This window comes from Felis catus, chromosome D1 (genome assembly GCF_018350175.1).
Source record: "Felis catus isolate Fca126 chromosome D1, F.catus_Fca126_mat1.0, whole genome shotgun sequence".
NCBI lineage: Eukaryota > Metazoa > Chordata > Mammalia > Carnivora > Felidae > Felis > Felis catus.
In genome coordinates, this window is record NC_058377.1 from 27,482,967 (window position 1) to 27,627,145 (window position 144,179).

Consider the following 144,179-nt stretch of genomic DNA (forward strand, 5'->3'; position numbering starts at 1 on the left):
AGGAGCTAACCATACTAATGACAGTCATTCCATTGTTTCATTTCTGAACAGTGTTTAATAGTGTAGCAAATTTGGAAATCATACCTTTTTTCTTTTATGGAGTAATAAAATGACCCCTTTGTGACAAGTGGGTTGGTGAGTACAAATTAGCTAATAGAAGTACAAAAGAAAGCCAATGTGGCCCAGAGTCTGGGCTATCTATATCTATATCTATATCTATCTTAAGTTTATTTGTTTATTTGAGAGAGACAGACACAGCACAAGCAGGGGAGGGGCAGAGAGGGGTGGGGAGAGAGAATCATAAGCAGGCTCTGAGCTGCCAGCGCAAAGCCCCATGCAAGGCTCAAATTCACAAAACCATGAGATCATGAGCTGAGCCAAAATCAAGAGTCAGACGCTTAACCCACTGAGCCACCCAAGTGCCCATGGCCATATTTTTACATGGGATAGATGTTATGTACACAAGGTCTAGCAGTATCATAAGGATAAGCAAAGCAATCAAAATGCTAAATTCTCTAAAGCAAGAGGCAACCACTCACTCATGAAATTTCCTTTAGAACCAATGTGTCATTCAAAGTGACTTATTGTGTGAAGTGAGGTTGAAGGTTGATTTCACCAGATCTAGTTTGGGGGGCCTCAGTCACCTGCCCATATGAGGGGGTGCCAACCTCTCTCCCCACTAAAAAAGGAGGATAATGAGAAACAGTTGGGCAGAGACTCCTCTCCAGTCAGTGTTTGAAGAAGATGAGAGCAAAGAGGTCATTCTCTCTCTCTGGATGCATCTTTATTCCTCCCTTGAGATTCAGGTCATTAAAGTCTCTGAGTTCCCTATAGAGGTGTGTGTGTGTGTGTGTGTGTGTGTGTGTGTGTGTACACTAAGAAATGCTGACATGTAAACTGTAAAAGGCAGAGAGAGAGGGAAAGACACCCTACCTTCTCCTTTCCTCCTGCCCTTCCGTCTTCTGCTGCTGCCCTCATGACTGAACCCCGCCAGAACCCTGCTACCACAGGACTTTGAGAAAGTCCTGCAGGGGTGGGCCTCCATGATATACAGCAGATGGGGGAAGAAGGGGATGCATGAGTTGACAAAACAGGCCTAGGACTGACACAAAGATGCGTCATGTCATTATTTAATCTCATTTAGTACAACTAACCTACTTTGAGTTTTCAATGGATTCTTACTCTGCCTTTCATTTCTTCCATCCTAGGACTCATCCCTTCTTTGCCTTGTTTTCTTTCTACTTCTGTTCTTTTCAAGATTTACTAATCAGTGAAGAAATAAAACCTTTGCCTTCTGGCACACAGGCTCACTTCTCAATTTCTGGGGGAAACCACTTTGAACCTAAGAATGGGTAGGGAATGCATGAGAGGCTCAAAGAAGAGCTGCCTCCACCTCAAAGAGCCTGTGTTCACCCATACCAAGCCGCACCAGCTCAGGTCCAGCTGACTTATGAGCTAACCCAGGAAAAAGTGAGGAAGGAAGATGCTTAAGCAGAGGAGACAAAAACTGTGAAGAAAGTGAGGTTTGGCTCCCTATTGGTGTCCAGTGCTTCTCTGCTCTTTGTGCACCCACTTTCCCTCAACCCCTGTCCCAGCATAAATCCAATACTAACCCAAACAGGCACACAAACAAACACACACAAAAAAACTCTGCTTTGAGGTGAGACTGTGACCCATTCATGTCTTACTATGAGTTTAGTTAAGTATTCCTTTTCTGGGGATACATGCATCTAAAATTCATCTAAAATTATGAAATGAAATGTTTTCTATTCTAATAAAGAAACACTAGATTTGGGGAGTCTATCTAACCCCTTAAAGTAAATCAGAAGCATGTCTGCTTATCTCCAGGCAGGTCCTGGTGCAGAAGGGGGACAGTGTGAGAGGGAGGCCAATGTAGTCCATCATGGGAGTGGGGAGTCAGGTAGCAAGCAAAGTCACACATTCTACTCTCAGTGGCCTCTTGGGTTATAAGTCAGAGGTCTTTTAAGATCTGAAAGTCTAGATGGAGATAAGAAAATGAGATAAGAAAAGCCTTAGTAAGATTTAGATGAGGTTGAAGTGAAGATTGACTGCAAACCATGCCACTCAGGGCTGCCCAGAAAGCTGAGTCTATCCCACAGACTCACAGCCAGCCTGGGAGCCAAGGAAGGCATAGAAGAAAGAAATAAAGGAGCTAAGTGATAAGGTTATATAAAGAAAAATAGAAGGGAAAAACATTGCCTAATCCAAAAAGAACACACTCACATTTTGATTTCATGTAACATACTTCCTGCTCCCCAAAGAGAATTCCCTGCCTCCCCCATGCTATGTGATACCAGGCAGGGCTAAATCCCTGAGCCCTGGTCAGAACAGCTCTCAGAAAAACATCTGTATGGATTTGCTGGCTTTCCTTAACAGAAGGGCCAGCTCAGCTCCTCCAGGGCTTTGTGCAGCAAAGTTGCTGACAGGCTGTGCAAGCAGATGCAAGACGGTTCTTCCTCTGTTAAAAACAGGCTCTATTCTTCCAGGCCTAGGCTGCAGAGCAACCGATGGGGGTAATAGCAGTTTGAGTTAAGAGTGAGGAGCTTGAGTGATGAAGACCTTAAACTGGACCCTGCCCTGGAAAGAACCATGAAGCACACAGGGCCTGCCCCACTCTTCGCTTCCCCCAAAGGAAAGTAGCCCAGAAGATTCTTTTTATAGGAGTTGACTAAGGGGGCAGGGGAGTTGAGTAAGATCCACTCTACTGTCTAGATCATGGTGGGACCAACAAACAAACTCTGCTCAAAGGATGAAATAAACCAATCAAATTCTGTCTTAAGATATGCAGTGCACCCAGAGATGATAGGTCTATCAGGCCCAGACTCTGTCCCAAATATCAGTAGGTTGTGCTTCCAGTACCCCATGGAACCTGCTGGTCATCTCAGGTGTAGTAGTGCTGAATTCTAGAGAGTTGTATGCTGTACAGCTTTCTATGCTGTATCACTCCCAGGGGAAATTTGAGTACAAGCATCCTTAAAATTCTCTGGAAAACAGTGTGAGGGTTCCTCAAAAAAATTAAAAATAGAACTACCCTATGACCCAGCAATAGCACTGCTAGAAATTTACCCAAGGGATACAGGAGTGTTGGTGCATAGGGGCACTTGTGCCCAATGTTTATAGCAGTGCTTTCAGCAATAGCCAAATTATGGAAAGAGCCTAAATGTCCATCAGCTAATGAATGGATAAAGAAGATGTGGCTTCTATACAATGGAATACTACTTGGCAATGAGAAATAATGAAATCTGGCCATTTGCAGCAAGGTGGATGGAACTGGAGGATATTATGCTAAGTGAAATAAGACAGAGAAAGACAGACACCATATGTTTTCACTCATATGTGGATCTTGAGAAACTTAACAGAAGACCATGGGGGAGGGGAAGGGGGAAAAAGTTACAAACAGAGAGAGAGAGAGGCAAACCATAAGAGATTCTTAAATACAGAGAACAAAGTGAGGGTTTATGGGGGTTGGGGGAGATGGGAAAATGGGTGATGGGCATTGACGAGGGTACTTGTTGTGATGAGCACTGGGTGTTGTATGCAAAAACAAATTTGACAATAAATTACATTTAAAAAAGTACACCAATATGATCTTTGCTTCTTTCTTTCTTTCTTTCTTTCTTTCTTTCTTTCTTTCTTTCTTTCTTTCTTCTTTCTTCTTTCTTTCTTTCTTTCTTTCTTTCTTTCTTTCTTTCTTTCTTTCTTTCTTTCTTTCTTCTTTTTTAATTTCCACTGTGAAGTGGCATTTAGCTACTGAGGCTTAAGATCACTTTCCTCTGTTTATATGCTTAACTTATGAATCATCTATATCAACTTCTACAATGCTGTCTTTGTTTTAATACCTTAAACATTTTTAAAAAATGTAACAGCTATGAAAAACTGGGGTAGAAACTCTGTGGAACACTCTAGATGGTCCTCCCCAATCAGTGGCACTTTTCAGAGAACCGCCATCTTGTTGTTGTGGAACACTAAACCAGTAAATGCTTGGACCAGCCCCCTTTGTCTTGAGTGAGCGCCCACTTAGCAAGTTTCTTTCCTTACCCTTACATCATCTGCCCCCATGGCAGTGAGCAAGTGGGTGTAATGTTCAGAGGGCCTACATATTTGTAATCTTGACCTAAGTTTGCCTTGATATGACTTAGCCACTCGTGCTTTGGAAGAAAAGTGTTCCTGGTAAGAAGGCCAGTGGTGGAAATTGGAGTGATTTACTCTGAGAACTTGTCTAGTGTGATCTCTGTTGTTGGCTTATATGCTGGTGGATCCCAGGAGCTAAGCTTCTCTCATGCTTCCTCCTATTTCCATCAGTGAGGAAAAATAAAAAATTGGCCATATTTATACAGCATATGAATCACATTTAGGTAATAATTCTAGGACATATGACTACAAGACTAGTGATAGCAAAGAAATGGCAATTAAGCATGAACAGTAAATTACAGATGTGGCCATGAGATGGGATCCTGAAGGTGACTCCATTCCCCTGGTTTCATCTGTCTTGAGGTGTTCAGAGAGAGACAAGGAGAAAGAGAGATTAGAAGTAAGTAAATAGCTTTTAAATAATCTACTTTTCTTTAAGTCTAATTGCTTAGCCTTAAAAGAAGGATTTATGCTCATATGAATTGTGCAGAAAGGAATTTTAACAAGAGAGAGGTAGTGTGAGACAATGTAGACTGAGATCATAATTCAGAGAAGAAAAGGCTTTCCAGAAGGGATTAGCATATACTGCAAAGTCTCTCAACCACAAGAAAGTACTGTGTACTGAAGTTATCCAGTAAATGTGCTTATAGTTAATAAATAGCCCATTGTTTGCCTTCCATTGATAATAATAGAGATCAGAACTACTATGAATCCACACCTTGTTGGGTCTCCAGTTTGACTACATAGGGCACTCCAGTCTGGCTACGTAGAGCACAGTTACTCAACCTCAGCACTAATGACATTCTGAGATGGATTATTAATATTGGGGAGTAGAGGGCTGCTCTTTACATTGGAGGATGCTTAGAGGCATCTCAGTTTCTACCCATGAGATACTATCTCCCACTCATGGTAACTAAAGAGGTTTCCAGACATTGCCAAATGTTACTAGGGTATAAAACTTCACCTCTGAAGTAGAGGAAAGACATCTTTTTATCTCCATTGTTTCACAACAATTAAGTTAGCTCTTTGGGGACAGGAGGAATCATTCCCAATAATGCTAACCACCAGCAGGCTGAGGAAAGTGGAGAAGTGCTAACCACGTGTGTGCCTGAGTTAATGATTCCAGTCTGGAGGGTGAAGGGTCACCATGGCAGCAGTCACTCTCACTCTGACCCAAGCACCTGGATTTTCTGTGAACAACCCTAATCACATGTTGAGTGGGCTGGATCTTGCTCAAGCTGTGAGAAAATATAAATTTTGGATTCAAAACATTAAAAAAAACTCTTTGGCAACAGGCAGTGACTAGAGCAGAGATGAATAATGACACTGTCTCCTTAGAAGAACCCCTCTTATTTTTTTTAGGAAAGAAATATCCATGTGGTGAGGCAGAGGCACGGGGGGAAAATGTTGTCTACGTACAAAATGCTCCTCAAACATATGACTTTTTTCCAAGAGCTCTGAATGGAGCAATATAACATCAAACACAAACCAAAAAACCCAAAAAACAAAAAAAACACTCCTTGGGTATGTAGACATAGTTGATGCTTGCTCTACATTAAAAAAAAAAATTGCTTCTGTGGTCACTAACATCTGAACATTGTTGGGTGAGGTAACTCTGGGGTTGCCATGGAGACATGTTTTCCAGTGGTGCCTGCACCATGAAACTTCACCGTGTTCCTTCTCATCTGCAGCTGAATGCCTGGATATCGAAGAAAGAGAGTCATGCACAGAGCTAAGTCAGACCGCAAAAGAGAACAAAGCTGTGGCAACAGGGAGACTCCTCAAGTTCTTTCTGTCTATGGACTTCAAAGTTCCATTTGTTCAGAAGGAGACCAATTTTGGGTCAGAGGTTTTTTCTGAGCATGCAGTGAAGGTAAGACAGAGTGTGAGTAGTTAAATATGCATGAAAACTGGGTATGTCCTACAGTTACTCAAGTTCAAAGGGGCATCTGCTTTGAGCACTCTTCCTTTGAAGTGGAAGCTGGTCCCTGATGCCAGCTTTCTGTGTTCCCAAAAGAGGAGAAATTTTTGTTGCCACAAATAGACTAGAAATGCTTTTGAGTGTATTATTTGGCTGGATTTTTGGACTCTTAATTCTACTGGAATAAGATTCATAAGCTTTCAGTCCCTGGTGAATAACCCATAAATATCTTGCAAATTCTAAGAGGGCTCGGCATGGGTGTTTTCCACAAGGTGTGATGGCTGGTGTGACTCAGGACAGGTGCCTACACATTTTTAGATGAAACTCAGGCTGCCATTCCCAGGGGCATTCTCTCCAAGGATGGACTCACGTCCAGGAGAGGCTGGATCCTCTGACAAATGATGTCTTATGGTTGATGTATCTGTTTCCAATAAACCACGTTTTATAGTCTGTCAGTGGGCTGACTGCAAAGTTATAAAAGTTGATCTCATAAAAGAGAAACATGAGTGGTTGACACACCACATTGTATCTGTGTCATTCTGTGCTCTGGCAGCTGGACTGGCCCTCATTTATAGCAAAGGAGGTGACATAAAAGCAGAATAATCGGATTTTAATTATAATGGGGATTTCTCCACCCCATGGGGCTTTCAAGGGTGAGGACTATTGTGTGACTTCTGGTTTCCAGGGAAATATATTTTCCTGTGCCACTGCGGAGATGTACTTGGTAAATGTTCCCAAAAGGAAAAATGCAGGATGGAATGGCGTCTGGCTTCTTTAACAACTGGAGTGAGAACTGATAAAATATTTGAAAGAAATAATAAAGAAAGAAATAGACTTCAAACTAACATTCTCTAAGCTTTCAAGACCTCACCTAATCACAGGATTTGCCTGAAAATATGATGGCTTCAGTTTCCATTTTATGGTATGTCTAGTTGCTAGGAGAGGTAGAAAAAGAATGGCTTATTTTAAGAACAACCCCAGCCTAAATACCCACCCCATTTGGGGTTCAACCTCACTTTGCAAACTGACCAAGACATACTTCCATTCCTGGTTGCCCTGCTTCTTTTCAAAGCTTTATTCCATCCAATGTCCTGGCCAGAGATGGTAGGGAGTAAATCACCCATCACCTGATGCAGAGGCAGACCACTCATCCTCTAATGCAAGGACAGAACCATTCAAAACCTGAAGAGAAAAGAATTACCTGTAAACCTATGTATGGGTAGGAAAGTCATCAGGACCTGAGGCTGCTCCAGGGATTGATCTTCTCTCTCTGGGTCTGTTTCTTGATTTGTATGTGTTTCTTCTCTACCAGGTGGCGCCCTTACTCTCAGCTTCCACATGGCCAATTTGAACATGACTTTTGATGACCTGGCTTTGACTTAACCTCAGTGTACTCTTCATTTCACCTCTGCCACTAATGCCTGAATCCCTAAGGCGTGTCACCCTTCACTTACCATTGTACCAGCTCACCTTTCCAGGACAGGCCACCATAGAGCTTTGACAGCTCATAGACCAGATACCACAGGTGCTTTGCCTGCCACTCAGGCCAGGGAGTGAGGGCACTGCACAGACATAAGAGAAGTGCTGCCATGGCAGCCAAGTGTGTAGATGGAGCCTGTTCTCAGAGGAACAATGGTCTGCAAGCAGAGATCAGTCTCTTCATTTGTCATTGGAAACCATCCAGGATCTGATGGATGCTACCCCATCCCCTCTCGGATTCAATTCCAACCTTCCTTTAGCACAAATGAAGCCCTTGCTGGTCCTTGTAGATCCCTCAGCTCTTTTGCTTCTATGGTTTTGTACCCACAAATGGGAAATTGGCCACATTCCCCAGACCCTTTCAAGGCCTATCCTTTCTGTAATGATTTCTCTGGTCCTAATTGGGGGTAGGGGTGGGGATGGGGGAAAGACTACATATCCTTCCAATTCCTCCAAGCATGTCTTATTGCACAGTGATATTGCAGCTTTCCTATCAAAAGGTCAAGTATATTTCTCCACCCTTTGAATCTTGAACTAGGCCATGTGGCTTGTTTTAGCCAATGTAATATTAGCAAACATGATGTAGGGTGGGGCTTAAAAAGGTCTGTGCATCAGGGCCTTCTCTTTTGCTGATAGGAACAGGTTTCCACTACAAAAGTGAGGCCACACTATGCATCTGCAGTATAAGAGGTCATATACAGAGAGGTCCCAGCCTCCACAGGTGAGTGAGGCCAGGCTAGATCATCCAGAACCATGCAGTCAGCCCAACAGAGCTGCCTGGCCCACCACAGAATTGTGAAAAATAATAAATAGGTGTTTTCTGAGCCACCACATTTTGGAGTGACTTGTTACACAGCAAAACAAACTGCCCTACCATCCCGTCACATTCTCCTAAGTTTGGAATCTCTCTCTTTTTTTGAATCCACATGGTGTTTTATCAGTATCTTTCACTGGACAATTGTCACTTTACACATTTTCTCATGGTCATTCATGTAAATACTTACCATCTATAGGAGAATAAATTACTCAGGGACTGAATTCCTACTTGATTCATTTTTATATTTTGCTCCGCCTCACTCCCACAGCATCTAACTCAACTCTGATATGAAGCGAGCACCCGCAAGTGTTTGTCTGTAGACTGAGTCAGTGAAGGAGGAACAATGTGGAACAGCGAGTTAAAACACAGATTTTGGAATTCCTTAAAAATCACAGTTCTCCTACTTATTAACTATGTTTCCCTGGACAAGTTATTATCATTTTTTTGAGTTTATTTGTTTTGAGAGAGAGGGAGAACAAGTAGGTGAGGGGCAGAAAGAGAGGGAGAGAGAGAGAATCCCAAGCAAGCTCCATGGTCCACTCAGAGCCTGACATGGGGCTTGATCTCATGTCCTTGAGAACATGATTTTCATGAGTCGGATGCTTAATGGACTAAGCCATCCAGGCGCCCATTCCCTGGGCAAATTATTAAACCATTTTATTTTGCCTCAGTTTCTTCATTTATAAAAGGGGGATAATAGCAGAACCCACACCATGGAGTTGTTATAAAGACTAAATTAATTAACATAAGTTGTCTGTTAGATAAAGAAGTGAGAAGCATTCAGTGCTGCCTCTCACCCATCCAGTATGCCAAGGCCACACATTGTCATCTCTATTCTTCATTCCCACCAAATTTCATCTTCCTAAAAATAATTAATTAAAAAATTTATTGAGATATAATTGACACATAACATTGTGTAAATTTAAGGTGTGAAACATGTTGATTTGATACATCTGTGTACTGCAATATGATTACTACCATAATACACCAAATGTCTTCTTGAGCCTTAGTTACAAGTAACAGAATCTAACTGACAATCAACTAATCTAAAAATCCAGCATAAATAGAGTTAGCGGGACTCTCCCAGAGCTTTCCATCCACTTTGTAGCAGAGGGAAATTCAAAAGGGAATAGTAGTTAAAAGCATGGCCTTTGCAGCCATTTGGATGAAGGTACATCCTTGCTCTATCACTTCTCAGACAATCCTGCCTGGGAAGATACCATACCTCTCTGAGTCCCCATTTCTTCATCTACAAAATAGGGATAATGATATATCCTTCATAGGAGAGGTGTGGGCATAAGTGTGCATGGCTCAATTAAGAACATCTTTTTCAAGGGGCGCCTGGGTGACTCAGTCGGTTAAGCATCTGACTCTTGGTTTCAGCTCAGCTCATGATCTCATAGTTTGTGAGTTTGAGCCCTGTGTCAGGTTCTGTGCTGACAGCTCAGAGCCTGAAGCCTGCTTCAGATTCTGTGTCTCCCTCTCTCTCTGCCCCTCACCTGCTCGTGCTCTATCTCATTCTCTCTCTCTCTCTCTCTCTCAAAAATAAACGTTAAAACGTTTTTTGTTTTTTTGTTTTTTGTTTTTTGTTTTTAGACCATCTTTTTTGGGTGCCTAGGTGGCTCAGTCAGTTAAGCATCTGACTTCAGCTCGGGTCATGATCTCATGGTTTGTGAGTTTGAGTCCCACATCAGGTGAGTTCAAGCCCTGCTTCAGGTGAGCCCCACCTTCCCCCCTGCCCATGTTCTTTGCTCACTTGCACCCTTTCTCTCTCAAAACAAAAAAATAAATAAATAATTTGTTTAAAAAAATAACATCTTTTTCCCACCCCCCTTATTATTACTACTACTTCTTTCTCTACTACAATGGACCTGGCTATGTGGTCTTGCCTGAGGGAGACACTCAGGCGTGGATATTTGTCTAAGGTCCCATTTTAATTCATTTAAATTAAGGATTGCCTGTAAGTACCATCTTCATCTCCTGTAACTTTGGTTTTGCAATGGCTGTTCGGTTCTACCTCCATATATGGTGTCCATTTGCAGAGCTATAAAACAGGGTTGTGGCACATCACCATACTTCCTCCATCCTGGACATACCACAAACTATGAGCCTGGACTGGCCGCAATGAATATAAAATAACATAAAAGAGAACATAAAAGAGGGTGGTGCCAGAAAACATGGCTGCATCAGGCGCTTGATTTAAACTTCCAAATATCTTTCCAATCTGCCCATTCCTATAGTCTAAGCTCCTTTCCAATCTGTCCATCCCATAGTCTAAGTTCCTATGATTTCTTACCTGGATAACTGCAATTACTTTGCAGTTCTTTCTGATATACTCAGAAAGCAGAGCCTACAAAGACTTCTGTGCTGGTTGTTTACTTGGGAGGTAATCTCCAGGATCAGAAATGAGAAATAGGCAGAATAGGAGAAGAAGGAAAGATAATATAGAAATACATAAGGGACCTCACTGCTGTCAGCACCTAGGACCTATCCAGGACCTTCTGAGGAATGTATTCCGTGGGTTGCCCAGGAAGAACATTTATCCATTGGCTCTCTTTCTCCACTGGCTGAAGGTTGCTCTTGGAAGCATGAACTTACCTGAACTCCGAGATCATTCCTGCACATGCACCAGTAGTTTCCCCTGGCATCAGTGTCATTGCAGAAGGCCCTCAGGAAGGATGTGCTTGAGGTTGGGGCTGTCAGTATGAAGAGAGAGCCCATGTGAGAGTATCCTCCAGGGCCATGGCTTAACTCAAAGGAGGTGCTGAAATGTGGAGCAGGACACCCAAGTTTTCCTGTACAACTTCATAACTGCTCTGTCCTCATCAGTGCTGGTTCCTTTATCTTCCCTAAGTAGGAGCCATAGTGATTATGTTTTCAAAATGTAAAATGGACCACATAGATCACATCTATGGATAAAGATCTCAATTCTAATATGGTCTTTGCCCAGTTTTATACTCCTACCCTTCATCTCACTCTACAATTTGCTCGTGCTTACCATTCCATCAAAAGTGCTATACCTACACCAATGACAGGACTTTTGCACATGCAGTTCCTTCTTTCACTAGCAAATCCCTATTTGTCCTTTACCTCTCAGCACAACCATCACTTCCATAGAGAAGCCTTTCTAACCCCATCTCTAGGATGAGCCAGGGTCCCTTGTCAAGCCTCTTAGAGAACCATACCATTTTTCTTTAGACATAAGAAACTGAGGCCAGCATTTGCCTTGGTGGCAGGAGGGAGACTATAGTTGGAGGACAAAGCTGGGAGAATGACTTACTTCTTACTGCAGATCTTTTTGGACCTTTGGGAATGTATACCATGTTCTTGCATTATCAACTAAATATATTAAGTAATTAAAAATAAGTCAAAGTAATCAGACAACTTCAACAATCCTGATTGGTTGACTGGTCTTTCTGGTTACTGTGTGTCTGCAAGACTGCTCCATTGAGATTCATGCCTTTCCCAGATCTTCCTCTTCTCCCAAGTCCTTTTACTGTCCAGCCCTGTCTTACTTTTGTAGGTCATGTATTATTCTCCTCCTGAGACAAGATGGGTTGGGAGAACTTATCTTCCTGGTTCCCCCAGTGTGTGTTTTGTTCTTTATTCAGGATTTGCACTCCATCCACTTCCTAACAGGTTGAGGATCTGAAATGTGATGTACGTGAGACAGCTGGAGGTAATCCTTACACAACTCCCTGAAAAAAGCACATGCAGATGTTTCAGTCACCTGATTGGAACAGATCACAAAGTTTAGGCAATAAATAGGACTTTTAAACTCTGGAAACTAAAACCAAAAAAAAAAAAAGGAATTTCTTTGATTTGGAAAAATTACATTCAGGAATGTGTCTGAGTTTCATAGGTGTAGAAAGTGCTGCCAGTTTTTAACCTTTCTCTCTCAAAAGACTCAGCCTTCTCTAATTAAAATTCCTTTCTTCTTATTTTTAAAAACAGCATTATTGAGGTAGAATTGATATACAATAAGCTGTACATATTTAATGTACACAGTTTGATAGATTTAGACATGTGGATATATTTGTGAAACCATCGCCAGAATACCAAGGATAATAGATATATATCCATCACCTCTTTTGTTTGAAAGTTTTGTGTGTGTAGTAAGAATGCTTAGCATGAGGCCTACTATGAAAATTTCTAAGTGGGCAATACAATATTGTTGAGCAGAGGTCCTATGCTGTACAACAGGTCTCTAGAGCTAATTCATCTTGCATTACTGAAATTTTATACCAATGGAATAACAACTCCCCATTTCCCCTTCTCCCAGCCTGTGTGACCAGTTTTCCCTCTGCTTCTTTGACTATTTTAGATACCACATATAAATGGAATCATGCAGTATTTTTCCTTCTGTGTTGGTCTTATTTCATGTAGCACAACGTTCTCTAGGTTCATCCATGGTTTTGCAAATGGCATCCAATACCCCATCAACAGATGAGAGAATTTTAAAAAATGTGGTATATACATATGATGAAATATTACTTAGCCTTAAAAAAAAAGGAAATTAGTCCCTGTCTCCTTCATTTATTCGTGTTTTTAAGTTCTCTGTCCTCATTATAATGCATTATTTTATTTTATTTTATTTTAAAAATTTATTTGGGGGGGGGCATATGCAAGAGCAGGGGAGGGGCAGAGAGAGGCAGAGAGAGAATCCTGAACAGGCTTCGTGTTGCCAGCATTAAGCCCGACCTGGCCTCAATATCATGAACTGTGAGATCATGACCTGAGCTGAAATCTAGAGTTGGATGCTTAGCTGACTGAACCACCCAGGCATCCCTGCATTGTTTATTTTATATCTCCTTTCATTTTCCTTTGCCTTGGCTCTCCTTCCTTCTCCCTATCTGTTCCCTTGTTCTTTTCCTACTCCTGTTTCTCAGCTATGTTCTCTCTCCATTCTCTTTTTTTCCCCCTCATCTTATATCTCGGTTTCCCCACCCTTTCCACATGCTTTCCTCCAGCTTCCTACCTCTTAAGTCTCACCAATCCCAAGGGTTTCCAGTAATCTGAAAGTCTTAAACAGGAACAAGAGAACTCAGCTGTCACTAAATGTTCCTTCCTTTCCCCAGCCCCTTTCCCCAAGGACATCACAATATCTCAGGCCCCAGGCCAGCTGACTCCCTCTCTGTGGATGTTCCTTTGCCATCTTCCTCAGGCTGCTTGAGAATGGGGAGGCATGGGTCCCATTGCTTTCTCCACCCTGCTGTGCTGTCAGCACCTCCCAGCTGGGCACACCAGAGGCCCCAAACCAACCCCACATTCCCTGCTGGGCCCTGCTCCTACTTCCTAGCTTCAGAAAGCTGCTCCCCGCCCAGAGCACGTGATTGATGGAGCCTCTCCCAGAGAAATCCATCTTGGCCCGGGTAGTAAGCAGAGAAGTCACTAATGATTGCAGTTTAAATGTCTTTGGCAGCAACAGAGCACAAAGGTCTTTTAAAGAAAGTTATCCCTTATCTGTCAGAAGAGCAGAGCCAGTTGTTAATACTTTATTATAGTTTATCTCCAGAGGTGGGGGTGAAGAAGGAAGGCCTGAGCAGTTATTTTCCATGTGTAGATGGACTCAGTCCTGAGGCTTGCAGAGATTATATGTCACCAGTGGCCAGAGTTCCTTTTTCTTTTTACTCCAGAGAGGAAAAATAAAAAATGAAACTGCCCACTTATAGATCAGTTGCATCTTGTGCTGTTCAACAACATATGGCCCTAAAATGCCTTTGAGCCAGGCCTCATTACTAGAGATCTGTGTGCAGACAGACACAGCCCAGACAGCCCTCCATGGCAGGGATTTCTGTCTGTGCAGCCAGGGCGATGAGTTTGGGATACTTGGGTCCAAATAAGGACCAGGGCCAAAGGGTATCAGTGGTGCCCCCAAAGCAATGCAATGTCTTCTGCCATTTTTAATTCTTCCTACTTGGCTTTCTTTGGATTTTGTATTGCAGAGGCACACCCTGGGACCATTACAGATGAGGCTGTGGACTGTGACCTTGGGGGAGATGGGGAGAGAAGGAAGAGGAAATGGGAAGAGGTTGGTGAGGGTGTGAGGAGGAGGAGGTAATGGAAGTTTAATGGAGTAATAAACGATCAAAGTGGGGTGGTGTGCATAGCCATGGGTAGAGCGTAGCGTCAGAGCCCCATGTGTTGGCTTAGAAGGGGCTTCAGGATGAGTGCAGGGGATTCAGGACATTTGCGGTAAACGGTTTCAATCTATAGAAGTGTTTCTCTGTCTCTACCTCTGATCCCAGCTTGCTTTCCTTCATTCCTGTATGCATTCACAGATCAGAAAATATGAGTCCCATGTACCAGTTCCTGGGAACACAGCAGTAAAGAAGGCAGGCATATTTCTGCTCCTCACATGGTTTTTAGTCCTCTGCCTCTTTGAAGAAAGGCACTCTGAGGTGAGTCATTCTACTTCTGGAACCTAACACTGCCCCTGTGATCTGATGGAGGCTGAGCCAAGTTGCCGGTTGGAAAAAGCACTTGTCCATATGCAGGACAACCGTGGGGCACAGCACAGTAGAAGGCAGGGGTGGATGCCATCAGAAAAGGCAGAGCAACAGTAACTCTGATTCTGCCAAAAATTGCCCTTCAGTGGAAATGGAAAAGATCTAGGGAGCTAATGGCTTATTAAAGTGGGTTGTTTGACAAACCAATGACTCTAGGCTGGAGAAGGCATGAGCGGCCAAAGCACACTACAGCTATCTTCAGAGATCTGAAGGATGTCACAGGGGGAAAGTGGAGAAGTATTTATAATGACTCCAAAGAACACAGTTTGAAATGCTGGCTAGAAGGTATAGGAAAATTAATTTTGGCTTAATATGAGGAAAAACTATCTAAAACATAGCACTGTCCAGAAATGTGTGAGCTGCCCCTTGAGGGAATGAGTTTCTGCCTCTGGAGGTGGACATCTGAACCATCCTGCTGATCATACTCCAGAACTGTTGGCCACATCAGACAGAAGGTGTGCCTACGTGATTTCCAAAATCATTTCTAATTTGAATGCTTTGAGGTTCTGTGAAACACTGAGAAACTCTATTTTAAAAATCACTACCACTTCTTGGGCATTCTTTCCCCATAGGATTTACTTTTGTGGAGTGGGGAAAACAAAAACAACAAGAAATTTCCAAGGCCATTCTCTACTGCCTCTGAAAAACCATCACTGGGCAACTTTTTACTTGAGAGTTTCATCGTAGTGACTCTGGACAAACAGGCCCCAGTGCTTTATAAACATAGGGAAATTGCACAAGCTTCTGAAATCCTGGAAAGCACGTATTGTTCTTGTCTGAGTTTATTGTTCACTTTTAGAAGGTACTCTGAGGTCTTAACTAATTTTTCTTTCCCTTTCTTATTTAGAAGAAGTGGGAATTAAATGGCTGTAGATGAGTTGCAACAAGAATTGTATGACCTGCCTTCTGGGAAGGATGCACAGATCAGAAGAGAAGCTGTCATGACTCAGGTGACCTGGGGTTGCCCTTTCGGGTGGCTACCATCAAGTCCAGACTACCCCGGGATGGCGATGCTAAGGCAGTAGGCTGACTCTGGAGCCCCTGCATCTGCCTGATTTTCTGCAAGTCAGCTGAGCTTGTTTATGGCCACTCCATAGCTTCTGAACCCTTCCAAAGGCAGACTTCAAGCACCATGGGCATGCTGTCTGTCTGAAGCTTGCCATGGCTCACGAGTCTGGCCTGCCACTCTCCTAGGTACCCTTTTGATGAGGTGCTCGCCTCTAGGCCTGTGTGCTGGGGATGGGCCAGATCCTACACATGACTGCTACCTCCTGGAACTTGCCTGAATCTGAGCAGCTCCCCAGATTTTAGCCATTTACTCGTGAAAGCATTAATGAGCACTGCAAGAAGGGTCGGGGTGAGTAACTGGGTGTTTGTGCTCTTTACTCTGGAGCCCAGCATTGGAGGTTATTCTGGCTCTTGATGGCCTAGGAGTTCATGCTGGTGCAGCTGGCTTTCCTCCTGGAATAGACTTGCATTCCCTTGGAGGTCTACAAAGCCAAGCCAGATTTCAGGAAAGGAAAGGGGTGTGTCCTTACTGTCACCTTTGATGTATCATGCCCCTCTTTCTCATGCACATTATGCCCCCCAAAACACTGTATTTTTTTTCCAAGCATCATTTCCTCAGTCTAGAGCCAGGGTGCTGTTACAAGATGCTCATAAGGGCCCTTGTACTCACTCAAATACCCTGGTATCTCTGTGATGCAAGTGCCCACTATGGAAAAGGAGAGGCACTGGCCTTTAAAAAGACTCTCAGGGACTCTAGAGCCAGAAGTGAACAGGGGACTAACAGAACATCTTCCCCAGCATCCTGCCTCCAAAACATAGCTGTATTTTAATGTTCCTCCAGGAAGGAGATCCGGCTCTCAGTCAACGTTTTATGTTGGCCTCTGATAGCCCTTATTAGTAGGCTCAATGCTCCAGAAGAACTCCTGGGCTTCATGGGCCTCCTCTTTGTGTCTGGGTCAGCCTGGCACCAAGCTCCTTCTACCTGTTTGGTTCAACTTTGATTGGAGCCTTAACACTCAAGCTCTTAATGAAATCCTCTTTTTGACTTTTGCTAACTTATAACACAGCTATCATAGCCCTAAGGGTCCCATATGGACTGGATTCTGGACCAAATGCCAAGAAGCATCCCCCAAACCTGCAGGCAAGTGCAATCAGGAAGTATCTCAAATGCCAAATGACCTATTTGCAAGTGGGCGGCCGGGGGTGACCTTACTGGCTGAGCTGGACTGGGCAGGCAAAGGCAGTGCAGTGTGTTCTATTACTTTGCTGTTTGACCTGGTTCATATTTGGCTGGGGCTGCAGCCCAGGCAGCAGGCCCGACTCAGCTGTGTCCTCTGGCCTGCACACAACATCTTTGTCATGAAGCTTGGCAAAGGACTGCTTAATTCTTTCTGTTACTTTGGAGTAGTGGTCGGGGAAGGAAGGCGCTTTGGCTGACTTGTCTGGAAGAATAGTTTGAGGCATGTAAGGTAGGATTTCAGTGTCTGTGGAATTTGATGTTCAGGGATAGCAGAGGGGGCTGGTGATGGTCTAGCCATAGCACTGAAGTTCAAAGACTCAAAGATATACACAGAGAATATCTTTGAGTGAAGAATTCCGCTCAGGCTGGAGATTTGTGCAGGTCAGTCTGGAAAGACTGGTTAAGTCTTGGCGATGATAAATTCCCCAAGGGCAATGACCACATCATGTATTTATTTGAATTCCCTCACGTAGCCCAGCATGGTACTTTGCCCAGAATAGACAAACTAGCTCTATGGTCAAGAAGGTACAGTCTGTATCCAGGTTGCCTGGGTTTGAATCCCTGCTGTGCCATTTAGCCTTGTGACTTGGGCTAGTTAACTGGTCTACTTGCACCTCAGTGTGCTCATCTGTTAAGTGGAGATCATGATAGTACCTGCTTTGCAAGGATTAAATGAGATGATCACCAGTTAGAATAGTGTCTGGCACATTTGCTATTACTGTTAGACACACAGTAAGAATTGGGTGAATGAGTATCTGAAATTCAGATAGGATTATACTGTGAGATGGCTAAGTTCTTAGTTCCCAGCCCCTGTTCTCTAGTGCTTAACTTTACCCTGGTGTTTGTCAACTAGTTTACACATTGGGGAGTTTTAAAATAATTTAAATCATGTAACCAAGGCAGCTCAGAAGAAGCTAGCACATGCACTGAAGTCTTCCCCCTTGAGACAGTTAGCTAGGACCAGCTACATCCTTTCTACAGCTCCATGCTGGGGGGCGGAAATGCACAGTTCTCTGTCACTGATGGACTGCAGATGCCTGGGCAGCACTGGGTTCCACTGCTTGTCTCCTCTTGTAACCAGAGGCTGATATTTTGACATCAGATAGTTTGTCAGGGCTGGAGAGGCACCTGGGACCTCAGACAGAATGCAGCTCACTTATCTCCTCGGAAATTTATACTTAGCCCTTGGCCTTGCTGGCCCAGAGCTCTGGCCACCTGAGAAAGCTGACCAAAGATGACAGGAAATCAAAGGCTATGTCACAAGTCAGCTGTCCAGAGAGCCTGAGGGTGACCATCCTGGGTGTCATGTGGAGGGAAAGACACCCTGCCCAACGAGCCCATATTCACCTTGGGCCAGCCCCAGCCCCTCCTCCTCAGAGCTCTCACCAACAACAAGCACAACAAAGCAGTGGGTGCCCAGCTTCCCTCACCCCTTCCCCCAGCACTGAGCTTACTGGTGCTGGTACAGGCCCTGGCCTTTCTTCTGCCTTTGCCAAATGCCTTAGCTTTCCTTAGCCCTGTGTTGCCCAGGGAACATGAGCAGGCTGATCACTGGCCCAGCTGTTGAGAATCATTTTGAGGATGAAAACAATTAAGTTGGGCAAGAAGCCCACCCCCAAATCCTGTCCCCTGCTTTGCACCCTCAGCCCATTTTTTTTATCCCTTTCTGAGTCACCTTTTCTTTCCATCCATAGACCAACTGAGAACACTGGCCAACAATGCACTGGTTCCAAAGGCACCAGCTCAGTCCTGTGGATTTGAAGATTCTGGAGTGCTGGGGAAGGGGTAACTGGACTCTGAAGCATTTCTCCCTTGGGAGGCTGGGCCAGCTTCAGCCAAAGCCCTGGCCATCTGTGCAAGGAACAACACTGCTGAACAGCATGCTTTCCTGGAGCTGTCCTCCCTGCTCTGTGTATAGACTCTTGGGACTATGGCAACAGATGTGGAAACTGAGGCATGGCTAAGGAAGGCCATGAGCCACCTGGTCATCCACCCCAGCAGCGCCTCAGAGCCTGAGTGGACTCAGGCTCTGGAGTCCATTGAGCTCAGCACTGCATCTGAAGGAATTTGTTGGACAGCTTGAGCCCTCCCTGCAAGGCAGGATCTACTGAAGAAGAATCTGGAACTAGAGAGGCCCTGGGCTCTGCACTCCAGTGGGGGGAGTGCATGACAGGGGAGGGAATGACAGGACATCTTTGGTCACTTCTGCTTCCTGTGCTCCCCACCATTCCTGAATTCCTCGGAACAGTGTCTGTGACCCCAGCCCTGTTTACCCACTGGTGTACCCCAGGGTCTACAGCCATCCAGGGCACACAGCGGCTTCTCAGAAAATATGTCTTGACTGAGGGTGGATGGTGCCCATTTATGGCAGCATCCTGAGGCTCTAGAGCCCTTTCTGTTTCTTTTCCAGAAAGGCCCAGGGGTGGGGGTGGGGGACTTGGGAAGTGAATGCAGTGTATCTCCATGTTCTCAGCCTCACTCCAACCCTCCCTGCCTGCCTCTGCCCCGTCCACAGTGCCAACCCACCACCTTGCCACCCCATCATCATGGCTTCCCTCCCCTTGTTGATCCTTTCTTCATGTTAACAAGCTCATATTCTACCTCACCTTGGTTATTTGCCTCATGTATCAAAGTCTTAAGCTAAAGGAATAAATCTCTAAGATGACTGATTTCCAGCATCATAAGGGAGAAGAAGGCCTGCATTGGGAGGGGGTAACAGTGGGGACTTCTGAAGACACAGAAAATGCCTATGAGACCTAGAGCTCCAGCTCCCCAACCAGTCCCACCCAGAACTTCCCATGCTATCTGTATGACCCTGGGAGGAAGTGACGCACAGGTTTCCCTGTGAGGCTCATGCTGAGTGTGAAAGCTGATGACAAGGGTTGCAGGGGGAGCTGAACAAAAGCAGCCCAGAAGTGAGTTTCTTCTCAGCATATCACCTTACTGCAGCGATTCCAGGAGTCAGTGAGGGAGGGTGGCCCCGCCCACCTCCGCAGCTGCCTGGGTGTGGCCTGGGGAGTGGGGCAGGCTGGGCCGTGAGACAGATGATTTCAATTTAAGGCAGTATTTGGGGAGAATTCTGTTCCACTCGATCATTTTTCTTCGCGCCCCCCCCCCACCCCCCAAACTTGATTCCATCAGTGGTGGATGAGAAAGGCCTGTTTCCATAGCAACGCCACTGTGAAAGAGGGAAAAATCAGCAACACAGTGCAGGCTGTTTTCATTTGCAAGCGGGCACTTGGGTGGGTAAAGAAGTGAAGGCCCAGTTAACACTGAGCAGGCTCTGAGCCCCAGATTTCCTAGTGGTCGACCATGTGGGGCCCCAGAAAAAGCTTGGTACATGCGGGAGCACCAAATATTACATCCAGGGAAACACACCTGTTCATTGCCTGGTTTCCATTAAACCAGCCTGATTTCTTTGGGCTCTAGGCCTGCTGTCCTGTGTTTATTTTCATGGCTGATGTTACCCAACCAGACTGATGAGTCTGGATATTTCTCCTTTTCTTATGTTGTTTCCTGTTTAGCTGACTGTGCTCAATATTTCTGTGCATGTTCATTTCCCATCTGATGCTGCCAAAGAGGACTAGGGTTGTTTTCTTATCTTCCAAGCCCACGGCCTAGACATTGTTCCTAATCAAAGGGATCAATCCAAAGGGAGGGAATCTTTGGGAGAAATGAAGGGTTTCAGCTTAACCTCTACACCCTTTTGGAAGAAGCTGCATTTCTTGGGAGAAATTGTTGGCTGGACTTGGTGTCCCAGCCCCAGGCCAGAATGAAATGTTCAGCAAAGGTGTTTCTAGGAGGCTTGCTGCTTTGCAGATTTTCAAGTCTGGGCTTGAGGATTGGGGATAAAAGTGACCTTCACACCTTTCTGAGGTTCTCATCCTGGTGATTTCCTTGGAGATCCATATACCAGCCTAGCTCTGGGCCTGGCCAGAACTAATGGTCCTGGGTCTGGAACTATCCCCAATATAATCTTCTCCAGGGTTTTGCCCTTCACTGAGAACTCCACTGGGCCTTTTAAAGTAGATTAAATCCATATGTTTCTGATTCATTTACACTTAACTCATCAGAATGTTCCCCTTTTTATGAGTGATTTGTTGTCTTAAGATGCCTTTGCAGTCTTGTTTGTAAGTGTTTCTTTTCCCCTTAGAAATAAGATACCATGTATTCTCAAAGCAAGAGTATAGAGGACTGTGGTGGTAGAAATGTAACTTCAGACCTGAATTTTGTTTTGGTTCACAGAGGAAATAAAATGTTTCAGCAAAGCTGTTTGGCTGAAGTGTCAAAAGACTTCTCGTTTTGCTCTGGGCATGGAATTTAGGGAAGATATCCATATCCTTCCTTCTAGGTTGGAAATTCATGTGAGTGCTGTCTTTGAGTAGCAATATAATCTTGGGAAAATCACTTAATCTCTTTTCTCTTCAAATCTGTCATCTGTAAAATGGGGATGATATTACTCCCTACCTCACAGGACTGTTGTAGTAATAATGTATTTGAACCTGCCATAAAACATGAGTCATACAGAATTAGCTGCAATTCCTTCAAACAGTTCTAAGCTCATGCATTTCTCTATCCTTTCCTTCATACGCCATCTCTCTGGTTCACTTCACTCCAATTAATCCTTCAAACATCAGTTCAAACATCATCTATTCTAAATCCTTCCCTACCCGCCAGCCTTGACCACCCAAGAACAGTCCATCAGTTTCTTCTTAGTGTCCCTGAAACATTGTATACATGTCTCTGTGGTCAGGCTCATTGCTTATATAATTTGTCTTCCTCTTTATGAAACTGACATCTTATTGAGGGCAAGGATAGTAATGCTCATTCTTGGTATTTGCAAAGCCCAGGATAGAGTCTTCCTCACAGAAAGTGCTAAATAATAGTTTAAAATAAGGGAACAAAGACAGAAAAAGGCTTGTTCAAGTCCTATTTCTTTATTGATCTTTTGTATGGTTACCTTACCAATGATTAAAAGTGGACTATTAAAATGTTCTACTATTATTATAAAGCTGGCTGTTTCTCACTTGAATTCTGTTAATGTTGGCTTCTTACATTTTGGAGCTCTGACTCCGGGTGCATATAAGTTTATACTTGTCATATCTTTTTGGTGAATCGACACCTTTATCAACATATATTGTCCTTCCTTATCTCTTATAGTTGTTTTTTACTTAAAGTATGTTTTGTATAGCATTTGTATAGCTACCTCAGCTCTCTTTTGTTTACTATTTGCCTGTTATATCTTTTTCCATCCCTTACTTTCAGTCTACTTGTGTCCTTAGATCTAAAAATGTTTATTTATTTTTGAGAGAGACAGAGAGAGAGAGAGAGAGAGAGAGAGAGAGAGAGAGAATGAGTGTGGGAAGGTCAGGAAGAGGGAGACACAGAATCTAAAGCAGGCTCCAGGCTCTGAGCTGTCAGCACAGAGCCTGATGTGGGGCTCGAATTCACGGACCTTGAGATCATGACCTGAGCTGAAGTTGGATGCTTAACCAACTGAGCCACCCAGGCACCCCTACTTGTGTCCTTAGATCTAAAATCATCTTCTGGTAGGCAGCATAAAGTTGGATCCTGCTTTTTTTTTTTTTTTTCCCTAATTTTGCCAATCTATGCTTTTTGATTGGGAAATTTAAACCATTTACACTTTTTTAAAGTGATTTGTAGTAGGGAAGAACTTACTTATGCCATTTTGTTATTTGTTTTCTGTATGTATTACAGATTTTTTTAGTCCCTCACTTCCCATATTACTTTCTTTGCCTTAGTTGATTTTTTTGTAGTGACATGTTTTGATTACCTTCTCATTTCCTTTTGTATATATTCTATAGGTATTTTCTTTGTGGTTACCATAAGGATTACATTTAACCATCCTAAAATTATAACAATCTATTTTGATTTGATACCAATTTATCTTTAATTATATAAAAAAACTGTAGTCCTTTATAACTCCATCCCCTCCCAACTTAATGTTACTGACGTCCTAAATTACATGTTTATATATGTGTACCCATTAAAATAGATTTATAATTATTTTTATGCATTTGTCTTTAAATCTTATCAAAATAAGAAGTAAAGTTATACAATAAAATTTTAGTAATACTGGCTTTTATATTTGTCCACATATTTATCTTTACCAGACATTTTTATCTTCATAGGGCTTTGAGTTACTTTATATTGTCCTTACATTTCAACCTGAAGGACTCTGCATTTTTGTAGGGCACAGCTAGTGGTAATGAATTCCTTATTTTTGCTTATCTGGGAATGTCCTAGTTTCTTGTTCATTTTTTGAAGGACAGTGTTGCTGGGTATAGAATTCTCACTTGGCAATATGTCTTGTCCTTTAGCACTTTACATATGTGCATCTTATTGCCCTCTGTCTTCCAAGGTTTCTGATGGAAAATTAGCTGATAGTCTGATTGAGGATCCTTTGTACTTGATGAATCATTTTTCTCTTGCTCTTTTCAAGATTCTCTCTTTTTCTTTCAACAGTTTGATTATAATGTGTCTCATGTGGGTCTGTTGGGCTTTATCTTCTTTGGAATTCATTGAATTTCTTGAATTTGTAGATTCGTGCTTTTCTTGAATTTGAGAAGTTTTTAGCCATTACTTGAAATAAGCTCTCTGACCCTTCCTCTCTTCTACCCCTGGGACTTCTTATGGAAGTCTTATGCATAAATAGTCTGCTAATCTGCTTAATGGTGTTCCATGCATCCATTAGACTCTGTTCCCTTTTCCTTATTCTTTTTTTTTCTTTCTGTTCCTCAGACTCAATAATTACAAATGTCCTATCTTCAAGTTCATTGATTCTTCTTGCTGTTCAATTTTATTGTTGAACCCCTCCAGTTAATTTTTTTAACTGTATTTTTGAACTCCAGAATTTCTGTTTGGTTCTTTTATATAATTTCTATCTCTATGTTAATATTCCCATTTTGTTCATATATTGTTTTTCCGATTGCCCTTAATTATTTGTGTTTTCCTTTAACTCTTTGGAAACATTTAAGACACTTATTTTCTCATGGTTACAAAAACAAATTGGTGGTTGCCAGAGGCAAGGGCCAGGGATAGGTGAAGGTGGTCAAAACTACAAACTTCTGGTTGTAAAATAAATAAGTCCTGGGTATGTAATGCACAACATGGTGACTGTATTGAATATTTGGAAGTTGTTAAAAGAGTTAATCTTAAAATTTCTCATCATAAGAAAAAGAAATGTAACTACATGTGGTGATGGATGTTAACTACACTTATTGTGGTGGTCATTTTGTAATATATATGAATATTGAATCCTTATGTTGTACACCTGAAACTAATATAATATTATATGCCAATTACTTCATAAAATAAAATAAAATAAAATAAAATAAAATAAAACACCGTGGCACACACATTATTAAAATTTGAGAAATTCTGCATTCCCAAACACAAGTGGTCCCAAGAATCAGATAAGGGATGTGGACCTATATTAAAAGCAGTTGTCTTTAAGTCTTGTCAAAAATAAAAAGTGGAGTTGTGTACTTTGAACCATGTACTTTGTTCCTTTATACTTTTCTGTATTTTCAATAATTTCTATGCAGTATATATATATATATATAATTTTTATAATTATAAAAATATCTTAATAAAATATTTATCATAGATATTGCAGGAAATTTATCTACCCATATCATTTTAATGGTTAATTTATTGCATACACTTGAAAAAAAAATAAAATACAGTTCTCTAAAAATTATACTATAGATTAGGCTTTTCACCAACAGAAACTTTCTTCCACTTTAATTATTCCAAATAAGGATGGGTTACTGCATAAGAATTTCTTTCCCCCAGTCATTTATTTCCTTTAAGAAATAACCTGAAAGCACCTTGCTTGTTTTAGAGGGATTTCATGTATCAGGTGACAATACTTTTCAACCTTTTTTTTGGCAAGACAGAAGAGAATGAACAGGTACTTCCAGGGGCCTCAGGGCATAATCCCTGGCTGCTTGGTTCTCCATTATAACCTAGATGCCCAACTTAGGACCTAGCAAGAGTGAGTAAATGAGTGCAAGAGTGAGTAAATGAGTGCAAAAATGAGTAAATGAGTGCAAAAGTGAATACGTGAATAACTAATGTGCTTTATGGAGCAGTGTCCAAAAACAATCTTGCTTGAAATTCTTTAAGGATGAAATAAACTCTTCATAGACACACGTACCTTATTTGCACATCTCTCTGAGAGTGAATTGGTAACTCCTAGAACCATTAATGTTCTCAATAGTCAACATACGGGAAAAAAATAGTTGTTTTAAAGTCATTGTCTTGTATTCAATGTTGTATTCTTTGGGGATAATTTCTGCCATTTAATTTTCTTCCTTTGAATGGACCATATTGTACTGCTTCTTTGTGTGCTTATAATTTTATTTTGTTGAAAACTGAGCATTTGAAAGAAAAACTACCTTTTCCAATTTTGCAGACTGGCTCTGTGCTGAGGAAGTTTTTACATAATTAGTCAGGCATGTTCTGAGCCCCTGGATCAGCCCAGAGAGAAAACCTAAAGCCTTCTCAGGTCCATGCATCTTACCTAGACCTGTGTGTGGCCTACCCCACATACACAGCTACTTATAAATGTCTTAACTGCAGAGTAGGCAGCTCTAAAAGGACTCATTTCCCTGAAAGGAGAGTCTGAGACAGGGTCATTAAGGCAGGTAACTTATTTGGGATAATGATTCCAAGGTGCATAATGAGGGATAAGCAAGAGTGATAAACAGAAGAAAAAAGCCAATATAAGAATGTTGGGTCAGTGCTGCTGCTGTGTACATTAGGGGTTCAATTCTCTTAGACTTCCCAAGAAGCATACAGAATCATCCACCTCCAGGAATTGCCCACAGCAAGTCTGGGAAGCCAGGGTATTTAGTAATTGTAAATGTTGCCCCTGGGGGCACTAACTTCTCCAGCAACTCCTCCTCTGGGCTGCATATCCCAGGTCCAGGGGGGGCTCCTGTTTATCTCTGCGGTGGTACCCAGCGGGTAAGGCAGCCATGGACTCTGCCATTGGTCAACAGTTGTGTGAGATGGCTAAAGTGGTGCTCAAGACAAGTGGGGATGCTCATGTGGTTTGGGCAGGGTCAAAGGTGTTCACAGTATGGCAGTCATGCTACAGCCTCATCAGTATGTGTGTGTGTGTGTTGTAGCAAATACAACTCAACAGTATAACTGCAGAATCTCATCTCTTCTCTTCCTTGTTTCTCTTTCCTTTTTCTCCTTTATCTTTGTTAAATTCCATTTACTTTTTAATTAAAATAACCTGATAATAGAGAAGCGAATCCCATGCTTTTCTAAGCCACTGCTGTCCACATGTTGTGCCCTTGTTTTCCTAGTATCCATGTGGCTGGTAATCAGAGATGTAGATCTCAATCCCAGAGGGAAGTCTTTAGCATATTCTTGGGCTTTTCAAGAATACATACATAACTTTCTGTATGTTAAGGAAGCTGGGGATCAGGGGTCCTCCAATAGCTATGGGTCTTGCTAGTGACTTTGGACTGGCTTGCATTAACTTCTGTATGGGAAATGCAATACAAAGGAGGTGCCCAGCAACACTGCACGTGATGTGCGACCATTCATTATGACTCTTTTCCCTTAGGATTTCTTTTGGCTGAACAGCAAGCTCTCTGGACTTTGCAACTAGAGAACATCACTAACATAACATAAATGCTGGGCAGCTGCTGGGAGCTGGAGATAGCTCATGATGAACAGCTGTGTGAGGTTTGACCTTTGGGGAAAAGCAACACCAAATCCCACCACCATAGGCTGGTTACCACTTGGATTTAGTGCAAATGAGGCATAATGACAATTAAACAGATGTGTTTAGAGGGGAAAAAAATTAAAGAGGCATTTCATTTGGAGTCAGGAGAGGGGTAAAGGAGAGAAGTTTTATGGATGATAAGCAGAGAGAAAATTTCCTAAAACTGAACAATGTGTGAACTATTATGAGTCATTAGCTTTATGAGAGTAGGCACTTTCACTTTTCCTTATGTGATTCTGTAGTATTGAAGTAACCCACCCTGCTAGAACACACACACACACACACACACACACACACACACCTGGTGCTGTGCAAGTGTGGCTAGATGGAAAAGAAGTGTTGAGAGGAAAGGCTCTGTTCTTAATACAACTGGAGACATTGAGTCAGAGAGTTCAAGAGGCTTGCTGGAGTTGGATATTTAGAGGTAAACAATCAGGCTAAGATGTTCAGGGAAAGGCTGTCAGGACTTGGGCTTTAAATTTTGGGAGAAGATATTTTGGGTTTTAAGATCACTTGAAATTCTCTAAAAACTGCTCACATCACCATAATAAACAATCCATGTGAAAACATAAATCATTAAAGGTTGGAAAGGCAAACATATTTGTGTGCCTGTAGACAGTTGCAAATAAATTTTGGTTGCCGTCCTTAAGCAATGCCAGCTGTGGGTCTGCTTCCTCAAACCAAGATGGACTCCATGAGAAGAAAGGAAAGAAAAAGGTAGCCCCCGCCCAAGACTCTGTTTCTGAGGTAAGGCAACCAGATTCTATTATTTTCCACCTCAAATCACTATCATAATTTGGGGCTTATAGTAGTGGCGTAATAAATGTTCATTTGACTAAATGTATCGATAGCCCCAAATTGACTTAGGTTATGCAAATTAAAGTTATGTTTAATCTTTCTACCGAATTCACAAGTTCATTGTGTTTAGAAATAGTTTTTAAGAGAAGTTGACCAAATACATTTAAACAGCAAACATGCATGCTTTATGGCTCAGCTTAATAATGGAAAGTTCTGGTGAGCCCTGGTGTCAGATCTGAGTTCCTGGCTCCTTTGTTTTCTAGTTGTTTGACTGTTAGGAAATTGTTTAGCCTCTTGAAAGCTTAGTTTTTTCAATTGTGAAATTTTAGACATTAAATGAGATAATATTAATAGAATACTTAGCCCAGTATTTGTAGAGAGAGAGCAATGTTAATTGTATAATAATAATCAATAATAAATATCTACCTTTTCCTTCTCCTCCACATCATCTAGAACAGAGGCAGGTAAACTATGGTCTACTTCCGGTTTTTGTAAATAAAGTTTTATTGGAATACAGCTATGTCCTTTTGTTTACATATTCCCTATGGCAACTTTCACATTATGGGGCAGAGCTGAGTCATTGTGACAGAGATTGTATGGCTGTCAAAGTCTAAAATATTTAGTATTTGTCACTTTGCAGAAAGAGTTTGGTGTCCCCTGTTCTAGAAGCAAGAAAGTCCAGGGAGGTGTTTATACATTTCTTGAGCTTAAATTACCAGGAAATCATGCTTTGATGGGAAGAAACTAGATGAATGATCCCATAAGGCAAAAGAATATTATGCTTCCTCATAGATTTCTGATATATATTTAAGGGATAGAGATGAACAAATACTAAGGGAGAAAAGTGGAATCTTGAATACTTTACCTGAACATTTTACCCAAAGAGAATGAACAGAGGTAGAACCTTTGGCTTAAAGCAAAATCCACAGATGCAAGTAGAGAAAGCCTAATGAGTTAGGGGCTGAATATTTCCATGGGCATTGAATGTGTCTTAAGTTATTTTAGTAAGATAGAAATTTCTGTTTTTGAGTCCAGAGATACAATATGGAGAAGGTCATGGAGCATACACAGCATGGAAGTTATCTGCACACAGTAACAGGTATGGCATTTGTTCCTAGTAATTATCTTTTTGCCTTTAATTCTGTGAGGTAACACAGTCATAGTACTGTGGTGTTCCCTATCTTCAAAAATGTCTTTTCAGACTCATAGCAGAGGAAACAGTTTTAAAACTCACATGGAAGAAAGTAATGACTAAAGTTGGAAAGTTAGCAATAAATTGGAAAGAGAATTTTAAAAGGCTAAAATCAGCACCCCAAAAATTAGGTAAAAATTTCTCTTGGAAGACAAGTTGAGAGACAGAAGAAATAGAAGGGCCTTGTCCAGGGTAGGGGTCTCTCCAAATGAGAGTTCAGTGTAGGAAGGACAACAAGGACAGGGGTTAGAGTTAGCGTCAAGAAACTGGTCAGCCTCCATCTGTCAGCACCATCCTTTGCCAGTGCTGGGGAGCCACATAGGACTGGAGCAAGGATCCCACCATCCTTTGATAAGAGGGCATGTCTCATGGCTCAAGAAGCTATCTTGGAGGACCTTCTTGTTTCCCTCTGATCATCCAGAAAAAAATGACAGATGACCATTGATACCCTAAAATTTTGCTAAACGTATTTCAAAATACCCCACGTATGCCCATTAAAAAAACACGTTTTTTAACTCTTATTCATTTTTGAGAGGCAGAGTACAAGTGAAGGTGGGGCAGAGAGAGGGGGAGACACAGAATCTGAAGCAGGACCCAGGCTCTGAGCTGTCAGCACAGAGCCCAGCAGGGGGCTTGAACCCATGAACCATGAGATCATGCATGACTTGAGCCAAAGTCAGATGCTTAACTGACTGAGCCATCCAGGTGCCCCTACAGATGCCCATTTTTAAGGGCTAAGTGTGTGAATTCTTAGAGAGCAGGGGCCTGCACTGCAGGATTGGAAATGGTGTAGAAAGAAAAGTTTCCAACGTCTGGACTGGGGCTGAGAGGTGGTGTGAGGTACACATTGGCTCCAGCTCTTCTCCAAAACTAAGACTTCCGTGAGGCACACCCTGTGGGCACATGGAAGTTGTTAAGTCAGTAAGAAATTGATATCCAGAAGTTCTCTAGTACTTATCTTTTGTCTCTTAGATTGTTCTACAATGTATAATAATGACCATGTAAATCCTTGAGAACAGTGCCAGCAGAACAGGTGCTCAGTGCATGGTAGCTATAATTTTCATTATTGAAAGCAAACTAAAAACTTTGATTTTTACTGCTTAATAAAGAAATTCTCTTTGTTTATTTATAACAAACAAACAAAAGGCTCTTAGTTTGAAAAGTCAGAGTAGTGTTCAGATTCTCATTCCTGGAAAACCCTTATCCTAATCACCCCTCTTCCCTCATTCAGTGATGAGCTCCTTATGTGGCAATTTGTAGAAACAGCCACTTCCCAGGACCACTCATGAGTTAAACATGCACTACTCCAATCTGCTTTTTGTTCCTAATTCTTGAATGAATGTCCTAAACTTCCCCATGTGATAATTTCCTCCACCAGCATTTTCTCTCCCAGAAATACTATGTTTGCTTTTTTGTACATTTGCAGGATAAAAGAAATGTAAACATTTAAATAATAACGTATTTTTAAAGGCATAATGGGGTTAGTTTAGGTAAAACAAGCCACCTCACATCATCTGCAGAAGAAATATAATAAGTTTTGGAGTTCATTGGGGAACCAGAGAATATTCAATTTTATGAGAGTATTAAGTTTTTATTGAATTACGTCTTTATTCAAGGCACTTTGGTTCATCTACTGAAATGGGAAGTTTAACTCAGTGATCTTTGGGCTAGTAAAATTTAAACCATGATGAGAATCTTTTGATGAATCAGTTCTTTTAACAAAGATTCTGTTGGGCCAGCTATTGGGTGGTGGCCATTGATTTCTACAAACAGCCAAATTAAGTATGCCTGGTGCCCTGACATGGCCCAAATGCAGTGGAATAGATGGATGGTGAAAGAAGATGCAGAAACACCAGCCTCTAATTATGGTTTTGCCCCTAATAGTGGAAGCTCCCAAACTTTTCTGGACTTCAGTTTTATCATCTGCTAAAATAAGGTATAAGACTATTGGTGATTCCAAAATGCTGATCTGATGTCAAGCTAGTTACTTAAAACTCCCCAGGGGAGATTGTTTAAAAAAAAAAAAAAAGCACATTTCTTCACCTAAATCTGGAAACAACTTAACTGTCCATCAGTAGGAGACTGGTTAAATAAGTTATGGTCTATCCAACCATAAGTGCCCTTTAAAAAGCATGAAGTAGATCTCCATGTGCTGATATATAAAGATTGCTAAGTAATATCATATAGTGAAAAAAATAAAAAAATAAAAAACAAAGTGCAGAACAATGTGTATAGTAAAATTCCTCTTGTGTAAGTAAACATGCATATATGGGACATAGACTTTTTTGTGGTTTTTGTTACCGAAGGATATATAAGAAACTGCTCAATGTTTACCTTTATAAACTGCAACAGCTCTACATATTTAAAGTATTACTAATAACAATGATAATGTTATCAGTTAAGGGCTGATTGCCCTTGTCTGTTCTGATGTCTTGTTTCTTTTGTGACCTTCAATATTGATATATTGCTATAATAAGGAGGTAACTTGAATGAGCAGAAAGTGGATCTGAGTTTAAATCATACACTAACCAAGTGATCTTGTGCAAGTAACTTCACTTCTCTGGATCTCAGTGTTCTCACCTTTTAAATGGGATAGTAGGACTAGCTATAAAATTTGGTGGTTCTATTTTAACTTGCACATAGTGTTTATAATCTATTTAAGGAGACACAGACATGCAGAAATACACCAAAACAGAAAAAGGAGTAAAGAACATATACTAACTCTCACCAAATACTTTTTAAAAATATTGAAAATTATTTTTTAGTTTTGGGAGGAGGGGAGGGTAAGAAAGAGAGGGAGTAACCAGAATCCAAAGAAGACTCCAGGCTCTGAGCTGTCAGCACAGAGCCCAATGCAGGGCTTGAACCCACAAACTGCAAGATCATGATCAGAACCAGAGTTGGACGCTTAACTGGCTGAGCCACCCAGACACCCCAACAAATACTTCAAAGCACTCCCTTCACTAGTACCTTTCTATGGGGAACAGAGGAAGAAATAACCTGTCCTTGGAATATTTTCTAATTTGGTATGAAAGAGAAAACATATCTGCATGAAAAAACTGGAAAATAATATGAGGTGACATATGAACAACCTGGATTTCTTTCATTGTTATGCAGCTCATGTTAAAATATTACTCACCTGAAATTCAAGAAAACCATACTCAGCAGTAAAAGTAAAACCCAAGTCCCTTGGTCACATTTATACTGATCTGTAAAATAAAGGGTTAGACAGATGATCACTGAGTTCCTTGGCAGTGATAAAATTCCATGATCCTACAATCTCTGAGAGCAGATCCAAACTGAAGAATTTATTTTCCCCTGACACCAGATTCCTCCCTATTCAGTAAAGTCTTCATTTACAATTTAGGACTTTGATAACCCTGTATAACTCCTGTGCACAAAATTCCCCAAAGACAGAGCCAAAAGGAAGGTGCTACATAAGTCAGCCCCATTGTTTCTCTTGGCTCCACCCTGTCTGGGCAATGCAGTTGGACAGGGAACTTAGCTGGGGGAAACCAGGTGGCTGTCTGGCCTGCCTCCTCACAAAGACCCCAGTGAGCATGCAGACCAGAACATCACAGGGGCTCTGAGCAGGTCAGACTTGACGCCTAACTTGACCCCATCGGCAGCCAGAGTCTGATAAAGACGTGATTGAACTGAGGATTTCTTCCTGACAGTTTAACGAATGGCTATAATTAGGGGGCCTGCACTGAGGGTATGAGATACATAGACTTCATTGTAGGGAGGCTAAGTGCTAGAAAGGTCAAGGCCAAAATATGGTATGAAAGAAGCTCAAAGTTTTCCAATATGAGGGAGAAATGAATTTGTGAGGAAATGGGTTTACTAAGCATGACCAAATGTACCCATTTCCTGTCAGTTCCTGGCCCCAAATTGTCATCAATGGTGAGTCTTTGTAGTGGAGCTTCGACCCTTAAGTTGTGTCTTCCGAGACTAGCTCTACAAAGGTGGAGCACAGAAGATGCACTTTCTAGCTTGAGAAGTTATAATTGGGAGGTCCCAGGAAGAAATGGACTTCATTTTCTTCTTCTGAAACAAATTAGGAGTGAATGATGAAGGAGTGAATAAATAATAACGACGATGACAACAATAACCAAAACATGCCTGTAGATTTTTAATGTTAAACTTAATCAATATTTGTCATGTCTGTTTATGCTTCATTGTCAAAATGATGATTAATAAAAGTGGCTTTAAGCCTAAAACACTTTCTGAGGCTTTTTAGGCCTTTTTCTTAGAAATAAGAAGTCACAGTGTGCCAGCCATAGTAAGATCCAACTTACAATGATCAGAAATACGGTGAGTAATGGCAATAATGTCCTCATAAAGGAAAACAACAACTCACAATTTGGACAGAAACCTGGGGAGTCAGTGAAACTCCCAACTATGTAGGGGTTAGAGGCTGGACTTGAAGATACACTTACCTGGTCTCAGCACTGGTAAATTCATTTCTCAGTGAAGCTGGTAAAGCAGACATCTTGAAGGATATTAATCAAAGAATTACATAATCCCAGTGTTGGCAGGGATTGTGTAGGCCACAGAGTCCAGAGCTTGCACTGTGTCTCCAATGTTCCTGCCAAGTAGCTGACCTTCCGTTGTAAGGATTCTGGTGACCGGATGCTCTACCAATGTACCGCCTATTCCAGTTTGGGCAGCCACGAGTTCAAACAAAACTCTTCCCAATATTGAGTTAAATCTGTATCTCTCCACCTCTCACTGATTGGTCCCATTGTGCCCCTTGGGGTAGCATAGAATATGGCTAAATCCTTGCTATGTAGTAACCAGGCCTAGGTGCATGATTGGTGGGGCCTGTGCGAGATGAAAACATGGGGCCCCTTTTTACCAATTATTAAGAATTTCAAGATGGTAGCAGCAGAGCATTAAGGCAAGCCCAGGCCCTTCTAGGTGCAGACCTCTGTAGCTGCTCAGGTAACCACACTTTACAGAAGTATTTCTGAGGGGCTGCACTTGGTAGGATACAAACAAGAAAGAACTTCATTTTTCCTCCACTGTGTGTTAAATTCTTTTTTTAAAATGTTTATTTATTTATTTTGGGAGAGACAGAGACAGCACAAGTTAGGGAATGGGCAGAGAGAGAGGGAGACAGAGAATCCCAAGTATGGTCTACACAATCAGCACAGAGCCCGACATGGGGCTCAAACCCATGAAACCGTGAGATCACGACCTGAGCCAAAACCAGGAGTCAGACATGTCAGACACTTAACCCACTGAGCCACCCAGGTGCCCCATGTGTTAAATTGTTGATTCCTTCTTCATTTCTGAAGATCCCATAGAATGTTCTGGTCATTTTCTGATGTTAAAAAGTCCAGTGTAATCTTTTACCAAACTCTCCCTTACCCTGTCAAGGCCTGCTTGGGGCTGTGAAGCCTACAGAGACCTGCTTCTCCTCTTTGTCTTGCCCCCCGCACCCCCCCCCGGCCTACTCACCCTTCCTGCTCTTCCTGGCTCCTTCAGGGAGAAAGGTGGTAGGGAGAAGAGGCCTCCTTACTTGATGGGTGCAGATGTGACCTGGCATAAGCATCCTGGATGTACGCACACAGTGCAATGAAGAGAGCATAAGAGGAATGGAGAAAGCCGAAAGTGACATCTAAGCTGAGCCCCGACAGGTGGGTAGAAGTTATCCAAATAAAAAAAGGGCCTGTAAGGAGATAGATGTGGGGAATCATCTAGCAGAGGGGATAAATTGTGCAAAAGCTGAGCTTTTGGAGAAATGCAGGTCCTGTATGCACTGCAGGGAAAGAAGGGCTGGAGTGCTCATGGCCTGGGGGAGGCTGAGTGAGGGGGTTCATGGCAGTGAACAGTGAGGGTGGAGAGTAAGTAGGACAAATTCATTAGAAACCTCCAAAAGCCCTGTGAGGATATGGGAACAGGAAGCCATTGAAGGGTTTCAAAAGGGTTTTGAAATGAGATTTAAGATTTAGTAAAAGCACTCTGGTTTTGAGTGACTGATTGACCCAAGACCAGAGTCAGAGAGACCAGAAGGAGATTAGCTAGGTAAGGGGACAGTAGTCTGAGTGGGTGCAGTAATCAGCATATGATTCAGTGTCTTTGTGAATTTCAGTTCTCCCTCCAGGAAAGGAAAGGGATTTTGTGAGTGTCCACTGTGAGCTGGACACTTCACTTATATCATTCACTTATGTGCCTATAGAAAGTGTGTGTGAGCGGTCTAACTGTACTCATCTTATTTGTAGGTAACTGAGGTTCTGTCAACCTTGGTGGCTGGCCTCCAGTCATGGAGGAGTAAATAAATGGCAAAGCCCGGGTCTGTGTGACCCCCGTTCTTCCTCTCTTTATGGTAAAACGTCACATGCAATCTGGTGAACCATCAGTCCCTATCAGCTTTGGGTCTCTGGCAAACCTACAGAAAACAAACCTCTGCTATTTTTGGTGTCCCATGATAAACACACACAGAGCAGGAAGCTGCTATTCCTCTGGGACACAACTGCTCCCCTGCAGAGTGCTGGGCACACACAGGCCACTCAGGGCCAGTTCTCTTTCATCTCCGGCCCCAGACCCCCAGGTCCTGCAGCCGCCCCAAGTCCTGCAGCCTTCCAGGTGAGCTGAACCTTCACATATCACTCTGGTTAGACATTTGTTCAGTTATTCTTTTCCACACTCAGTTGTGTTTTATGTTCAACTTGAATCTGGGTTCAAAGTATTTCACGAGGTGGTCTTGGATAATAAACTAAAGAGATCAAGAAAAGCAGGGACATTCAAAACAAATTGGGCCTCAAATCATATAATTTTATGTCATGGTTAAGTCTACAAATACATTCTTGTGTTGCCTTTCCTCTCTGCTTGGGGTCATCATAATACCTCCTTGTTTTTTTAAGTGAGTTTCTGGATATTTATCCCTAAGGCCTGTGCCTTTGAGTTTTGATGCCGTATTTCCCCTGACCCTCCTAGAATCCTCTCTTCCCAGGCTACAACATTTTCCACATCTTCTCATTTCCGTTAGTCCATGGCTGTCCCTCTCCGTAAAGGTGTCCCCATCCCTCCACCATCCCCTGACTCCCAGAAAGAAAGACACTTCTCAGAGCACAATTTCAGTCCAAACTTCGGGAATCCACAGAGTTTGTGATGGATAGTGGTGTGGGTAATTTGGGTTCTGTACAGCACAATGAGAATTCTCATCAATTTAGTCCTCATGAGAAGATGGCATTCTGCCCCTCGTCAACACCAGTGGCAAACAAACAATACCAACAAACCCTCTACTTGAGTTCTTTTGGGAAAAAGAAAATTAAAAGGAGAAGGCCTTAAGGAACATTTTCACCCTCAAAATTGAAGTATTTAGCACTGGAAGTACAGCCATTCCTTATGTTCCCGGGTTCCTTGGGCTATTTCTACAAGATCTCAATGTTGAGATAGTTGTTAGAAGTTGTTAGGGTAGTCATTTGGACGTATGACAAAAGAAGATTTTATACAATAGTCTGGGCAAGTTCTAGGCAAGAGGAGAAATCTGCTTTAAACCCAAAGGAATAAATTTCTAATGGTAGAAAATTTAGGTACCACGCTAGCAGTGGGTGAAAAATTTTGTACAGGAGGCTCCTGCCTCCCAAGCATTCCAGTTTTGTTCTTAGGTGATCCAGACCTTCAGAATTTTCTATCACTTCCATGTAGTTTGTATAAAGGATACAAAGAGTACATGGAGCAGTGGAGATTTGACCCTCCCTAACTCTCAGCGCAAACAGTTGAGCAATTATCTTCAGCAGTAGTGACCATTCCTGTAGGAACAACGGAAGGGGAGGGGGATTGACTGGGCATTGGCAGATCCTTGAAAACAGGGGCTTGAGTGTTGGAGTCATCAGGGTGCCCTCAGCACAGGGCCGGGGCACTGTGAGACATCTCTGTACGTGTGCTGGCTTCCTCACCAATGAATCTGCAATGGAAAAGAATCAAACCCAAGATCATGGATTCTACCTCTCCAACAAGCAAAAATATGAACAGGGAGAAAGAATATTCTCAATAGAGTTTTCTCCCCAATACCACCAGTTTTTATAAGCATTTCCCCAAGATCCCACAGCCTTCTTGACTCCCCAAAGCTGTAGTGCCATACGAAGCTTCTGTTTTCCAGGCCACAGATGGTATTATTCTCATTTCTCTCTCCTTATTTATTCCATAAAGATTTGGGAGAGAGAGTAAATGTAGGTGAAAGTTATGAGCTTTAGCATCAAACACACCTGGTTCCCTTCGTGGCTCCATCACTTGCCAGCCATGAAATCTTGTGAAAATCCTTTAATAACACACAGCCCCTTCTTTACCTGTAAAGAAATGATAGCACAGATTACCCCAGAAGATCGCTGTATAGACACTGGGGATGGGGGTGGGGGTGGGCAGGTCCTGTGTTCATCACATCACTCAGGGATTCAGGCTAAGGCAGGTCCCATATTGAAGGCAGCTGAGCCGAAAGGAAAAGAGAGTTCTGAGGGGTCTCTCATTAGCCCTGTAAATGGGTAACAGGCCCATTTATGTCTGTTTGGAACCAGTCACATGGTGCTACCCACCACAAAAGACTTGGGAAGTGCTATTCCCACGAGTGCCAGGAAGGCAGAGAGCCGGAAATATTTGGCAATTAGTACCATGTGTAAAGTACCTTGCACTATGACCGGCATGTTCCGAATGCTCCAACCATGTGAGCTGTATTTTAGTTTGGATCTGTTATATATAAAATGATGTTTATGTATCACTTTAGTATATCCCAAATTGTTAAAGGCTAGTAAGTAATTCATGTATGATGTTCTCCCTTTCAGAAGTACCTACAGTTTAAAAAAATGTTTTTTAATGTTTATATATTTTTGAGACACAGACAGAAGTGAGCAGGGGAGGGGCAGAGAGAGAGGGAGACACAGAATCCAAAGCAGGCTCCAGGCTCTGAGCTGTCAGCACAGAGCCTGACACAGGGCTTGAACTCACGAACTGTGAGATCATGACCTGAGCTGAAGTCGGATGCTTAACTGCCTAAGCCACCCAGGTGCCCCAGAAGTACTTACAGTTTAACAGAAGACTCTTAGAGACATGATATTACAATTCAAGAAATGAATCTTGCCAGGAACTCACGGTAGAAGGAGTCAGGTTTCCTGGGTAGCATGTGAGTAAAGCAGCCAGGGGTGACATTTGCCGTGTGGCACAGGGCACCTGAGTTCTTTGCTTCAGGCCTGGGAATTACTTACCATTTGTTCATTTGTTCATTTTATTCATTTATTTTTTCATTTTTGCCTGCTTCGAGGCGCCAGGCACCAGGGACATGTTATTGAAGAAAGCATGGATGCTACCTTCACAAGCTTCCATTTGGTAGGAAACACTGAGCTACAACAATAAAAATGAGTAAATATACAGCAAGTAGATGGTGAGGTGTTTCATCTATGAATGAAGTAAGGGGTATCTGACGTTCCAGTGCTATGGACAGTGGAGGTGTTGCCATTTTATTTGGGGTGGACAGAAAAGGAATCCAGGGAGCAGACTCTGTGGAGATGTAGGAGAAGAGCATTCCGGACAAGGATGCTGGGACCAGCAAGCGCCATGGCTCTGAGAGGAGAACCTTCTGGGCCCAAGGGGAGAGCAGAATGGTGGAAAGAACAGGAATAGGGAACTGGGGCACCAGGGCTTTAGTCTTGGCTCTGCTGCTGGTTTGCAATGGTTCCAGGAGCAATATGCTTGTGAAGATGGGCTGGGAGCTAGACTGCCCCGGTTTGGTCCCCGCTTTGCCTCTTACTAATGAGATGAGCTGGGCAAGTACCTTAACCTCCCTAAGCATCCGTTGCCCCATCTGCCAATATGGGGGAAGCCTCACGCTTCATGCCCTTTCTGGGACAATTAAATGGGTTAATTCACATGGAGCATTGAAATCAGGGCCTCACTCCCGGAGAGCCCTCTTTGAAGTTAGCTGTTTCTATTAGGGCAAGTTGCTTCCCTTCCGTGGGGGTTCAGTAGCATTATCTGGAGAGATGGTCTCTCTAGGCTCTCAACTCTAAGATTCTTTGGAAATCTGATGCTAATTTACATGTTATTCTTTGGACTATTTTGCATGTCATTTGTTCCATTCTCACAGATTGTTTGCTGTTTTGTTTAGTTTAGTTTAGTTTTGTTTTGTTTTTTACAGTCCTGCCCCCATCACAGTCCTCTTACTGGATGTAACTTCTTTCCAGTGTTGCTGAGCCTGGGGTCCTTCATTTGTTGTTGCTAGACTTCCACTTCTCTCTGCCTCACTGGTGGGCTGTATTCCTTCCCGGAACTTTACATACTTCAGTACACTTAGTTGATTAAAAACATTCTTTCCATAAATTTCAAGTATACTGGCAACAATTTTTGTAGCAGAAACTTTGAAAAAATGAGATTTCAGGCTGTTTTCTGTTTGGAGACTAAGCATCTGGGGAAAATGCCATTTTAAATAAGGGTACATCAAGTCACAGACACTCATGGATGGCCCTCCCTGCAACATCGTCCCAGATACCAACAAAGCACTGCACAGCCAGCCTAACTGCCTGTACCCAGCCATAATGCTTGTACAGCAGTGCATTTGAAAGTCTCTCTTATTCTCTAGAACTCATGGCGTACTGCATGCTCCTTCAGTGCTGGTGACCAATTAGTGCTCATTTGAGAAGAACAGGGGGTTTTAGAGTAAATACTAAAACCAGAGATCCAACATCTCTTTCTGTGAATGCAGCAGCCTGTGTGAGAACCCCTGTTTTATAGGCCCTCTGGATCACAGAGTGAATGCATGAACTGGGTACCAGTGATGCTGGGCTTGCCTTCCCCAGCCAGGAGGTCAATCCTCAAAGCGCTCAGAGTAAATCATGCTGGTGAAAAGTGGAGAGCATGTAGTATGATCAGAAAGCCCAGATAGAGTGCCGGCACCACCGTTTTTGGGTCATGTGGCCTGGGTCTCCTATTTCTCATCTGTAAAACATGAACGCATACCTTTGTTTTGATAAATAAATGAAAATATGTACTTTTGTACCTTGGTGACTTATTATCTTGCATAAATAATGTATATATTTGTCTTGTTAAATAAATATATGGCTGTTCTTCAATTTTAGATCTTAACAAGTCCATGTCCTAATGAGTTTATTTTACTTCTTGGTCAGGGAGGAAAGAGAGAGAACAATGGTGGCTAATGGTGACTTCAGGTCAAGCTAAAACACAGCAGAAGGTGGATATTGGTCCTGTGTCTCCCCTAGCCCTCCTTCCCCCTTGGTAGTTCTTTATCTTCTTTATCTCCAAATGAGCACAGATTTATGCACCTGTAATAAATACATGTATTAGTGACACCATTGGTCTTTGCAATGCTCCCTTTTCAGAGCATTTTGACCACAAAGCCTATAAAGGGACATTTGGACAGGATCTGCAAGCCCCACCTGCCTGGTGTCTGTGTCTTCATCCAGCTCCACTTCCTAACACTACTCACTTACACAAGAGCCCCACTCACCCACTAGGCTATTTTCTGCCTCACTGCCTTTGCCCTGGCTGCCCCTCTGCCCGTCCAAATCTTTACCAACATGACTCCTATTCAGCTCTGATACTGTCTAGAATCACCAGGAATCCTTCACCGATCCATCAGGCTGGTGAAGTCCTCCCCGCATGTGCATCTGTGTGCACCTCCAGACCTCCACTTCCCTCCTCAACCTGTGACTTTCTGATTATGTGTCCTTCCCTATACCCTTCCCCAACCTGCAGACAATGAATTTGTTCAGGACATGAGTTTTGTCTTTCTTATTCCTGAATCCTATGCCCACTTGGCACTCCTGAATCTTAAGTTATGTTGTTAGAACACATGGAACGTCGAGGAAGCCTTTGGGGCAAAAAGAGTAAGTGATTTCCTTCAAGCCCTCCCAGCAAAATAGCATGGCAGCTGGAACTAGAACCCATGAATTCTGGTTTCTCACCTAGTTTTTCCATTGAATCAGGCTGGCTAGAGCTTGGCTTTACCTCTCAGGGTCGGGTAGCAATGTTTGGCTGGGACAGCCTAGCATCCCACATAGGGATTACTCGCAGTCGGCAGGGGTGCTATGTGTCCCCCAACCAGGACATTCACAGCCCCGACTAAACCGGAACCGCTTCCTTCTTGATGGTTAAGGCAACAGCGCCACCTCCTGGCCTCACTGCCACTTGTAACTGGATTTGAGAGGTCTTGGGCGTCCTCTTGTGGGCTTTGAGAGGATGCAGCGCAAAAGCAACTTTGTTATCCCCAGGTCATGCTGGTTATCCCCAGGTCACTTCCACCTTTGATGTTTGAATTATTCTGTGAACTTGTGCATTGTAACCAAGCCTAGAGAGGAAGGCTTAGAACAACTTAGGATGCAGACAACCAGAGGCATATAAGTTGCCATTCATAGGTGACATGACAGGCTCCCTTGTGGCATAATGTCTAGAGAGCTCCTCTAAGTGGCACAATGTCTAGAGAGCTCTTCTAAGTGGCACATACAGCAGTGAAAATGGTGGTAGGTGGCATGGAAAGAATTGTGGAGAATGATGGGAAGGAATGGGTAGTGAAAAGAAGTGGAAGGAAGGCAAGTGGATGCTACTCTGACCCACACACCCTCCTCCAAGACTGAAATCACTAACAAGGCCATTTAAGAAAATCTGGCCAGAGTGCAAAAAACTTTTTCTGAGAACGAGTTCCGCAGCATTTCCAGTTACCCCTGTTTGAACTGTTCAGGAACATACTCAGCCCCTGAGTCTTCTCTCTGTTCTGTCGTGTTATTGACAATCATTGACGGCCCTGGCTGGAGCTCAGCTTCAGCTCCTGTGTCAGCCATGTAAGAATCTCAGTGTCTTGGGAACGTGAGCCCAACTTGAAATACACTTCCTTGAAAGGCTTATTTTGTTTTGGGATAAGTCTCATGCCAATCTGTCCTGCCAAGAAATTATTGCTGTTGAACTGTTGGTTTTCATTGCTGTCAAACATAATCTTACAAGAAGAGCAAGGTGGCAGCCACCCTCGAGGGCCACCTGGGAGAGGAGATCTGGATGGGATTTTCTCAGAACCCTCCGGGGAATTAGAAAAGAAAAAGGAAAAGGAAAACCTAGAATGGCTGTGGTCTGATGAATACTGACACTCATGGTCAGCTGAACCACCCACCAGTGGCAGTGAGTAGTTCCAGTCCATTTTCAATGACCTAGAACCAGCATTACTCAGGTGCCTGAAGGAGAAGGCCAGATGAAGACCTGGAACTCAGCTGCAGCTTAGCTTTGGGCAAATGCTTAGATTTCTTCTTTATTCCAAAAGAATATGTCCTGCAGTGTCCTGCCTAACACACAAAGGTTGGGAAGAATAAAGCAACAATGTACAGCATTCAATATTTGTCCAGATCTGGGCTACTGGGCTACTGCAGAAGGGACACTGGACAAAATCAGTGTTGATGCTTCCTTTGCAGTAATGCCTCTAAAAACACTCGGAAGCATGAAGAGGTAAACTTTTATGCGACTTGTCTTATTCTCTTGACTGTTTTGATTCTATAAAAATTATTCAAGTGCAAAACCAGTAGAAAATTGGTAACTCAGAATTCGTTCAGAAGAGTTGTCACATCAGGCCACATTCTAGGAAGAGTTAACAATTAGAAGTCAAAGATTTTAACTTTTCCAGTGCTTATGCCATTTATGTTTCCCTCCCTGGGACTCAGTTTCTTACTCTGTACAGTTGAGAGTTGACCTCCTTTGAAGTACCTTTATAGTTCTGATGCTTTTTGGTTCTTTGAAAGGAAGCCTTATGTTATCCCACAGCAGACCACATGTCACATCATTGTCCAGAATGGTCCCCACTTCTCAGGGAAATGTTTGCTCATTCATTTTCCCATCCATTTGGTCAACAAGTATTGAATACCTACAATATTCCTGATACCACCATAGGTACTGAGAACAAGCTGTGAATAAAGTCAGGTCTTGGCCCTCATGGAACTTGCATTCTTATGGGGACCATACAATAAAAAAAATACATAGTGTAATGTACTATTCTATACTATACTATACTATACTAATATGATGTCAGTCAGTAATTAGGTGCTGTGATGAAGAATAAGGCAAGACAAGGCATATGGGATGAGGAGTGCTATCTTTTAGACATGGTGGCCAGGAAAGTCCTCTCTGAGAAAGTGGCCTTTGGACAGAGACAATGGAGTGAGAGAGGTGGCCACCTGGAGGTCCAGGGAAAGATATGCCAGGCAGAAGGAAGAGCAAGTGCAAAGGCCTGATGCTAGCATGCCCAGTGTGTTGGAGGAAGGTAAAGAAATGGGGAAATTAGGACATGAGGCTATATTGCTGGCTTCTATCTTAGGTTTTGTTGCTAAGTGTGATGGGAAGCCATTGGAGAGGTCATACATTCTTAAGAGTCAATGCTGTGAGCCCTCTGCTAGGCATGGGAAATTCTGAGAGATAAAACACAGCCTCTGTGCTGAAGGGCCTTCCAACAAACATGCTCTAACCCTCGTGCATGATGGTAAGGGACTGGGAAGCTGGTGTGTGCCAAGGGTCGCGTGAAAGGAATAGACACTGGTTCTGAAGGAGCCCCAGAGACTGGAGGCTGCAGCACTCAGACGCCTCACTCAGCAGGAGGAATCAATCAAGTGTGCACCTGGAAGAAAAGGTGGACTAAGAAGAGGAAGACTCTTTAGTCCAGGAAGGAATGAGCGACAGGAGGAGGCAGGAGCATGCAGGGCTTGTTTGGAAAATGGCTTGGTTGTAACAAAAGTCGCAGAGCAGAGCCATAGGAAGTAAGTGGGTGAACAGGCTACCAATGAGAAAAGGACCCCCCTTTCTGGGTGGGAAGGTGTTTCTCTTCATCCCTAAAGATAGTTCACGATCAAAGTAGTTATGACTCTGATGGCCTTTATTACTCTATGAGAGGGGAAATGGTTTCCCCTTGGGGCCTCATCCTCTCCAAGTGCTGAAAGGGATGGTTGCCTCATAGGCCACCAGGCCCCACCTGCCCTGTGGTCAGCAATCCTGCCCTCGCAGGCCCAGGAAAGTAAGGATGGCAGTTTAGCCCTACCTTGAGTACCCTTTCACCTAGCGAATTGCTGCTCTCTGCATTCTGACCAAGCCTTTCAGGTACTCCAGGGCCTCTCCACCAGGGATCACCCTCCTGCAAACCAACAGGACTTATAACAAAAATGAGCCTCTCTGTACCTCAGCTTATGTTTTCCTGGGTTTACTCCTGGATGAGAAGCTTTGCAAGACCCTAATTTACTAGTGCATAGATTGGCATCTTGGACCTCAAATTGTGTGTCCACTGAGAACCGTGGGTGAGAAATACTCACGGGGCCAGATTCTGACCATGCCTGCCAGCAGCAAACTGGTGCCTGCCTGCTGCCACTGTCTATGAGATAATGTCTCTCCATTTTGGGATTGTGACATAGCTACATCAGACCTCCACGGCGAGTACTCACATTCCAGGCCTGAGACCAGTGTGACAGCAGAGAAACCTGAGCCTTGAGGGGACATTCTCAGGCTCAAAAATCACAAACCCGACAGGGAAAGGCATTTGATCAGAAAATGACACCATTCAGGTTATTTTAATGCCCTGGATTTGTGCTGCCCTTTAAGTGGAGCCCCTTCTGTCACAGGACTTTGGTGCCAAGTGACCCTGGCAGATGACTTTCACTTGTTTTTAACTGTAGAGCAAGGTCACGTCTGGTCTGGGTGTGCTATGAGGGGTCCAGACTGTGGACAAGAGGGCAAGCCCTGGTTCAGGTCTGTGTCTTCCATATACAAAATGTGCAGTCAGACAGTGGCATGGGCCTGGTTCTGAGGCTTTGTGGAAGCCAGCCCAGGTGAGAGCAAAGGGGAACTCTCTCCCCTCCCCAGCCCCTGCTCCTCCCTCCACAGAAAACCCTTGCTCAGTCACTGTGGTATTAAATGCCATCCAGGCAATTCTCTGATCATCCTCAATTTGCAACAAAGAGGTTAGGACAATTGCCAACCACTGGAAGGGTACACTATCAGTCCATCAAACAATCAATTCACGAATCAAGATCTGTTTATGTACCTGCTATTGACTGAGCATTTTGCCATGTGCAACAGAGAATACAAGCCTGCACACAACATAGTCTGCACTCTCAAGGAGTATATAATGAAAATATGAAAAAACAATACTTGTTCTCAGAAAGCCAAAAATGGTCAAATATTGAATCATCTGGTGCTGATGATAACTACAGTTGGAAGGGAAAGAAGAGAGACTATCCCAGAAAAGGCCTAGAGGTAGTAGTGAGCATGCTCCCATTGTAGTGAGCATTCCGAAACCCTTTGATCTCTTAGGACTGAAGGTAGAAGATCCTTTCCCCGGAGGAGTGGGAGAGTCTGCCTTCAGGCTGTCAGTAGTATTGCATGAGAGTGATTGGTTTATAACTTTTAAAAAGTTAAGAGCAGTGGAGGGCAGCGTGGTTTAATGGTGGAAGGACTAAACAGAGTCCAGGAGACATTAGTTCTAGACCTCTCTGTTTAAGAGAGGCTCTGGATGAGATTTGCACTTAAACGTTGTCAGCTTTAGGTTTTCTTCTGTATAATAAGGATAATATTGGTGTAGGGCAGCAGAAACATCACTGAGCTAAAAGTTGGAAGACCCAAGTTCTAGTCTTGGTTTTGCCAATGATGACAAACAATTAAGATGCTTTGTGTGCTAGAAGTTCTTCTAAGCATCTAAATGCATTAACTCATTTAGTCCCTTCCCCCATCCAGTTTCTGTGATGAAAGTACCATTATTATTCCAATTTAATAGATGAGGAAACTGAGGCATGAAGATTTTAAATAATTTACCTACAGACACAGAGCTAATCAGTGGCAGAGCTAGGATTCTCACCTGGACGTCTACTAGCAGAGCCATTTTCTTAATCCTGGTTCTTTTGCCTCCTGAAAACATGGGCAGAATCTTGGGCAAGAGACAAACTCTGTGTATTTCAGCTTCCTCTTCAGTAAAATGGGGATGCCAATAACTTCCCAAAGTATCTTAAAAAGTGATTTTCAAGATCTAAATAAGATATTGTATATGAAATACTTTGTGATTTAGAAAGTCCTATATATGTGTCAAGTATTACATCCCTCAAAGGAATAATGAGAAGATAAAAAGAGATGGTTCACAGAAAATAATCTGGAAAATGAAAAACGAAATGGTGTACTTTGATGATCCTAAGAAATGTTGATTGGAGATGAATAGGTCTTTGGATTCCTTGAAAATTTGGGGATGTAGTTTTTCCTTAAATCTGTATGGTATTCTTAAACAATTTAATTTTGGCAGGCTTAAAGATGGAAAATGTAGGATGGGAACTTTGTATCCTAGGGCCCAGAGAAAGGCAAGACATTCCACTCAGAAAGAGTATGTCAAAGCTTCCTTCCTTCCTTCCTTCCTTCCTTCCTTCCTTCCTTCCTTCCCTCCCTCCCTCCCTCCCTCCCTCCCTCCCTCCCTCCCTCCCTCCTTCCTTCCCTCCCTCCCTCCCTCCCTCCCTCCCTCCTTCCTTCCTTCCTTCCCTCCCTCCCTCCCTCCTTCCTTCCTTCCTTCCTTCCTTCCTTCCTCAAATTGAGACCCAAATGAAGTGAAAGAAAATCTCTATTGAGATAAAAGTCAAGATGAAATATAATCATTCATTCATTTTCATGACAAACCATTTAGAAAGCATCATCACTGTTCCAGAAACTGGTCTCAAACTGGAAGACAGCCTTTGCTGTCTAATGGATGTTGCAGAGCTGAACAGGGTCTTACCTATTATCCAGTCCAACCTTTCTGTATGGAGGAAACATCAGTCCAGGAAAGTAAAGAGATTTGTCCAAGATCACTGTGACCATGACTAGAAGCCAGCTCTTTCAATGCCCAAATATGTTCCTTCCCATTTTGTTGCTTCTCTTTGCCTGAGTTTGGGGTGATTGGGAATTTGTTCAAGGTCCATATCATGCCCTTGTGACAATTCCAAAGGATGAAGTGGTCATTTTTTAAAGCTAATCTTTGGAATGTTTATTTCTCTGCCTTTACATGCCTGAAGAGTTGAACAGGCACCATCTATATGGGCCTCATGGATACTATTAATCACCTGTTTTCCTGTGGGAAGGAGTACTGCCCTTTAAGATTGAAATCTGCTCCCATTTATGGTGCTGTGCGTTCCTGTGAGCTGAAACAATCAATTACAACAATGCATCCCAGGAGGCTGACTTTCTGCTCCCCTCCTTCTCTGCCTTCTCTTTTCCCACACTGAGGGCAGAGACTTCCCCCACAGACAGGAAGATACTTCAAATCCTTTAGTGTTATGGCTCCCTCCCACTTTTGCTCAGCATTTTGAACAACGCATAATGTAATAAGAAAGGGGCGAAGCCCTTTCACCACAAGCTAGGTTGGGGATTGGAGAGTATGTCTGTTAGGGGGGAAGAAAGCAAAACCCTTTTTTGAGCCCAGAATTCATCTGATTCCTCCTGTGGTGATAAAGAGGCTCCTTCGCCCCAGCAACCAAGAAGTTCCAGCTGGCTATGTGCTTATGAGATGGGTCATGTGTTTAAGAGCTGTCAGTGTGGGGTCTGCTTCTTGGGACATTTCCACCTCAGATCAGACAGTCTTAAAGGGTGTTAGAGTCAGGTGGTGGCTGGTTACCATGGCAACAGGCCCACAGGAGTCCCCAAGGTTCAGATGAAGCCTGCTGCCACTACAAAATTCACACAAGATACCCTCTCTGGTATCAAACTGAGAAGTTGGTATACTTTGATGGCAGAGGGGAGGTCGGGGCCAGACACAGGCCAAGGGCCCCACCTTTGCTTACATGGAACTTGGGTTAGTCAAATGGGTTTTGCTCTATTTTGTGTGTAGGAAGATGGAAAGAAAATTGCCAGATGGCAGTAAGGATTCCAAGACTACCAGAAGGAAAGAAAACTGTTACTCATTGACACAAGAAGGCTGCCAAGTTCATTTATGGATCAAGCAACTGTGTACAGGCAAAGTCTGTCACAAGCTTATGTGGAGAGGACAGAGGAACTTGACAAGCTTTCTGAGAATCTATGAGATGACAGCATAAGGAGAAAATAGGGAGGTGCCATGGTGTAATGCTTAATGCTGGAGAGACTGTAATAAACATGACAATCAGCTTCAAGGGGTTTACAGCTCAGTTAGGAAGACAGGCAGTCATCTGATAAGGCACAGGTTAGAATGGACATTTTAGGTGCTTCTCAATGAAGCTAGCTGGGTATGTTTCAAGCAAGTTGTGCTGAGTCCAGCCAACTTAAGAGAAACTTTTAATTACATTTTATTTTTTGAAAAGGAGCTTCTTTATTACATATTATCAGTGTGGGTAGGTAAAAGGCATATAGTACTATGAACAACAGATGCAATTAGCAAGTGTTTTGCCTTTCACCTATCCTCCTTCCCATCTGAGCACTTAGTCACTAGTTTTCAGACAGTTTCTCCAGGAGGGAAAGCTCATAGAGGTAATTTGAGGGAGAGGAGAGCTTTAGCAATATACTCAGAGGCAGTTTTTTTTTTTTTAATTTTTTTTTCAACGTTTATTTATTTTTGGGACAGAGAGAGACAGAGCATGAACGGGGGAGGGGCAGAGAGAGAGGGAGACACAGAATCGGAAACAGGCTCCAGGCTCTGAGCCATCAGCCCAGAGCCCGACGCGGGGCTCGAACTCACGGACAGCGAGATCGTGACCTGGCTGAAGTCGGACGCTCAACCGACTGCGCCACCCAGGCGCCCCTCTCAGAGGCAGTTTTTATATTTTTTAGTGCCTGAACAGTTTTTACACCAGATTTTCCATGGAGGGCTCAGAAAGTCCCTAAATTCTCTGAGTCTCAGAATCTGGACTTAAAATCAGACTAAACTGTTTAGTTGTGTATCTTAGCTCGAGCTGCCATAAGAAAATACCACACACTGGGTGACTTGAACAATAGCAATTTATTTCTCACGGTTCTGGAGGCTGGAAGTCCAAGATCAAGGTGCCCACAGGTGGGTTTCCTTCTAAAGCCTCTGCTCTTGGTTTGCAGGTGTCCCAGCTTCTCACTATGTGCTCACATGACCTGTTCTTCATGTGCATGAGGAAAGAGAAAACTGTGTTGTCTTTTCTTCATGTAAGGGCACTAATCCCATCATGGGGCACCACCCTCATTACCTGATCTAAATCTAATTACTTCCCAAAGGCTCCACCTCCTAATACCATCACATTGGGGACTAGGGCTTCAACATATGAATTTTGGGAAGACACAAACATTTAGTCCATAACATTGTACAAACAGCTTGGGACATGGAAAGAATTTATCAAAATGTTTAATTTCAGGATTGGTGGTTATTCTGATTTCACAAGAGGGGACAGTAGGGCAATCTTCCTCCTAGAATATCGACTGTGAGTCAAGTATAAGAAATATCATGTTTAAGATTTCCATGGAACCTTAAGTTGCTGTCCATATTAATTTATCAAAAAGACAACTGGACTAGTGGGGCAGCCAAGTCAAACCCATGAAGATTGGTAAGCTGACATAGGAAAAAAAATTAAAGATGAGGAAAAGCAGCTTTGGAGCTGCACACACAATAAAGAGAAATGACAGAAATATGAAGTTTTTTGAAAAGGTTTCTTGTTTTTTCTTGTTATTTACTTTAGTGTTTAAGAAAAGGGTTTCAGAAACAATATAGAGAAGAAATAGGCTTAGGCAAACTATTGGTCCAATGCTGCCTGCTATGAACAAAACTAGAAGAAAAAAAAAATTTCTATTACATGGGAAAAATCCACAGAAACTCTAATCTTATAACTCAGGTCATTCCACCCCAACAGTGGGCATTCTTCCATATCCAAAACCTTGCTGAAACACAAGCTCTTGCCTCAATCCTCTCCAGATTGCTAAAAGAAGGTGCATAGCCCTGCTCTTCAAGCATTAATGCCTCAGATGTTACTTCTGTATCCGCACATGCACACTTATCACCCCTCTTACTTGTCCAGACAAGCTCCTTCCTGGTAAATGTCACATGCCACCCATGAGCCCCCATCTGTGCAAGGTAAACCCCTGTACATGGGGACGACTTCTGCTTCAAACATTAGAACAACACCTTTCTCTATCTCATCCAAACAGATCACCAAAAAAATTTTTTGGGTCTTCATCCATATGCAGGATGTACAAAGCTGTCTGGAACTGATCTGGTATTAATTATGCAGTGCACAACACTGGAATAAGTGGTTAATCCCAATGAGGTTTACACTGGAGAGCGACCAACCTGCCCCTGGGTGGATACAGAACCAATCTTGGCTCCAGAGACTATTCCACATCATGTGTTGTGCAAATGTTAACTGGCACCAGAATGGACTTCATTCCATAGCAGATGGGATCCTTTTTATGCAGACCTAGTCTAAGATAATATATGACCCAAGCACTATATTGTCTAGAGTTTCCTTCTTTTCATGAAATACATCATTGTTTTAATTCTCAGACTGAACTTCCTCCTGTGCTCCTTTACCTGCTGTTGCCCTCTTTCAAATCATGGCCTGGAGGCCCTTTCTGGGGCCCCCAAAACAGCAGGTGATTTTATCCCCTCAGGGCCAACATGTTGTCCTGCCGTTAATCCAGATGTCTTAGATTCGTTAGTTTTCATTCCTATGGCAGCTGCCTAGTTTTGATCTGTTGTGTTTGGGCAAATAGTTGCAGCAGGAAATGTGGTGGGGAAGATAGCAAACACCTGTAAGAACGAGGAGGAATTTATGCTATCCTTTCTTTTCTTCAAGGTTATTACTTTGTCTTTGAAGAGTTTTCCTTGTAGGATCTTAGACATGGCTTAGATATGCTGTTAGAGAAGGTCTGAAGTAAAGAATTTTAAATCTGGGACCAAAGGATTTCCAAGATTATTTTAGAGCAGTCAGGTAGCAAACCAATTGTTCTCCTCATGGTAATTGCTTTCTTACAAATTTGTGTCTGGGGCAGGAAAGAGTTGAGAATATTTCCTGTGATTGCTTGTTTTGTTTTCTGATCCAGTAGGTGAAGGTGGGGACTAGAAAGTAGACAGGGTATGTTTTGTACTTTTGTGACTGGAGGATTTTAAAAATATCTTCAAATCAGGACTAATTTTCTTTAAAAAGCTTACAGTTTTAGCACCTTATGGTCCACATAGACTGCAAACAGTACTGTTATAAAACTGTGTGGATTTTGGCATGGGAAATATAAAGACCAACTTCTTTCATTTTATATTTGTTATTGAATAAAGATATAAGGTCAGAAAAATGAAAATGTGCTTCCCCTTTGTCCCTCTCTCACATCTCTGTGCCCAGTAAACTCTTTATTAACATATTTCACCTTCTAAAAGTATTACAAGCATAATCTTCTTTAGTTAAATAAGCCTCAGTATTTATTATTTTGTATCTATTATGCACTACCTATAGGGAGGCTGAAGCATAGGGATATAATGGGAATAAAATGGATATATGTTTCTTGCCCTTGAAGAATTCATCTCTTACTGAGGACCCCATAAAATGCACATTGACCTTGATCACATTGAGAAGTGTAAGTAACTCAGAAGGAGAAAGAATTTTGATTGGCACAATCAGATAAAGCTCCTTGGAGAAGGTGAAACTTGAATTGGCCTTGACAGAGGGTGCCCACCTGTGCACAGCTGGATGAAAGAACAGGGGCCAAAGGACAGAAGCTGGAGAGAACAGGATGCAGGCCCCTTGATTTCTGGGAAGCCATCTCATCCAACCTTCTGCGAAACCATCTCCATAATACATTCTCTTTCCCAGCAGAAGTCCTATTGCCAACCAAGCCCACGTGACTCTCCCAGAGCCATATGAAGCCTTAATGAAAGGTACCCTCAGTATTCTTGAATCATTTGTGTTTACAGATGACAGGAGGCAAACTTTTGCCACAAGTACAGGAAGCTGGAAAGGAACTGGCTTGCCATCAGTTTGAATTTGGACTCCATGTTAGTATTGGTAAAGAATGTAAACTCCAGAAGGACTTTTTAAGTTTTTTTTTTTTTCTTAATAAGGTCAATCCTCCCTAAAGGCAAGATATGAAATGCAGACATTTTGCTAAATCTTTGCTAATCTTTCTGATGCTACTGGGGCAGGATGATTCTCCAACAACGGTGCACAGGCAAAAGGGCCAATCACCTGAGCTTTAAGATGCCCAAATCCAAGGCAACCCAGAACAGAGAAGTCACAGCTTCTGCAGACATACTAGAGCCTTTCTTTGCAATCACAGACTTGTGGGTTAATCTTGTTTGGCCTTTGCCCTCATTGATGAATGCAAGTGTCTGAAAGTACAATTATAGCTATAGCTCTCCATTGCTCATAATAATAGGCTGCAACAGTCATACGGAACATAAGGGGAAGGGGGAAAAAAAAAGCCAAAGTAGGAATTTAGATATCTGACACAGACTTACCTTCTTAATCATTACAACACCCTAATACTACAATTAGCTTGCAGTTCCTAAACAAATTCTGGTAACAAGGAGGTCTATTTTGAGTTAAAACGAGTAGATAATTGTCACTTAAAGAAATGTTAGTTCTAAGTTTGGATCCTGATACTATTTTTTTCCTTCCCAAACTTTCACATCCCAGAAACAGTGTGCTAGTGACTTCTACAGAAGCACTTGTAGGTAAGGTTTGAAGAGTCAAGATGTGGAGAGAAAACAGATTTTGTCATGTGGAACAGACATCAGACAGGAGTTCTCTGGATACAGCTGCATGCTTCTTTTCATTTCCAAGAAAGCAGAGTTCAAGTGCATTCTCAGACCAGAGACAGGTGAGAGATGTAGGGAGGCGGCAAGAAGGCTCGGCAAGTCTGAGAATAGCACAGTGTATCTGCCAAGATGGCTGTCAGTGCCCGCATTTCCTCCGCCAAATCAGCATTGCCCCGGCTTCCAACCCTGTTGCTGTTAGGTCACTACAGGAAAACAGCTCTGATGATTTTCACTTGCTCGACACATTTTTTTTTTTTCTTCTTTCTTTTTTAAACAGGCCAGTGATGTCTTTGTGTAATAAATACTGGACAAGTCTTAGGCTATGGAAGTAGTATTTGGGGTAGTCTCCCCTTACTGGCTGTCTTCTGAGAAACACTGCTGTGTGTAGCATTTCTCATCCTTTACACCACAGAATGGTGGGGGTTTGTTAGCAGAAATTCCCCCTGCAATGGTTTCATTCTCTTGTCCACAAAGGCAGTGAAAGCAACTACTGCCCTGTTATTTCTGGCACTCTCAGTGGAAAGGAAATGGAGATGCCAAGTGATGGAAGAGCTTGCCCAGTTGGGCCTTTAACTACAAAAGCATCATGGTTTCCTTTCCTCCCCAATTAACCACTCCTGCCCCTGGTTGGTTCCCATTCCCATTTGCATCCAGCAGGGTTGGCTAACCTTCCTTTCCTCCTCCTGGGAAAACACATATTGCCCCAGTGCAAAGAAGACCAAGATAAACGGCCCCAAGAGGGCTGGGGAACTGAGGCTTGCTAGAGGACAGTGTGGCTCCATGGTATGTGAAGCAAGGCATCTCCAACTGTCCCTCAGACAGCAGGACAGCAGGATAATAACACCACTGATGTTTCTATAGCATAGCTCTTGTGTTTTATAAAGCTTGTTCTTACAATTCACTTCTCAAAATGGTTGTATTTGTCCCTTTTTCTGAGAGAGAAATTTAAGTCTCAGTGAAGCTAAGTTACCTGACCACATCTTCACAGCTGATTAAGTGACAGAGCTAGGTTTCAGTCAGGCTGTTGTCACTTCAGCTCATTATACTCTATAGATCCTGAAGCCACCTTATATGTAAGAAAGAGTAGGAACAGACTCGAAGAAATTAAGGAGGGTCAGAAGATGACGGAGACAGGGGTCAAATCCAAGGGGCAGGACTAAGAAAGGCTGTTTACCTTTTATACCACCATGTGTCCCGTAAGCAGGAACTGTTAATTTTGATGAGAAATACTCCTCTGGAAGATTCCTCAACAATTCCCCACTGTGTAGAGGGAGAACAGCACCAGGTTCCTGAGCATGTCACACTAGACAGGCCCTCTCCCAGCACCCCCTCTCTCCATCCCCCTCCCCGCAGCCTGCGCTCCCACTGTGCTGTGCCACTTGTAGCTCTCCATGGCTTTAACTTTAAATTTCTTGATTGTAGTAAAACACACATAATGTAAAATTTGCCATCTTACCCACTTTCAGTGTACAGCTCAGTAGTGTCACATCAACTGATACTGTTGTAAACCAGATCCCCAGGACTTTTCATTTTCTAACACTAACACCCCGTACCCATTACACATTCCCCATCCTCCTCTCTAGTCCCTGACAACCACATTTCTACTGTTTCTGTGAGGCTGACCACTCTAGGTACCTTGGATACACGGGATCATGTTATTTGTCTTCCTGTGATGACTGTCTTTGCACACATTGTTCCCTCCATCTGGACACCTTCCCCATGTTTTCACTGGCTAATTCTCATGAATCTTTCAGGAGTCAATTCAGATATTATTATCTCAGGCTTTCCTTGGTCCTCCACTCTCAATTAAGTGCCCTTCCTAAATATTTAGTAGTGGATTAATCACACTCGATGAAGAGTTGCCCATGTTCTAATCCCTTGATACTCAGCATGTCGTAGAAGATCCACATTCTCAATGGCATACATTGGGGAGCTTGTTAAAAATGTAGCATATTCTTTAACAAGATCCCAGCTGAATCACACGGACATTGAAGTTTGATAAGCACTGTTCTAACTCATTAGACAGGAGGTCTGCAAATGACTCGTGGGCCACATCTGGTCAGCTACCTGTTTTTGTAAATAAAGTTTTGTTGGAACATAGCCACAGTCATCTCTGTATGTATTGTCTATGGCTGCTTTTGTGCCACAATGGAAGAGCTCAGTAGTTGCAAAAGAGACCACCATATGGCCACAAAGCCTGTATTCATTCTCTGCTCCTTTACCGAAAAGTTTGCACACTTCTTTACTAGATTGTAAGCTCCTTAAAAGTGAGAACCTGGTCTTATTTTGCTTTGTAAGAAGAAACATAGACTAGTGTAATGGTTATGCATGTAGGGTTGAGGGTAGACTGGCAAGATCTGTATCTAGGCTCTGCCATTTCCTTGCAAGTGACTGGGCAACTCACAATCTCTCTGTGCCTTGTGTTCCTCATCTATAAAATGGGGACATATAACAGAACCTACTTTACAAGGTTGATTAAATAAGTTAATGTAGATGAAGTGCTCCAAGTGGTCCTTCAGCAAATATTCTCTCTTACCTGGTACTATATATTTTTAGTGCCATGGGGGTTTGTTGATTTTGTAACAGATGATAGAATACTATTAACACACATTCTCTGTTCCTTCCTTGCTAACATTTTAGGTATTAACTTTCCTAGGGGGTGATCTCCTCTCTGGTGGGGTAAATACTATTGCAAGCCAACCAGGTAATGCCATTTTCAGTGACCGTGGACTGGCTCAGGGTGAACAGTTCTGGCCAGTGAGTCATGAGCATTCTTGAAGGACTTCTGAGAAAAGGTTTCTTCATTCTTTAAAAGAAAACATGGGGGCTCCTGGGTGGCTCAGACAGTTGAGCATCCAACCTTGGCTCAGCTCATGATCTCACAGTTTGTGAGTTTGAGCCCTGGTCAAGCTCTGTGCTGACAGTTCAGAGCCTGGAGCCTGCTTGGGATTGTGTCTCCTTCTCTCTCTGCCCCTCCTCGACTTGTGCTCTCTCAAAAATAAATAAATGTTAGAAAAGAAAAGAAAAGAAAAGAAAAGAAAAGAAAAGAAAAGAAAAGAAAACAGATGGAAGAGGTGCCCCTGTTCTTTCACATTTTATGTATGAATGTGATGCCCCAAACTGCAGCAACCATGAAGGCAGGCAGTCTGAGAACAGAAAAAACATGTTTATGATGGCAGAAAAGAAAGATGGGAATATTCTGGGCCCTTTATGGGGTCAGAGTTGCTGAATCCATCAATCCCTGTGGCTTACCTACTCAGGTACTGATCTTATGGAAGAAAATAAATTTTCCTATTAGTTTCCTTTCAGTCCAAAGCATCCTGACTCATATAGCCAGGGACCATGTTTATACATATTTTACTCTACCCAGAACCTAACAACTGTTGTTGGGTATTAGGAGCAACTGGAAATGAACGTGCTGGGTAGGGCAAAAGAAAATTCAGGAATGTTCTGGGTTAGTGCAGACCCAATTTTTCATTGCCTTTTATCATTCAGCCAACAGCAACTTTTCCTGATACCTGTGGCTCTCTCCCAAATGCTGATCTCCCTTGCAGTCTGTCCCTTCTACCCAAACTTGACAGGTTATTTCAAGATCAGATGGGCTTTGATTATTTCCTTGGTGATATCCATTATTTCCCTTCTGGGCAGGAGGATCTGAAGACAATTCATGTTTTGGGACATAGAAAACAGGGATGGGATCTCTTACGTAAAATGAAATACAATGGCAGTGTCAAAAGATTCCTTAGATGTTACAGCCACAAGGATTTTATGGTGTGTCAGCTTATGGACTGGCTTTTATGACATATGAGCCAGAACTAGTAGCAGAGATTCAAAGCAATATAGGTGGCTAAGTACCTGTGAGGGTAAAGTATGAAGAGAGAAGGGTAGCAGAAATGAGCTGGCCACCTGTACCTATCCCAAAGAGCATCCGGCCCTGTAGTTGAAAAAGGTGAAGGATCCACTTCAATATGTGAGACTGGAACCCCTGTAATCCTGCAAATACGTAATTACTAAAGCTAGAAATGCTGAGTTCTTTCTGCCTGTGAGTGTCCAGGGCGAAAGAAGTTTTGGAGCCATAAAGTCGCTGTAACAATCAAATTTTAAGGCTAGAAGGTGCCATGAGACATGATCTCATTCATCTCCTTGTCCTTAGGCAATAATAGCCTAACTAAAGCCTTCTGATTACAGCAGAACACATTTTATAGGTAAAAGCCTCCCAAGGGGTATTTTAAAAAAAAAAAAAAAAAGTAAAAGATTACACAACTTTCTCCCATAAACCACTTTAATTTTGTGTATATCATCTACTTCCGAGTCTAAGGGAACCTGACACTTGTTCTAGATCCATCTCCTTGCTGTCTTACCCCAAGATCCCCTTCTAAATGGGAGGATCCATAATTCAGTGACAGCAGGGCACTAATAGGCAAGTGCAAAGCTAAAGGGATGAGGGGGGACAAAGGTCTCCCAGTGACCCCCTTAAACCCTGTCAGCTACTCACATGAATTTAATGTATAGTACTTCCCTTGTGACTTTCTGTCTGCCTCTTTCCTACCAACAATTTCTCTTAATTGTTCCATTCTTCTAAGACACTAGTGTCTGATATAGTACCTTTGCCTCCATCTTCAAGTGTTCCTAAAGGCTAATTATAATCTTAAAGAACAGTACTTCCTGTTTAAAGCATTTTGTGGTAATCAATCCATTGCAGGTTTGCTAATATTATCGGTTCAAGTTAAAAGTCCCCTGCCTGTGAAAAAGTCCTCTACCTGTGAAAAGAGAAGCCCTGTACTTCCCCTGGGTTCCCTCCTCTTTGGGCACATTCCCAGGCACAGAGCAGGAGCAAACCTTTCCCTTCCCTTTGGAAGCACTGGGCTGACTAAGCAACTTGCCATATGATTCTGCTGAAGGAAGACAGAGAGAAGTTCACAAAGACCAAAACTCAACTGTTCTTGGAGAGGGGTTAGGAGGAAAGCTAATAAATAAAATCTGATGCAACTCCTTTCAGGAAAGGGTGTGGAGGGTGGGGTGGATCTACCCAGAAGCTTTAGCAGTCCACTTTGAAGTCTTCTGAACAGGAAAAGTGTAGCCACCCATGGAAGCAGCCTTCAATGATATCCTCCCTAGGACTGATGTGTTGGGAAATAGCCCATCAGCAAAAAGTCCCTTGAGAAATGTTTTCCCTCCTTCTTCTGGAATTGTTGAGAAACTAGATAGAACTCAGAGGATCTGGCTTTCAAGGGTGGACCTGAATGAATTTTCAGTTTCTTAGTGGGAACAGAGAGCTCTAGAAGATTGTCTACTCCTCCAAGAAATCTGGTTACCAGTTTTCTCTTGGTCCATCTACAACTTATGTTAATGGATTAGGAACATGTATATACAGGGCCAGGCTCCTGTCAAACAACCTTAGGAAGGAGGGCAAAGAGGAGGCAAAAGGGGCTCATTCTTCTACCTCACGGATTCCTTTTCCACTAGTAACAATCCAAACATTACAAAAAAAGGTATGGAAATGGATACGCATGTGATTGGTACATATTTCTCCCATCACCTGCTACAAATGGAGTAGAGCTAGGGAAGAACTGTGCCCCTTCTGAGTTACAGCCCAGTTTCAGAGAGCACAGGTTTCCTGACTGGTCATGGGGTGGGAGAACAACTCTCCTAGCCTTCAAAGAATGAGCAAATAACCTATGGCTAAGGGGAGACACCCATTCTCCTGGGGTTGCCTGGGGTATCTGAGGCAGAGGTGGTTACGGTAGACTCCTCAACAGAGGCACTGAGATCCAAGAATTCCAGGATGATGTCCCAAAGGCAGTAAATCAAATGCCTGAAACAAATGGACAAAACAACTTAGAGGAGGGTCTGGCTCGGTCAACAGACACCAGATCCCTGTTTATGACATTTATTCTCCCTTCCCCTCCTTGCCCATTACTGATATTCTTAGTGAACTCTAAATTTCAATAGCTTGATGAAGCCTCCACCATGAAATAAAAGTTTGCGAATAAAGGTTATGACCGCAAGAGAGGTAGAAATAGAACTTGAGACTAGATTTTAGGAAACTCCACATTTATTTATATAGCTGCATTAACAGATCAGCACTACTCTGAAAAACTGTGAAGTAGGGAAAATATTTGTGATATCAACTTACTAAGAATTTTCAGAGCTTCTGACTATGGCTGTTTCTCATAATTAATCATCATAGATCTATGGGTGACCTTACAGGCAATGAAGCAAAAGCCAGGGCCCTTAAGTAGTGACAGTTAATTGATACAGTCTGCTTTGGGACAGGGTTTGAGAAAGGACTGGAAGTCCTAAATACTTTTCAGAAGCACTATATCCCAAGGCACCAGCCAGGGAAATACCTACCTCTTCTGGATTATTCTAGGAGTATTCACCCAATATTTCTGGTCCCTTTATCAGAGCCAAACCTTATTATCTTGTCTACTTCATATTAAGCAAAGACAATTCCTGATTGTAATACTATTCAGCTTTGCTGTGCAGCCTTGAATGTAGAGCTGGAAATTATATGACCTGTCAGTGACATATGAAGCTGTCAGTGTAGGTTTTTCTTAGTATGTGTGGATCTGGACATCACACCCTGCAGTCAGGGCCCAGGGCAAACAAAGACTGCAGTTCTATTCTTCTCAATGTGGGTTGCACACTTAGAAATCGTGGACACCTCTGAGACCAGAGATGGCTTCAGCTGTGGTGATGCTGAGTATACATACGCCTTCAGCCTACCTGTTGATGACGGGTTGCTGTAGTGACTCCAAGACTAGACTCCAGCTCAGCTGGCATTTGTTCATCCCCAGGATTTCTACTACAATATCTGAAGAGGAAAAAGCAGATGTGGTTTCAGTGCTACCGTGGAAGCCTTAGATTCTAAGGAGATTATCTCATGATATCTGCCATCTTTATTCGAAGTAGGTATTTCTGGCAAACTTCTGAACTACATAGTCAAACTAAAACAGGGAAAAGCTAAGAGAAATGTTTCTCAAGTGTTTAAATAAGAATGGGCCTCAAGAAATAATTCTGTAACCAGTCATTAAAGTGCAGGATTTTTTTTTTTTTCTTTTAAGAGAGAGAGAGAGATAGAGCATATGCATGAGTAGGGGAGGGGCAGAGAGAGAGAGAGAGAGAGAGAGAGAGAGAGAGAGAGAGAGAGAGAGAATCTTAAGCAGGCTCCACTCTCAGCATGGAGCCCGAAGTGGGGCTTGATCCCATGACCCTGGGATCATAACCTGTGCTGAAATCAACAGGCAGACACTCAAACTACTGAGCCACCCAGGCACCCCTAACGTGCAGGTACTTCTGATGTAACAGTTTAGGGTGGAGAGCAGAGGTTAATAAGAGTATATAAAATTGTTTTAAGAGTTAAGAGTTTACTACTGTACCCTGGTTACCACAGCACAGCGACAGGCAACAAACTGCCTTTCCTGCCTTCTAAAAGTCCATAGAAAGTAAAGGAAAAAAAGTCCTCTCCAGAGTTTGTTTTTATCTACTGCTAATAACCAGGTACTTTATTCAATGACCCCAATTTATCAAGGCCAAGCTTCTATGGCACATATCATTTTCTTCCCTAGTCCAAAAACCATGAATTGGCAGAGAACCTGAGGTCTTCATCTGGTGGGAACAGTTCTGAGACCTGACTCTGTGGTGTAGGCAGAGCTGTTATTATCTCAAGTATCTGCAGGATTCTCACCTACTATTTACGGTGTGGTCTCAGTGATTCCTTCTATTCCCTCAGCATCACTTGAATGAGGGATAAAAGAATTGCGGTCCCGATCATTCTCCTGTTGGCCTGAGAAATGGTGGGTCAACAGTCTAATCACATTTAAGCCCTTTTAAAAATGGGAAGGGGTGTGGGGTAATGGTTGTAAAGCCAGATGAGAAAGGACTAATCATCAGTATAACTTATTTCATCATCCAATTACCTGGCAGGATTCCCATCAGGCTCTGCAAAGCCTGTTTTTCAGCAGCCACTTTCTGCTCCTGGGTCCTTACAGGCCGTGGATATTTAGGCAAAACCCCACCAGGCCAGATGGACTCCTGAAGAAGTTGGAGGTACTGCACCCAGCGTTGTGGACATGTTAGATTAGCCACTTGCACCTCCAGCCACCTGTGGTGGAAGAGAGAATGGTCAGATAAATCTGAAGGAAGGACTGCAGAAAGGTGTGAATCATGTGAGCAATCAGCACAGAGCAAAGCGAAGGCAGTGGCAACTCTCACAAATGAAACCCAGCCAATTTAATAACTCAGCAGCACAGACTTTGAAGATGAGTAATAGTAATAATACTGTTATTTACTGTGTGTCCGACAGGAACTGCATGTTGTATTAGAGGTTGCACAGAACAGAGCACTAAGAGGGCCCCAGTATCTGGCAGGGCTGGAGCTTTCTAACTGTCTTCTAGTGGGAAGTTCTGTCATTTCTCAGCAATGTGCCTTTCCAGCTAAGGGTTTGGTGATTTTAGATAAATCCTTCTCCTTTGCCACCCTGTCCACATCCAGGGTGTGGCACATCCAGGCTCTTCATGGACCCATGAGCTGTTCTAAGAGTGTCCTACATCCATCTTTTGCTCGTAACAGTCTGCTCACTGACAAGGCCCTCTTCTTTCCAGTACAAGTCTGCCATCCTAGCAAGACCTGCTTAACCCCACCTCCTCCACAAAATTCTTCTTGACCATTCCAGCTAGAAGCATTCTCTTTCCTCTTAGACTTCCTTCAGCACTTAGTTCTACAGTACAGATTTGGAACTAATAATTTACTCTAGAATATAAATTATTTTCTCATGTGCTAACAGCTTTACTTTTCCAACTAAAGTATAAGCACCACAAGATTTCTATATGTCTTATACTTTTAAAAAGTCTCCCACAGTGCCCTGGTGCTCAAGAAAGGCCTGTTGACTGACTAGCGATAGTTCTTATTACAATGAAAATTTCCCCCTTTATCTCACATTCAAAAATGAGGCAATAACTCTCAGGGGGCAAACATACTAAATCTGCAGTTCCTGCAGTCATTTCACCCTTATTCTTTATTTGTTCCTGCATTTCTTCAGAGCAATATGGTTACTAGCTGAGGTTCAAGCCTGCCAAGTCTCCTCAGTATGGAGCAGGGCTGAGCCTGACAAGGCTATGATTCTAACGGATGGACCATCAACCACTTCTACTCTATTTGGTCCTGCACCACATGGCAGCTCATGCCATTGCTCCTATACCCGAGTTACTTGTCGCCCATCCAAGAGCAGAGGGGGCTGCCAAGGCAAACTTTATTTAACCTCCACTCTGCCAGACAGTCTGCATTCCACTCAAGCTAGGCATTCCAGCCTTGGGGGCTGCAATCCCCCAAGCCGAGGGCTCACAAATGGTTCTAAGAATAGGAAGTCTGAAAGGTAATGGCAGGGCAGGAATGGCAGACACCGATGGAGATCAAGAGCGGCACAAAGCTGCTCTTGCCCAAAATAGCCATCACGATCGTATTTGATATTATTAGGGCTGCATCTCCTTTTTATAGGGCTTTTCATTCAGCGAGCCTAAGACGCCTGATGAAAGGGATCCAGTAGCAAGAATTTCTGTTCCTGTTTATAGAAAAGGGTCAGCAAAGGGAGGTGTATGCAATGGCCTGATCAGATTATCTGCAGGGAATCAAGTGACCCAACTCTCGCTCTTCACCTCAGACCACAAATACTTGTGTGACTTCTGCTAAGGTGAATGATGTGCACTAGGGTCTCATCTGAGCAACTGGTTTCATTGGAGTGAAAACCAAAATCTTGAAGTCCTCCAAAAAAGCCAGGAGAATCTTAAACCAGAAACCTTTGCCTGGAATTAGTTCTAGCTCAGCTTCTCATTCCCATTTGCACATAAGCCAGTGTACCCTTATTCTTGTTCTCTGGGGCCAGCGATGCCTGTGACTCCACTCTTCAAAGGTATCTATCTCAGCATCTGCTCAACCCTTCTTAGAGCAGAATACTGAAAAGTAAATCTGGGGACCTCGGTCATCTTCTGGGCACGTCTTACAATATAGGAGTCTGATTGTTTTGAATTAACCTTAATTCACCTGATAGGAACAGGCCCTTGCACCACTGTATTATGGCAAGGATGTCCTTTTTGTTCTCTTCCATTGTGACTTCGTGACTCAAGCATACCCGCTGGGTGCAAAACAAATTTTGGCACATGGCAAAATGAGTGTATAAATGTATACAAATCTATAGAACTACAACTTATCAAACCCTAAATGGGAATGTTGGGAAGGAGAAACAAAGTAGGGAAAAGTAAAAATAAGGCCCTTGATGATGAGGATGAGTCAGTGAGTCAACTCAAGTTGTGGGAGCTAAGTGGAACTGACAAAGAGAACTAAGGTCTCCAAGTAAATGTCAACTGCTGATAAAGAAACTGTCAAGCACTATAAACCCTGAGGCACAGAAGTGATCAACAAGTTATTCCCAGGAATGTAAGGAATATGAGAAAGTATAGGACTTGTACAAATTGGTGGAAACGAAACAAACTGCATGTCTAAAAAGAGGAATGTAATGTACAAAGTGGCTTCTACCTGCAAGGTGCTGTGGTTTCTCTTACCCTCAGGCTTCTGCATACCCTGAAGGTAAAAGACACCAATCACACACACTTGTACCACGCAGATTTAAACATTCACCCTTTTCAAGATTCTCCTCTTGCCCAGGTTCCTCCTACCTCTCTTCCTCTAAGAAAACAGGCTTTCTCCTGGACATCTAGGGTTAGCCATGTTTCATTTCCTAGCCCCAGACAGCCCATGGAAAAGAGGCAGGGCAGCGAAACCTTTCGTGCTCACAGAACTCCTGAGATATGGTATCTTATCGTGAATGATGAGCATCCCAAGGTAGAAGGAAAAAAAAATCATAAAGCCAAAACCAAGAAAATGACCAGTGCCGACTACTATCACCACCCAAATTGCCCTGCGCCTCAGACAGAACAGAAAAAATCTGTGAGCTTTAGAACAATTTCTAAGGCATGCTTTATTATTACACAAAATGCCTTTCTTAAGTTGTAAATGACCAGATTCAGGGATTCTGTATCATTTACCTTGCCTAACACCTAGTACAGAACCAACAACTGATGACAACAAAGAAGGCAGGGGTTTCTTCATCCAATGATCTCTTCTCCCCTTTCCATCCCCATTTTCCCTTCCTCTTATTCCATCATCCTTCTCCAGAGTAGAGCTCCACACATACCACCACAGTGCTTTATCTAGTCTTACTGATTCCCTTCATATTGGTCTGTTCACTCTGAAACCGGGCTAGAGAACGTGAAGAGATTAAGCACTGGAAAATTAAAAGAGAGACTAATGCCTTAGCTTATTAGTTCCCTTCATCTCTCTATTCCATATGTGTCTTTCTATTCCTAACTTACAAGTGGGAAAGTTAAAAAGAAATCTGTATCCCTATAGTTCTCTTGAAGCAAAAGGAATGGAATGCATGTGTCTGAAGTCCAAGGTACCACAGGAGCTTTTCCAGTATCAGTTTCTGGAATCTGCTGGTACCACTTACTATTATGCTAACAGAAATCTGAAGTTTCAAGGTGGACACAAACACATATCTCTCAGTCTATTTATTATAAATTATTTATAAGAATTCATTTACTAAATACAAATGTTATTGTTTATGTAATTCAAGATGCATGAGGTAAATATGCTAAAATAAATATGGTAGCGAACATCCACAAATAGCGTTGGTTTTATTTTCTACTACTATTCCAGTTCTGTTATTTGATTTAGAGATATCTCCTACCATCCTACCTTTTCCCCAGTAAAAAGAAGAAGAAAAAAAGCCAAACCAGGTCTGTTCTATGAGGCCATCTCTGAATGATTCAGAGCACATGGCAGCCTTACTAGTGGGCCCAGAAATAGCCAATAAAGTGAGAAAGAAGCAACAACAGATTGACACTGAGATATTCATGAGCTTCTCTGATGCCAGACATGGAAGGAGGGAGGATGTGGAGATTAGGGCTTTTCATTACACTGGGAGTGCAAGTCTATCCGTGTTCACAAGAACCTGGTCTGAAATAGCTACAGATAGAGGAATGGAGCAGTGGCTAAAAAGGAGACAGTTTAATACTAGGGCTTAGGACAGCACCTCAAGGTTAGCACAAGGTCATTTCCCATCAAAACAACAGAATCAACTCTCACAAGTAAGGGGAGAAAGCTTAAGGGACCATGTCTAATCTAATTAGCCAAATTCCCTTCTCTTCTCTGCTAAGAGCTTCTATGGCTGAGTGAGAAGGGGCCGTGGGTAAGTGAGCCTTAATGGGGAGGACAGGGGGAGAAGGAGAGTGAAATCATAACATAGAAAATATTCTTGGGGTGCCTGGTGGCTCAGTTGGTTAAGTGTCCGACTTCGGCTCCAATCACGATCTCATGGTTTGTGACTGCAAGCCCCGATTTGGGCTCTGCGCTGACAACTCAGAGCCTGCTTTGGATTCTCTGTCTCCCTCTCTCTCTCTGCCTCTCCCTGGCTTGTGTTCTCTCTCTCTGCCTCTCAAAAATAAACAACCATTAAAAAAAGAGAAAATATTCTTAACAGCAGTAACAATATTCTAACAAAAAATGCTTGGTATAGTCTAAATGAAAGATACAGCAGAATCATTCCTCTCATCCTTTTTTCAACTGGGCTACCTCTGTAGACAATCCAAGGGTGATTATACTCCAACTCCTTAATGTACCAAATACAGTTCAAAGTAAAAGAGTAAAAGAAGATCAGGTTAAAGCTTCTGCCGTTGTAAAAGATCTATAGTAGATTAGAAGTGTCAGCTCATTTCAATTACCTTCAGAGCCAGGTTTTCCAACTCTGGCACTACTGACATTTTAGGCTAAATCCTTGTTGTGAAGGGCTGTCCTGTGCGTTTTCAAACACTTAGAAGCATTTCTGCCCTCCCAGATACCTCTTGTGTGACAATCACAAACATTTCCAGACATTGCCACATCTCCTCTGAGGGACAAAACCTTCCCCAGTTGGGAATCACTGACTTAGACCTGGGGTCTTGGCTGCCATGTGTCAGGCTACTTCCAAAGTCATTTCAACTCTGGTGGCTGTAGCACGGTATTTCTCAAATTCTGAACAGCATTAGAGGTGGCCATGTACTCAACTCTGGTTTGTGACAACATTTAAAAACATCTAAGTAGAAACAGCTTAGAATACATAGAAGTGTATTTCCTGCTTTGGGACTCTTTTGTTTCATACATGGACCTACTGATGTGTGTGCACGCATGTGTTGTGTTCACAGTGGGTCCTGTTGTAAAATGCATTTTTTACTGTGGGTTGAAGTTTAAAAATAGTTAGAAAAACATTGATATAGTATAAGGAATGAGGAGTTCCAAGAAATGGGGGAAAAAGCCCAAGCTACATTTTTAGCCTCCTGGAAACACTCCCCACCCTCCACCCATCCTCCAAGTACCCTGTAAAATGTTTACAATGGCATAAACCATGAACATTGTGTTCTGTACCCACAGTCCTATGAGTATTTGCTCATTAATTCAGTAGCCCCAACGTACAGAGTGGAGAGAAAGGAGATCTTGAGGGTGATGGTGTGGATCCAGGGCATTTCCCATTAAACAAGTTATTTTTGCCAGTATCACACCTGATAAAAGTAACACTTCTCTTCCCTCTGATTCCTTTCCCAGGCCTCTGCCTTCCTGCCATTGCCCCTTCTTTTGTTTACAGACAGTTCCTCCGTGTCAGCTCTCACTAGCCTTCTTGGTCCTAGAACTGGCCAGACCCAGGTTACTCAGTTGTGTCTGAGAAAGTTCAGCATTGTTGCTCTCTGACTGTGTATCTAGGTCACCATCCTTTCCTGCTCTGTGTTGGAAGAAGAATGGGGAGGAAATGAACTTTGAGGGCCAGAAACTCCTGTTTCTTTTTTCCAGTGACTATTGTGAAATCTAAAATGGCCATGGAGTCTACACAATTTCTTCTTTGATTTTTGCTTTCATGTTTTAAATAATGGATCCACATCTTTAAAACACGTGCTTCAAGGGAAGACTACATATGGCCTAAACACCACGATTTAAGAATCCTGAGTTCCACACTTCTGTATCTAGCCACAGTTTTTGTTTTTGATTAGAAATGAACAAGTTACAGTTGTAAGACTATTATGCATTACAAACTGAAGCATTTTGAATCAAGGAAGGAAATTAAAGAAATCATCTGTTTAACCTTGGAGGTGATCTATTCCAATAATCTAACCAATTCACACATGAAAACAGAGAACCAAAAAGGACTACTGCATAGCAAAAGGTTTATAATAAGAACATACAACTTCATAGCTGGAAGGAAACAGGCAATCCCTACCTCACCTCCTCCCAGAGTAGAAATCTCCTGTGTAACATCATGGCAGAGCCCAAGGGTTCTGGTCCGTGAATCCAGAAAGCTGGGCTTTCATCTTAGCTCTGCCACCAATTAGGAATGTGACTTTGGGGAAGTTGCTTAATTCCTGAAAAGGATAACTGCAATTTATTAGAGATGCTTCTTAAATATTGGCAACCAAAAACTGCCTCGTTGTAACTTCTGGTCATTGTCTTGCTTCTACCCTCTGGAGTTAAAAACAGGAATTTTAAAGTTACCAGGTCATATCTCTTTCAAAATGTTTCAAAGACTTACATGTGAGACTTGAAACCATAAAACCCTAGAAAAAAACACAGGCAGTCACTTCTCTGACATTGGTCATGGAAACATTTTTCTAGATATGTCTCCTCAGGCAAGGGAAATAAAAGCAAAATTAAACTATCAGTAATACACCAAAATAAAAAGGCCTTTGCACACAGTGAAGGAAACCATCAACAAAATGACAAACAACACTGAATAAGAGAAGATATTTGCAAGTGATATATCCAATAAGGGGTTAATATACAAAGTACATAAAGAACTTACACAGCTCAACACCAAAACAACCTAAGTAATCCAATTAAAAATGGGCAGAGTTCCTGAACAAACACTTTGCATTTTTAAACTCAACTGCTATTTCTCCCCTAAGTCTCTGTTACAAGTTATATATCCACGATTCTGATAACCTCAAAGTTGAGCACACAGAATACACTCAACAAAGGTCTAAAGAATGGAGGAGAGAAAAATGAACGATTCCTCATCCTGGTTCCAACCTCTGGGTGTGTGCTCCTTTCTATTCTCTCTTAAAATGGAGTACCCAGAACAAAACACAACCTCCAGATGTGCCCTGACCAGCAAAGAATGAAAGAATGCAGAGGATTAGTGCCTTCCTTGATCCATATACTATACTTCTATTAATACAAAGACTGTGTTGGCTTTTTGGGCACACACATCAAAGCACTGACTCATACTGAGTTTTGCAGTCAACTAGGACCCTAGTTCCACATATGTACTTTAACAAAAAATCACATGCTTCTCTGTTAAGCCTAGTCTTGCCCTTCTGTACTTGTGCAATTTTTGAATCTAAAATCTAAATTCTAATTTATAACATTTATTTCTATTAAATACACCTTGTTGGTTTTGACCTATTATTCTAACCTTTTGAAACTTGATTTTTGTCATCCAGAGTATTAATTATACCTCTAAGATTACAATTACTTGCAAATTTACTGATGAAAAAATTGACCAGGATAAGAACAAGAAAAATGCTCTATCACTAAAAATTTCCCTCCAGGAGGCCGTCAGTTTGTTAGATAGATATCTTGGGCTAGAGAAACTCAACTAGCTGTGAATCACTTAAAAGTACTATAGTTCAGGCCACATATGCCCATTTTTTTCCACATGGATATTATAAGAATATGGCCAAAGCTTGTGGAAATACACCTACAATTTACTAACCAATGCAATGTAATGGTTTAATAATCCTGCCAAAGAAAGACAGAAACTATGCTAATAAGGCAGGGCATGTTCCCACTGAACACATACTGGTTTCTGGGGCTCGCCATTTCTCCCGCCAAGCATGTTCACAAAACATCTATTTAATAATCTGCTTCAGAAATTTCTAGAGATAAATATCAGGGTTAATGACCTGTATCCATTTTTTAAAAGGCAACATATTTGTCCACCTCCAACCCACCACATCCTATATGCCAATTTTCTTAATGAACTTAAGTCTTCAATGATAAATACAAATGTTCAGTTCCACAGAATATAATTCATCTGGGTCAGGTATGGGAGCTTCGAAATAGGTTAAGTGCTCTTTTATCTGCATTTCTATTTTAGTCTTCTAGTTTAATCATGTCTGTCCAATTCTTGTCAAACCATTTTCCTTGACAAGAAAAAAATAACAAACAAACAAACAGAAATTAAACAGCTTAGCATACAGCAGGTCAATTTACTGTTGAACAGATGAATAAATGCTTTCTCAAGGTAGCCAGTGAATACTACAGCATCTGTTTCAAACAATTTAACTTACTTTCTTTGCTTTTCTTGTTTTTCATGTTGTTGTTTTTTAAAGCCTTTACCCCTAACATTTATCTACAAATTCAACTCTGAGTTTAAGCTTACTGGACACCATTCTTATTAGTTCTATTGCTACTATTTTGCATTACTCAGTGTGTGTCCTCCCTTCTGCCCCCTTTTTAAATATATGCATACTTCTAGAATCTGATCTCAGTTAACGAAGCTGGTTTCATCTGATTTTGATTCTTTCCTTTCCTCACTGGAATTCTGTGTTTAGTTTGTTTATTCCATTTATTCCATACAAATTGGTTGAGCTTCTTGTAGGTGCCAAAAGAATAGACTGTAAGGTTCTGTGGAAAGGGATCTTACTGAATTCATTTTGATATCTTCCTCAGCATTTACTATAATAGTGCCAGTCATACAACAAGCCATCAAATACTGAATCAATTTTATTCCAGGATTCTCATGGTAACTTTGAGTGTTAAAATTTTGAGTTAACTCATTATTATGGCATATAAAACAGTAATATTCCTTATCTCATTCTCTGTCTGTTCTCATATCCAGTGTTAGCTTTATCTAAAAAAAATCTTTTTTTACCTTCTTGCTCTTCACTGAATTGACAGGTCTCCTGCCATGTACATTCTATTATCCTTGAGTTATGCTCTATTTGATAGTCAGGAGTCCACCATGTGAGTATCATGTGCCAAAGAACAGAAAATTTGAAAATCTTCCCTTTGTACCAGCTATACATTCCACATTTCCCTTTTTCTTCCAAAGACAAAAGAACTTATAGACAGAAGAAAAGACGAAAATATAATCTGGGCTCTTGGGTCTCTAAGTATTCTATTAAAAATCTCAAAATGACTAGGGATATAGTCCATGTTTCCTCATATATCATCACTTATTTTTACACAAAAGGAGATAAAAATCTATTGATTTAATGAGCAGCCGCAGACTTTTTTAAGCACAAGTCAGATGTGCTGTATGGAAAGATGTCATATTGTCCTATCAGTCATGCTTCTCAATCTACACACTGGAAAACAGAGTTATTCTTTCTCCTTTTCCCTGTTCTGAATCCACATACACCCCTGCAACACCAAGGATTTAAACAATTAGTAAATCTAGGTGATCCTACCTCCTCCATCTCACGAATTCTTCAACCTTTCCCATCTCTATCACAATTCCTCATCACCTTTCATTGCTGTCAGTACAACCCTTTCCTAATTTGTCTCCCTGGTGCTAACTTTGCCTCCTTCAACTGATCCTCTGCAGCGCTATTTAGGTGATTTTTCTAAGTTATAAAGTCAATTATGTCATCACCTGTTTACATTTTGTAAGAAGCTTCCCCACAAATGGGGGACAAACTTGACGCTCTCTGAATGGCTCACAAGGCTCTGTAGGAGTTGGCACCCATCAGACTCTTCAATGTAATCTGGCCACTCTCGTTGCACATCATATATTCCTAATCATACCTGACTACCATAAATACATCAGGCTGTTTACTGCTCTGCCATCAATACTTTGTTCTCCAGTGTCTATTCTCCATTTCCCTACTCCTTTCAATCCTGCCTCAGAAGTCATCTTCCTGTGAGCCTGCTCTGGGCCTCTCATTGTTCATTACTTTATCACTTCTCTTAATCACCTACAGGGTCCTTGTTAAAGTCCTAACTTTGTACTCTAATTCCTAATTTATAATATTGCACCTCCAACTGGATATTAAACTTTGTAGGGTAGGAATTTGGGGTCTTTTTTGTATTTTGATCACTTAATGAAGTATCTAGCACAGAGGGTAATCAATAAATGTTAGTTACTAAGGGAATTAATGCTCTCTATGGGACAATGGTCTAAAAGCATGGCACACTGCTCAAAATAAGCTTTGGAAAAGGCAAATATCCCAAAACTTAAAGCAGGAAAAGAACAGTAAGAATAGAATAGTAAGCTCCTTATTATTCATGCTTATGGAAGAAGACAGTAAGAGATTAAAAAATTGTGGACAATCTAGAAATCCTTTGTATTTGGCATTTTATATGTATTTACATAAATATTAGGCAGATTTATTTTCCTAATAATCTTTTATTTAGGTTAACATTAAAATTAAACTGTGTTTCAACACATCAGGTATAGGGTAAATGTTGTAAGTATCCCAGGTAGTAAGTCAGCTGAGCTAGAATTAAGAGTTCATCATGATGGGTGCCTGGGTGGCTTAGTTGATTAAGTGTCTGATTCTTGATTTTGGCTCAGGTCATGATTTCATGGTTGCAAGATAAGCCCCATGTCAAGATCTGTGCTGGGCATGGAGCCTGCTTAAGATTCTCTCCCTCCTTCTCTTTCTTTCTCTCTCTCTCCCCCTGTGCTTCCCCTGCTTGTGCACTCTCTCTCAAAAACAAAAACAAACAACAAAAAAAACATGAATAATCCATGCAATTCACCTCTGGTTATGTATTCCCCTGGAAGGCAAGAGAGGTAGAAGGAAGGGACTAGGTCAGCCATGCTTCGTATGTGGCACACTCTATAAAGCCTAGAGAAGAGAGACACCTGCCAGCAGTCTATGTTTTTGTCACTTTTCCTGGCAAATAGGCCCAGAGGATGGAAGAAACTGAAAGTCAAACAAAAGCAAAGGGGTTAAGAGGACTGTGAGTCACTTGTATTTTGGGAACTGCCCCTGATGGATGGAGCAGCATCAAACGGATTCCAGACCATTACTTGAAACTAGTAAGAAGAAGAAAATAGCAGAACGTTTGGGTAAAAAGTGACCAAAAGCAAGGTCAGGTTACCTTTCTAACAAATACAGAATGACAGGAAGACACTTGAGGGGTTCTGTGTTCATGGGATAAATGAGACTAATTGCAAAGGGAGAGCTCTAGAAATTTGTTCTAGATTTGAGGATTGTGACACCCTTAGGATTCCAGTTTGAAAGTTGGTTACACAAATCTAGTATACCTCTGAAGACCTTCCCATCAACTTTTCTCAGCCGCATATAATGTTGCTAATGCACCATAATCCAGCCCTGAAAAGTCACAGCTGATAGATTCTAAGGCTAGGCAAAATCAAAGTCATGCTTCTTGGACAATTGCCTGTGCTCTTTGTTTCATCCATGTAAAAGAAGCAGCAGAACATCTGCCTCACAACCAGTGGCCTCCTTAGCGTCTCTAGAACAGTCCATGTCTTTTCTCCAAGCCCAAGAGATTCCTCTGTCACCACAGTTTTCAAGGCAATACTGAGTATAAACTAGCTCATACTCTTCTATGGAAAAGACACATTCAGTGGCCACAGCTACAAAGGCTTCACACAAGCAGTGTGTTATAATGACTGGAAATAACACTGGAAAGCCACAGTTTTGAACCTGGCTTGACCACTTGAATGACCAGAGTTCTGGCTTCATTCTTAATAAAATGGGCTAATTCTTGCCTTACCTTCTTCACAAAGTTAATGATGGTAAAGTCCTGAGTGAGCTTTGCATTTCATGTCTTAGTTTTCCCTTTTGCAAACTGACTCTCCTCCTGGCAGGCTTAGGGGTATAAATATTAGAACAGTGAACCATTTTTGTCCTGTGTGTTTAAGATTGCAGAGAAACCACAGGGGCTTATGGGTAATTTGAAGATTATATTTTGGAATCCTTCCTAAAGCAAGACCTCAATAATACTAAACAATGCAACTTTCACTGCAAGGACTGGACTGCAGGATCCAAAATCTCTCTTTCCTTCTTTCCTCACTCCCATGTGAACAGCAAGCTTGGGTCATTCTCAGTCACCAGGCAGCTGAGCCTTTCTTTCTCAGCACGTAAGGCAGGAAGGCAGGGAAAGGGAAGGCTGATTAAAATGGGCACCCATTCAGAAGAATACTGAGTCTATGGAGGGGAAAGGACAGGGAGATGGAGAGGAATGCTTAGAACTGGAGCCCTGGAAAGAAAGGCAAGGGCACAAAGGAGGGCAGAAGGCAGGAATTTCACTGCTGTCTTGACAACTAAACCCCTGTTGTTCCTGGTTGAATTTACCTCACAGAAGGATGCCCAGGTTCTGCTCTGAGCAAACCCCACCACTATCGGAGAGGAAGAAGGAGGGAGAACTGAAGGATGGAAAAGTGGGAAGTGTATGCTCTACATGATGCGACTGGCTCCCAACTTCTACTAGATCTCAGGTTAAAGTATGCTTAGCCATGATCTGGAAGAGAATTAGGGATTGGGTTTAAATAAGTAGACAGAGTAGGGTTCCAAATTATACTGTGAAAATGGGTGGAGGAAGCTGGAAAAGGCTAAAAAGAACAAGGGGTAGAAGAGTAACCCAAAGGTAGTTGTTTTCAGTTTCTTGTCTATAGGCTGAATTTTAAAACCTTTCCAAATAGAAGGTTATCCATTCTGAGCCTAAGGATATGGAATAGAGCTGTGGTGACTCCAGATGTCCACATAGTAGGGATTTTGGGGGCACCACTTGTGGTTAGAAAACAAGGGGGAGAGAGGAGGAGGTGGTCAAGGGGCTTACCTTGAAGCTGCATTTCCATACCAAGCATACCATGTTATAGAGATTATATATTTACTGAGGAAGGGCTAAATTCCCCCAAAGAAAATCTCCGGTGCCATAATTTACAGCACTAGACTAAGGTGTATTTCCCACCGGGTCACCCCTACTACCTCCCTACTCTAGTACCATACAGGTCTATTTCTCCACAGGGCACTTGGTGAAGTCTCTGTCTAAAGACAGAGGTAAAGATCAAACCTGAAGCCTTAACATATGGCTGTGTTCCAATACCAAGTCAACAGGAAAGAGACAAATGATCTCCATCCATGGCTGAAAGCAAAACGAAATACCCTTGATCATTTAAGAGGTTTATAAGATTCCCAATATCAGTGCAATCTAGCATTGACAATGTCTACCTTAGTGACATATATATCTAGGATTCTGGTATCTAAAAAGGCCTTGAGTAGAAGACCAACTAGCTTATAGAGAGTAGCAACAGATTTTTTCAACTTCAGATATCCAGCTGGTTTAATCACTGTAGGCTCTCTGGTTTACTCTGGGTTTCTGAGTTAAAACTGTTCTTGATGAATCAGCTCCAGCACTGAACCCTTGAGGGGTGGAATGCACTCAAACGGGCAACTTCTGGCCGTACATACTGCTCAGAGAAGCAAGTGTACACTGAAGACCGATCAGAGAGAGGGGAGAGGGTGAAAGATAAAAGAAACGGGCTCATCTAAAAGTCAGTGGCCCAGAGTAGAGGGCAGATAAGTAGCTTCTGAATCATGGAGCAAGGCAGGGAATGGTTTCTGTTCCTATCACCACCAAGACAAGGACCTGTAGTTGCAAAATAAACCCTCCCTCAAAGAAGGCAAATGGGCACAATTTAACTTGCAGTGCCACCTGGTGCCTAGAGGGAGAATTCCTGCTCTAATTCCCTCAGCTTCTTGCTGGGCTTTCCAAGATGTATTTGTCAAAATGATCTTTCTGTCTTCTGTGCGTATGAAGATTCTCTCACCCAAACACTTCCTCTGTATCTGTCTCTGTCTCTCTCAGAGAGGGACTGGATGAAGATATTCAAAATACGTTTAAAGTTTACTTTTTATTTAAAGTAGAAATAATGCCCCTCCTCTCCTTAAAATGTTGTGTCTGTACTATTCTTTTTGCTAAACCTAACTGACACCCATCTCACATACAGCTTTAAACACTTACTTTCCTTTATAAAGTCTTTAGCCCCAAGAATCCTAATTTGTTTTGTACTATGTTTACAGTCTATATCCAGTGTCATTTGGCCTCACATTATTCAATATTTCTAATTGTTTCATATGGGTTATTTCTTCTCTTAGGGTGAAAGGACCTTAAAGTAGAAACAGTCACACATTAGATCTGAAGGGCTAGCACAGAGGTATCAAATCTTAGACTCTTCAAAAATTATTTGTAAAGAGGTCACCATAACAAGAACATAAAGTTAGTTTTCTAGAAAGCAAGTGAAGAGGGTTAGGAGCATCTACATTACAGGGCAGTCCCCTGGTTCTGAAGAAACTCTGAGGTTCTGCTCTGGATATGACTGGGGGAGACTTTAAGTATGTAAGGTAGCATGGAGCGCATAGATAGATCATATGAAGAAAGAGGCCCTGCAGATCACAAAGCAAGCACAGTAGAAAGACCTCTCCAGAAAGATGTTGAAATGTAAACATATTCTCTACCTCAGATATGTTACTGCCCCAGCAAGTCAAAATCCCCAAGGAAATGGAACATGGACCTTATAAAGATGGGTGAGAAGTCATGGGTGATGCTGCCCTGTGCCAGGCTCACATCAAGAGGCTTTCATTATCATCTCTTATTCTCCAACTAACTTCATGAGTTAGGAACTCTTATTTCCATTTGTAGAGTAACTGAGGCAGAGGGAGGTTACGTGACTTGTCTAAGTCACACAGACAGTAAAACACAAAGTAGTAGGATTTGAATTCAGATCTGTCTGACTTCAAAGCACATATTCTTACTTCCCTGTGTGGAAGGAAAGGGGCTCAGAAGGTACAACAGCAGGAGACACTTCCAGAGAGGTCAAGCCTGTATGGGTCTTACAGTGGGAGGCCCAGGGCGGAGAGGGCACTATGTTCTTTCGGAAAGGAGAGTGCCACCAGGATAGGAGAAGGCCTGAAAGGCCCAAAGGAAAACGCTCTTCTCAGGCTCAACCACGGCTATGGGAATTCAAGTTGCTCACTTAGAGCTGCGGGGCAGGGATATAACACAGGCTCAGTTCACGTTTGTGTTTCTTGTCCCCTAGCACTACTGAGGAATCCCTGCAATTCTCACTAGTGGTAAGAAGATGTTCATTTGACATAAATTTGTTAAGTGCTCTCCACATATATATCTAGGTACTTATGACAGAATGATGAATAAGACAGAGTCCCCACTCTCAGGATACGGACAGTCTGAAACTGTCCTTCAAGACTGTCTTGGGTTCCTATTTGTTTTTTTAATTTTTTTTAAATGTTGATTTATTTTTGAGAGAAAGAGAGAGAGAGGGAGAGAGAGACAAGGAGAGAGAGACAATGAACAGGAGTGGGGGAGGGGCAGAGAGAGGGAGACACAGAATCTGGAGCAGGCTCCAGGCTCTGAGCTATCAGCACAGAGCCTGATGTGGGGCTTGAACTCACAAACCGTGAGATCGTGACCTGAGCTGAAGTTGGACGCTTAACCAACTGAGCCACCCAGGTGCCCTGGGTTTCAATTTGTAGTTATAGATGGACAAGAGATACAAGTAATGTGCCTTGAAAGAATGTTTTCAGGTTGAAATACCTCATGATACTGTTTTATTCATAACTGATGCAATGATCAATTCTGCCTCTGTGTTTCAGTGTATGAGAATTTATATACAGAAGTGCAAAAACCCACAGGCATAGGCACATAGCCAGTCAGGTACCACCTATCTGTTAAAACTTTAAAGAGGTATTTAAGTAGAAACTGTCAGTATATAATAGAAAAGGCATGAAGTCTTTATCCTAAGATGGGTGTAGGGTAAGTGGCACCTAAGAAATCCGACAGGGAGGCCACTCATAATAGGAGGGTCTGCTGTGGCCCATCCTGGCACAATCTATAGAAGTTGAGACCTTTGTCAAGGTCTAGTGGAAGAAGCGTAAGACAAACGATGTTCCTTTTCCCCAAGGAAGCACAATACAACCTAATCCAAAGCCATCAGTGCAAAAAATTATTTTCAGCAACTCTAAAAACTGCCTGAGTCAATAATGAGAGGGCCAGAAAATAATCTGACAGGAAAATTTGAAGACTTAGTCTGAGATAATTTTATATCTGGGGCTCTTACAAAAGTATACTATTTTCTACAGAAATTGTGTGTAGAAAGAGATCAAGTGTAAGAAACCACAAGGCACCAAAGCTGAATCAAAAGAGAAGTTTATGGGGCAAAGGAGAAAGCTGTAATTTGCGTTTCTTGAGAAACTCTGAGTCTTAACTCTGAAAATCTTTTTCTGACTGGGAATAGGATGTAGAACAGGGACCCTAAGGGAAACTATGCAATCTCTGATCCAGGAGTGTTTTAAGAATAAAATCAGAAATATTCAGATGGAAATGAATTTATATACTACCATCATGTGCATGTGTCCCTCAGTCTAGTCAGATGGAAAGCAAGAGAGATTAGATGGAAATAAGGCACAGGAACTTGCAAGGTCAATTCTAGTGGTCACGCCTTGGTGAGGAAGCTTGCAGAGTAGGGAGGCAGTATGGAGCAGCAGCAGTTTCATAGGCTTTGAGGCCAGGATGACTGAAGTGGAATCCTGGGTGTGATACTTACTAGCTCTATAATTCTGGGAAGGTTATTTAACCCAAGTATCATTTTCCTCACTTATAAAATGTGTAAATATATGTCTATCTCACAGAACTGCACTGCACATTAGTACCTGAAGTACATGGTTGCTTACCTGGTATAGTTAGTATTTAACAAATGTTAGCTCCTTTCCTGTTGCACTTACTTGTACCCTTTGGTGGCAGGCCTGATGTTCCCCCCTTAAGATATAACCAATGTCAGAAAGACCCTTCATCCATCTGCTACCTAGACATGTCCACTGAGAAAGAGGCCCTTGAATAGATTCCTCTTAGAGAGCACCTAAGACTCTGGAGTGACCTAAGAGAATTAGTGGAGGCAAAAGAGTACACGGTCAGCCATTCATAATTGTCTTTCTGGAAAATGCACATTCTTGCCTGGCAGCACAGCCTCTCCAATGCTCCTCTACTCTCTCCCCATACACCTTCTGATTTTCCCTGGAGATAATCTATAGAGATTGCTTTTCTAAGAAAATGAGTCTATGGCCTGGCATAAAGTCCAGTGCCTGCCATTTAATTTTTTCATCCATTTAATTTTCAAGTGCACTGCTTGTTGGACTCCTTAAATCTGACACATTCTTTCTTTTCTTCTTCATCTCCATATAATTCCTGACTTAACATAACTAGTCTCTTTGCCCACAGATCACAGAACCTTCTTCCCTTTTCCCTACTCTTTTTACCACACTATTCCATTCCCACGTGCCCCTCAACATACACACACAAACACATTCACTCACTCACTCTTTAAGAAATCCTGATGTAGATGCCAAGAATGTGTCTGCTGCCCTTTTGACACAGAGTCTGATGCCATCTTCGGGGCCATGGGGAGGGCAGAGCCACGAGACGTGGCATTCGTGTACTCTACTGCTAGCCTGCCTCATATTTTTATCAGATCACTGCTCTGGGCATCCAAGCAGGGAACCAGTCCAGCTTCTTCTCATTCCTTTGCTCTACATCAGGACTCCATAATAATCTCACCCCTTACCTTGGCTGGGTCTTCCTGCCCCAAACCTTCTACCATCAATGGAGCACAGTACATCTCTCCTCTTTCCCTCCAGCCTAGTCATATCTGAGTACTTGTCCAATTTCTTAACCCTGATTCTGATGCATGCAGGGATACTGTTAAGTTTCTTCTGTTTTCGGACATGAGCAGTCTGCACAAGCTGGATTCACTTCTTGGCTTAGACTGCTACCCCCACTCCTCTTCCCCTCCCTTTGTCTCTAATTCCAAATAAGGAGTGCTCCTTCTTACATAATTGGATGTTCCCAGCACGGAAGCTTACATACGAGGTCAGGCGCGCATGCGTGCAAGACTTCCCTTTGACTTAACAATGCCTTTTTTGGGCATCTAACTTCTCTTTAGCTCCCTTCCCCCACTCTCTCTACACCATCAACAACATCAACAATCAAGGGAGATTTATGAAGCCTGGCTCAGACCAGAACTCTTCCAACCTTGGCTTAGAAGGAGGGGTCATGAGGTTGAATTTACTCTCCTTTTTTTTTTTTTTTTTTTTTTTTTTGCAGGCTAGAGAGAGACTGAGGGAGTGACTGTTCATGATTTGGCAGGAGTCCTTGGCATCCAAGGCCGTTACGTATATAGATCTTTTAAGGGAGCAAGGGGAGTAAACAAAGTTGAAAGCAGAAGCTAACTTATTTTCTTAGAGATGATAATGCTGGAGGCTGGAAAATTATGACATTTTAAGGTAATGAATGTAAATCTAGATGGCAGTTCTGTCCCTGATGCCCGAACTGCAGTGTGTTCACGATGACCAGAGAAGTGGCAATAGCTATCAGTGCTATCAATACCAACTACCTTTAAAGTGCAGAACTAAAGAGAGCTCAGTATGCTGCAAAAGGATACAGCTCAGATACTTATGGTTTCAGAGACTGAACAGCCATGGTGCTTCTTGGGGACAGTCTCAGAGAGGCCAACACTGAAGCAGGCAGGGACCACACTGTACCTCTTGTAATAGTAACAAAGGTATGTGGAGTGGTGGGGAGGTGGGGGAGGTGCTGTAGCTTTGGGGGGATATCAAATTCCAACTTATTTGCTTACCAAAGCAAATAAAGCCCAAGAATGTAGCACTGTATAAACCGCATCTTAAAAATAAAAAGAAGCGTAAGCCGTTCAGGGAACATGTAACACGGGATGACCTTAGGATTAGGATGCTGCAGGGCCCTTTGTGTTACATGAGAATGTGCATATAGGGAAATGTGGTTTGGATTTTACAAAATGACTGAAAATTTCCTCTTGGGGAACGTAGACTACTCTGAGGCAAAATAATTTTGTTGGTTTTTAATCCCTTCAAATCCCAGAGCAAAACTGATAAGAAAAGATAAAGTCATTAAGCTGAAAATTATTAGACAAACATGGGTTCAGATTCTGCTTGTGGTATACTTATTAGCTCTGTGATCTGGATTAAATAACCACACTTCTTTGTAAGCCTTAGCTTCCTCATCTTTGAAACGGGGATCATAGCTGTTCTACAGGGCTTTGAGGGGATTAAATGATATAATGCGCTGTGTGTTCAGTATAGTGTCTGCACAAAGTAAACTCTCAACAAAGGTTTGCTGGGCACTAAAAACGCTGAAGGTGACAATGTTATCTACATTGTATTATCTACATTGTTATCTACAAAGTATCTACACTTTGAGTGCGGAAGTAAGCCCTGTCTATTCCCTGTCTACCATGCACAAGGGAACTTGCTGGTGTAAGACCACAGACCACAGATACTTCGAACTTCTGGAAGGGGAATTGTAATTCTTTCCCCAGATATCCATGGTTGCCTCTTAACTCCTATCTTTTATTTATTTATTTATTTATTTATTTAAACATTTATTCATTCTTGAGAGATAGAGCATGAGTGGGGGAGGGGCAGAGAGTGAGAGAGAGTGGGGAGACACAGAATCCAAAGCAGGCTCCAGGCTCTGAGCTGTCAGCACAGGGCCTGACGCAGGGTTTGAACCCATGACCATGAGATCATGACCTGAGCTGAAGTCGGACACTTAACTGACAGCCCCTCAGGGACCCCTTGACTCCCTTTAAAACGCTTCAAGAACACTCTGAACCCAGCACCAGCTATTTGAGAAGGGGGCCATGTGCATCATTTAAAAGATGGGAATGATTTCTAGGGAAGGATGAAAGGCCTTGAATAGGGAAGGATGAAACTCTTAATTCTAGTCTGTGGAGACTTAGGGTGTGAAGGGTGTCAACTGGCTATGTTCCCATTTCCACTGTAGCTAACACAAAACAAAATGGACCTAACAATAACATTTGATAGAAGTGGGAACTTTTTGATAGGAAGGGATGAGACAAGTGAATAAGGACAAAATATCATCGCCTGGAAAAATCTATGATGAACAAAGATAACAGACCACAGTTACAAAGAGTTTTCCAGAAGTAACTAGCCACAAAATTCTATTCTTGCACAAGATTCATCTTGGCTTCATTCAAATTCACTAAAGACATCCAGAATTTCCCTCCTTAACAAACAGAGATGCCACTCCATTAAAAAAGAAAAAGTTAAAGGAATGTCAAGGGAAATTTAGTTGTAAGCCCTCTCCCTGATTTTGTTTATGGTGTGAGCTCCATGTGGGTTTTGCTCATATTCATTCACCAGACAGCTATCTATCCAGCTAACTAGAGGTGTAGTTCTAGCAGAAGTGTCAAGGGCTGGGGACGAAAAGGTGAGCAAGCCTGATTCAAAGTTCTTCTCATGAAGGCATTACTTGAGTCTAGCAGCTCTCCCCACTCATGTAACCAGGAGCACCTGGAAAATACTACTGAATTCTATACTTAACCTACACTTGTCTGTGCTGGAAAGATACCTGGGTGGTCTGCTTCATGATGTCAGACATGGGAATACTCTAGTTGTTACTTTAACAAAGGAACCCATTGGCACAAAGCCACCTAGAAACCCCTTACAAAGCCTTTATTGTTTAGGAGCTCTATTCTGCAAAACTCAGAGACACAGGCACAGTGGGGATAGCAGTTGCTACAGGAGATGGGTATAGGGTAGAGCAACCTGAAGACGTAAAAGTAGAACAAATCTGGGGTCACCAGCTGGAGGAATTAGAAAGAGAAAGAATTTTTTTTTTTATCCTTTCCTTTTTCTGAAGTGCAAATAATTAAGACCTAACATCTACTGGATACCTTCTATGCACCTGAGATTGACACTATTATTATTCCTATTTTCCAGATGAGGAAACCAAAGCTCAGAGAAATTAATCATAGCAGAGTAGTAGTATATTGTGTGGATAAGAACTTGGGCTTTGGAATTTCTGGATTTGATTTCTGGCTCCACCATGCATTAGCTTTGTGATTGTGGATAAGGCCCTCTGTTCTAACCCCCATTAAACTGTACAAAATGTGAAAAGTAGAGACTATCTGTTTTCTTCACTACTGACCAGCCTGGTGAATTAAGGAGTAAGACCAAAACAATTTCCCAGCTAGATAGACAGGTAAGAGTATTTCAAGGTGAAGTGGATGAATGCTACAAACAGCTTGGACAACTGTCTACCAGTCAAACCCAGAAACTGCTCAGATCAGAGGGCACAATATATTTACTTCTGCACATCCCATCCACTCCACTTTACTCTTATCTCTTCCCTATCCCGAGAGAATTTATAATCATTGCCCACTGAGGTAAATGCAATCTGGCTTAGAATTCTCAAGTTTGAAATTCCCTTGTATTTAATCTCCCTGGTTTAGATCTCTAAGAACCCTGACTATGTAAAATACTACTTCTTCAGTGATCAGCCTGTAATCGCCAAATATATTTCTCTCTGCTTATCTGGTACTGGCTCAAGCCCTTTAATATTCTTAGTTATTTACACTTCAGGTAAACTTCTTCCTACCTTTTTCATATATGAATCCTTATCTTTGAATACTTTCTTGTGTTTTGAAATCAATTTGTCATGTAAATGCCTTCAAGGACGAGGGTAATCAATTATCACATACTAGCTAGTTTTAGGATCTTCCAATTTTTTGAAAGATCAGCATTTTGGAAGATTTTGGAAGATCAGCAAGGGGAAGCTTAACAGAGGAAGAAGAGAAACAAAGGCTCAATTAACAACATCCACAAGTGACTGAAAACAACACAGACAGACTCTGCTTTCAAGCATGAAGGTAATGAGAAAGGAAATGTTTATCTTTGATTTGGCATTTAGTGAGCATCTTCTATGTCCTGGGTCCTGTGTAAGTTGCTGGGGATATAAAGTCAGGTGTACTCCCTAAAGAACTGGTAGTCTAGAACATGGTTTCTCAACCTCTGTACTACTGTTATTTTGGGTAGGATGATTCAGTGTTGTTTGGGGCATTGGGAGTGGGGAGAGTGCTGTCCTGTGTAGTGTAATAGCATCCCTGGCCTCTACCCACTAGATTAAATAGTCTCCTATCTCCCTTCCCAGTTGTGACAACTCAAAATGTCTCCTGATATTGCCAACTACCCCTGGGAGAAAACTGGCCCTCACTTGAGGACCACTAGTTTAGGGAAAGAACATTATTTCTCTAACACGCTGTGTTATCAGTATTATGATCACAACTCTAAGGGTAGACAAGAGGGCTCCTCAGTTCTGGGGGAAGGTGGGAGAGGATACCACACAAAGTTCCACAGAATAAATCTTTTCACAGATCTTTTAAGAGATATAAGTGGTGTTGGGATCACAATCCACATTTTAAATCCAAGTATACTACTATTCCTTACCATCCTGTGGAAGTACTTGCTCAGTTGTTGACTATTTACACACCTTTTGGAGAAAACGATCTTTATTTTCAGAGCACTGATCTGTTTTCGCCTTGTCTTTCTCATTATTTATCATCACAGTGAATACATACTGTCAGTGAAATGTTCACTGTAACAAGGTGAACAGTGTAGGGCTTGGGGTTTAACTGGGTGGAGAATGGATCCCCCAGTAGTAAGAGTTGAAGTATTTTAAGATCACAGGCAATGTCTGTAACTCGGTGGATTATGCCAGAAGTCCTATAGAAGCAGACCCATTCACTCTTTAGACAATGAGGTGATTAATACAAGCCTTTTGGTACACGTCAGGCAGTCTTCATCCCTGAACCCCTACAACAGAGTCTCTGTCTTCCGTTATGGCCACAGGTTTCCTGGACTCGACACTTTCCCTCTCCAGTGCAGAATTCAGAATTCACACCCAAGCCCTGTCCAACTTGAGACTCTAATACGATAGAGAACTCTGCAGTCTTACCTCTGAATTAGGGTCCCAAAGACAAGACGAAGAACTTTTTGCATGTTTTCTGTACACAGCCATCTCCACTGTTCCATTAGCAGCAAGAGGAGCAGATCCAGGGCTGTGTCAGCTAGCTCTGTCTCTGTTCCTGGGGAATGAAAGGCATCAAAAGTAACTGAGAAGAGACCCATTCAGGTGGAACATATTTCAATGAACTGGATCTTCACCTTTATATCAATCATCTTGTATTTCTATAATTCTTCTTTACTCAAATCAAGAGATGTTTACTTTATATCTAAGAGGTTCAGTGATAAGCTCTGTATTTCTTTATAATTCTTTGGTTTATGTTCCTCACTCAGTAAATATTGTTTGCCTTTCTAAAAGATTTTGCATATAAATATTTTTCCCACCTAGCTTCTGTTTCTTCTGTATTCTCTCCAGGGAGCTGAATACATTCTGTTCCAAGTAATTCCTCCCAACTAGTGACTAACTGGAATTGGCAAGGCCCAGTCTCTTCCATCCGTATATTCCACTGGCCTCCACAAAGCATCATGGAAATGTTGTGGGCAGCAGATCTGGGGAAAGATTTAGGATTCATTCTCCTATAAACAAGTTGCTTTGAAAGCGTCTCCATTACACAGAGCTGTTGGGTTGGGATCCAGGAGGCTTCAGTTTGGTTCTGAGATAACATGTAGTTCTAGAAAGAGCACTATACCTTTGGTAAAATAGGCCATGACAATTATTGATTTCCTTCCTATTTCAAAGACTGGAAAGAGGACCACAAACGAGTTCACATCCGTGCTAAGCTGAAGTCTCCTGAACAGATGTATTTCATGGATGGAAGCATCTGTTCTCTAACCCTGTTCAGGGGTCCCATGTCATCTGTGATTTGCCTCCCAAGAGACATCCCTAGGAATATATGAATGAATGAATGAATGAATGAATGAATGAATGAATGAATCTCAGCAATCTGATGCTATTGCTGTGATTAATATTACAATTAATCATCAACAATAATTTTGTTGGTCTAGGACAAATAGGTATTGTCTGGGCCAGTTTGCCCAAGCTCTTCTCCCTAAAGGGTTCTTTAGAACATTAATGACTTCAGATTTAGACGAATCTGTTAGAACTGAATCCTTTTTTCTTAATCCCGCCCAATATATATATTTTTTCTGCACTGCATTTCAAGGGGAAATTGTTCAGAACTGGTATGTTTACTTTCCAGTCTTTTGCTCAAAGACAGGATATTTAGATCCTTGGGAAACAGCATCATTCTGAGCATCTGTCACCCTTCTCAATTCTATTTTCTCAGGTTTAGTGTTTACCTAGAGCTGCCACCATGTGGTGACAGTTAGTCATAGCAGAAAATATAAGAAAAAGCAAAACAAGGCACCAAGTCCTCTGGAACAAAATGGTGAATTTCCTGTCATGTGAGAATTTTGAGTTTCTTAAGGCTAAAAGAAAAGCTCAGGCATAAACTATATCTTTAGACTTATGATGTTGAAAATTTACAGCCTTGATTTTGGCTGTTTATACTGTTTTACCCATTTCATCTTTCTTACAGTTCTGATGCTTTTGCCATTATAACACTTTATTTACTTACCCAGTGAGACATGTGTGAAGAGGTGGGGTTGTAAATTTCATTTTTTCTTCCTCACAGTTAAGCAGAGGTCCCATAGAGTGAGGTCAAGTGACTATTCATGGGCATCCAAGAAACAATGTTGAAATCAGCTTTTTTGTTTTTTTTTTTTTCCTTCTGAACTAAAGATTTTGTGATCTCTTCTTGAAGAGACTTTGTGGGAAACTTTGTCTTGGTGGAACTGAAAACCTTTTTTATAAATTGTAGCTCAGCAAACATACTAATATCCTGGGCTCCCATTTTTGCCCATGTAGAAAACATCTGCACTTTTTCTAGGAAGCAAACCTGCCCTATCCTCACTTCTTCTCCTTTCCTGTTCTATGGTGGGGCACTGGGTGGTATCACTTGCCATGGCAGTAAATAAAACAGAAGGAAAAGCTCCAGGGAGAAGAAGAATTCCATTTCACACAGGTTGCACTTCAGCTGCCCTGTGCTATATCTAAGTGAAGATTTCTAGTAGGCAAGTGGAAAGACAATATCCAACATTTAGGCATCATCAGCACATGTGTTAGATTTGAAATCAATAGTACAAATGAGATCACTCAGGGGGACCATGCAGAGTAAGAATAAAGAGCCAAAAATAAAGCTCTGGAAGGCTAGTAAGAGAACCAACAAATGGGACTAAGAGACTAACTACATGAGAGGCAGAAAGAAGACCAGGAGAGGGGGACCACAGACATGAAGGAAGGAAGTTTTGCAGATAAAGGGAGTAGTCCAAAGATGCCAAAGCATGCCATAAATAACATACATAAGATAATGATATGATAAGCATGGATCTCATCTTGCTGGATCAGAGCTCCCTGTTTTTGTGCCCTGTTCCCCTGTTTGACTCAGCTCTGGGGACTGTGTCGGATTCTTCTTTGTATGCCAGGCTCGGTAGAGCACCTCAAGCACTGGTTTTTAACACATGGTTTGCTTAGCTAAACAGAAGAGAAATTAAATGGACAAATCCCAACTGTCACAAGTCCCAAGTATACTATACCATGGCTCCCTTCTCTGTAGGAGCAGGGACCCTGTCGCTTACCCGGATCACTGGTGCTGAGGTCTTGGGCTGGCACGGCTGGATCTGACAAGTAACCATCCACACAACCTTTGGGGATTTGTTCACGGTCTTTTTCTGGGACTTCTGCTGGCTGCATTTCTAGTAACTTTGTCTGTTTTTCAATAAAGGACTCCATCCCAGACATGGACAGGATCTCTGACTCCTGAGGAAAGAGCCAGTGGCACATCACATAAAGTATAAGGAATATATGAGAGCAACTGTGGCACTTGAGTTTCCCTGTTCCTTCTCTGCAAAAGTATCATGAGTACAGAACCCAAATGACTCTGTGACTACCTCAGGAAAGTCTTTAGCTTCTACCAAAACTGCAAGTAAAACAATGCCTTTGTATTTGCACTTGCTGCAAACACATTTGGGTCATCTATTCTTTTCCAGGAACTGGCTTTACTTCTCATTCTGCCACCTTTTATTCCAAACCCATGGTGCTTGAGAAGTCAAACTGCTGACCCAGAGCCAGTAGGAATTACAAACTACCCAGAGAAAATACTTTCAGAATAAAAGTTAGAGGGGTGTCCGGGTGGCTCAGTCGGTTAAGCGTCCAACTTCAGCTCAGGTCATGATCTCGCGGTTCGTAAGTTCAAGCCCTGCGTCAGGCTCTGTGCTCAGAGCCTGGAGCCTGCTTCAGATTCTGTGTCTCCCTCTCTCTTTGCCCCTTCCCCAGCTCACACTCTGTCTCTCTCTGTCTCAAAAAGAAATAAACATTAAAAAAAAATTAAAAAAAAAAAAAGAATAAAAGTTAGAGACACAGATGCTGGTTAGGTCCTTCAGCAAGGCACCTACATCCCTCCTAACTTTAGAGAATGTCTCAATTGTCTATAACTGCAGGGTCAACCTCCCAGTGATTAATTCCAGGAGTCATCTGGTTATCTTACCACACTGCCTTCCTGAAAACAATAGAGAATCTTCTCAGGTGCTTCAGTTATATTCAGTGCTGGAGCAATCTTACTGGATGAGAACCTCAGCCTGGACCTGGTATTGACACAACGAACAGAAACAGAATGTAATGCATGATTTTGATTCCTATATGAAGGACTGACAAGTATTAATACCTTAAAACAAGAACACTCATACTTATTCTAGGGATCTTACTGTGGTCAGAGTTGCCAGGAGAGACCTGGCCCTGAAATTCCTCAAGTGACAGACAGTCAGGCAATTCTCAATACATAGTGCAACCACTGCACTAAGCTATGTGCACAACGCATTTGTGAAAGGGTTTTTGCTAATGTAAAACAGGGACCAGTCTATCATGGCTGTATTCCCATAAGCTAGAAGAATGGCTAGCATATACTATATTCTTATTAAAAATTTGTCAAAGATTAAAGAGACGTGTGGAATAAACCAAGGCTTTAGTTGTTACTGTTGGTACCCTATTTGCACATCCATTTATTCTCCTTGTATTCCAAATAAAACCAGGGGAAGGACCACAAGTGCTAACCTCAATGTTTCAAGGATCTTATAAGCACAGATATCATGGTCACCTTTCAAAATATGGGCTCAGTAAAAAAAAAAAAAGAAAAAAAAGGCTAAAAATTATGAGTGTTATTGCTGGTACATGACACATGTACACAAAGACAGTCAGACATACAGACATAAAAATACAAACTCTATCCTTCCCTCTCCCCACTCCAACACACACATAAACACACATTATCTCTTTCTCTCTCTCAGTCTTTCTCTCTGTCTCTTCATAATGGCCCAGATACAGATATGAAGTTTGCACTAAAGGTTAAGAGTGGTGCCATTCCCTTCCACATGTTGGCTTTGAAAGGGTATATTTGGGACCCTAGTGCAGGAAACAATAGCTGGCCCCTTCCTGTTTATTGCTAGTATATGCATCTTTAGAGCTAAGAGTTGCAGAAATGATGGCAAACAGAGATCAGTTATCAGCCTTAATTCTTCATAGAAAAGAAACATCTCAATTTTACAGGAAAATAGAAAAGGACACTATCTCTATTCTAGAGTTTTCCTTCTAATTAAAAATTCCTGATCAGTTTAAGTCCTGGGATCCTATGGCGAGACAAACATTCATGAGGGATGCCTATGCTGGATCTTAGGCTCCTTTAGGTTGGTGGAGCCTGGTTTTGTATAATAACTGGTATGTATTACCCATCTCCTCTCTCCTAGGGATTGAAAGTGGAGATGGGATTTGGCTGAAGACTGGCAATCAACTTGAGAACTGGAAAGGGTCCCTGGATAACTGAAGGGTTTCTCACTTGCTAGTCTTCTTGCCTTCTGTCTGGGGCTTGCTTTCTGTCTCGGCCTCACTCAGCTCTTCTGTGGGACTCTGGGGTTCAGAGCGAGGAAATGCTGTCTTCAAGGTGTCCACGATAGCACTCACCACCATCTGCAGGGGTCAGAGGTGCAGGGTCAGACAGGAACCACCAAATGAGCAGTTGTCTCATGCTGCTTTATGCAATTAGGATGCGCAGATAGCTAGGCTAGCTAGTGGAATCTTACTCATCAGCACAGTCAGGTATCAGGCAGATTTACTGTCAACTATTCTCCCTTTTCTCTATGGCCATAAAAATCTTCTTCCTCACAGAGTTAAGACAAACAATACCATGGGAAAATAAGTCAAAACAAACAATGAGATAAATAAAAACCTTGAGAGTTCTACAGGCTGGTGAAATACTTTTCATTTCTCAATTTCTTTCCTTGTGTATAAAGGAATAATTTTTAGTTTGTAAATCAATAATACTTTCACCAAGATGTGAATAAATGGAAGTAACATAGGCAGGGACATATGGAAAAAAGAAAGAGTAAAGATTATCAAATAAGAAATGCAGTCTGGTAGCATACATATTAACATGCTCAGAGTAATTCACAGAGTAAAGAACTGGTTTTTCCAGTTAATTCAAACAATTTCTCTTCTTTACAGAAAGAATAACAAAAATCACTCATGTCAAAATTAAGGAATCTTGAGTTGATATCAACTTTTCTACTCATAAACACCAAATATTTGGTCACAAAGACCAAATAAAGCAATCCTCACTGAAGAGTAAGAGTTGTCTGTATTTCTCAGAATGGGAAAATGGCATATAGATATTTGTTAAAAAGGAAAATGCACAAACAAATGAAACCCTACAATACTCAAGAAATGAAAAGAAATCTTTACTTTTCCTTTGGTGCTCCTTGCTAATTAACACTGCTGGCTAAGAGTAGTGTCATGCCTTCCTGAATTCATGCCTGTGTTCATCCTCTATAAGGAGCACAGCTAGCACAGCTGAGACAAGGCTGGAGTGGCTGAGTAAGACTACAGTAAAGCATAGGGCATAACAAACCAAGGAAAGAACACAGAGGATAGTATGAATAGATAATGGCACCTTGCTCTCAAGGCTCACAAAATTGTAGATCTCTGGGGAGGGTCTTTATCTGCTTTGTCACTGTTGTGTCACCAGCAGCTAGTACTATTCATGGCTTTGAGGAGGCAAGCAGTAACTGGATGGTGAGTCAGTGAGTGAACACATCTGTGTGGATGGACACATCTGCACGGAACTTTGGGGATTCTACCTCATTCATCCCTTTCCAGTTTGCAGGTTTTTCCTCACCGCAGTGAATTTCTCCTAATTCTTACCACATGAAATTCCACTTTATCATTTTATCCTCTTAAGTCTAGAGTGATGCCCCACCTTCTGCTAATGAGTCAGTGTTTTCTAACCTTTTAAAACATATGCCATCTTTTGATAAACATAAGTCTCAGACTTGTGCCCTGGGGACTCTAAAATCAGCTGGTAATCACTATTTATAGGATATAATGTACTACACAAATATCCTTCTCCTACCATCTCCAAAGGTTCTGAGATCCCCTCTTGGAAGTACAATTCTCTCCACTCTCTGTTCTCTGGCAGAGAATCACCACACCAGTCTAAGTCCAGCTGAGTGTGTGGTCTTGGGGCTCTTTTATTTGAGTGACCGATACCAAAAATGATCTCCTCCAGAAAAGACTTTTCTGACCTCACCTATTTATGGAGGTACAGATCTATCCTTACCTCCTTCCACTAGAATAACAATGTCATAATATCCCCCAGGAGATATGTGTACATGTATAGTGTCAGGGTGAGTGTATCCTCATAGTTGCTTACTGTAATTCAGGAAGGTGATGATCCAAGCAATATTTGCAAGAGGTCTTGAAAATTCTAGTCCACGTTCTACTGACTCCTTTCTGCTGTCTCTCCCCATCCCCAATCTCCTTTATTTTTTAGTCCCTGCCTATGCTCTGATGGGACACTAAAGCTGATCACAGTGGCCCTGCAGGTACCTTGTCTATTCTGGACACCATGAATGGTTTCTTGACAAAGGCAATACGAGCATCTGTGTTCAGAGCAAGGAACTCCTGCATCTCTTCACTGTTAGCGATCTCTGGAATGGCACAGAGTTGCTGCAAAAGACACAAGAAAGACTTCAAAGAGAAATTCCTGTCCCCAGGTCTCTCCAGCTTGGCTTGGGTATCTGGTAATCAGAATGAGAGCACAACCAAAACAGAAGGATACTGACCTTTAGAAAGGATTCCAGGAGGCTCTTACGGGCTTCTACTCTGTCACTATCCATGTTTCCAAATGGAAGATCTGGAAAGAGCTTTTTAGGACCCTTTACATCTTAAAAAAAACAAAAAACAAAAACACAAACTCATTCACTTAACATTTACTGAGGTATTCCATATAAAACATATCATATATGTAAGGAAAACAGAACTATTGAATACATTCCTAGGATTTTTTTAATTTCAGGAGTTCCAAATATATCTTAAGGAAATAATACTTACAATCTACTCTCGTACTAAGGTATATGAGGCCATACACTACAATGGTTATAGATGAAGGCTCTGAACTCCAGTTGCCCAAGTTAAATTTTTTTTCAAGTTTATTTATTTTAGTTTTTTAAATGTTTATTTAGAGAGGAGAGAGAGACAGAGTGCAAGCAGGGGAGGGGCAGAGAGAGGAGAGAGGAGACACAGAATCTGAAGCAGGCTCCAGGCTCTGAGCTGTCAGCACAGAGCCCAACGCAGGTCTTGAACTCAAACTGCGAGATCATGACCTGAGCTGAAGGCGGATGCTTAACCGACTGAGCCACCCAGACGTCCCTTTCTTCTGCAAGTTTAAAGTTTTGCTCCAGTCCCTACTGTGAGAATGACCTAAGGCAAGTTGTTTAATCTTCCTTTGACTTTTTTTTTTTCTGTATAATGATAATATGTTTCATTAGCTGTTAGAATTAAATGAGCTAATATATGTAAAGTACTCAGAAGAGACACTGGCATATATTTTCAAGTTTAACTCAGTAGTAGCTATTGTTATTAAGAAAGAAAATACATAACTGAAATCCATAACTTATGCCTAAACTTTATTTGGGTGATGATCAGTAATTTTTTTTTTTTAAAAAGTAGCTGCTTACCAGCTTTTATTTAGATTTAAATTTTATTACCTTTTTGTATTGTTCCTACGCCTTATGGGTGTCAAACAACACAGACACAAAAGCCTGATTTTTGAAGGATGGCAAACATTTCTGGATACTATTTTAATATTTAAGAGCAATCCATCGATGCCTCTGGAAAAGTTAATTTAATGCCTCATGCTGCCTCACAGACACAGGTGCAAATGTGAAAGCTTCTTAAGCTTAAACTAGATAGGCCCCAGAACAGAGCATTCAGTGGCAAAGAAATTCCTCAGAAACAATGTGATCAGTGCCATCCTGCACTAAAAAGCATCTGAAAACAAACGGGGAAGCACAGGCTCCTTGATGCTGTGTTCTCCTCCACCATCCCTCCTCACAAACTAGTAGGTCTCTAGCCTCTCAGATCAGGTGGCTAGATATGTAAAGCAAGCAGGCAGTCCAGCCTGGGGAAACTCTGACTTTTGATGAACTTCCGTAGATCTGATTTCTCCTCCAGACGTGTCTGCAGATTGAGGAACTCGCGGTAGCGGCGATTCACAGTGTGGTAGGCCAGCTGCTGCAGGCCACTGCTGTTCTCACCATCCAGAGCTGTCTCATACTGTTGAATGAACAAATTTGTTTAGTGCAGCAGCTCATTGGCCACAGAGTAAGAGCAGAGTAGGGGTAGAGGGAGAAAGATGTTCCTATTGTTTCTGAACCTATTAGAGCTGATTGCTGCCCTGAGTTGTAATGAGTAACTCAAATTCCCAGGGCAGCTGAATTAAGGAATGAGATGCATTTCCTAACACATGTGCCCCAGAAAAAGAAGAGTTTTGCTGTTCTCCATTCTCTTCTTCCATCTCAAAACTCCCTCCTGCAAACACTTTGACTTATAAAATTGGCTAATTAATTTTCAAATCTCAGAGTATAAAACAGAAGATAAAACAGCAATAAAAGTGACACTGCCTCTTTCACTCCTAAATAATGGGTTTGGACGTTATAAGAGGATAACCATTTGCTATTATACTCAACCAGTGATTATTTATGTTAGTTGGGAGAAGAACAAATAATCCAGAACAGCTGATGAATAAAATCATTTGTTTGCCTGGAATGCATTAAAGAACCATGTGTTTTTATTTTGCTTTGGGCAGATTAATTATTATTCTTGGAGCTCAAGTGAAATTTGTTTTCCTAAGTACATATCATCTGTATGATTGGAAGTCACATGAAGACTGGAGATGTCGTAAGGGGTCAAGGTTTGCTGCCTTAATATGCGTGGAGGGCCAGTATGTGGGAAAAGACAACTTGTACTGGATGTTCCCCCAGAGTGAACACCCTGAACAGCATGGAAGCTGTGACTTAGTACAGGGTAGACTTTTTGACAGAGTAGTTAAGATATAATGAAATTATGTGGAAGAACTATGTATGCACTTGTCATTAGGAGTAGGTTACCATTATTATTTGGAGGAGGTATTATAGTGTGAGGCAAGTGATGGAAGAAACGATCTCTTTGTTGGTGGGACTTAAAGCTATTTTAAAATTCTCTAGAGCCAGAGAGAACTATTCATTATGAACTGACATGAGCAAAGTAGTAGTCCCTCACACTAGCACTGAGAAGGCCTAGCTATGAGACAGATGGAATTCAGGGTGGGGCTCTCAAACTTGGAGCACCTGTGAATTAGGATGCTTTTTGTGGATTTTTCTCCTTGAGGGACACTAGTCAATACTCATACATTCCCAAACCTGGCTGCAGGACAAAAATCACTTGGGCTGCTTTTTAAATATTCAGATTCTGATAGATTTGGAATGAGAATTTCCAAAAATACCCTCTTCAGGTAATCTGGAAGCAGCCTATCCTACAGCCAGTTAAAGGGAGACTCTGCTATAACTGAACCCATCTGATACATGAACCCCTTCATATCATCTTTGCCAAGTAGTTCCTACTTCTGTGCTTAAACATCTCTAGGAATGAGGAACTTGCCACCTTCTGAGATGTATATAGGTAAATAAACTTCCTTCCTAAACAAAGTACAAAAGATACGTAATTAAAAAAGGAAAGAAAGAAATGAACAGGAGAAAGAGAATTTCTGGACAAAACTCTATACATTGGGAACCACTGAAAAATATGACCCTCAGTATCCTAAGAATCCTGAGATTCTAGGATTGTCTGCATGGGTACAAAACAGCGGCCAACTCTGCTTTACAAATGATCTTCAGACCATTCACATATAGATTCTTGTTCAATTAAACATAACAAGTGAAGAGTACCCTCTCTCCCTTAGATTCCTAGCTTCGCTGTCTCTGCTTTCCAAACCCATTCCCAGCCCAGTGGGGGTGACCAAATTCTAATCCTGTTACCTTCACCGTGTAGAGCGTGTATGGGTGGAATCCAGTGCCACTGTGCTCTCGAGCAGTAATGGTACCAGTGATACGAAGGTTCTGGATAACAACTGGGCCGTCTGGACTGCTCAGGGGCTCAAAGCTGAAGGTGGCTGAGCTGACAGGACCAGGTGGAGAGGAGGAAAGCAGAACCTGTGGGAGACTAGGATCTAAGGAGCTCACGCCATTGGTGAGATCCTTCTCTAAGCATGAGGGTCGTGGGGGGCAGGTCCTCTCCGGATCTGTCAGCAAAGCTGTAAGAGAGGTGACATCTCCTTGCTCTACTTCCTTGTCTGCTGTGTCAATGTGGATCTCTGGGCAGGAAGTCAGCATGGAGACCAGCAGGCCTGCCTCTGTTTCTGTTCCTGGACCCTCCTCGGCCTCTGCTCCTTCGATTCCTTCAGATGCCTCAACATTCTTAGACTCCAGAGACTGGGGACCCTCTAGGGCACACAGGGCATCCTGGATCTTGTCAGAGAGGAAGTTGCCTGGGGTCATGAGCATGATGGTTTCTTTACTCAGTTCAGACAATGGAGACTCCAGCTCTTCACATAAGAACAAAGGGCCTCGAATATCTGGCTGTAGGAAATGAGATGCGTTGTTTCCTACTTTTCTTTCTTCTGGCACTCCACCCAATTCTCCCTCTATTGCTTCATGGCCTTCTTCAACTTCTGGCGAGTGGTGGGAAGGCCCCTCTGGCTCACTACAGTTTAGTAGCACTGGTGCTGCTGCTGGAGACGGGGCTCTCACTTCTGGCAGACTCTGTACCTCAACAATCAGAGGCAGAGATGTGGGCACTGACGGCTTTTCCAGAGCACTGGCTGGGGAGGTTGGTTTAACCACTCCTGTAGGATTATTTCTGGCCTTGGAAAAGATGCCCACAAGTACAAGGTGGATCCAGTCGGGATCTGAAAGCTTGCTGATTAGTGGTAAGATTACATTGCAAGTAATGAGTTCCACCACAACATGGCGCCCGGTCCGGGTCTCCAAGTGGGGCTTTGGCACGAGTCCTTGCAGTAACAAATTTACAATGCCACGTGTATAGGTGACCTCAGTGCTGGGGCTCTGTACAGCAGGATGTGGGGCAGTAGCTCGGCAGTAAGCCTCCCAGAGCTGGGAGGGCTCAACTGTACCACTCTGCTTCTCAGCTGTGGCCTCCTTTGCCTGAATATAGCTCTGCAGGTGACAACCGCACAGAGTCAGAACCCTCTGAACAAGAGCATGACTGTCCACCATGCCCATCCTCCTCCGGAGCTCCTGGACCAAGCCTCTCATGGCGGCCTCCATTTCTTCCTCAAAGGCTGGCTCCTGGCTCACTGAGCGATACCAGGAAGACACAAAGTCTCGAATAATCATCTGGATGGTGCGGTTGATCTCCTGTTCCAATTGCCTCTCTGCCTCAGGGTTTGGAGGACAGGTGGCCACTGGGATGAAGCGTTCCAGATGCAGTCGACCTGAAGCCCCCACAATGGCGTTTGAGCCCAGCCATCCTCCCAGCACCGCTAGCAATGCAGACAGAAGGCAGAGAAGCCACACATTGACCAGAAAGTGGATGACCATGAGCCAGCCGAGCACGATCCCCACAGTCATCAGCTTCCGGCTACTCAGCAGGTTACTGAGGCTCCAGCTGGACTCAGCTGGAGTCTCTTGCAACGAGGTCACTGTCTCTGCCTTCATGGCTGAAAGGGTCAGGTGGCTACCCAGACAACCGCTCTCTTATCTCACCTGAGTTAGGGAATGGGGCATTAACTGTGTACGGAGACGAGGTTATGTGGAGTGCCATTCAGGACCCGGCGGGCTCTGGGCCCTCCACGTCCTAGAGGCAATGCAAAGCGACAGAGGCGGCTCTGCTTCTCCCCCTCGCTCCAGCCCCTTCCAGCGGAGAAGCTGCTCTCAAAGACTCGGCTGCCTTCATAATGCGGGGTCGGAGAGCCTCCGCGCAGCCTGGGGAGGGCGGGGCAGGGCCTTCAGCGGTCCTCACCTGACACTTACAGACGCCGTGCACCGGGTCACATACCGCTGGGGGGCGCGCCCAGACGGAGCCCCGATGTTCGAGGGACTCAACGGTGTCTTCGCCGCCGCCCTCGGAGAGACCCTCCGCCGGGTTGGGGTCCCGGACGACTGCGCTCCGCAGCCCGACTTCTGTCACGGCTGCCGGACGGCGGCCGCCGGCGACAGCTTCCGGGTCGACGTCGGCGGAGCAGGGCATGCTGGGAGAGCGTTAGCGCACCCCTAGGCGCGGCGCTGAGCAGCGCCCCCTGGTGGTGAGGAACGGCCGTGACAGCACCTGCGGACACCGGTTTCCCAAACTGTGTGCTTGCAGAGCCAGTGCTCAAGGGTGTGACCAAAGCCGCGTGGAACGCAGAGCGGCCTTGCAGGCAGAACCCCCCCCCCCCCCGAAGGACTGAGACTTCTAGGTTTAATTATTAAATAAGTTCGCCGACATCTCTTCCTGCTTAGGCAAAGTCTCACTAACCCAGTTTGTTTCAATCCTATATGGAAATGTTTTCGTTGTCATGATATATTTCAACATTTACCCTGCTTCCTCCCAGAGCCCCCTCCCCCCCCCCCGAATCCCCAATACACAGCTCACCTACCTTGTTCTGAGCAATTGCAGAACACAAGGCATAAAACATTATTAAGGGATGGATTTATTCCTTAAATTTCATATACTGTGTTACAAAATCCTATTTGTGATTTGGGAGTTATTTGCTGGTGGCATTACCCAAGCTATTAGATACTTTGAGCATCTGCTATAGTTAATCACTGTGAATGGGTACTGTGGAGGCATAGAAGCAGTCCTTGTCCTCAAGAACCTTGTGGCTAATGGGGGAGACAACAAGTTCTTGGATCATGATGGATAACAACGCAAGTCAGTATGGTGTATAGTAAAATGCAAAATCTTATAGGTGTTCAGGGGAAGGACAGATCACTGTGGGTTGCAGTGGTGTAAGGGAAACCTCACAGAGAAAGTAGCCTTTATGTTGAAACTTCAAGCGGGTGAGTTTGTTTCTACCCACTCCATGTCTTCTTCCACTTTCTTCCCCAAATATATGAGAAAAGAAGGCAGAAGTAGAGGTGAAGTTAGAGACAATCCTCAAATATATTTGTTTTGAAATGTGCTCTATGTTTGGTTGTTTTGTTTTAGTAAATTTGCCTTCAGTTATCTACACAGACAAAATTACCTACAAGATTGAATACCTAACAGTAGTACTGACCATGTGTAAGAATGTTTGTGCCAGTGTCATTAGAGCTAGCTTTCTTCACCATCTTGGTCCCTAGGAGCTCTGCCTGCAATGTGGCTATCCTTTTTATTTTTACACAGGATGTATATCATTTGTATAGTGCTATTTATGATTGTTCATCTTCAGCTTTCTCAATGGTGTTAGCAGCCTTCATCATTATAGCATTAGTTCCCAGATGCTTGGAGGAATCATCAGGCAAACTCCAACCAAAATTTGTGCCAACAAGAAGAAAACGTATTGTAGCTTCTCTCATTTCTATTGTTGGGGCAAAGATTTCTTTTGAAAACAAAAGGAACCATCGTAGTTAATGCCTATCAATTCTAATGCAAATATTTGATTTAATATCAGAATGTCCACAAAGCAGACTGAGCACATCCCTGAGATCCTAGAATGTGGTTCAGTATTTCCATGGCACAGACTACTTCTCTGCTGCCCTTCCCACAGAAAAGGAAGATAAGAAGCGGGTGCTGCCGCCTTTATCCACCCAGACCACTTCATTGTCCTTAGTTAGATCACAATGATGCTCTGCAGAAATATCCTTGCCACTTAGCCAAGAACTAAAAGAAGTGGATGAGGAAGAAACTAATGTGATATTGAAGAGTTTTAAATGACAGTTCAGAGAGAAAGTTTACTCTGCAGCATAATCTGGAGTGTTCAGGGTAGTAAGAAACTGACCTTGTAAGTGGGCGCTGTGCCACCTGACCAGATGGTCTGGAGCATGGAGGTAGCCAAGAGTGCCTTCCTGATTCTGAAATGGATTTGATGAAACAGGACTCTCAGATGAACGTGCCAGTGCACTTGTCATTTTGACTGGAATGAGTTTCTGCCTAGAGATCTGGGGCCAGCCTTAGTCTCCAAACAGATTAATCACAGGGAGGAGGTGAGAGGCAGAACTGATGTTTGGTGGTAGTGATGCTGTGTATATGTGGTGGGAGGAGGCTGGCTGTTTGGCCACATCACTCACCATCTCAGTAGGTTCTTCCTTTCCTTCTTACTATTTCTTAAAACATTGTAGGCAAAGTGCTAGATTGTTGGAGATAACAAGACAAATAAGACATAGTGATTCACCTCAAGGGATTCTTAGTCTAATTATAGAAGAAAGACACATAAATAAATAAATGCAACAAAATATTATCGTATGTGGTATGATAGTTGCAGTAGAGGTATGTACAATAAAATGGGAACACGAAGAAAGGGTGGTCAACTGGGGAATTGGGTGGTGCCAATAAAGTCTTCATAGAAAGTTGGAAAAATGTTGGAAAAAGAAAAAGAAGTAAATAAATTATTTTAGGTGAGTGTAGGATAGAGAGAGCAAGTGGAAGAGAGAGGGAAAGTCTGTTAGGCAGAGACAGCAGAGAGAAATAGGCATTGACAATGAGAACAAGGGGGGCTGCACCAAGGGGGCGTGCTGAAAGCAGCTCATGCCACACCTCAATTTTCTCTGAAAAATGGAAGTCAAGGTAACTTACTAAAGAGAGAAGTAGTGATGGGGCAAGTGATTTGGTTTGGAATTATTGCTGTGAAAAACAGAAGGAGGTATTGAAGTTCATGTAAAGAATAAAGAGGGACTGAGGACCTAACTCGGGTTAGGACCTTGAGGTCTTGAAGAGAGAGTTGTTAAAACTTAAAATCATCATGTCTATGTGTCTAAGGAAGGAAATGAAGCCAGGAGAGAGATCATCAATTATGAGATAGGGTTAGTTGTATTGGAAGAGACTGAGTGAGCCAGAAGAACCAAAGCTGTGGTTAGAGATTGGTTTGTTGGAGCCTGTGTTAGTTTCCATTGCTACTCTATCAAGTTTCCATAAACTTAGTGGTTACAGCAATGTAAATTTTTTTCTCTGAAAGTTCTGAAAGTCAAAAATCTAAACTCAGCTGTCAGGGCTGTGTTCCTTATGGAGGCTCTAGGGGAGAATCAATTTTCTTGCCCTTTCCAGATTCTAGAGGTTGCCTGCCTTCTGTTGCTCATGACCTCACATTACATTGACTTTTGCCTCTGTTGTCACTTCTCCCCTCACTCTAACCCTTCTGAGTGTTTCTTATAAGGATCTTTGTGATTGTATTGAGCCCTCCCAGATAATCTAACGTTATCTTCTGATCTCAAGATTCTTAACTTAATCACATCTGCAAATCTCTTTTGCTATAAAAGGTAACACAGTCACAGATTCTAGGGATTAAGATGTGGACATCTTTGGGGGGTCATTATTTAATTTACAGAGCCAAAATATCCAGGGGTGAAAATATTTGTGATGATAAAGTCTGGGTGTATCCAATTAATGAGATTCTGAAGTAGGATAAAGAAGAAATTTTCTTCTGAGGAAGAAATTTTGAAACTGTTTTTGAGAAGGATGATCTACATGGCATTGGAAGGTACTGATGTTAGGGTAGCGAGGACTGGGGGTTTTGTGCAAAAATGAGGAGGATGACCAGAGGTTTATGGGTGATGTAATGAGAAGAGTGGTGTATGGTAATATCAAAATAGGAGGAGGGAGTTTTTCATAAAGTGGAAAACAAGTTATCTGGAAGAAGTTACAAAGAGCTGTCTCAGATGTAGCATTGGAGAATAAATAGCCACCAGAGGGCAGAAGGGAGAATGGCATCTTAACGGGAAATTCTATCTCCTTTACTCCTTCATTCTTCCTTTCATGTATCCATTCATTAGCATTAAGCTAGGTATTGGGAATTCAAAGATGGACATTGTGTGGCTGCTCTTCTTAAATAATTCACAATCTTTTACAAGATACAGGCATTGACACAATGTTAAGAGTGCTATCAAAGAAATATGTCAAAATACCGGAACACAGAGAATTAGGGAAAGTTTCATAGAAGAAGTGACATTTGTGTTAGCCTTGAAAGATGGGTTAAATTTCTCATGAAGACAAGAAGAACAAGTCATTCCAGGAGTAAGGAAAACATGAGGAACACCGAGTAAGCTCCTGTATTTGCTAGAACTGTTATAATAAAATATCACAAACTGGATGGGTTAAATAACAGAAATTCATTTTCTCACAGTTCTGGAGGCGGAAAGTCCAAGATTAAGATGTTGGCGGGGTTGGTTTCTCCTGAAGCCTCTCTCATTGGCTTGCAGATGTCTGCCTTCTTACTGTGTCTACACATGGTCTTTCCTTTGAGTGTGTGTGCCTCCCTGGTACCTCTCTCTCTCCTTTTTAAAGACACCACTCAGGGGCGCCTGGGTGCCTCAGTTGGTTAAGTGTCCGACTTCAGACCAGGTCATGATCTCACTGTTCATGGGTTTGAGCCCCATGTCTGGCTCTGTGCTGACAGCTTGAAGTCTGGAGCCTGCTTCAGATTCATGTCTCCCTCTCTCTCTGCCCCTCCCTTACTCATGCTCTGTCTCTGTCTCTCAAAAATAAATAAAAATAAATACACCACTCATTTGAATTAGGGCTCACCTATATAGTTTCATTTTATTTTACTCACTGTTTTAAAGTTCTCTTTGTCAGGAGAACTTAGTCCGTTCTTAGCTAGTCTAAGTCTGTTAGTCTAAGTTAGTTAGTCTTAGTTAGACTAAGTTCTTAGTCTAAGTCTGGATCTCCAGAGAAACAGAACAAGTATATATGTGTACACACACACACACACACACACGTACACACACACACACACACGTAGATTCATTACGAGGAACTGGCTCCTGCCAGTGAGGCTGAGAAGTCCCATGATCTGCCATTGGCAACCTGGATATCCAGGTATTATTCAGTACAAGTCTAAAGGCTTGAGAACCAGGGGAGTTGATGATGTAAATCCCAGTCTAAAGGCTGAGGAAGATGAGATGATATGTCCTAGCTCTATCTGTGAGGCAGTAAAAATGGTGAATGTCTTCTTCCTCCACCTCTAGTACTATTCAGACCCTCAATGGATTGGTTGATGACCACTCTTATTTGAAAAGGCAATCTACTGTGTCCACTGATTGATATGTTAATCTTTTCCAGAAACACCCTCACAGACACTTGCAGAAATAATGTTTAATGTGGCATCCCATGGTCAGTCGAAGTGACATGTAAAACTAACTACCACAAGGCTTTCTTTCTAAATACAGTCACATTATGAGGTGTACTGGGGGCTAAGACTTCAACATATGAATTCTGGGGACACACAATTCAGCCCATAAGAGCTTCTTTCTGTCTGTGGCTTATCTGGATGGTCACAATTTGATGATCAGGATACTGAAAAGGAGGATGATAGTTTTAATAGTTGTCAGGATTTGCTTTCATGGCATACAAAAATGAAAATAACATTGAACTACAATTCAAAGAGACCCAGACTTAAATATGTCATCTGACTGCACATAATATTAAGTGCTTTTCCACTGCAGAACAACTAGATCCTGAATGCAAATACTTTTTGGTGAATTGATGGATCCTTAAGAGGAAACAAATAGGTAATAAGTTCAAGCTGTGCTATCCTGGCCCTCTCCCAAAACAAAAGAACAGAAAATGAACTCTGAAATGAAGGCAGAACTGGGAGTAGTGGGCGGGGTGGCCATAAGGACAGATGTCCTCAGCAGGACTGTAATCCAGGTTCTGAGCCTTGTATCAACAGAAGGAGGTAAAACTCAGCCCCTGACTCCTGCCTTACCCACAATCCTTGAGGGGAACTTGAAGAGATTCCAGGCCAGTGGTGCTCCCTAGCTTCTGGAGGACAAAGATGAAAATCCTTTCTGGAAGAAAATATACTCATTTTAAACCCCCCAAATTAATCACATTTAATATAGACTGAATATGAATTCTAAATCCAAAGTCATCAGGTATATGAGAAGGCAAGCCACCTTGAGTGACAATCAGAAAAAATAATAAACAGATCAAATTTAGACGAACAGGGCTGTAGAAATGGAAATTAACTGATACTTATCTGTGTATGAACTCCAAAGGAATGAAACATAAATATGACCTAGCAATTACAGATAATACAATATGACCATACAGATTTTTTTAAAATAGCCAAATGGAATTTTTATAAGTGAAAAAATCAATGCAGAAGTTCAGAAGTTCCCAAAATATGTCACTTTGGCATATGGATTATTTTGAGCTAAAGGAAAAAAAAAAGCTTCAAATAAAGTTTAATTTTTTCCCCTGTATAAAGGAAACTTACACTTATGAATGAAATTTCCATTAATAAATGTGTATGTACCAGGAAGAGAGCTACTTCCAGAGTTAACTTTTTTCCCATCTGAGAGACTCTTAACTGCATAAGAAGGCAACTTTAATTCACCACGTATTTCCTCTTCTCTCCTTCCCCTATTTCGCACCCCCCCCCCCCCCCCCGCCACCTGCAGAAGCCTGAAACCCCTCTCCATTTTCCTTAGCTTAGGATGGTATATAAAGTCTCAATCATCTGGCTGCTTCCTTGAGTCTCATATTTTTTTGAAATTCTGATGCACATAAGAATAATTAAAATGTTTTTTTCCCTGTTAATCTGTTTTATGTCAATGTAATTCTTAAATTAGTCACAGAACCCAGGAGGGTAGAGGAAAAGTTTTTCCTCCATCACACTACTGAAATAAACATCTTAATATATGTCTTTAATTGTTGATTATACATAACCAAAGAGAAAATTAATGACCTGGAATATATGTTTAAATATATTACTTAGACTATATCACAGAGAGCAAGGAGATATGATAATGTATAGAAAATAGAATGGAGAAGATGAATCAAAGAGATATTGGCAGAGAATTTTCTAAAACTGGAATGAAAACATAAATCCACACATAGATTCAGGAAGCATCAATAATATAAAGTAGATCAACAAGGTCAAAAGTTGATTGTAAGAAAGTCAAAAGTTGATTGTAATAAGAAAGAAGAGGGGCGCCTGGGTGGCGCAGTCGGTTAAGCGTCCAACTTCAGCCAGGTCACGATCTCGCGGTCCGTGAGTTCGAGCCCCGCGTCAGGCTCTGGGCTGATGGCTCAGAGCCTGGAGCCTGTTTCCGATTCTGTGTCTCCCTCTCTCTCTGCCCCTCCCCCGTTCATGCTCTCCCTCTCTCTGTCCCAAAAATAAATAAAAAACGTTGAGAAAAAAAAAAAGAAAGAAAAAAAATCAAGTGAAATAAATTGAGAACAAAAAAGAGAGAAACACAATAACAATATTGAGTCAGAAAAAGGAGACATAATTACAGATATAGGGGAGAACAAGGCTAGACAATTTTTATGACAGCCAACTTAAACTCTAAGATAAAATGGAAAAATTTTTAGAAAAATGTAAATTACAAAATAATTTCAGGAGGAAATAAAATGTCTGGATAAATCTACTCTATCAAGAAACTTAATACTATTTTTAAAGTTTACCACAAAGAAAACACTGGAGAGTTTTACCAGCCAATTCTACCAAACCAATTCCAAATGTAAGATAGTCATTCCAAATATATATAATATATAAACGTCTTAAGAGGCTAAAAATAAAATTAAAATAAAATAAAATAAAATAAAATAAAATAAAAACAAACATCCCTCCAAACAAACTATGGTAAGAGGGCAATGGTATCATTTTGAATGGGAAACAGAGAAGCATTTTTCCCATGTCACTAATTTTTTATATTTAAATATTTTTAACAACTTGATTGAGGTTTAGTTCACATAAAATGAATTGCACATACTGAACGTGTGCAAGTTGATTAAGTTTTGACATATGGAACCACTACCACAGTAATAACTAACATATCTGTCATATTCAAAACTTTCCCTCTGTTCACTCAACATTGTCCTGCCCCTTCCCCCAGGCAACCACTGATTTGTTTTCTTTCACTTTAGATAAGTTTGTATTTTCCAGAATTGTGTATAAATGAAATCATACACCATAGACTTTTTTGTGTCTGGCTTCTCTTACTCAACATAATTGTCTTTTTTTTTCAAATTTATTTTTTAATTTTAAAAAGTTTTTATTTATTTATTTATTTATTTATTTTGAGAGAGAGAGAGAGAGAGAGAGAGAGAGAGAGAGCAGGGGTGGGGCAGAGAGAGAGAGAGGGAGACAGAATCCCAAGCAGCTTCCAGGCTGTCAGCACAGAGGCCGATGAGGGGCTCAAACTCATGAACAGTAAGATTGTGACCTCACCCGAAATCAAGAGTCCGATGCTTAACTGACTGAACCACCCAGGCAACCCGGCATAATTGTTTTGAGGCTCATTCATATTGTTGCATGGATCAATTAACAATTGATCCATTCTTTTTATAGGTGAGTAGTATTCCATTGTATGGATATGTCATAATGTGCTTATTCATTCATTTGTTGATGGACATTGGATTTTTTAATGTTTACGACTATATGAAATAAAACTCTTGTGAACCTTTGTGTGCAATTCTTTATATGGAGATATTCCTTTTTTTCCTGTCTTGGGAAAATACCTATAAGGGCCTGCCAAAGGCTCTAAACAGCATCCCTTTCTGCCACTGATCCTTCAAACACCACTGACCTGATGGAGCATATGGCCCAACTGCCAGGGCACCTTCATGTCAGCCTGGATGTGTTACAGAGTATTTTCTTGTTCTGGACCCCACTCAAAACAGCTTTTTGGGTCACTTAGTATATGAGCCAGAATAACATGCCCAAATGAGGAATATGTTTCCTCTAAAATCCAGAGGGTCATTAGGCATTGTGTGTAGGAGATACAGGAGCACCTCAATATATATGACAATGCTGGACTTCTAGAAATTTCACTGAACTGGAAAACATCTGAATTTTTGTTGTATTTATTTCCCACCCTATGACATGCAAATTTCTTACCAATAAGTCTAGAATAGTTGCCAATTTGAGCTTACTAGCGTGTCAATGTCATCAATGTAATGGTACAGCGTGAGATCTTGTGGAAGGGAAAGGCAATCAAGTTTCTGTGGATTGAATTATGACATAAGGCTGGAGCACTGATATACTCCTAAATTAAGACAGTGAAAGTATATTCTAGCTCAAGGCAAATTGCTTCTGGTGGTCTTTATTAATAGGTATCAAGAAAAGAACGGATTTTCCAGATTAATAGCTACATACTAGGTATCAGGGATGTGTTAATTTGTTCAAGCACTGAAATCACATCTGGAACAGCAGGTGTAATTGGAATCATTACCTGATTAAGTTTATGATAATCCACTGTCAGTCTCCAGGATCCATCTGTTTTCCACACAGGCAAACTAGGGAGTTGAATCGGAGTATGATAGAATTACGGCCCCTGTGTCCTTCAAGTCCTTGATGCTGGCACCAATTTCTGAAATCCATACGGGAGTATGCTATTGCTTTTGGGTTACTCTTTTCCCAGGTAGAAGCAGTTTTAGTGGCTTTCACTTGGCCTTTCCCACCATAGTAGCCTGTGGGGGATAAGTTTAAGAATCTCTTGGGCTTACACCAATGGGTTAACAAGGCATAAAGAAATACAAAGTCATAAAATGTTCACACCTGAGTTTGGGTAAACCAGATTGGGACTCCAAGAATAGGGGGGTGCAAAGACACCCTGAGAATAGGGAGGCATAAAGGTGCCAGGAATATGGATGTGCAAAGGCACCCTCAAAATATAGAGGGGGTGCAGAGTCCCCAAAATGGAGAGGCAAAGGCCTGGAACTGAAACAGCACAAAGGTGGCCAATACATAGGAATAACAAGATTAGATATTCAGGGTGAAAGCACCCCAAATTTCGTACTATAGCAGAAGGCTGCTTTCATAGGAGAAGAGGGCCAGGTTAGGTAAATTGGTGAATTGGGCTATGGACCTCTGTGCTGCAGGCAAAGCAGCCTGGAGTGGAGATGGTTAACAAAAGAAAAGGTGTCTTGTTAACCCTGAGGTTATTTCCCCTATCTGTCTCATCCCTTAGGTTAGCAAAGATAAACAGGCATGGTGCCTCCTGTCTGCTGTTAACAACCATCTACCCATCTGCCCAGCACCAGGATTTTGTTTTACACTGACCCAAACCCCAAACACTGTATATCTCCAAAACCCCCCTTTTCCCCTCACATCCCGAAGTTAATGTTTACAGTTTCTTTGTCTCTTTGTGCACGCCCATCACGTTTGTAAGCCTTCTGATCTGAATAAATACGGGGCAAGGATCCTTATTCGAGGCTCTTGTCTTTTCCCTGGACATAAGCCATCTCTCGTTTTATTTATTTATTTTTTTTTTAATTTTTTTTTTTAACCTTTATTTATTTTTGGGACAGAGAGAGACAGAGCATGAATGGGGGAGGGGCAGAGAGAGAGGGAGACACAGAATCGGAAACAGGCTCCAGGCTCTGAGCCATCAGCCCAGAGCCTGACGCGGGGCTCGAACTCACGGACCGCGAGATCGTGACCTGGCTGAAGTTGGACGCTTAACCGACTGCGCCACCCAGGCGCCCCAGCCATCTCTCGTTTTAATCCTGCATCCACTCTTTTCCTGGCAAAAAGAGAACTTTAGACTTAGAGTCTATGACAGTAGCCCTTCCTCTACAGGTTAGGGAAGATATTGTGGGGATTCTGCCAGTTGCTCAGTAAGTCTATTCCAATTATGCATTCTGAACTGTGAAAATAACCACAGGATGTGTTTGGTGACCCATTATACCCCCTGCGGAATGGACTTGAATTAAAACCATATTGATAATCTGACCTGCATAAGCCCCTTAAGCCCCTGCTCTTACTAGTGGGCCACAGTGGCATTTTGGGTCTTCTAAAGTTAGTGACAGTTCAGAGCCAATGTTTCAATAACCCCCCAAAAGTACAATTATTTTCCTTTTCTGTAATGTACAATCTCCCTGGTAAAACTTGATCAAGTCTTAACATTGATTGAAGGGGCAATACTTTTTGTTTTCGTGATTCAAATTAGACTTCTGTTCTCTTGACCTAAAACACTTTTGCTTGATTTAGTAGATTGCCCATCTATTTCTCTTCCAGGGACAATGATCAAATAACCAATAGCATAGGTGTCTGTGTCGGATTATTCTGATTACTGTCTTGATCATGCTGTCCATTTGTAACCACACCCACCTTGTATTTGATGATTAAGTGCCTCCACTGGACCCCCAGCTACCTTTGGATCCAATTATATCCATTCTTTTAAGTATCCTAGTTTGGAGCAGCAGATCCCATTGGAATTTCTGGCCTAAGTAGAAAAACGACCACAGTTAAGAATGTTAGGGCTCACCTCACAGTTTATTTCACAGAGTTGTGGTGAAAGGCAAGTCACTTGGACACAGAAGTAAAGCAGTTCTTACCTGATAAAACCCCTGTAACATTCAAATCTTCCTAAGCTTTGGGATATGTTACCCTATGGTATACCAAGGCAGTTCTGGCATGTCAATTTCAGTTAGTGTTGGCCAATTTTTGGTCCATGTTTCAGCTAACAAACCAGACAAACTATTAGATCTCTTTCTAACCCCTGGAGCTATAACATTGAAATGAGAATCTCTGCTTAGTGGACCATGTCAATGAATTTGATCTGATCCAATTTTATGTTCCTTCTACCATTTTTTCACACCACTAATATCTATTACCACACATATTCCCCAGATTTATCCCTGTATGAATTGGAAAAATCACAGTGTTTTAGAGTGTATGCATTTCCTAATGGGTCACATTTTGTATCTCATCCTTGAGGATCTGCTGGGACTTGAATCTTGCTATGAGTCTAGAAGCAATTAGAGGTCATGTGGGGGTAGATCCTGAGAAGAATAAGTCGTGTCTTGCAAGTCAACTACCTCAGGAAAGGCTATTACAGTTCTCTCAGGCAAAGTGGGGTCATCTCTTCGGACAGGGATAGCAAAGCAGTCTGCTGGCAAAGAAGATTTGGGGTTCAGTAACTCCAGCTTCATCAGGATCTGCCCACATCTTCTCATTCTAGTTTTCAGGATCCTATTCCTTCCTAGACAATGTCCTTAGTTTAGCAAAATATACGTTATGAAATTGAGAATTCAATTTGCTTTGTAATTCAGCTACTTGGGGGATGAGACTCCGAGTTTGTTTTTCAGAAGTCTCAGTTCTGCTGCTATAGGACATAAGACTTTCTTTGTAGCATGGCATAGACACTTTCTGTTGATTTATGCTGAGCTTGAGCTAGGAACTTGAAGCCTTGAGCTCAACTGCTTATTTTCCTACTTTCTCCAGTGCACTTAGGAGCAACCAGTCTATCTCATTATACTTATTAGTCTAAATAAACTAGGTATCAAACAGATGGTCACCCAGAGCCTTGTCTTTTGTAAGTATTTGATGAGGAGTATCCAGGAATGATATTTTATATATCTTTAGTGTCACATCATGCCATAGACTATCACTGTCTTTACCACTGGCAATAAAGTCATTATTACCTTTAAATATAGTAAGATTAGAGAACCAACTCCAGAAACCCACAAACCAATTCAGAAACTTATCCTTAATATTCTGTTTATCTATCTATATCTTATATAGAGATGGAATTTGAGTAATAATATACATTTTTATAAATAATGTATATTTTTGAATGTATTAAGTAAATAATAAATATATATTTATATTCATAAATTATCTATATAAATATCAGGAGATTTGTTTTAAGGAATTGCCTCATGCAATCATAGGGGCTGGCCTGTCTAAAATCTGTAGGGTAGGCTCAGGCAGGAATTAATACTGCAGTCTTGAGGCAGAATTTGTTATCTGGAAAATCTGTTTTTACTCTGAAGGCCTTTCAACTGAGTGGATGAGGCCCCTGCCCCCACTGCCTTATCAAGGGCAATCTCCTTTACTTAAAGTCAATTGATTGTAGATGTTCACCACACTTACAAAATACCTTCACAGTAACACCTAGATTAGTGTTTGATTAAATAACTGGGTACTGTAGCCTAGCCAAGTTGATGCATAAAACTAACATTGACATCATCAAATACATTTTCTATATTTACTAAGAGAATCATATAGTCTGTTAATATTAGTTTCATTAACTAATGTTCTCATGCTAATCCAAACATGAATTTTTGGAACATACCCCATTTGGTCATTATGTATTATTTTTAAAAAACATATGATTAGAGGAGCACCTGGATGGCTCAGCCGGTTAAGCGTTGGACTTCAGCTCCGTTCATGATCTCACATTTTGTGGGTTTGAGCACCATGTTGGGCTCTATGCTGACAGCTTGGAGCCTGGAGCCTGCTTTGGATTCTGTGTCTCCCTGTCTCTCTCTGCCCCTCCCGGCCCATACTCTCTGTCTCTCTCTGTCTCTCAAAATAAATAAAATATTAAAAAGCATTTTAAAAAACTATTATTAGATTTGATTGAATAAAATTTTGTTGAGAGTTTTTGCATCAATATTTATGAGATATACACACACACACACACACACACATATATGTGTGTATATGTATTTAGAGAGAAAGAGAAGGAAAGAAAGATGTTCTTTTTTTTTTTTCCCTATAATGTCTTAGGTTTGGGTATCAGAGAAATGGTGACCTTACAGAAAATGAAGTCCCTCATTTTCCACGTTCTGCCATTATTCTTTTTAATGCCCTGCCACAAATTTGGCTAACAAGATCCCTTTCAAGCTGTGTTCCAGGTTTCTTCTGATCAGTGTTAGAATAATATGTATTTTTTATGCATTTACTTCTAACAATGTGTTGTGTTTAAAGTGGGTTTCTTGTAGGTAGCTTTTAGTTAGTTATTGCTTTTTTTTTATCCATGTGGATGTTTAGACCACCTCTATTTAATATGACTATTTATATGGTTGAATTTTAATCTATCATCTTGCTGTTTGTTTTTCATTTGGGCCATCCTATTCTTTGTTTTCTTTTAGCTGTTTTTTTCCTTTCTTTTGGATTAATTGAACATTTTAATGATACCATATTTTCTTCTTTGTTGCCTCATCTGCAATGATCTTTTTGTGTTTCATTTAAGGTTTATGGTACACATCTGTAATGTACAGTCTAGCTTCAGATAATATTATACCAGGATAATATTATAAATTATATTTATAAATATTATACTTTATAATGTATAGAATTGTTGAATAACTATATTGTACACCCGAAACTAATATAACATTGTATATTAATTATACTGAAATTAAAATAAAAAATATTTGGGGCACCTGGGTGGCTCAGTTGGTTAAGTGTCTGACTTTGGCTCAGGTCATGATCTCGCGGTTTGTGGGTTCAAGCCCCACATTGGGCTCTGCGCTGACAGCTCAGAGCCTGGAGCCTGCTTTGGATTCTGTGTCTCCCTCTCTCTCTGCCCCTCCCCTGCTCATGCTCTGTCTCTCTCTGTCTCTCAATAATAAATAAATATGTTTAAAAAAATAAAATAAAATAAAAAATATTTAAAATTATACCACTTTACATATAGTTTAAGAATATTACAAAAACATACTTTTATTTTTCTATTTCTGATCATTGTGATATTGTCATACATTTAATTTCAGCATATTTTGTAAACCCTGACATACATTTCAGTATTTTTGCTTTTGCTTTAAAGAGTGAACTGTCTTTTTATCTATATATATAATTTATTGTCGAATTGGTTTCCAAACAACACCCAGTGCTCATCCCAACAGGTGCCCTCCTCAATGCCCATCACCCACTTTCCCCTCTCCTCATCCCCCATCAACCCTCAGTTTGTTCTCAGTATTTAAGAGTCTCATGGTTTGCCTCCTTCCCTCTCTGTAACTTTTTCTTTTTTCCCCTTCCCCTCCCCCCGGTCTTCTGTTGAGTTTCTCAGGATCCACATATGAGTGAAAACATATGATATCTGTCTTTCTTTGTATGACTTATTTCACTTAGTATAACACTCTCCAGTTCCATCCACGTTGCTACAAAAGGCCAGATTTCATTCTTTCTCATTGCCAAATAGTATTCCATTGTATATACAAACCACAACTTTTTTATCCATTTGTCAGTTGATGGACATTTAGGCTTTTTCCATAATTTGGCCATTGTTGAAAGCGCTGCTATAAACATTGGGGTACAAGTGCCCCTATGCATCAGCACTTCTGTATCCCTTGGGTAAATTCCTAGCAGTGCTATTGCTGGCTCCTAGGGTAGGTCTATTTTTAATTTTTTGAGGAACCTCCACACTGTTTTCCAGAGCGGCTGCACCAGTTTGCGTTCCCACCAACAGTGCAAGAGGGTTCCTGTTTCTCCACATCCTCTCCAGCATCTATAGTCTGATTTGTTCATTTTAGCCAAAGAGTAAACTGTCTTTTAAAGAGATGTAAGTAATAAAAATGTATTTTGTATTTGCGCATGTAGTTTCCAGACCTGATGCTCTTTTTTCTTTGTGTGCATTCATATTTCTTTCTGGTATCATTTTCATTCTGCCCAAAGGAGTTCCTTAACGTGTGTGTGTGTGTGTGTGTGTGTGTGTGTGTGTGTGTGTGTCTGTGTGTCTGTGTGTGTGGCAACATTCTGCAGGTAATAAAAGTTAAAAAATTTTTTTTTGCTTGAAAAAGTCTTTATTTCACCTTTGCAGGATATATTTTCTGGGTATTGAATCCAAGATTGTTTGACAGTTTTTTTCCTTTTCCAATACTTTAAAAATATTGCTTCACTTTCTTTTGACTTTCATTGTTTCTGATGAGAAATTGCTCTCATCCTCATCTTGTTGCTCTGTATGAAATATGCCTTTTATCTCTTGCTGCTTTGAAATTTTTTCTTAAGTTCTGGTTTTAAGTAATTTAATTATGATGTGTCTTCTTGGAGTTTCTTTGATGTTTCTTGTGCTTGGGTTGATTGAGGTGCCTAGACTTGTGTATTTACTAAATTTTTATCAGTTTTGGAAAAATTTTGGCTATTTTTTTCAAATTTTCAATATTTCTTCCCTTTTTCCTTTCTTCAGGCTAAAAAATACATGTTAGGCATCTTGAAATCACCAGACAGTTCGTTGATGCTCTGCTTATTTTGAAAATCTTTTTCCTTTCCATGTTTTTTTGTTATATAGTTTCTTCAAATTCACTAATATTTTCTTTTGCAAATTATATTGTTATATTATATAATATATATTATATATATATTATATATATTATATTATACTATATTGTTAATCCCACCCATTGTATTTTCTACTTCAGACATTGTAGTTATCATCTCTTGAAGTTCCATTTGGGAATTTAAAAAAAACTTTTCACCATCTTTGACATGTTAAATATTTTTCTAGTTTCTGGAACATATAGAATATAGTTATGATAATGTCCTCATCTACTAGTCTTATTGTCTATATAATTTATGGGTTGGTTTTTATTGAGATTCATTTTTTCTTCATTATATTTAGTATATTTTCCTACTTCTTTGCATGCCTGGTAATTTCAATTTAAAAAATTTTTTATTAAACTATAGCTGACACAATACAATGTTACATTAGCTTCAGGTATGTGTACAACATGAAATGTTCACCATAGTAAGTGCAGTTACCACCTGTCATCATACACAATTATTATAATATTATTGACTATATGCCCTATGCTGTACTTTTTATCCTCTTATTTTATTTTACTTTTTAATTTTTAAAAATTTACATCCAAGTTAGTTAGCATATAGTGCAATAATGATTTCAGGAGTAGAATCCAGTGATTCATCTCCTATATATAACACCCAGTGCTCATCCCAACAAGTGTCCTCCTTAATGCTCCTCACCCTTTAGCCCATCTCCCCACTCACAACCTCTCCAACAACCTTCAGTTTGTTCTCTGTATTTAAGAGTCTCTTATATTTTGGGGTGCCTGGGTGGCTCAGTCAGTTAAGCATCTGATTTTGGCTCAGGACGTTATCTCATGGTCCATGAGTTTGAGCCTCATGTCGGGCTCTGTGCAGACAGCTCACAGCCTAGAGCCTGCTTCAGATTCTGTGTGTCTGTCTCACTCTGCCTCTCCCCTGCTCTTGCTCTGTCTCTCATTCCCTCAAAAATAAACATAAAAAAAAGAGTCTCTTATGTTTTGTCCTACTCCCTGTTTTTATATTATTTTATGTTCATCTGTTTTGTATCTTAAATTCCACACATGAGTGAATTCATATATTTGTCTTTCTCTGGCTAATTTCACTTAACATAATACACTCTAGTTGCAAATGGCAACATTTCATTCTTTTTGATTGCCTAGTAATATTCCATATATGTATGTGTGTGTGTGTATATATGTATATATACACACATATATATGTACATATATATGTATATGTATATGTATATATACCGCATCTTCTTTATCTATTCATCAGTTGGTGGACATTTGGGCCCTTTCCATACTTTGGCTATTGTTGATAGTGCAGCTATAAACATTGTGGTGCAAGTGCTCCTGCAAAACAGCACACCTGTATCATTTGGATAAATACCTAGTAGTGCAATTGCTGGGTTGTAGGGTACTTCTATTTTTAATTTTTTGAGAAACCTCCATATTGTTTTCCAGAGTGCCTGCGCCATTTTGCATTCCCACCAACAGTGCAAAAGGGTTCCTCTTTCTCTGCATCCTCACCAACAACTGTTATTGCCTGAGTTGTTAATTTTAGCCATTCTCACAAGTATGAGGTGGTGTTTCATTGTGGTTTTGATTTGTATTTCTCGGATGATGTGTGATGTGGAACATATTTTCCATGTGTCTGTTAGCTGTCTGGATATCTTCTTCAGAAAAGTGTCTATTCATGTCTTTTGCCCATTTTTTCACTGGATTATTTGTTTTTTGGATGTTGAGTTTGATAAGTTCTTTATAGATTTTGGATACTAACCCTTGATCCATTAAGTCATTTGCAAATATCTTCTCCTATTCCATTGGTTGCCTTTTAGTTTTGCTGATTGTTTCCTTTGCTGTACAGAAGATTTTTATCTTGATGAGGTCTCAATAGTTCATTTTTGCTGTTGTTTTCCTTGTTGAGTAAGAACTCGCTGCAGCCAAGGTCAAAGAGGTTTTTGCTTGCTTTCTACTCTAGGATTTTGATGGCTTCCTGTCTTACGTTTAGGTCTTTCATCCACTTTGAGTTTATTTTTGTGTATGGTATAAGAGTGGTCCAGGTTAATTCTGTATGCCACTGTCCAGTTTTCCCAACATGATTTGCTGAAGTCACCATTTGACTGCTTTTTTTTCCCCATTGGGTATTCTTTCCTGCTTTGTCAAAGATTAGGCGGCCATATGTTTGTGGGTTCATTTCTGGGTTCTCTATTTTGTTCCATTGATCTATGTGTCTGTGTTTGTGCCAGTACCATACTGTCTTGATGATTACAGCTTTGTAATACATCGTGAAGTCTGGAATTGTGATGCCTCCAGTTGTTTTTGTTTTTTTTTTTCCAGGATTGCTTTGGCTATTCAGGGTCTTTTCTGGTTCCATACAATTTTAGGATTGTTTGTTTCAGCTCTGTGAAGAATTCTGGTGTTATTTTGATAAGGATTGCATTGAATATGTAGATTGATTTGGATAGTATTGACATATTAACACTATTTATTCTTTCAATTCATGAACATGGAATATTTTCCCATTTTTTTGTGTCTTCTTCAATTTCTTTCATAAGCTTTCCATAGTTTTCAGTGTATAGATTTTTTACCTCTTTGATTAGGTTTATTCTTAGATATTTTATGGGCTTTGGTGCAATTGTAAATGGGATCAGTTCCTTGATTTCTCTTTCTCTGCATTATTTGTCTATAGAAATGCAACCAAATTCTGTGCTTTGATTTTATATCCTGCAATTTTGCTGAATTCATGGACCAGTTCTAGCAGTTTTTTGGTGGAATCTTTTGAGTTGTCCACATAGAGTATCACATTGTCTGTGAAGAGGGAAAGTTTGATTTTTCCTTGCTGATCTGGATGCCTTTTATTTCTTTGTGTTGTTTGATTGCTGAGGCTAGGACTTCCAATGCTATGTTAAATAACAGTGGTGAGAGTGGACATCCTTGTCGTTTTCCTGATCTTAAGGGGAAAGCTTTCAGCTTTTTCCCATTGAGGATGATATTAGCAGTGGGTCTTTCATGTATGGCTTTTATGATCTTATGGTATGATCCATACACCCCTACTTTCTTGAGGTTTTTTTTATCAAGAAAGGATGTTGTATGTTGTCAAGTGCTTTCTCCTCATCTATTGAGAGGATCATGTGTTTCTTATTCTTTCTTTTATTAGTGTGATGTATCACATTGATTTATTTGCAGATATTGAACCAGCTTTGCACCCCAGGTATATATCTCACTTGATAGTGGTGAATAATTCTTTTAATGTATGTTACATGTGGTTGGCTAGTATCTCGTTGAGAAGTTTTGCATTCATATTCATCAAGGAAATTGATCTGTAGTTCTTTTTAGGGGGATCTTTTTCTGGTTTTGAAATTAAGGTAATGTTGGCCTTGTAGAATGAGATTGGAAATTTTCCTTTCATTTCTATTTTTGGAACAGCTTCAAAAGTGTTAACTCTTCTTTAAATGTTTGATAGAATTCTCCTGGAAAGCCAGTCCTCCATAGACTTCTTGTTTTTGGGGAGATCTTTGGTTATTAATTTAATTTCTTTACTGGTTATGGGTCTGTTCAAATTCTCTATTTCTTCCTGTTTCAGTTTTGGTAGTTTATATGTTTCTAGGAATTTGTCCATTTCTTCCAGATTGCCCAATTTATTGGCATATAATTGTTCATAATATTCTCTTATTATTTGTATTTCTGCAGTGTTGGTTGTGATCTCTCCTCTTTCATTCTTGATTTTATTTATTTGGTTCCTTTCCTTTTTCTTTTTGATAAATCTGGCTAGGAGTTTATCAATTTTGTTAATTCTTTCAAAGAACCAGCTCCTGGTTTCATTCATCTGTTCTACTGGTTTTGTTTGTTTGTTTGTTTTTTATTTCAATAGCATTGATTTCTGCTCTAATATTTATCATTTCCTGTCTTCTGCTGGTTTGGGGCTTTATCTACTGTTCCTTTTCTAGCTTTTTAAGGTGTAAGGTTAGGTTGTGTATCTGAGACCTTTCCTCTTTCTTTAGGAAGGCCCAGATTGTTATATATGTCCCTCTTATGACCACCTTTGCTATATCCCAAAGGCTTTGGGATGTTGTGTTATTTTCATTGGCTTCCATATACTTTTTAATTTATCCTTTAATTTCTTGGTTAACCCATTCATTCTTTAGTAGGATATTCTTTAATCTCTAAGTATTCGTGGTCTTTCCAAATTTTTTCTTGTGGTTGACTTTGAGTTTCAACAGTGTTGTGGTCTGATCTTGATCTTTTTGTACTTGTTGGTATGAACTTGATCTTTTTGTACTTGTTGAGGGCTGATTTGTGTCTCAGTGTGTGATCTATTCTGGAGAATGTTTCATGTGCACTCGAGAAGAAAATGTATTCTGCTGCTTTAGGATGAAATGTTCTGAATATATCTATTAAGTCCTTCCAGTCCACTGTGTCATTCAAAGCCATTGTTTCCTTGTTCATTTTCTCTTTAGATGATCTGTCAATTGCTGTAGGTGGGGTGTTAAAGTCCCTTACTATTATGGTATTATTATCAATGAATTTCTTTATGTTTATGATTGATTTATATATTTGGGTACTTCATATTGGGGGCATAAATGTTTTTAATTGTTAGGTCTTCTTGGTGGATAAACCTCTTAATTATGAAATAATGCCCTTATTCATCTCTTGTTACAGTCTTTTTTTAAAATTTAGTTTTTCTGTTATAAATATGGCTACTCCAGCTTACTTTTGGTGACCATTAGCATGATAGATGGTTCTCCATCCCCTTACTTTCAAGCTGAAGCCATCTTTAGTTATAAAATGGGTCTTGTTTTCTTATCCATTATGGATGGATCTTGTTTTCTTATCTGTTATGATGCCCTCTGTCTTGATTGGAGTGTTTAACCCATTAACATTTAGAGTGAGTACTGAAGGATATGAATTTATTGACATTGTGTTGCCTGTAGAGTTGGAGTTTCTGGTACTGATCTTTGGTCCTTTCTAGTATTTGTGGCTTTTGGTCTTTTTTGTTTTGTTTCTTCTTTTCTCCCCTCGGAGAGTACCCCTTACATTTTTTTGTAGGGCTGTTTTAGTGGTCATTAACTCCTTTAGTTTTGTTTGTCTGGGAAACATCTCTCCTTCTACTCTGAATGACAGTGTTTCTGGATAAAGAATTCTTGGCTGCATATTTTTCTGATTCAGCACATTGAATATATCCTGCCACTCCTTTCTTGCCTGAGAAGTTTCTGTGGATAGTTCTGCTGTGAACCTGATCTGTATTCACATATAGATTAAGGATTTTTTTCCCTTGCTTCTTTCATAATTCTTTTCTTGTTTGTGTATTTAGTGAATTTGAGTATTATATGCTTTGTTGATGGTTGTTTTTTGTTCAACCTAATGGGAATTCTCTGTGCTTCTTGGATTTTGATGTCTGTGTCTTTCCCTAGGTTAGGAAAGTTTTCCATGATATTGCTTACATAAACCTTCTACTTTTTCTCTTTCTTTATCTTCTAGGACTCCTATCACTTGGGTGTTATTCCTTTTTAATAAGTCATTGAGTTCTCTAATTCTTGTATCATTCTCTTTTGCCTTAGTTTCCCTCTTTTTTTCTCCTTCATTGGTCTCCATAATTTTATCTCCTGTATCACTGCTTTGCTGTTCTGCTTCATCCATCCTTGCCAACAAGGCATCTATTAGATATTACATCTTGTTTATAGCATTTTTAATATTGTCCTGACTAGATTTTACTTCCTTTTATCTCCGCAAAAAGGGATTCTATGTTTTTTTCAGCTCAGCTAGTATTCTTATTATCATGATTCTAAATTCTAGTTCAGAAATCTTGCTTATATCTGTGTCAATTAAGCCCCTTGTTGTCATCTCTTCCTATTCTTTCTTTTGGGGTGAATTCCTTCATTTTGTCCTTTTGAAGGAAGGAAAATAATTAATAAAATTAAATTAAAAATAAAAATTAAAAAATTAAAAAATAACACACAATATCATAGGAAGCTAGATCTTAGGTGTGTTTTGGTCTGGTAGCTGAGAGAAGCTTGATAGAATAGAGAAAAAGTAAAGAAAAGAAAAAAAGAAAAAAAAGAAAGAAAAGGTTTAAAAATTTTAAAAAATGTATACAATAAAATAGAAGAAAATGAAATGAAGAAAATGAAATAGAATTAAAAAGTTTACAAAAAATAAATAATAGTGAAAACAATTTAAACATTTGTAAAAAGGAAACATAAAAATATTTTTTTCTCTTTTTGTATCCAAGAAAAAGAAAGGAGAAAGAAAAGAAAACCAACTTAAAGTAAAGCAAAAAAAAAAAAAAAAAACAAAAACAAAAAACAAAAAACAAAAAACAAAAAAACCCCACAAATAGATGAACCACCAAACAGAATGAAACCTGAATGAAGTTACATCCAATTTCCCCTAGAACTCAAACTATGAAGCACTTTGTAGTCCATACACTAAGCCAATGGAGAGACTTGTGCTGGTCCTCTAAGGCATGTGCTTGGAGGGCACAGTTGGGCAGGGTTGGTGTAATGGTTCCATTCTCCACTAGTTGGCGCTGCTTAGCTTACTGGGGTAGATGGATGTGGCTGTGTGTGTGTGTGTGTGTGTGTGTGTGTGTGTGTGCGCACGCACACACACACACACATGCACGGGAGAAGTGAAAATGGTGTCACCCACCTTCCTAGTCTCTGGCATAGGAACTCTGTGCTCTCACCAACCAGCAATCAAGCACCCCTTCTTTGTCTCAGGCTTCTGTCCACTCCCTACTTCTACACTGTCTGTGTCCACGCCTGCCAGGTGGCATCTCCCCCCCAAATTTTATCTCAGATGGGGCTATGTTTCCAAACCCTTCACTTCTGAGAACACCACAGTCACTCCTTTTTTTTTTTTTTCCCAGACCTCAGCTTCAGAGGGTGGTTAATCCTTTGCAGTTCATGTCAGAAAATGAAATGGATATACATAAGGCTCTTTGCTTATTTTAATTTTCCACTTTTTTCTTTTGATCCCTACTCTTACTTCTTTCCCCCACTATAGGTAACGATTTTAACAAGCTAATTTGTATATTTTTGTTGGAATCTGGCATATATGTATTGTTAGATTTTAAAGTAAATTGTATTTATATATAAATTTATATAAATTGTATTAAGGTATAAATTGCTTTTTTTGTACTTAGCACTGTCATTAATATGCATCCATATTCCCACTTATCTAATCTACTGCTGCTCTCTGTTTGCTACATAGTAAACCTTATATACATCTACCACATTTATGTATTTATTCTCCCAGAGATTAACACTTAGATTTACTTCTACATCCTGTCACCAAATAATGCTATGATGAATATCTTTGTACATTTTCCCTTGTAAACTTGAGTTTTCCCTATATGGCATCTAGGTTTTCATGCATTTCTTCCCCCTCCCCCACTCCCCCACTCCCCAGCAAAACTCTTCCTTTATAACCCAAAGCCCCATTCTGTTAATGCAGCAGGCTCAAAATTCAGGTTATCTGTATGATGCTTATTTCTCTCCTCTTATCTTCTTGTAGTTTACTTATGAAAAAATAAAGGGCAAAGTAACTTCATCCCAATACTTCACACTCAATATAAAATAATGAATTAATGTGACTGATTATCTCCAGGATTTCATTCTCTCTTTCCTCCTTCAATAGTAGAGTTTTACAATGGGGACATGACCAGTTAGCCACACACCAAGTTTCTAAACTCCCCTGAAGCTAGGTGCAGACATGTGACAAAATTTGGGTCAATGAAATATATGTAAAAGTAATGTGTGTACCTTCTGTGATACCTCCTTAAAGACGGCATACTCACTACTCACTGTGGACTTATAGCTAGTAAGGAATTCATAACAACTTGGACACAGAAAAAGAAGCTATAGTCATGTATTAAGGATAAGAGCTCTACTCTGCCAGCCTATGACCTTGGGTTGTTTCTTAGAGTCTAATTTATTTGGAATATTAGCTCAGAACAAAATAAATTTCTATTTTGGTATTTATTTGGAATACTATCTCAGAAAAAAATAAATTTCTATTTTGGTACCTTTTTCTATAATAGCTTAGCCTACATCTTTATTAATCCAAATAAGAAAAATACAATTAGAATGAAAACTCCTACTTGGAAAGCAAAGAGTGAGAAACAGCAAAGGTCATCAAATCTTGCTGGGCATGAATTATGAGCCTCCCTGCCCTGGCAGTAGAGCAGATTCCTTGCTTAGCACAGCTGCCTGCCCTTGCTCCTGCCCTCTGGAAGTAAGTCCATTGTGCATTTTTCTTTGCCTTTGCCCACTAGATTTTTTCCCTTTTCCATGGCTCTTTATACATCTATCTAGAATAAGTATTAGAAAATATGGCTTTTTTGGAACTTCACATCTTCACAGCCCAATTCCTGTTAGTACAAGTTTGGGGCCCAAGTGTGGCTTTAAGAATTGAATGACTTTATACTTCTAAAGGCAAGAGTTTTGTCTTTTGCATTAATATAATGCCCCACAAACTAAATAGCTTTTAATTTTTGAGTTTCTAGTCAGTTTCATGTAAAAGTAAACACATCCAATGATCTCTTCAGATTGTAGTTTTTACATCTGTCAAATCTCTTTTAGGTATTAGCTTTTGTGCTCAGCTCATAACTCAGTCAATTTAGTCGTAGCTGTATTGAGGCCATTTGCCATGACAGTCTGGTGTGAGAAGCACCAGTCTTAATCTGATTTTTGCCACTAGATTATCTCTCATTCTTTAGTTGATGAGAACAGGTAATGGAAGATTCTTGAGAAAGTCTCAGAGTATCAATATCCTGCCTGCTGTCTGGGGGTAGAGAATCAGTTAACTTTTCTAAAACAGCCAAACTCAAAATCCTAGTCTCAGTCAATTAGATTATACTTGGTCCTTATGGTTATGATGTGGAAGTTTCATATATTTCTCCTCACAACTGACTGCCCTGAACTTGGTGAATTGCTCACACTTAGCTGCAAGGTAGTAATAATCCCACCTGAAATTCAGTGTTCTATTACTAAAAAGAAAGAATATGTGTGTGTGTGTGTGTGTGTGTGTGTGTGTGTATGTGTGTGTGTGTGTGTATATATATATATATATATATATATATATATATAGTATGGTTAGCAGTCCCTGCCACATATGCATATTAGAATAAGAAACAAAACTGTTATTTTTTCAGATACAATGACTTGTATGTATAGAAATTTTAAATAATTCATTGACAAATTATGTATATATATATAATTAGAGATAATGAGAGGGTTTATCTAAGTGACTGCTTAAAAACAATTATAGAAATTATTTACATTTCTATAGTTTATCAACACAACATTAGAAAGTAATATTAAGAATAAAATTTACAATATCAAAGTTTTAAAAAAAAGATGTTTAGGTATAAATTAACCAAACATATATAATAATTTGTGGAGAAGATGATAAAACTTGATTGAAAGACATTAATGTTCAATGTTCATAAAAAGAAATTCTCAACACTATAAAGATATAAATTCTTCTCAAACTGATTCATAATGTAGTCTCAATAAAAATCCCAACAATGTTTTGAGTGGAATATGACAGACTGATTTTATAATTTATATGGAAATTACAAGGGTTAAGAATAGCTCAAATACTAAAGGAGAAGACGGTGAAAGGACTTGCCCTAATAGATACCAAGTATTACTATAAAATTGTGGTGATTAATACTCTGTGGTATTGGTGTCAGAATAGTACAAATTGTTCAGTGACACAAGACAGTGTCTTGAAACAGATTGGTGAATATATAGTACACAAGAGTCCTGCAGATCTGGAAGAAAGGAGGGGCTATTCCTTAATGATTCTGTGACAATTGATTCTCCATACTTAAAAAAAATAACATTAATCTCGACTGCACCAAGAGCACAAAAATTAATTCTAGATAGATTGAGGACTTAAATATGAAAGTCGATCTTTAAAACTGTTAGAAGAAAATGTGAAGAGAATATATTTTAGACCTCAGGGTAAAGAAATATCTCTCAAAAAGGGAACAGTTACTAAGATAGAAATAAATTTTATTACAGTAGAACTTAGAATTTCTGTTCATCATAAGTCACAGTGAATAAAATAGAAAGAGAACCTCTATACTAGAAAAAGTTATTTGCAACACATATGATTGAAAACATGTCTGTATCTATAAACACAAAAAAACTATAACCCAAAGAAAAAGCTCAAATAACACAATAAATAAACTGGCAAAATACACAGAAGAAAAATACGAGAAAGCATTTAAAATTATTTCAAAAGTCATTAATAAATCAAAGAAATATAAATCAAAACTGTGATAAGTACATTCATTAAACAGGCAAAAATCAAGAAATCTGACAATACTCAGTGTTAGAGAAAATGTGAGTTAATAGAAACTCTTACATACTCCAGTAGATACATAAATCTAAGTACTTTGGAAAATTTTTGGCATTTAAACATTTTTGTAGTTTATTTCCCATGAATTCCACACCTTGGTATATATCCTACAAAACCTCTTCACCTGTACAATAGGAGACATACAAGATTATTCATAGGGGTATTTTCCATAATATAAAAAATAGCTGGAAGCATCATAAGTACTCATTTACATAACTATACCTACATATAACAACTTGGATAAATCTCAGTGATAAAATGAGTCTTTAGAACAGTGCTTCTTAAACTTTAATATGTGGGCATCTTGTTAAAATGAAGATTCTCATTTAGTGGATCTGTGCTAGCACCCCAGATTCTTCATTTCTAATAAACTTTTGGGTGATGCTGCTGCATCTATAGGTTGCTGCTGCAACCTATATATATAGGTTTTATATATATATATATATATATATATATATATATATATACATATAAACACCTTCTTTATGAGCTCAAAACCAAGATACATCTAATAGTTTGTTATGTGGGTAAACAGTATATACATATGGCATAAATTAACAAAAAAGACAATTATAAAATTCAGGGTAGTGGTTACTATTTGGGGGAAAAGGACTCGGAGGAGAATATTAGATACAAGGTATTGGTAGTGTTATAGTTCTTAAGTTGTATGGTAGATCATGGATTTGTTATATTGACTGGATCTATAATTTTGACCTCAATCTTTTGACAATCATTCACAATCAGTGAAAAGATAGGATTAGATTAGTCGGTATTTCAAGCCCTCACTATGCACCAGAATCACTTAGAGATATTTAAGAAGCACCTAAACCTACTACCAATCACGAGCTATTCTGAATTAATCGGTTTGGGTGGAAATTCAGGTGTTGATGTTTGCTGACAGAGTACCATGCAGGGCTAATGTGTAAGTAGGTTTGTGAACCACTGTAATATTGCACCTCTAATGTCCCTCTTAATGCTAATAGTCTGTGATTGGAACTTACACATTTTTTTTTAACCAGGTTTTTGAGAAGGGTTTTCTGCTTCTGCTTAAATATTATGTTCTTCAGTAATTAAAATAGGGACCTTTAAACTGTCATCTTCCTGACCAATAAGGGCTGTGTCATCTGGCTTACTGTTGTTTCCCTATTATCTGGTCCAATGCTCAGCAGAATTGTCCCTTAATGCATGGATGAAGGTATGAATGGTTGATGGTTCACTGAGCATTGACCAAAAGTTTCCTCCAAGCCAACTCTCATCTCTTTTAAGGTCTCCCACAGCGATTTACATTTACTGCATCGAGTCTCTACTACTCGGTACAATTGATTGCTTGCAGGTCTGTTTCTTCCACTGCATTGTGAGTTCCTCAAAGGCCAGAGTCAGGGTTGTATTATTTTTAGACCCTCAGGGATTAGTCCAATGCCTCAATAACTGCTTAGTGAAGTATTAGAGAAATAATTTTTGAAAAAATTTTACAAGGCAGTAGGAGCCTTTTTCTTAGGACCCTAGTTCTGGTCATAATTTGATTGTTCAGGAGTCAGGACTTCAGAAGCATTAGTTTGGAGAGATTTGTTATTCAAGCTCTGAAGAAAGTAGACAATATTTTAGAGTGGTATTGTGTTCACAGAAAAATTGAGCAGAAAGTATAGAGTGTTCCCATATGCTCTCTGGCCTCACATATGCACAATCATCCTCATTGTTGGCATCCTGAACCTGAGTGGTTCAGTTCACTTGTTGTAACTGACACATTATTATCATCCAAAGTCCATAGGTTGCATTAGTGCTCAGTCTTTGTGTTGTGCTTTTTATGGGTTTGATGAATGTATAATGACATGTATCCACTATCATAATTTCATATAGATTAGTTACCTTTCCCTAAAAAGCCTCTGTGCTGCAACCATTTATGCCTCCTGGAGACCACAGATCTTTTTATTGTTTCCATAGTTTTACCTTTTCCTGAATGTCATATACGGATATTCATCAGATTACAATGGGGTTTTGCCCAATAAAATCTTTATAAATTGAAAATATTTTAAGGTGAAATTGTATTTGATACACTAACCTACTGAACATCATAGTTTGGCCTACTCTACCTTAAACATGCTCAGAACACTTACATTTGTCTATAGTTGGGCAAAATCATCTCACACAAAGTCTGTTTCATAATAAAGAGTTAAGTGTCTCATATAATTTATTGAATTCTATACTGAAAGTGAAAACCAGAATGGTTTATGGGTATGGAATAGCTTTATGTGTATGGGTTGCTTCCTGTCATGATTGTGTGCAACTCACTGAAGCTCACTGCTCCTTCCCAGCATCCCAAGATAGGAATGTACCACATATTACTAACCTAGAAAAAGATCCAAATTAAAAATTTGGTGTATGGTTTCTACCTAATGCATATCATTTTCACATGTTCATAAAGTCAAAATTCATAAGTCAAACTATCGTAAGTCAGGGACTGCCTGTAATTGCAAACATATAACATACATTCTTTCATGTAGTAATATACAGTTAAGGTTCTTCTATGTCTTTTCATGACTTGATAGGTCATTTCTTTTTAATATTGGATAATATTCTATTTCTAAGTATACTGCAATTTACGCATCGCCTGGTGAAGGACATCTTGGCTGCTTCCAAGCTTTGGCAATTATTAATAAATCTGCTATAAACATCTGTGTGCAAGTTTTTGTGTGAACATAAGCTTTCTGCTCTGCTGGGTAGACACAAAGGATTGTGATTGCTGGATCATGTGGTAAGAGTATGCTTATTTTGCCCAACTTTCTCCCAAAGTGGCTTTACCATTTTTATTCTCACCAGCAATGAATGAGAGTTCCTTTTGCTCCACATCCTCCCCAGCATTTGGTGTTATCACTGTTCTGGAGTTTGGCCATTCTAATAGCTGTTTATCTCATGGTTGTTTTAATTTGCATTTCCCTAATGATAGGTGTTGTGGGGAATCTTTCCATATGTGTTATTTGTTATCTGTATATCTTCTTTGGTGAGGTTTCTGTCCAGATGTTTTGCCCATGTTTTAATTGGGTTGTTCATTTTCTTATTGTCGAGTTTTATGAGTTTTGTATATTTTGAATAGTAGTCCTTTATCAGACATATCTTTTAAAATATCTTCTTCCAGTTTTTGGCTTGTCTTCTCAATCTTATGATATAGATTTTTAAAAATGTATATCTGGCATCAATCTGAAATCTGATTATTTGTCTTTTTGCCAAAAGTGGAGAAACAAAAAAAAATCTAATTAATTGAGGATTTAGTTTAGCATTATCCTGGTTGATCAAGGTTTTATTATCTTTGGCTTTGGCAGACAGTGACATGCCCCTTATTTCCCTATCACTTAAGTGTGGGTAAGAAAAAGTCCGTGATACTCTCACACTCACCCCACCTTTATGACTGATCCCACTTTATCTCTCCTTACCTGGTCCAACTACCAATGGCCAAGGTCCTGGGAGAATAGGAGTGACAATGAGGCCCCTTCTTTTCTCCCCCACAATACTCTAGACTTTCATGGTGGTTGATAGCCACTGGAAAGTAATTAAATGGATGGAAATAGGGAGGTGGACTTGACTCAGCTAAGAGACGAGTTGCACTGTATATTCCTCCTTAGCAGTCTATGAACTAATCAGTGTCTAAAATATTTCTCTGGAACTTAAAGAGAGAGAGAGGGAGAGAGAGAGAGACAGAGAGAGAAAGAGAGATTTGTGAATGTGGCTAGTGTTACACTTGGGGCTCTCTGGTAGATGAAAGAAGACATGCAGAAATAAATTCTTTGTGAAAGACAGGAGACTTTGATGACTGACAGGCAAGAGGCTGTGGATATTAGCTCTGTTTTGGTCTGTAAACAGAGAAAAGAGCTGTGAGAAATTTCCTTAACAAACAGCCTGGCCTTATAAGAGGGGAGCCTTGAGATCTAAGTTTTGTCTTCCAAATTTCTCTGGACACAAAAGAGATGACAAGGTCTTTGAGAGCAGAGGGGAAGGACCTTGGGAGGACAGTTTCTGAGTGTCAGGGAAGGATAACTGAGTGTAGTTCTGGTGGGGTTCCTGTCCATTCCTACCCCTGCTCCACCAGTCCCACAGTAAACCTTGCCTAACTCTTTAATGTCCAAGGCCATATATAACTTGTTCCAGTTCATCTTTCCACCTAACTATATCTCCTTATAGTTTCCTGAGTGAATTCTATGCTTCAGAGCTTTTCCTCCCCACTCTCTCTCTAACATGCAAGATGCCTCCATTTGTGGCTGTGTTGGCCTTTAACCCTCCTCCCTGGTCCCCCTCTTTTTTCCCCTCATTTTACCCAAAGGGAAATAAAGAACACAAACATACTAGAAAAAGGACTGGTTCTTTCTCTTTTGTAGAATCTGGAAAAGAGCTGTAAACATGTATAGGTACACTGAGGCTGCAAGAGTAGCTGGAATTTATTGTCTTCTACTTTTAGGCACGATCTCACTGAAATCGTTGCTAGGAACATTCAATTCTCAAAAAGTGTCCTCTGGAAATTTCAAACATGCAGTTTTGAGAGAGGACATGTAGTGTGCTGGTTAAGAGCACAGACTCTGGGGAAATTACCTAGATCTGATTTCAGTACCACAATTTGAAAACTCTCTGCCTTTGGCCAGGCCACTGAATCTGAGTTTTCTCACACGGAGATAGTGAAAGCATTTACTTTCTAGGATTATAATAAAGGCTAAGCAGTATATGTAAAATACTTCAGAATCTGGTACACAGCTATAGAATGCATAAATGTTTGCTATTTTTTTTAATGAGAAGGTAAAAATTTGGTCTTTCACTAGACCACATTCTTTAGGCTCCTGTCAATCTTTACATTTGCATGCTCACCCTGGTTAGGGTGGTGTGTCAGGGATGGGGGCAGAGGTGAAGAAGTGTAGATCCTTCCAAACACTGAGGTTTGGTGTTCAGTCCCAGGACAGATACCAAACATGGGAGTCTAGCATTGGGTATTGACAGGTTTCCCATGAGTCTACTTCTCATGCTATCATCCAGACAAAGCCATTTTCCTGCTGTATGCTGCGGCTCAGGTTTGCCTTCTGTAGCAGTCTGCAGTAGGGACTTGTCAGGAGTGAAATGAAAAATTTTATCATTACTTCTAATTTTTCTCAATGTCTCAGTCATTGACGGTTTCACATTCAGGGCCATTTGGGTGTCATCAATGCTTCAGGTTTAAAGAGGAAAGATGATGAATCGTGAATGTTTATGAGAAAACGGCAGCAATTATGATGATGGTAATGAAGAGGGAAGTGAAGAGATTGGCCCACTGGGACGTTTCTCCTGAGCCTAGGACGATGGAGGAAAGTGCTCCAGTGGACTTGGGCATTACCATTGCACCACGATGGATGGAGCGTCTTACCCAACAGCCCTTCCAGATTCATTACTTTTTAGAAATATGCCTTGTGGAACCAGGTTTGCAAGTTTTACATACAGTGAACAGCTATTTCTTATGTTAAGTTATTTCAGCTGTAGAATAGAGAATTGTTGAAATAAATGGCTGGAGAATTCAAATTGTATTCATTCTTGACATTGGAACTGACAAATAGCTTCATTCCCCCACTGAAATGGAAAGTTTATTACTCTGAGACACAGGCGGGCAAGAGAGAGGGGGCATCCACATTTTATTTTATTGTAATTCTTCTAAGATGCTGTGATAGAGTAAAATAAAATGCTTTTCTGAAACCCTACGGGGATCCATCCCTTGCCCCATTCTCTACATTTGACTGGAAATAAAACCAATTAAAACAGACTAATTTATAACCAGGATAAAACCCAATCTGACAGCTGGTTATTACCTCGTGAGCATAGAGTTGTCAGGTGGAATGGAACGGGTAGGTGGTGGAGGTGGCATGAGAACTCAGAGTCTTGATGGGTTGAGGTGGAGCACATGCCAGTCTGAACCGGCCCACCAGGTGCTGGGCATTTCCAAGGAGAAATGATCAAAGCTAGGGATGGACGTATGGGGTCGGAAGGATAGTTTTGCCAGAACCCTGGTAACTGTTCATATGATATTGAAAGACTTTTTGACATTTCCTCACTATTGGATGCCTTTCACCTCCTTGCCATCAGGAATCACTGCAAGGATAGATGCAATGAGTGTAGTGTTCAATCAAGCCATGAACACGGCGAGGCATATGGAAGCTGCAGGCTTGCCGGGGGTTGCTGGGCTGGACTCACCTGGGCACTCCTATTGCGAAGCAGTCTGATCCTTCTGATGGTGTCATCAGAGGAAATGGGACACAGCTGCTCATTCTCTTGACACCATCCCTTCCTGTCTTAAAGTCCTTGATCACTGCATCTCCTTACCTTTTCTTCTCAAACTTGTCAGAGGCCTGCACATCTAACAGATTTCATGAATTATAACTTACCCCGTTCTACACTAGGGAGCAGCCACCCCAGTAAACTCTGTTGACTTAATGCTGATCATTAATTTACAAAAGCCTGATGAAAGGGCCTCCCGAACCCTGGCATTGTCCATATGGAAGTCACAGATTTCTTCTTCATGTCTCTTTAGCATCATGTGCCCTTCATTCTCCCACTTCCTGGCAGGAATCCCCAAATCAGAGAGTGGTAATCAGTGCAACCATATGTGTGACACTTGTAGGTATTTCTGGCCACTTTGAAGTTTGAGCTATGAGAGGTGGGGAGTGGGCCAGACCCTGGGAGCCGAATCTATGTTGGAGTTGGAATTGGCCTTGACCATTCAAGCATAACACAGCCCAGGACTTCTGGGGCCCTCACTTCCACAAGGCTTGAGAGGAGTTTTCTGCAGTTGTGGGCTCCAAAAAACCACCTGATCAGAGGATTCTGGGCATGCCAAATTTACTTAAAGAATACTTTTTCTTAGATGACCTCACCTCAGTCTCCCAACAGAACTGGTGCTTGTTTCTTATAGAAGCTGCAGAAACTTAATGGTAGTATGTAATATCTGATAGCCTTATAGATAAAATTAAAGAAATAACTGTATCTGTCCCCAGACTGAATCCTCTCCTGTCATGCTCATCCTGATCCTCCTCAGTGTAGTTCCTTTATTTATATTTGCCTTACTTGAAAGCTCAAGCTTTTCCCATACTATCTCTTATTAGAAGGGAATCAGGAGCTGAATCCTGTGGTTAGAGAAAAAACAGGTAAGAAACAGAGAACTCTCTAAGTTTGAGACAAGATAGATTTTTTTTGGCAATCATTCATCTGTGCTAAGTAGTCCTGGGGTGTAAGCCAGAGCACCAAAGCACAATTTTAAGGGGCTGCAGAAGCTGCTGTCATGAGGACCATCATAGGTGTGTGCATCAGAATGGAGCATCTTAGGTGTATGAATCAGAATGGAGCATCTTAGGTGTATACATCAGAATGGGTCTTGAAGGCTAGGGATTGAGTGTGCAAGGTAGAAGCAATTATGCCTCTGCCCAAGAGTGATCTGAATGTTAATTTTCTTTAAGGACTTCAATGTTCTATGGGCTAGATGTTAAAATGTTGATAGTATGGTGATGATTCATGAGTTGAATTTCATTATACAGTTACTGTTGCTAATGATAGCAGTCCGTTTGGAGCTCTTACTATGTGCCCATCATTATACTAAGCACTTAAATATTTCATTTTATTCGGTCTTCATCTGGCTTAAGTTTTCTATACCCTAATATTCAGTGAATGGAACAGAATGATCCCACTCTTTTGGTTATCCTTGCTCTAGATCTGGTGTTGACATGATAGTCAAGGCTGTTGACAGCTATTTTCAAGTTAAACATTGATGAAGATTCAGAAGAGAGAAAAGAGATTTGAACTTTATTAGTTTGTCAATAATATGGAAGACACAATCCAGCTTCTCTGCTAATACAGGAGAGAGTTGTGAATTAGTATCCCTTCTCTGTTAGATCCTGCTCATCTAGACTTGCATGACAGCCTTTACTGATTATTGGCATTCTTCTCATTGCCAGTGAGCTGTGACATAGTAGGGCAGCTTCTATGGGAAATGAGGTGTGCACATTTCTGGGACATGGTGGAGAGACTAGACAGGACAAGATAAGATGAAGCATGGATTCCTCAGCCTGAACCAGAAGGCCAAACTTTACCCCAAGTGAGTGTGTCACTTTAATTTGGTGTTTCTGTTCTGTCTCTGGGACATGTCCTGTCTACTCTTGTTATCTATGTCTTGTGCATTGTTCCTGTATCCCTGGATGGTCTTGGTTTCTCATATCTAATTTCTGATTTCTACTCCTAGCCTTACAAATTCTTCCAAATCTTACCTTCCTCTCTCTTACCTTCTTTCCTTTTTTTCTTCTCCCTCTTTGATTCTTGTCTATACCATTAAAACTTTGGTCATCACGTTGTTCGGTATAGAGGTTAAATGTGAAATAATGTGGGCTTTGTAGCAAGATTGTTTACATTTCAATCTCAGATCTTCTACTGTCCGTCTGCATGACTATGGGAAATCTCCTAAACTTCTCTGTGCCTCATTTTCCTCACCTATAAATAGGATCGACATTAAAATACTTATCTAACAGGATTAAGTTAACAATGACTAAGTTATAAAGAAAGCATGTATAATTTTTCTTAGCACACAGTAAGGTCTCAATAAAATCAACTGTTATTACAATGTTATCAGTATCTTTTTTATGTTTATGCTACAACGTAAAAAGTCTCTTTCAGGTTGCTGTGAGAAAAAGAATTGCGCAGATACAAAGATTGGCATTGGGAATGCATCAGGACAGGGAGGCACTTTGGGGACTGGCTACTTTCTCCATCTTGGTCTCATGGACTCCATGGTGTCTTAGTCAAAGCAACTGCTTCTTTTTTTTTAAATTTTTTTTTTAACATTTATTTATTTTTGAGACAGAGAGAGACAGAGCATGAACGGGGAAGGGGCAGAGAGAGAGGGAGACACAGAATCAGAAGCAGGCTCCAGGCTCTGAGCCATCAGCCCAGAGCCTGATGCGGGGCTCGAACTCACAGACCACGAGATCGTGACCTGAGCTGAAGTCGGACGCTTAACCGACTGAGCCACCCAGGTGCCCCGAGCAACTGCTTATTTCTAAGCAGTAGTTGATCTACTGATCAACGAAATCTCTTCATACCCTTCAGTGCAAACTTTAGAGAAAGATAGTCTGATAAGTTTTCCTAATTGCTATCACTGTTTCTGAGTGGAACTCTTCAATGCAGGCCACCTCAGGATCACCTGAGATCAGGTGACACATATTATAGAGACTCACACATCTCAAAGACCTAAGGGAGAATGTGCAGCCTGTTGAACTGCTGTCATGAGTGCATTCTGTTAAACCTGGAGACACTAACTGAAATGTTTCCTCAGAAAATCCCATTAAAATGTTTCCAGTTTTCAGAGGAATGAGGTAGTTTCTGTTTGCCATGTGGGAATTATCTCTCAACTTTCTCTGACTAAATGCAATCATGTTTCTCAGTCACAACAATTTGCACCCGGGGTGTTACACATGTCAGGTAACTTTGTTAAACCACAAAACAAGCCAACAACCCATAGCAGAAGATGAATGGGACTTTGGAAAGAATATCTGCTTTGTTTTAAATGTTTATTTATTTATTTGAGAGAGCAAGAAAATGTGTGTGAGCAGAGGAGGGGAGAGAGAGAGAGAGAGAGAGAGAGAGAGAGAGAGACAGGGAGAGAGAGAATCCCAAGCACGCTCTACACAGTCATCATGCAGCCCAATGCAGGGCTCAATCCCACGAACCTGTGAGATCATGAACTGACCTGAAACAAGAATCGGCTGCTTAACTGACAGAGCCACCCAGGCACCCCAAAATTATCTGCTTTTGAGCTTTTAAAAAGTGCATTTTGTTTTTATCTACATGGAAAGCAATATGTTAAAAAAGTTAATTATGGCAACAAATGTCTAGTAGTTTCAAATCCAAAGTTCTTCCTGGACATAGAAACAGTCTCATTCAGATCCTTGTGCATTTGATGATAGTAATTATCCGAACTTGGCTCTGGGACTCTAAAAGGAAAATTCTATTCAATTTCAACATCGATATTGTCAAGAAATTTTCTTGAATGCCAAGATTCTAAGGCTAGAATCTTGGAACCAGAGTCCTTATGATATTAGCACAAGGCAAGGCTGCTTATTCCACAGTGCTCAGGACAACCAAGAATGGAAGAGCTCACAGCTTCTTGTTCTACTTAACTATTAACAGTGGGTTAATTGAGAGGTTTTTTTTTTTTTTAATTTTTTAACGTTTATTTATTTTTGAGACAGAGAGAGGCAGAGCATGAACAGGGGAGGGGCAGAGAGAGAGGGAGAGACAGAATCTGAAACAGGCTCCAGGCTCCAAGCTCTTAGCACAGAGCCCGACGCGGGGCTCGAACTCACAGACCGTGACATCATGACCTGAGCCGAAGTTGGTCGCTTAACCGACAGAGCCACCCAGGCGCCCCAATTGCGAGGGTTTATAAATAAAGGTTCTGAGGTTCTCTCACCTTCCTGAGGTTTATATTTGTTTCATAATACGTTCGTGTTCCACTTAAATTTGTTTTAAAAGTCATACAAGCTTGAACTTATGACTAGAAAAGGGACATAACTTTTCAAAAGAAGCCAAACCATAAACCCTGCCAAGGTATCTGTAATTGTAATGTTTAAAAGCAAACTTAAGCAATGTATAGAAATTTCCCATATCTGTAGGAACTGTGGGGTGTGGGGTACAGGGTGTGGGTTATAGGGAAGAACAAGAGGCTGGCTTCCCCTTTGTCCAAAGAAATACACATAAGAAGGGATTGCTATGGTATTATATTATGATGTATTTATCTTTTATCCATCTGAAGTTTTGTCTGTGTTGGTGGACTGAAGGGTGACCCACTGCTTGTGATCCATCATGTTGCTGGAAGTGTTACGAAGGTGAAGAGGAGAAGAAAAGAGGAATTAGGATAGGATTGTGAGTCTGTGTTTGGAGAACATAGAAACACCCAAGGAAAGCAGTGAAATCAAATTGCTGTGGGTGGTAGTATTAACTGAGGGAGCACTTTATATACTTCAGACCATTCCACGGCACCGTAGATTTATATGACACATTGAAGCCCAAGGGATCTCTGGGTGAAAAAATTATGGAAAAGAATAAAAGATAAACACTGATTAAAACAGAATTTTCAGTGGATACAAGATGTTTTCTGTAATGAGTAGCACATTAAATTCTATAAAAGGTTAAGGTTCTTTGTTGGTTCAAGTGATTGATATTATTGATATCTGTAAGTAATCAGAATTTTATAATACAAAGACTAATGGCAAACTTTGAGATAATAAGAAAGAATTATAGCCCATGATTAAGAGTCTATGTTCCCTTCCCTGCTTAGTTGGAACTGGAGACTTATCAAGTGTTTTAACTAGGGAAATGAATTTCTGCTATCTGCTTGCTACATATACCTTGGTGTTCTTGAGGCAAGGTGAGATTTCCCAGGGGAGTTAATACATCTTTATTCAATTTATTGGGATGTTGGGAGAAGAGAGAAATGGTTGAAGACAATACTCACTATGGCTTATCCTCTTGCTCTCTCCCTTTTACACCCAAAGAGCCATCCTCATTGTCAGGATTCCATCCCAGCCTTCCATAAATGAGGTCTCAGAGCACTTAGGCAAGGATCCTTAACAGAAGCCTTTTAAAATTGTACACTCTTGTCAGGACAATTAAAGGCTCTATATAAGAAAGACGGCAGAGACAAAACTGATGAAAATGCTGAAAACGAAAAATTGTGCATCTCTCCGCAGAGGGACTTTCATAGAGGTATACACATTTAGTTGAGCTGAACAAATTATTCAACTCAAATCTGCAGGGGAAACCAGGGGTAGATTAAGCAATGATTGATAAATTAAGTGGGTAATTATTTCTATTTTTTTTTAAATTGCTTTAATTGCATTTCCCTTTAAATATGTATGGTAGAAGACTTATCCTGAGTTCACACAAGTCATTTGATGTTTGGCAAACTAGTATAGAATCTACCAGATGTGGTTTGGGGTGAGACACTCCAAGGATGGCCAGGAGGGTGCTCATCCTTAGGGAAAGAGAGCCTGGCCTATAAACTTCGACCAATTGCAAAAGGGAGCCTCTGGGTCTGAAAGGACAGTGGTTCTGGGTAAAATGTAGAGCCTGCCATTTGGATTTATAGGAAGCACTGAGCACGCCCTCCCTTCCCCCAATTCCCACGCTGCATCCTTGGAAGAGAAGTGAGTATGCAGAAGTAAGAACAAAAAGCTATCTCACAAAAAGCTTCTTTATGGCTTGGAAGCACAAGCGGCAGGACTTTGGTATCGCTCTGAGCAAGCCCACTCCAAATTGGCAATGGAGGCTCTCTCGCCACAGAGCCTCAGCCATTTTGCAGTATTGTTGTCATTGCTGTTAATGGTTTCATTGAGATGTAATTGACATATAATAAGCTGTACATTTCAATTTGGGAAAATTATATACATTATATATGATGTGTGTATTACATATGATGTGTGTGTATATCCGTTAAAGTGTCACTACCATAAAGATAATAAACATATCCATCACCCTAAAACGTTCCTTATGCTCCATTTTAATCCCTCCCTCATGAATTTCCCAAATGCCCTATCTTCAGGGAACTACTAACCTGCTTCCTGTAATTATAGATGAGATGGCATTTTCTAGAAATTTCTAGAAATAGAAAAAAATATTTGCCCTTCTTTTCTGGACTTTGGATTCAGCCTAACTATCCTGATTTCATCCTCATTGTTGAACATATTATGTATCAAAAGTATTTTATTTTTTATTTCTGAATAATATTTCACTTTACAGATAACTATAATTTGTTTATCCATTTCACCTGTTGTTGGGCATATGAGTTGTTTGTTGATTTGGGTTATTACAAATGAAGCTGATACAAACATTTGCCTACAAATCTTGGGATGAACACATGTTTTCATATCTTCTGGATATACAGCTAGGAATGGAATGTCAATTATCTGATAGATGCATGTCTAAGTTTTTTAGAAATTGCCAAATTGCTTTCTTAAGTGCCTTTTTTAATATGCACACCAGCACTGTATGAGTGTTCCTTTGTTTTGTATCTTTACTAACACTTGGTATGATCAGTCATTTTTAATTTTAGACATTCTAATACATGTGTAGTGAGGTATTTCATGATTTAAATCTGCATTTCCCTCATGCCTAACCCTGTGAACATCCTTTCCTGTGCTTATTTGTTATCCAGCTAATATCTTTAGTGAAGTATCTTTTAAGTCTTTTGTTCATTTTTAATTGAGTTGTTTATTTTTACTTTGTTATTGAGTTTTGAGAGTTTTGATGTATTCTCTGGATACATATTCTTTATCATAAATGTGACTTGCAAACATTTTTCTCCCAGTCTTTCATTCTCTTAAAATAATCTTTTGGAGAACAGAAGTCTTAGTTTTGATGTAGCCCAATTTATCTTCTGTTATTGTTTTTGTTTTGGGTATAGATCATGTTTTTGGTAATGTATCTAAGAAATTTTTGTCCAAACCAAGGTCACAAAGATTTTCTTCTAGAAGTTTTATAATTTTATATTTATTTATTTATTTATTTATTGCTAAAAGTTTATTTATTTATTTATTTCAAGAGCAAGAGACCATGAGTGGGGGAGCAGCAGAGAGAGAGAGAGAGAGAGAGAGAGAGAGAGAATCCCAAGCAGGCTCTGCACTGTCAGTGCAGACCCCAAGGTAGGGCTCAAAATCACAAACTGTGAGATTATGACCCAAGCCAAAGTCAGATGTTCAACCAACTGAACCACCCAGACACCCCTATAATTTTAGTTTTATATTTAGGTACATAATACATTGTTAGTTAATTTTTATGTGGTATGGGATATGGATTAAAGTTTATTTTAACCTCCTCCTCCCCATATGACTATCCAATAGTCTCAGCAAATATGTGGAAAAGACAATTGTTTTTCTACTAATTTGCCTTTGCACCTTTGTAGAATGAACATTTAACTTGTCAGAGTCTACTTTGACATATACGTATATGTCAAACAATATAACAATATGACATTGTTATATGTATAATTTTTTTTTTAAGTTTCTTTATTTCTGAGAGAGAGAGAGCATGAGCGGGGGAGGAGCAGAGAGAGAGGGAGACACAGAATCCAAAGCAGGCTCCAGGCTCTGAGCTGTCAGCCAGAGCCTGATGCGGGGCTCAAACTCACAAACTGCAAGGTCGTGACCTGAGCTGAAGTCACATGCTTAACTGACTGAGCCACCCAGGTGCCCTGTTAAACTTATGAATCTTACAAGAGTATATTTCCATTTCTCTTCTCTTGGCCTTTGGGCTATTTTTTTTTTTAAATATTTATTTATTTATTTATTTATTTTGAGGGAGAAAGAGTGAGGCAGCAGGGAAGGAGCAGAGAAAGAGGGAGAGAATCCCAAGCAAACATCATGCTGTCGGTGCAGAGCCCAATATGGGGCTCGAACCCATGAACCATGGGATCATGACCTGAGCCGAAATCTAGAGTCAGATATTTAATCAACTGAGCCACCCAGGTGCCCCTGGGTTATTTTTTATGTAATTTTTACTTTCATATATGTTATAAAATCCACAATATATTGTTATTATTTTGCTTCAAATAATAAATTATCTCATAAAGATATTTAAATAATGGAAAAATTATCTTCACATGTATCTATATAGTTCACATTTCTGATACTTTTTGTATGAATTGAGACTATAATCTGGAATTTTATTTTATTTATTTATTTATTTATTTATTTATTTTTTAACTTTTTTGCTTGAAACAAGTTCTTCAACTTTTCTTATAGAACAAGTCTCCTGATAATTAATTCTTTCAGCTTTTTAAAATGTCTGAAGTAGTTTTTCACATTCCTCTTTGAAATATACTTTTATTGGGTAAAATAATGTTTCTTTCCTCTTTCAGTACTTTAAAGTACTTCTGGCTTGCAATGCTTTTAATGAATAATCTGCTGCCATTTATATGACATTTGTTCTTCTGTATACAAGATGTATAATTTCTATGACTGCTAGATTTTCTACTTATCATTGGTTTTAGGGAATTTGGCATGGTGTAACTTTTTTTCACATTTCTTGTGCTTGGATTTGTTGAGATTCTTTAAAAAAATTTTTTTTTGAATTTATTCATTATTGAGAGACAGAGGGAGACAGAGCATGAGCATGGGACAGACAGAGAGAGGGGGAGACACAGAATCCAAAGCAGGCTCCAGGCTCTGAGCTGTCAGCACGGAGCCCAACGTGGGGTCGAATTCATGAGCTGTGAGATCATGACCTGAGCCGAAGTTGGACGCTTAACCGACTGAGCCACCCAGGTGCCCGCCCCCCTTTTTTAATCAATAGACACTCGGGCAACTTCCATAATTTAGCTATTGAAAATTGCTACAATAAACATAAGGGTGCATGAATCCTTTTGAATGAATGTTTTGTATTCTTTGGGTAAATACCAATAGTGCAATTGCTGGATCATAGATAGGGTAGTTCTATTTTTATTTTTTAAAGCTTTTATTTAAATTCCAGTTAGTTAACACACAGTGTGATATTAATTTCAGGTGTACAATATAGTGATTCAACATTTCCATACAACATGTGGTTCTCACCACAAGTGCACTCTTTAATCCCTATGACCTATGTAACTCACCCCAACCTCCACTCTGGTAACCATCAATTTGTTCTTTACTGTTAAGAACCAAAGAATACAAAAATACTAATTCAAAGGGATACATGTACCCCAATATTTATAGCAACATTATCTGCAATAGCAAAATTATGGAAACAGCGCAAGTATCCATCAACTGATGAATGGATAAAGAAGATGTGGTATATATACACAGTGGAACATTATTCAGGCACAAAAAGAATAAAATCTTGTCATTTGCCATGACATGGATGAAAAATTTAGAAAATATTTAGCCACTATTAAAAAAAATGTTTTTTCTGTCACTTCTATCCCTTATGGCCCTTAGTAACTCCTAGTTTACAAATTGGACCACTTGAAAATTCCCTAAAGCCCAATGATGTCCTTTTTTTCCCCAGCCTTTAATTTCTCTGTTTGGAATAGTTTTATTAGAGTATACTCAAGTTTGCTAGTGTTTTATGCAATGTCTAATTTGCCATCAATTCCATCCTGGGACTTTTCAATCTCAAACACTATGTTTTTTAAATCTATATTTGTGTTAATTTTTAGTTGTTTTTGGTGGGAGGTATATCTAGTCTCTGGTTACTTCTTCTTGGCCTAATGTCCATGTTTTAAGTGTTCTGTGACATTAATAGAAGTGCAGGGCAGGAGACTATTCTTCCTGAAATGTGTCAAGTCTCAGGATTACAGAGTATGGTGTTCCCTCTGCAGAGAACATTATTTCACTTGTTGTTCACATAGTTAACTCCTATTAGTCCTTTAAGTCTCAATCTACACGTGGCTTATTCAAAAGCCTATCTTATGAGCATCTTTTCTATCTTCTTCCTCTAAGTGATTCCATGGTATTTAGTACTTTTCTTTTAGCTACACTCATTCACAATTATATTTCCTTTCCTTGTCTTTCTTCAATGCAGGGATATCAACTCTTTGAGGATAAAGATGTAGCTGTCTTATTCCCTGTTGGACCAAAGTAGGTATTTAACAAATGTTCGTTTGAGCAATAAATGGGAGAAGATGAAAGCAGTTGTGTGTAGCAGAGGCAAAGATACTTGGTTGGTGATGGGTACTCAGAATAAACATTAACTGTGGCTGGTGTGAACCACATGGTAACTGACTGAGATTACTGATTAGGATTATCTAGAAGTATACCTGAGATGTGTCCTAAAAAATTCCAGAAATACTTTGGGCTTGGGAAAAGAGGAAACTCTATAGAGGAGAACAGTCCTTCGTGGCTAAACTGGCAGAGTAGGGGGTAGAGTCAGTAATATCTAGGTGATTATTATTGTGATTTAATCTGTCTTTATGGTTGGGTGTGATTAGGGATATACTATATATATCATGATATAATATCACATATCATAATATTATGTGATATAGGATACATATATATTTTTATTTATTGCTTGTTTTAGTCTCCTTCCTGCCCCTCTCCCTCCTAGGATATAAACTTTATGAAGTCCGGTACTTGGTTTGTCATGTTCTCTGCCCAATTCCTGATTCTAGAGGAATATTTGTTATATAGTAGATACTCAGTAAATATTGGTTAAACGCATAAATGTCTTTATACTACTTTATTTTATTTCTGGTTAAGTAGTATGCTAAACTATGATTTTTTTCTTTTTTGTTTATTTTTTTTTAAACAAAATTAAGTGGAAATCACACTACATCCTCTCTTCATTTTATCATGTCTATAGGGAGGCTAGCTACTGAGATTAAAACGGCTTAACTAAGGCTCCAATGTCCACCTGGTGGCAGCTTAATTTAATCACACTCAAATTACCTCAGAGGAAATTAACAGATTTCTAAGAGCTGAACTTGACAACTCAAACATGTTGAAGCCCTAGGGTGCCTACGTGCCCACACTGCACCTCACTCTGGAGACAAGAGCAGCACCATATTAAGCAGTGGGCAGACATCATTAAGGTTATGATTAAACTGCCTTGCAGGGCAAAAAATGTCCTGCTGAGAGAAGGCCAAAGTCCTGCCAAAAACATCACTGCTTTGCTACTTATTACAAATTTCTAGCGATTTTTCTTCTCAAATCAAAAATAGCAGTAGGAAGTATTCTGCCTCTACATGAAGGTTGGCAGGATAAAGACTGGGATGTGCAGGGTTGGGTGTTATAGAAACAGTGAATGAACACTCAGGAAGTGGAGTTATGGGGGACAGTCAGGGTCAAGTACAGAGTAGTGTGCTCAGCAGGGAGAGTTGGGATCTGACCCTGGGAGGATCAGAGATATGGCCAAGAAAGAAACCTCATGATCAGTACTTTGGGAAGTAGTTTGGGAAAGCATGTGTAGCACTGGTGATGAGGGCAAAGTGAATAGTTTCCAGCATGGTCTTAGAGCAAGAGGATGGCATCTTTCCTCAGAGCTGCTTTTAATGAAAAGCTTAGCATGTGCCAGCTCTTGTTTCCTGGATGGGGTTCCACCTTTCACTCCATAGCTAACTTGGCTCATGATAACAGAGTGAGTTCCAGATGGGAAAGACTTGACTCTATCTAGATACTGGATTTGATGAATCTATTAGGGTAAGGCAAAAAATGAAACACCGTTGCCATTTTTTTTTATCCATTGTTGCTGACAGAGTTCAGCGCATAAAACAAAAATCACTCAGGGTATCTTCATGAGAAAGGGAGTTAATATGGAAAATTATGTGCTTCAAAATAAATTAGAATTGCTGCAGCAACAGAGCCAAGGGTTGAAATAACTGAGCTCAAGGACACAATACTAGAGCTGCAATTCAGGGATCAGAAAGCCACTGTCTTTGCCACAAATGCCTCTTGACACAGCTGCCATTTTTGGCTGCCACTATTGCATCTTGATTCTCATACATTCAAGCCTTCACCTGCCAGCATGAACAGCAACCAAAAGATGACCTCTGCTAACTTCTATCTTCTAAGTATCATTAAACTGAACCCAGTTGGTAGAACATAAATTGTATGCATAATCTGAGAAAATGTGGAAGGTGGAACTTTGTTTTTGCTCATACTGTTCATGATTTTCCAGCAAGGCCAGGCCCAGGGTGAAGTAAGAGAGGCACCTATGACATAAAATTCACAGAGGCACTCACTCCCAGGGTCAGGCAGATACAGGTGTCCACCTCATAGGAATATTGTGATAATTAAATAAGATAAATATTTACAGAACTTAGTGTAATTCTTAATACATAGTGAGTGCTTACTAATTACTAGATCAGTAATAATTAGCTGTAGAGAGAAAAGAAAATTGACATAAATTTCTCTACTCCTATTAATTCTTCTCTAAGAATTCTTTTTCAATTAATCTCTAGCTTTATGTTACATAGGTTTTTGAGGGGGGATGGCCAAAGGGCCAGTATGGCCACTTGTTAGCAAGTCCTACTGTTTTTGTGTAGCATCCCTCTAGAATGTGTGGGCCTCTAATACCTTTACCCTAAACTTGGAGCCTTTATCAATAAGGAAAGACATTTAAACATCTTGTCACCCCTGCCTAATTCTTTCACACATAATGGCATTCTCTTAAAAGTCTACTTTAAAACATCACCAGTTTTTACTTAATGATTATATGGAATGGAGATACTTACAGAATGATAACCCTAAGCTATGACCATTGATACCTTACATAAATACAGAAAATATTTTTAAGTGGAGAAATAGTGGGAAGAACATTAGGACACTGGCCCTTGAAGAAGACAGAAAAGAGGAAAGAGGAGGGAGAACAGATTTAAAATTAGAAGTCGGGTCAATGGTTACCAGGGTCTAGCCACAATATATGACTCTAGAAAAATCACTTCATCTTTTAGATTTTATTTCTGTACCCATTAAATGATGATATATATTATAGCCATGTGATTTTCAAACTCTTGTAAGAGTGGAAACATTTTTATTCCTTCCCTACCTCGAGAATGAAAGCTTATCTCGCACTATATACAAAAATTGATTCTAGGTAAATTTTAGATATAAATGCAAAAGGAAAAGTAATAAGCTTTGAGAGGATAACATAAGAGAATATCTTTATCCATAGGTAGGCAAAAATTTCTATAAAAGGGCACAAAATAGTTTACTTTAGAAGGAAATTTTGGTAAGTTGGAATACAGTAAAACTAGGAACTTCTGATCAACAAAAGACACCATCAAGAGAGTGAAAACATGCTGGATTCTGAGACATCAGAAGTGGGATTCATCTCACTAATCCCATGGAAGCTGGTGCATCCAGGGAAAAGAGGATTTGAAGACATCAGAAAAGCTTATTCTGCAGATCAGGAAGCAGCCTCTCTCTTCCCTGACGAGAGACACATTGGTCCACATATACTGGCCCAGCCTTCATAACCTATTGTTTCTTTTTTTGAATACTGTCAATGGCCAGTAAGCCTACCTGTTTTTACCAGAGGATGTGAGGCTGGCCAGAAGGAGCCAAGGAATGACTCAGGTAAGCTCTTGACACCTTTCCCTGCTTACCTGATGGGATAAAATTTACTAATGCCGAAGAATGTAGAAAGTAGCCAAACCACTAGCTTGTCAAAGAGAATCCTGGATTTGCCCACCCATCTACTGAAACTGTGGCTTCAAGATTAAAACCCCATTGCCATTCAGAGTTTGGTGCCCCAGTCAGCTGCACTCCAGATTAAAATCACCTCTGTAGGACCAAGCCAAGCAGGCATGTTGGGCCTAGCAGTGAAGACGATGGTGCAAAGGAGTTTGGGGGAGGTGGGAAGAGAGAGTCACTAAAACTAAGCCATAAGAGTTCTAGAGATCACACTGAAAAGAATCACAAAGAAAAGACCTGAACTTCTGCATATTAAGTCATATAAAAATGTATTATTCCAGCAGGAAGGGATGTACCAAACCCTGATAAGGAGGTGGCTTTTCTCTCACCTGTAAAAGAAACCTATTTCATATACTACTGTAGAGCAGACCTACCCTGGCAATGCTAAGCCCTATAAGTCTCACAGAAACCAGCAATGTCTCAGTGACTGCTAAATAGACATACACAGTTGGAAATGGAAATTAAAACTAGCAAAAATGTAACCTCAAGATTTGGTTGAGTTGATAGTGTTGATAGAATGGAATATATATGAAATATACAGTAACCAACAGAGAACTCCATCTGGAATCTATGTCTCTGTTTCTATAAAACTCCTAGAAATCAATAAGAAGGATCCAGATATCCAATAGAAAGATGAGCAGAAGTCTTTACCAGGTAAAGGAAAAGAAATTTCAGTATCATTAGTCATCAGAGAAATTCAAATTAAAATCATAAGATACCAGCATATAACTATCAGACTTGCTAAAATTAAAAAAGACTGATAATACTAATGGTTGGTTGTAGAGTAATAGGAATTCTCCTATACTGCTGGAAGGGTGTAAATTCATACAACCATTTTTTTCCCTCCAGAAAACATTTATTTTATTTTATTTTATTTTATTTTTCCAGCTTTATTGAAAATATATTTGGCACATAACACTGTGTAAATTTAAAATATACAATGAGACGATATGATTCATATATATTGTGAAATGATTACCACAACAGGTTTAGTTAACACTCCATCACCTCATATAGTCACTATGTGTATGTGGTGAGAATAGTTAAGATTTAAACTTTCAGCAACTTTCAAGTATATAATAATACAGTATTGTTATAGTCACCATGCTGTACATTAAACCCAGATCTTACTTATTTTATAACTCAAAGTTTGTGCACTTGACAAACATCTTCCCATTTCCCCCATCCTTCAGTCCCTAGCAACCACCATTCTACTCTCTGTTTCTATCAGTTCCGCTTTTTAAAATTTCACATATGAGATCATGCAATATTAATGTTTTTGTGTCTGACTTATCTCACTTAGCATAATGCCCTCAAGGTTCATCCATGTCATAAAAGGCAGGATTTCCTTCTTTTTATGGTTGAATAATGTCCTAGTGTATGTGTGTATGATTATATGCATATATATATTATATATAATTTTCTTTATCCATCTATTCATCAACGAACGTATGGCTGTTCACATGTCGTTGCTATTAGGAATATGATAACATGGGGGTGCCGCTATCTCTTTGAGATAGTGATTTTATTTTCTTTCGATATATACACAGAAGTGGCATTTCTGGATCTACTTTTACTTGTTTGAGAAACTCTCATACTGTTTTCCATAGTGGCTGCACCAATTGACATTCCCTCCAACAATACAGAAATGTTCTCTTTTCTCCACACCCTCACCAGCATGTATTATATATATTTCTGATAATAGTCATTCTAATAGGTG

General features: G+C 40.7%; 1 protein-coding gene and 3 long non-coding RNA genes across 14 annotated transcripts in view; 2 read left to right on the forward strand and 2 right to left on the reverse strand.

The window, feature by feature from the left end:
* The window catches only part of LOC123380266, a 938-nt gene extending 811 nt beyond the window's left edge, over positions 1-127 (forward strand). The window contains exon 2 of the long non-coding RNA XR_006585795.1: positions 1-127. This exon is cut by the window's left edge and continues 319 nt beyond it. This is a non-coding gene — a long non-coding RNA (uncharacterized LOC123380266).
* Positions 128-14,193: 14,066 nt separating this feature from the next.
* LOC111556590 lies at positions 14,194-21,398 on the forward strand. The gene is made up of 3 exons (XR_002736154.2): positions 14,194-14,770; positions 15,729-15,828; positions 18,821-21,398. It is a non-coding gene; the product is annotated as an uncharacterized LOC111556590 (long non-coding RNA).
* Positions 21,399-35,644: 14,246 nt separating this feature from the next.
* Positions 35,645-46,283, reverse strand: LOC109491895. The gene is made up of 2 exons (XR_002145476.2): positions 37,102-46,283; positions 35,645-36,800 (listed from the first exon to the last, which is right to left on the reverse strand). It is a non-coding gene; the product is annotated as an uncharacterized LOC109491895 (long non-coding RNA).
* A 2,477-nt stretch (positions 46,284-48,760) lies between these two features.
* On the reverse strand, positions 48,761-96,025 carry SNX19 (sorting nexin 19). Of its 11 annotated transcripts, XR_006586132.1 has the most exons (13): positions 93,812-95,955; positions 91,934-92,072; positions 90,581-90,681; positions 90,345-90,464; positions 88,300-88,430; positions 86,959-87,055; positions 86,051-86,231; positions 83,406-83,535; positions 60,467-60,651; positions 59,274-59,361; positions 58,221-58,359; positions 53,719-53,804; positions 48,761-48,906 (listed from the first exon to the last, which is right to left on the reverse strand). XR_006586132.1 is itself a non-coding variant. In XM_045038533.1 (12 exons), the coding sequence occupies exons 1-11, from the start codon at positions 95,507-95,509 to the stop codon at positions 58,227-58,229; spliced, it is 3,003 nt and encodes a 1,000-aa protein (XP_044894468.1). In that variant the 5' UTR covers positions 95,510-95,955; the 3' UTR covers positions 48,761-48,901; positions 58,221-58,226. The 11 variants fall into 11 exon arrangements, 9 of the variants coding, with proteins under 9 accessions (XP_044894468.1, XP_044894466.1, XP_044894470.1 ...); XM_045038533.1 differs by lacking the exon at positions 53,719-53,804 and having other exon boundaries at positions 48,761-48,901; XM_045038531.1 differs by lacking the exon at positions 53,719-53,804.
* Between the last annotated feature and the right edge of the window lie 48,154 nt (positions 96,026-144,179).

Bases quoted from the DNA above. Each gene is read 5' to 3' on its own strand.
- SNX19 (XM_045038533.1), bottom strand. From the start codon at position 95,509: ATGAAGGCAGAGACAGTGACCTCGTTGCAAGAGACTCCAGCTGAGTCC. The intron at 92,073-93,811 runs GTAACAGGATTA...TTCATTCAACAG, and splicing joins ACACGCTCTACACGGTGAAG to TATGAGACAGCTCTGGATGG. The intron at 58,360-59,273 runs GTAGGCTGAAGG...CATTTGTTTCAG, and splicing joins CAGCAACCCGTCATCAACAG to GCATTTGATTTACTGCCTTT.